A 143,646-nucleotide genomic window follows, 5' to 3' on the forward strand; every position below is an offset into this window, starting at 1 on the left:
CACTGGGAGGCAACATCAGGGAAGGCCTCAGCCTCTATTCCCTGTTGTTGGACTGCCAGGGGAACTGCTTGAGACAGATTGGTGAAGAAGATGGACCACTGGTCAGATCGGGGGCGGGGGGGTGCTCTTTTTGTTATGTTCTTGGAGAGGTGGGGAGAGATAATTAAACTGTAAAAAGCATGCATGGAGGCATGAAAAGCCATCCACTATTCCTAAAATAACAGAAAGGGTTAAACAAATTATTTATCTAGAAAAAATGCAAGCAATAACTACAATGATCACTTTTTAAAACAAAGGGCAGTAACTGACAATCTGAGGAACTTATACATACAAGAGCCTATTTATCAAAAATAATACAAGGGGAATACTAGTTTTCTGTAAAGCCGAATAGTTGGGTGTGTGTGTGTGTGTGGAGTCGGTGTGAGGTAATCGGACATATCTTTTTAAAAAGCTGACCATGGGGTTTGTGTTCACTCAGAGTTGTTCATCTAGACCTCTGCTATCAGAAAGAAAGAATGAAAAATACACAGTGAAATAAACTGAGGGAAAAAACCACCAGAGCTTATTGTATTGCCCCTTTCAGGGTTAATGGGAAGGGATGAAGTTATGGGAGCCTTGATGGGGGATGGGGACAGTGGAGGGGGTGGGGAGAAGTGAAGCAAGGCCTGAGAAAATCTCATCAGTACTCGACTCTGTTCAGCAGCGGGAATGGAGAATGTAGAGCTTTTAGTAGCTAGGAAGGGGGATGAGAAAAACCTAGCAAGAATAAGCTTACTTAGGTTTTTTGCCCTCTTTCTCGAGGTTAATAGGAACGCTGGGTAACTGAGAGGTAGAAATTGAATCTGCAGAAAACAAGTCTTTAGAATGATAGCTGTTTTTTGCCCCTGTCTCTCAGATAGCTTAATTGGAGGATGTGAAGCTCTGGTAGAGATCCAGAGTTAGGATTTGTAGAGTGTAGCGCAAAGTACAGTGTGCACAACCAGATTCTGAATTTTCCTTGTCAGGAAAGAGACTCAAGACATCATTCCGTGTGGGTGGAGAATAACATACCCAGTAGAAAGAGGTAGTGGAAAAAATAGTTCCTCTGGAAAGGTAAAACATTTTAAACCCCCTGATTGCTTTGATAAGAAAGGCCATAGTCCTCCAAACTGTGAGATATTAGTAGTAGTTCTGACATATAGAATTGTATTTCTACATAACCGTATTCTTCAGATAAGGCAAAAACAGACTCTTTGAATTTGAATGGAGAGCAGGAAAAAACATGGGCTCAGAATTTCTCTTCTGCAGAAATTAATAAACACAAATATACCTTATGAAGGAGCTGTTAGTCTTCCCTATTATGAAAAATACATATAGAAAATGTGAATATATTAATGGTAATTATTTTACAGTATGGGCCCACAGCATGGTCCCTGTGAACGCCCTGACACCCCCTATACCTTTCCTGGCTTCCACCAAGGGTTTTAGAAAGTGGGAGACCCAGTTGGGGGTTTTGTCCAGCAAGATTTCTGATTGGGAGTGCAGATTTTTAGAAACATTTATTTGGCATTGGCTGCCATCACAGCACAAAGATCTTCCCTGTATGACTGAAGATAAACTACAGCAGCCATTTTGTGGCTGGCTCTGCCTCCTACTGCAGCCACTCTAAGGAGCCCACAGGTTCAAAAAGGTTCAAGACGCAGTTTGGCTACTTAGAGACTAAATCCACTCATCCCAAAGGACCCAAGGTATCGCTGGACGAGAGAGATTTCCCCCATTATATACTAACCACTTTCTTCCAAGCTAAGACACCAGCAACGAGCTCTTTAACACCAAGTGTGCTCAGCACACAGACTTGGCAGGGTCTTCCCTTTATTATACAACTCAGTGTATATACCTTTGATGCTCACGGGAGCAAGGAATACGACAATAGCAGTAAACTTTTTAAGGGTGCCTAAAGGAAAGGGTATTGTGGAAGACTCTGTTGTGGTGCTTGGCATCCTTCTATCTTTGCCTCCAGTTGTGTGGGAGCCAATCAATGGGCAGAGGCAACCTTCCCAGCCCATCTGCCTGGATTCAACTGAAAATTCTGTTGCTATCAAAATATATATTTGCTGCTTTGGGTTCTACCATTTTTGCCTCCCAAAGTATCTACTCGCATTTCCTCTGAAATTAACTTTTCCAACCTACATTGGTACATCACAATCATCATCCATGATTGTCCTATCAAATCAAACTCATCAAGTAAATTAGTGTCTGGATCGGGACGATTTATACTCTGCTACCTACTTCTGATGTGAGCTCTGACCCATGGAAGTTTAAATTTTGTTAGTCTTTAAGGGGCCGCTGGACTCCTGGCTTATTGCGGATCTCTCCGTTTCATCCCAGACCAGGTCTCAGCCCCAGAGTACATGTTACTAAATTCTCTTTTATATCTGTGTTCCAGATATGTGCTGTAGGGTGTTGAATGTTAAAAATTAAAGCACACGTTATGGAAATTGTGACATAAAACAGGAGTCCAACAATAACTTCACTTCCGGAGCCATCACAAGTCCAGTTATGGCCTTCTGAAATCTACTGCAAGGTTGCATTCCTGAAGAGGGAGACCCACTGAACTCAAGGCTTTTACTCCTGAACGTAGCATTCTTAGGATTACTGACAGAGACTTCCTAAAGTTATGAGCCTCAAAAGATTTGTAGGACAATTTCATGAGGCGAGATATTTAACAGATTATGGGCAGCTCTTACATATATGTATTTGAATAGCTGTGGGTGATTCTACAGGGTCATTTTCCCCATTAAAAACACAAATCCCTCTCTTATGAATTGGTGGGGAGTGCATATGCCCCTGCAAGGGCTAACTGTAGTTATGCACATTGTTTTGTTCCAGTTGGATTAGCTTGTGGCAGCAAAGTAAAACAGGAGTTCAGTGGCCCTGTAAAGAAAAATACTTGTCAGTCTTTCTGGGGCCACTGGACTCCTGCAGGAATCCATATATATTCATTCCTGTGCAAATGGCAGGGAGTGCATATTTCTGTGTGGGGCTTGTAGCAGCAAATAGGAGTTCAGGGGCCCTTTAAAGAAAAATACTTGACAGTCTTTCTGGGGCCACTGGACTCCTACACGTATCCATATGTATTAATGCGTATGCAAATATGAGTGTAAACCAGGGCAGAGATCGGAGGCATTAACCCCATGACTGGAAAAGGAGGCTCCTGTGTGTGTGTGTTTCAGCATTTGAAGCTGGGCTCCACATAAACTAGAAGACATTAAAACTAGGGGGAGCGCCGCCTTTTAACTCAGAGCAAAGAAGGACAGGCGAGAAGCTCGCTGCCTCGGCTGAGCTTGGCGCCTCCGTACCTCAGTGAGAAGCGCCCCCGGCTAGGGAGTGGGATGGGGGCGGGAAGGGAGAAGAAAAACAGGCGGCGGCTCCTCGCTCCGAACCGCGTTTTCCCGCTCGCTCCCCTCCCCTCTCGCTCAACGAGCTCTTCGGGCTCTCTCACACCCTTCGCTTTGCCTCTGTATGCCGCCGCTACAGCCGGAACTCCTTCCTTCACCTCACACAGACTCCCAATTAAAAAATAAAAGCCGGCTAAAGCTCCCCCTTCCTTTTTCAGTGGCTTCTCGTTTCGTTTTTATTCTGCTAACGGTGCGGGAGAGAGAAATAGGAAGTAATAAAGACGACTTTGGGGGCACTATTTGACGTGGTTGCCACAGTCCCGGCGGAGGGATATTCCTAAGTTTGGAGAGGGCGGCTGAGCGATACCAGGTGTCTGCTCGACGCATTCCTGAAACCCCTTGTATTTTTCAGGGAGTGGGTGGGGCAGCCGATGGGGGGAGGGGGTCTGCCCTGCTCTGTGAGGGGAGTGGGTGGGTAGTCCGTCAGGTAGAGACAAGAACCAGCCTAGAGAACAAGAAGAGAGTGCACAACTAGAACTGGGGGAGGGGGAACACGCGCATATGTGGGACACAGGTGGCCTCAAAACCTTTGGCGCTTCTTTCCCCACCCCTCATACAAAAATGGACTCCAGTTTGCAGAACTAGGGCCACGGTGTCCCGCAACACGTTTTGCTAAAGCACCTCGAACTGACGAAGGAGGGAGCGGTTCCATCAGAAAAAAATGATACCCCCGCAAAGAAAACTGAACGTCTTGTAGATCTTCGGGGGTGGGAGGGTCGTAAACCTCCAAAGCAATAAAGCCCCTCCATTGGTCTCAAAAGAAGAAACTTCGCATCTGTTCCCACACGCACAAAAGGGGCAAAAATGGAGGCTAGTTTGCAGAAAAGGGATCACAGTAACCATTACTTTTTAAAGGAGTCCGGGGTACCCCCCCAAAAAAAGGCCCCCCGTTTTGAGAGAGGAAAACCCCATTAAAAAGGGATTAAAGCCCTCCTTCCTCTAAAAACTACGGGCATGGTGTAAAGCGTGTAAATCTCTCTCTAGTGAGGGGGAGTCCTGAAACCACAAGGTTAAATAAAGCCCCCCCCCCCCCCAAGAACAGACCACAAAATTTAACAATCTAACTTTTCCATACTAAAGAGGACAACTTTAGAGAAGACTAGAGCTTGGCCAGCAGGATAGGAGTTAATGTCACGACCCCCTTTCACAAAATTTAACAATCTAACTTTTCCATACTAAAGAGGACAACTTTAGAGAAGACTAGAGCTTGGCCAGCAGGATAGGAGTTAATGTCACGACCCCCCCCCCCCCCCCCCAAAAAACCCCTCCGGGAAGCCACCCTCCTCCCCCACAGTAGGTCCTTCAAATTTGGCTGAGTCCAGAAGAGGAGGCCAATTCTTCCTCTCCACCCCTTTTATTTCCCCTTGATTTTCTCCTAGGAGAGAGCTCCCCCCCCCCCCCTTCCCTCAGTCTCCTTTCAGAGACCTTCAATTTATCCCATCAGCAAAGCTGCATGTCAGCTGGGAGGCTGGGGGGTGGAGAAAGAAAGAGAACAGGCTCCATAGCAAGCTGCAGCAGCGCAGAGGGTTAATGGCAGAGCCGCGTTGGAGAATGGGGGGAGGGGAGGCAGGGTTTGTAAATGGAAACATTGGTATATAAGCATTTAGCACAATCAAGAGAGAAAAAGGCCCAACTGCAGAGAGGAGAACAAAAATACTCCCTTTGCTGCCCTCTGGTGCCGATTCCTGCACATTGCTCTTAGCAAAAGAGGACACACACACAGACTCTCTCTTTCTCCCTTCCCAACTTGCTTGTGAAATTAGCAAGGTTACACTCCCGGACTGCAGTCAGAATTTTGTCAGATTCAGATAACTGTTAATACCATCATGTCATGTTCTATTTCTTAGGCAAAACGCACCAGGCCTGATCATAAGAACAGTTGAAGTTCAGAAGGAAAAAGGTGTGTGCATGCTTCAGAAGATAGGATTGTTAGGGTGGGGAGTGTTTGCAACTGGGCAGGGGGCTGCTGGGAAAGCAGAACAGCCAAGGTTAACCAGTGGTTAATTTTACTAGTAGAAAAATACTTCATGGAAAATGGCTGCCACCAGGAAAATGCATTTTGCGTCTGATTGGCTGTAGATAGGGCTGAACGTTTGCTATGAAACATTTGCTATGGCGTTTAAGTTGTAGAAACTGGTAGGAGGCCCACACACTAGCAGCCTCTCCCAGATCAACTCACGCTGGTTTCCCAAAGTACTACACCACATAAAGGTGAGTGCATAGCCTCCCCTTACTGAGGTGTTGCTGAGTCTAGTCACATCCTGCTGCTGAAGACCAAACATTAAAGCAGACAAAAACTCCCCCCAAACAAGAACACAAACCTCTTTAATTGCAAAAACAGACAGCTAAATTTACAGTACTAATTCTTATCCTTGGCTCAAGGCAGTATGGTATACTGCTTACACAAAGGTTCAGCTCTCCACTCTGTTACAGCATTTGCTGAGCGATTTTGGATCAGTCACATTTTGTCAGCATAACCTACTTCACAGGGCTATTGTGAACACAGAATAGAAGACAGGGGATATACTTGGAATATTTCTATGCCATGTCTCCAAAGAAGGAGGCTTACAAATTAAAACATGATAAAAACATACAACAGCTAAAAACCAACCACAAAAAAATCTAGCATTAAATACAAAGCCAGAGCACCAAACATTTATGATCTTAAAACTAGTCTATATTAGTTCTCAGGCCTGATGCAGACTACAAAAACAATTTTAAAAGACTGGTATAAACCACCCTGAACTTGAAGGAAGAGTGGATTCACATATACACTAAAAAAAACCCCAGACACAAGCATCAAAAAGAAGGACAAGCAGCAGGGATACTCTAAGGTGAATCCATTTTATGCTTGATAGTGTCAAGAGAGACAATATTGTAAAAAAGATGCTCCAATTATCTCCAGTACTACTAATAAATACAAGGATTGCCACTTTGATATGTGATTCTAATCAAGATTAATCTTGGGAAAAGTCCAAGAAAATCTGGAGCATCCCCTGGCAACAGTTCATACCTTGCACTTTGAGAAGTGTTGATTAAACCATTTCCCAAATCATCTGTTCCCTCCCCTTTGAGTTGTTCTTGCAGCTGGAGCAAGGAGAATACAATCAGTCCCAAACGTTTCCCTCCCTCCCAACCAGTGGATTATCAATATTCTTCTGTTTGTTCCAGTGTTAGGGAATTGTGACCTTAAGCTAAAACTGGTGTCAGAAGGGTTCTATTCAATTGTGCTCTAGCACATTTACTGCTTAGCACCTGAAGAATGGGCTCTATTCTACAGAACATGGTTTTGAAATAGACTGTTGTTAACCTTTAAAGTGCCACAAGACTCCTGTTTATTTTAGCATACTGCTGAGGCCAAGTACATTAATGGTACAAAGCAGCAGCAGAGATTGTGTATTCTGGATCTAGTTGCTTGCTTACAAGTTGTGAAGTTGTATCAGATAATGGTATGCATTTGGATACAATACTGTCTAATAATTATATAACAATACCATCCTAAATAGAGCTACAGTCTTCTAAGCCCATTAGCTTTAGTGGACTTTGAAAGGTATCACTTGGCTTAGGATGGCATTATAAGCAGCTTACTTACAGCACATTAGCCCAATGGTCCATCTGGCTAACTGCTGTCTATGTTGACTAGAAGCAGGTCTCAGTTGTCTGAGGCAAAGATCTCTCTCCAACCTGTGATTTTAAATAATTTAAATAGAAGATGCCAGAGGTTAGACTAAGAATTTATTACTTACTATTTTGTTACTATTTTATTCATTTGTATCCTACCTTTCTCCGCAATAGGGAATCAAAGGTTTTGTTTAATGTTTTATTATTTTTGTTTACTTCAATTATATCCCATCCTTCTCCATAATGGGGACCCAAAGCAGCTTACATTGTTCTCCTTTCCTCCATTTTATCTGTACAACAACTGTGTGAGATAGGTTAGTCCAAGAGTGTGTGACTGGCCCAAGGACACCCAGCCAAATTTTATGGCATGAGTGGGGATTCAAACCCATGTCTGACACTCTTATCCACTGTACTACACTTGCTGTCCCATATATATAGATATAAACAATTATATACATGCCTCTTTTACCAACCTTGTAGTGGGGCTGAGTCTCAGTGATCCAGAGTACACTTTGCATTCCCAGGTTCATTCCCCAGAATCACCTGTTAAAATGGTCAAGTAATGTCTGATGTGAAAAACCTGAGACTCTGGAAAGCTACAGCTAGTGAGAGTAGACCATATTGCTACTGACAGAGCCAAGGGTTTACTGCACATTAGGTGTTCATATTTAGTTATGAACGAGATCTGACAGCTTCAATAGTATGTACTAAATCTTTATATATGCATATGAGAATGGTTAAAATACTTATTTAATAGGAAATGGAAATTTGGCATATCACAGTAACTTTTTACCTCTCTTTGCCAGCATTTCAAATAAGTTTCTTTAAGAAGTTTAAAGGAGAGGGGCCTACAATGTCAAGAAAGGACAGAAATCTTAAAGCAGGGCATTCTACACATATGGGCAGTTATATGTTTTAACAATTATTAGTTTTAGGAATAGAAAGATTGTATTGTCGAAGGCTTTCATGGCCGGAATCACTTGTTAAAGCTGATGTTGAGCTGAGTTAAGGCCATCTTCAGGGCAAGCATTCTTCCTGACGTTGGCTTCAGATCTGTGGCTGGCATCTTCAGAGATCCCTCTGCAGATGCCAGCCACACAGATGCAGGCTAAATCACAGGAGAGAATGTTGCTAGAACACTCTGCCATACAGCTCCCGGAAACCACACAGCACCCAAATAGAAAGATTGCCTATGGAAGCCAAAACAATAGCTATGTTTGTAGAAGGCAAACTGTATTTTTTAGCATTATATATATTTACAAAAATTATTTTAACTTAATTTGCCATTCTCTTTTCCTAACTTACTTAAAACCATAATTATTTTTATTTTATATATAATGAGAGAAAATCTCTTAAGAGCCTTTGAATTTGGAAGATTCATCATGGTATATGATATTTCATATAAGGCACTCTACAAACACATTGTGTAGTGATATTTAATGAATCTATTCAATTTAGTGGGTTGCAAATGTAGCTAATGTCTCACACACAAGATGTGGGGGTCTTTTGTAGTGGGTATATATTTTAATGTTTCCATGAGTCTGAGAGATGAGGAAAAAGAAAAATCAAGTGCCCTTGTAATTGCAGGGTACATTTTTCTCTCTGCTATCCTCTTCATGCTTTAATCGTTTTGACATCAGCCTGTACAGAAGTAATTTAAAATTAATATGATTGGCGTTGGTGGCTAGCATGGCCCAACACAGAGCTCCGCCTCCTGCATGGGATGGCTCAAGTCAAGCTTGCAATTGGCTACTAAGCTGACACAAGACCTACCAAAAACACAGCAAACAATTAATTTGCTAATTTCGTTCTCTCTTTAATTTGAAACCAGAAAATTGTCAGCCATCAGGTCACAAGAAGAGCTGTCTAATCTTGTGGTTCTTTAACTAACGCAGCACGGGGAACTCTGTAAAGCAGAAGAACAGACATTACAAAAGGAAGGTGAATGATCATGTTTTTATTAACCGGAGTTTGCTTCTTAAAAATTAAGACCTGAAACTTTGTAAGAGCCTTCTTTAGGAGGGAGAAGGGGTGTACCTTGAGATGTTCTTCCAAGGAGAGGGAAGACCATAAGCAGCCAACAGGCAGCCTTTTAACAACAGGTATTAGGGAATGTTTCTACGTTTCAATTCCCCAGCAATACAATGATGAGGAGGGGCAGAAATGTCTGGTCTAATGTACTGACACAAACCCTGAGGAGCTACCATGTATCAGGGTATTGTGGTTATATAGTGATTCTGATCTGAGAGAACTGGTTTGATAACTCCAGTCATCCACAGAAAAAAACTCTTCCAGGTGACTCCTTCCTTGGCAAGTCACCGCTCTCTCAGAATCCTCTTCCTAGACTCCACACACAGCTTCCCTGTTGTAGGGAGTGGAAGGAATTGTAATTGTGAGCCACTTTGAGACTCCTTAAAGTAGAGAAAGGGGGTGTATGAAAACCAGCTGTTCTTTTTACTGGGATTATTAGCAATCAGTCTTAATTTTGAGGCAATAATGTATACATTTGGAATGCCACAATGCATTTCTCGTTCTCTCCAACACTGGGAAAGGCATGATAACTTTTCTAACTTGAGCCATGTGACCGCGGGGAGGGGGGTTGTTGCCACTGAGTCACAGCCAACTTATGGCAACCCTGTAGGGCAGTGGTGGTGAACCTATGGCATCGGGTTGTGAGGTGGCACTTCCCCAGAGCCCCTCTCCTCGTGGCACAATGCTAGCACAGAGTTTGTCATGTGGGGAGGTTTATTTTGCAGTAAAACCCCTCCTAGGGTCAGTGGATTCACCCATTCAAGCTGCTAACGGCTGTTTCCAAAGCAAAGCCAAATTTCGACTATCACCAAGCTTACTCCCCGGAAAGTAACACGTGCCTTGAAGCCAACTGTTTTCCCTAAACTAAAACCTCAGTATTCAGGTTAAATTGCTGTGTTGGCACTTTGTGATAAATAAGTGGGTTTTGAGTTGCAGTTTGGGCACTTGATCTCGAAAAGGTTCGCCATCACTGCTGTAGGGTTTTTAAGACAAGAGACATTCAGAGACAAGTTAGGTGGTTTGCCATTGCCTGCTGTTGTGTAGCAACCCAGGTCTTCCTTGGTCGTCTCCCATCCAAATACCAACCAGGGCCAACTCTGCTTATCTTCTGAGATCTAAAAAGACGGAGCCTATTCAGGCCATGGCTTGGAAGGTCCTAAAATAGGAAGCATGATTAAAAGAAAAATTTAATCACAAGACTGACAATAAAGGTGTGTAGCTAATTCTGGAATGCACTCAGACATGTCAAAAACCATAGAGTTGTTCTATTTATCCAGTGAAGGATGCTATTTCCTTCTATTAAATGTGCCTAAAAATCTTTAGCCAACAATTTACATGGTTATCTCTGAAATTTAGCATTCTCCTTTTCCCTATGTTTTGGTTTAATGATCCTTTATTCTGTTGTTTTGAACTCCCAACTCTCCCTTGCCTTCACACAGCAGACATTTCCCCTTGTCCTGAGAGTATGCATTATGACCTTCTGCCTATTCTGTTCTACCTATAATGTTGATTGTGAAAACATTTACAGTACATGCAGTTGATGCAGCCATGAACAACTTTATGAACAGGCATCTATCCCAGCTGGCAATTCCATGTTCCTTTTTCTTCTAGGCCAGTGAGGGTGAACCTATGACACATGTGTCAAAGGTGATACACCACATTTTGGATGACACACAAGCATTTGCCAACAACCTACAAAAACTATCTTCCTCCCCTGTTTGAGTCATTTTTGTATCTTTCTGATGTTTCTTTACATAATCATAGCATCCCACTTGATTGGACTGTATTCTTTTTAAATAAAGGAATATGTAAATAATTGTTTTTTTGTTCAAGGAGGCTGGGGATAACACATCAGCAGAGCCAAGTTAGGCATTTTCTGAACTGTTGACTTGCCAAGCCCAGAATGTTCACCATCACTATTCTAGGCCTTACTTCTTGGGAATTCTTTTCTTTTATTCTGAGATGCGTCTCTTGATTTAGGATATTGCTCCCCTCCCAAATTAAATTATGATCCTAAACATACTCAACAACAGCAGCATACTCAATAGCTATACTGATTTATTTGACACAAATCTCAAGGTCTTTCAACTTATTTGATAAGTGCCTCTATTGTAGGTTGCCATTTGGCCTGTATTGACACTGCATGCTGTCTGTAGTTTGAATTTCTCTGTCACCTAGTCTTTTTTTATTGTTGTTCATCTTGATCCTACTTTTCCTCCTTAGCAGATGGTTCTTTGCACTGTTCTGTTTCATGGTCAGCCGTCCACCATCTGCCATTCTATGTAAGGATTATTTTCTGTATAAGTTACATCTCTTTTAGTTTCTTATTTGCTGTCATGAAATTACACTAATTTGAGTGCAGCAAGTATAGCAAGATAGCTGGCAAAAACATTACTGAGGAACTGTTGTGCTGTGTCATTTGGATACCAGGCAAAGCATCAGCTGGCTCATAAATTTGTGGTTTGTACTTTGGTGGCTTGCCATCTGGATGCAGTCTACATCATTGTTAAAGAAACTCGTCTCTGAGTTGTTTCTTGACCTTTCACATTTTGCTTTTAAAAGTTTGGTTTGAGCTTGTGACCTAGTGAAATTCCTAGTGGAAGCATGAGCAGGTTCTCTGGGAGCTTAATGATCTTGCAGTCGCAGAGAGTGAGATAAAGATGGGAGTTAGACACAGTTGCTGGTTAGATAATTGGGGCCAGGAGGCTTAAAGGCCAAGAGAGCCTGGAATTTCATCTAGGCCCTCCGTTCCATTAGCACAGGGACCTCCAGGTGAGGAAAGGTGACTAAATAGTCCCTACATGCTGCTGCAGAGGACATGGTCCCATACTAGCAACACACCTGATTGGCCAGGTTACATGCTTAGCAAATGTACATAACCCCAGTTTAATGCTGAGCTCGCATATGTTATAGGTAACTGGTTCAGAGCGTGACCCCTTAGATATCTCCAGGATAGCATGGATAATACCTCTCGCCAGCATGCCAGCATGGCTAATTGGCCATGCTGGCAGGTGGGGCTGATGGGAATTGTAGTCCACGAAACATCTGAAAGCCAAAGGTTTTTGCCTACACCACTGTGCTATGTTCTTCTTGTGCAGAGCCAGATCAATGAAGTAATGATTAAACCCTGACCTCAGGCTCCCAGGATGTATGGAATGCAAGAAAGCAGGTTAAGTAAGGTTGAAGGTGTAGCAGAGAAAATTTTAATAGGGCTCTAGGACTAGATTAAACTCTGGCAATCGGGTCTCAAGGCTTTAGTGTGTTGGAAATGGGGACTAATGCAAGTTAAATGCACATCACCTTGGTCTTGTATGTCATGAGTAAGCAGAATGGCGATCCCACAGTAGTATCCACATTTCCACTCTGATTGAGGTTACTTTTCTTTGGGCTGCAAGATCTAGCATCCCATGTCTTTAAGGGTGTGGAGTTCCCAGAGCTATCCAGCTTTGAAGGTTCTTTGTGTTCTGCTAAGTGATCATGGTTGCCCCAAGGTGGAAAACAGCTGACTCTCGAATCAGGAACAAAAAAGGTTATCTTTTCAACCTAAACAGTGATCCTCTAATAGCTTACATTTGGAAACTTTTTTTTTTAATCTTACAAGTGCTTCGCAACAGAATCTTAAAGCAGTTGGGATTTATAAATTAGTTCTGTAGAAAGGTGGGTCATTGGGGAAAGAGAGAGAGATAATCTAACTCAGTGCAGCATTGTAACACTAGGGCTACAAACCTCAGTTGTGAAATCACCTGGAGATTTGGAGGTGGGAGCCTGGGAGAGAGGTGAAGTTTAGGGAGGGAGGGGACCCCAGTAGTAATCTAATACAGTGCAGTCCATCTCTCCAAAGTGTTTCAGCCACCTCTCCCAAGAGAAGTTGAAGAAATGTTTTAAATAAAATAAATGAATTTGTGGTCTGAGACTCAGTTATAATTCCAGGAGATCCTCTACCACCTTTGGGAAGTTGGCAACCCCATGTACCACAAAACTCTAATTCTACAGGGAGACAGGCCTCCCCACCTCCAGCTTGATGGGAGGCACAGAAAGGAAGCAGGTGTCGGGACTAAGAAAGAAATGGTGAACCAAGCAGTACCACATGATTCTTTATTCCATTAGCTTCCTGGAGGTATTTTAAAAAGTTCCTGTGGAAAATTTGGATATTGCAGGCCATACATGTTTAACTGGGAAGTTGCAAAAATGGTGTATTGCACTTCCCAAGCAGCTTGCAATCTTAGTGTTTTATCAGAGGTGTGTCCATGCCATCTCCAAAGCCTATCACGTCAGGAATGCAGTTGCCATTCCCTTGGAATAAATCAGTGTAGCTAAACTGTCCACTGCCAGTAAATCCATAGGGTAACAACGCTTGGTATATCAACAACAAGACCAGGAAATATCCTGTCAATTTTGCATAGGCAATGAAGATAATAATTCCCTTTACTAGTTTGTATCAGTAACTGAGTGTTTATTATATCTCCTTCATTTTACTCAGTGCTTTGCAAATAGGTCAGCAAACACTATACCTTTAAAATTAGAAAACCACCACCTAATCTTTGTGTGAAACCCCTTTGGTTTGAAGATATTCTTTGCCTGTAAATGGCAGGAAAGCAAGCCTCCTTTAACCCCAACCTGGGAAACATAGAACCAATTTTTCCTCTTTTTTTAACTTTTACTTTCCAATCTATTGCCTGTCTCCATCTCTTCCCAAAATATAATCTTTACTCACTCTAAATGTGGAATAATCACAGGGTAGTAGATCATTGTAATTGACCCCATCTGATAATTAGTGATGGCCACTCCTCTCAGCCTAGGAGTAGAGCTGCTATTTGACTCAAAGTGCATGTAACCTGAAAACAGCATTTAATAGGGAAATATCGAAATGGCTGTACTTCTGAGCAAACAATATTCCAGTGACCCCCCCCTTTAGCACTGTTCCTGTAATCCAGAAGCACAGCAACATCACCAGGCTGTTCCCACCATAGCTACACAGAATTGGGAGACAATCTTCAATTTTTTTTTCCTTGGGTAATGTTAGAGTCTGACCTGGATACCCTCTGTATTAGCCTCTGATCTTCTCAGATCTCAGAAGCTAAGCAGGGTCCAGAACTCTGCTAGTAGTATGTGGATGGACAACCTCCAAGGGACATTAGGGCTCATGGGATACATGGAGGCAGGCAATGGCAAACCACTTTCCTGAATGTTTGCCTTGTCGAAACCTCTACAACAGGTAGAAACATTATAGTTTCTCCTCAGATAGCTCATGGTCTCAATTCCCATCAGTCCCTCCCCAACATGCGATTGGCTGTACCTGGCAAGGGCTTGATGGGAATTGTAGTTCAAGAACATCTGAGGGCTTTCATGAGTTTGGACACCTTGTGCCCTACAAGGTCACCATAAACTAGTCTGTGACTTGACGGCACAAAAAAAATAGAGCATTTCTAGCCTCTGTAAGTCTAGGGAATTCAAGCTACTGGCAAATACTACACAAATTTGGTAGGACAAAGACAGCAATTCTATGCATCCCTTGTTCCTGCAGTTGGTCAGGAGCCATTATGTTGCTTCAGAAATGGCTCCTCCCTTCCAGCAATCATGAATTCCTAAGAGCCCAGGAATAAACTTGAGTGAATGTGCCCCAAGCCTGAATCAGGCTCCAATATCTCGTAGCATGTGTATACTTTCTACAAGTTTCTTTTCTCTTGAGGGAAATCTATTATTAAGGAGTTTGAAGCTATTTTATTACCTCCTCTCCCTCATAAGGGCCCCTAGCCTGCAAATGACCTGAACTCCTGATTCCCTTCTTTACTTCTAGAGCAAACTTTACTAGACACTTGGCATGAAAAAAAAAATGTCTCTTACCTATGACCTGAATATTTTTTTTGCCCTTTTCCTCATTTTTATAACATTACTCTCCTTGGCCCTGATAAACAGTTCTCGGGGAACCTAAAAGCTTGTGAACCTGTTATATGCGTCACAGAGTCCTAACTGAGGTGCGTGAGCTAACAGATAGTGCCTCCTGGACTTTTAAGTTTTTATATTACTCCTGTATCTAAAAATGCCTTTGATTTGCAAATAGCATAACCCACCTCCATTTCCACATTAACATTTTTCCATCTGGTGTCCCTTCTATCATTACATATATCCCCACCAGCTGAGATGGGTTTCATGACTGGCACCTTCCAAATCGAAACTAACACCATCCAATGGGAGGAAATAATTCTTGGTCATATCTCTGTGACATCTACTGCACCCAATCTGGTATGAAATTAGATTCAAGAGTCAAGAAGAAGCTTCTTGCAGACCCCCCAGTGCTGTGCATCAAAAGATCTCGGTGGTTCATTCTGCAAATCACCGTTCAAAAAATATCCTTTGGGGCTCACCTAAGTAGCAAAAAAATACATTTTTGGAGAAAGGGAGGGCATAGCACCATTTTATCCAGATTTTCTACCCAGTTTATATTGTAAAGGATTCTAATGTAGTGTTGGATGGTGAGGTAACCCCTTGAGTGCATCTCCACGCCCGGGCGATGGAGCCAGATGGCATCATGGCGGAGACTTTTATTCCTTTATGCTGAGATTTTGAAGCCTGTTCCCATGGGAAGCAGGAAGGGGGGATGGGGTGACTGGTATTATAACCTGCAAGTTTCCTCTGGCGGAAGTGTCATTCACTGCGTGTACTTTGAGCTTTCTAAGATGTCTTAATAAATGGACTTTTACTCCCAAAAGCCTTTATTTCTGCTGCCTATGGAATTCCTTACATTGTGGCAGGAAACTTCCAATCTATCTTATCTATATTCCTTGGTGCAGTGGACCTCTTTGTCTCTAAGTGCATGGAGAGGTTGGAATTTTACCGCGGAAGGTGCGCGGTAGCTCCCAAAGAGGGTCTCCACCTTCCCCTTCTGGATCTGGAGGAACCAGCAGGAGAACGGGCCTCGGCTTGGTGGCTCTTTCCTCACCTCGTATCAAAGCACACGAAGTCTCTCCTTTTTTTTACTCCGCTAACGTGAGTGGGGATTTGCGGACGACGCACCATGGGGACTCTCCATGAGTCGCTTAGGGGGCGCTTTGTCTATGGATCGAGCGCCTGTGGATCGGATTCCTACCCGCTTTCATGTGGATTACAAACCTCCCCAGATGCAACGCCTGTCATGGAGGAGACGGGCTTGACCACCTTTCATAAGCGGGCAACCCAGGAATCCATTGAACGATTCCCTTGGACTCAAAGATTTTGCGTGATGCTCCTGCAAAGAACCACCATGGCACAGCACTGGGGCCCTCGGGCCCAAAGGACACCTCCCGGGACTAAACCTGGAATTGGGAGGGGTATCCGTATTTCAGCTTCCCCAATCGGACTCCCCTAATCCTCGGCCAGCCAATCAGCGACCTGAGGTGCTCTCCCTGGGAGCCACTCAGTGGCTGGCATGGGCGGCCACGGGTGTCTCCGACATCTCGCCTCCAGACGGCACGAAGAGTCCTAAGAAAGTTCCTGCTCCTCTCCTAGCCGGACCGCTTTCCTCTCCCATCGTGAGGGAGGACTGGGATGAGGAAGTGGGACGACTCGCGAGGCCCGCCACGGCTTTGGAACCGCGGAACGCCAGCTATGGGAGGGAGGAACGGGCACAGTTGGGCAACAAGAGCGCGAAACCTCCGCAGAGGGACTGGGAACAGTAACGCAAAGAAGTCCAGCTCGAAGTTGGACTCGCGCTAAAGACGCTACTTCCTAACCTAGCCAATACTATGCTCCTTGGTGAATCCGTCAGGGGTCCCATGGATAAAGTCCTGGAACAGTCCAGCAGACTGGATTTACAACGGCAACGCCGAAAGCTGCTCAGGCTCTGGCGCGACGCAGTGAGTCTCAGGCCGGACAGCTCCCTTTAAACCGGGACCTAACTGGCTAAATTCGGGAACGAAAAGCTGCTTTGTACGCCATTCAGGATGCATTGACTCGCAAGGAGAGGATCTGGATCTACGCGCTTGGAGAGGGGAACGTCCAAGGAGGCAGCAGACTGGGAAGCCCCAAGTTGGAGTCTTCCGCGTTGCTACTGGATCATGCCGGTGCCAGGGGGGGCCTAACGCATCGGGTCCTGCCAAGCACCTAAAACGCCAGCGCAATCAGCCTAGCGCCTGATCTTCAGCTCCCCCCCTGCACACAACAGCGCTTGCCTGCCCAGCCTGCTCAACCCGCTAGAATCCACCCTCCCCCAGCAGGCAACAAGAGCCGGTGCCGAATCGGGCTACTATACGCCTCCGGATACTCAGCCCGTTTTTTGATGGGACCCGCTTCCAAACTTCCTACTTCATCTTGCAAACCCTAATGCCCACTTGGAAGACTATGCGATGATCTATACCGGTCTGAACGCTGGTGGAATAAGTGGACATCAAGGCTCAGTCCTGGATGGGCAGCAGCAATGACTGGTTCCGTGTGGACTGTTTTGGATTTGCAGGATGAGGACTTCAGCACAGTGCCCGTGATTCTCCTCCCAAGCTTCTAAGAGCTGCGGCTTTCAGGATTCCAGGCGCCGAATGAAGCTTATCCGCATCTATCAAAACCATCCAGCAAGTGCAAACTGCTCGCTTGCCTGGTAGAATTTGTCCAAGGAATTCTGCGGGCGGGCGGTCGCTCGACTTCCTCCTGAGTAGCTCTGAACGCGATGAAATGCTAATACTTCAGATGCTGTGGACAACAAACCACGGAAACGCAGTGTTTTTAATTCGGGTTCCTCGTACTCATTGCGGATTGGATCCAGTTAGGTCTCAAGTGCGGGCGCCCTCGCTGGATATCACGCTTTCACAAGGAGGTGCCGCCCCACGCCTAAAACCACTACTGTGGGTCCACCTAAATCTGCTTCCCAGCCCGCTTCCTACCGTAAACCATCTCTGAACGCTGTCACGACTTTTGGGTTGTGGGTTCCTTTACTGCGTGAGGGCCAGGCCTGCTCATCTAGCCGCTAACCAACCTAAGAAGCAAAACCAACTCGCCTAGCTCAAGGCACTCCGCCTGCCAAACCACTCACGCAGGTCGGGGTCAGCCTCCCACTGGCTCGGCCCAAAGCGGTGACCGCATGTTGCCACCCAGAGGAGGGGGGGGAAGCAGCTGTTTGCCTTCTTCTTTCAGCCCCCCCCCCCCCCCCCCCATGGACTGAATGGGCCCCACTCCTGACGCTGGGTGGAGTGAAGGCAGCCCCATTACCACTGTTCAAGCATTCTGGCACAACCCCGGGCTTAAACACACTCTGCATTTTCCCATGTAGCCCTCGCCCCAGGGATTCCTGCCGCTCCCACTGCTTAATGCGACCCAGGTGGCAGAGGAGCTAGGTCTGGACCGACTCTTGGCTAAGCCTCCAGGAGTACCATTTCACCCAAATGGACGCAGCAGCCCCTCGGGAAACTGTTCTAAGGACCGCCCAGTAGTCATTAAACACATAGCCGGGTTCCTCCTCCCTCACAAGTACCACCATTGGGAGAAAATTAGTTTCATTTTGATGCCCAGTGGCTGTAAACACTCCAGTATAGTTTTGGGCATGCTCACTTGGTTATTGTTGAACATGAACCAAAATTACAGCCTTGGAAAGAAAAGGATCCTAGAATTCACTGGACCCTCCCTCAAGTGTGAACACATGGAATTGGGAAGAAAATCCCAACCAGCCTCCTGACACATCCCCCCCTCATGGCCAATTGGCCATGCTGGCAGGGGCTGATGGGAATTGTAGTCCACAACATCTGGAGTGCCAAAGGTTTGCCACCACTGTGCTATGTTCTTCTTGTGCAGAGCCAGATCAATGAAGTATGATTAAACCCTGACTCAGGCTCCCCAGGATGTATGAATGCAAGAAAGCAGGTTAAGTAAGGTTAGTGTAGCAGAGAAAATTTAATAGGGCTCTAGGACTAGATTAAACTCTGGCTCGGGGTCTGGTTAGTGTGTTGGAATGGGGACTAATGCAAGTTAATGCACATACCTGGTCTTGTATGTCATGAGTAAGCAGAATGCGCATCCCACAGTATATCCACATTTCACTCTGATTGGAGGTTACTTTTTCTTTGGCTGCAAGATCTAGCATCCCATGTCTTTATGGGTGGAGTTCCCGTAGCCATCCAGCTTGAAGGTTCTCAGTGTTCTGCGATCATGGTTGCCCCAAGGGGTGGAAAACAGCTGACTTCGAATAGAACAAAAAGGTTACTTTTCAACCAACAGTATCCCCTAATAGCTTCTTGGAAACTTTTTTTTTTAATTTACAAGCCAACAGAATTCAGCAGTTGGGATTATAATTAGTTTGTAGAAAGGTGGGTCATTGGGGGAAAGAGAGAGGATAACCAACTCAGTGCAGTATTGTAACACTAGGGTTGCTAAACCTCAGTTGTGAAATACCTGGAGATTTGAGTGTGGAGCCTGGGAGAGAGGTGTTTAGGGAGGGGAGGGACCTCAGTAGGGTCTAATGCTGTGCAGTCCATCTTCCAAAGCAGCCAATTTCTCCAAGAGAAGTTGAAGAAATGTTTTAAATAAATAAATGAATTTGTGGTCTGGAGATCAGTTATAATTCCAGGAGATCCTCTACCTCACCTGGAAGTTGGCAACCCTATGTACCACAAAAACTCTAATTTACAGGGAGACAGGCCTCCCTACCTCCAGCTTGATGAGGCACAGAAAAGGAAGCAGGTGTCGGGACTAAGAAAGAAATGGTGAACCAAGCAGTACCACATGATTCTTTATTCATTAGCTTTATATTTTAGAAAGTTCCTGTGGAAAATTTATATTGCAGGCCATATGTTTAACAAAGTTGTAAAAATGGTGATTCTCCCAAGCAGCTTGCACTAGTGTTTATCAGAGGTGTGTCCATGCCATCTCCAAAGCCTAATACGGTCAGAATGCAGTTGCATTCCTTGAATAAATCAGTGTGCTAAACTGAATCCGCTTTCAATAAAACTAGGCAACAACGCTGGTATATCAACAAGACCAGGAAATATCCTGTCAATTTTAATAGGCAATGAAGATAATAATTCCCTTTTACTAGTTTGTATCGTACTGAGTGTTTATTATATCTCCTTCATTTACTGTGCTTTGCAAATAGGTCAGCAAACACTATACCTTTAAATTAGAAAAACCACCACCAATCTTTGTGAAACTTCTTTGGCTTGGAAGATATTCTTGCCTGTAAATGGCAGGAAAGCAAGCCTCCTTTAACCCCAACCTGGAACATAGAACTAATTTTTTCCTCTTTTTAACTTTACTTCAACTATTGCCTGTCTCCATCTCTTCCCAAAATATAATCTTACCACTTAAATGTGAATAATCACAGGGTAGTAGATCATTGTAATTGACCCTATCTGATAATTAGTGATGGCCACCTCTCAGCCTAGAGCAGAGCTGCTATTTGATCAAAGTATGTAACCCAAAACACATTTAATAGGAAATAATGAAATGGGCTGTACTTCTGAGCAAACAATATTCCAGTACTCTTTAGCACTGTTCCTGTAATCCAGAAGCACAGCAACATCAGGCTGTTCCCAATTATTAGTACAGAATTGGGAGACAATCTTCAATTTTTTTTCCTTGGGTAATGTTAGAGCCTGACCTGGATACCCCCAGGCTAGCCTGATCTTTTCAGATCTCAGAAGCTAAGCAGGGTCCAACTTGGTTAGTATGTGGATGGACAACCTCCAAGGGACATTAGGGTCATGATATGGAGGCAGGCAATGGCAAACCACTTCTGAATGTTTCTTGCCTTGAAACCCCTACAACAGGGGTGTCACTCACAGCCCTCCAGATGTTCATGAACTACAATTCCCATCAGTCCCTCCCAACATGCGCATTGGCTGTACTGGCAAGGGCTGATGGGAATTGTAGTTCAAGAACATCTGGAGGGCCATGAGTTTGACACCTGTGCCCTACAAGGTCACCATAAACTAGCTGTGACTTGACGGCACAAAAAAATAGAGCATTTCTGCTCTGTAAGCCTAGGAATTCAAGCGCCGGCAAATATCACACAAATTTGGTAGACAAAGACAGCACCTATGCATCCCTGTTCCTGCAGTTGGTCAGAGCCATTATGTTGCTTCAGAATGGCTCCTCCTTCAGCAATCATGAATTCCTAAGAGCCCAGGAATAAACTTGAGTGAATGTGCCCAAGCGCTCTGAATCAGGCCCAATATCTCTCAGCATGTATAATTTCTCACAAGTTTTTCTTGAGGGAAACTATTATTATGGAGTTTAGTTATTTTATTACCTCTCCCTTTCATAGCCCCTAGCCTGCAATGACCTGAATCCTGATTCTTCTTTACTTGTGAGCAAACTTACCAGACACTGGCATGAAAAAAAATGTCTTTACCATGACCTGAATATTTTTTTTGCCCTTTTCCTATTTTATAACATTTGGCCTGATAAACAGTTCTCGGGGAACCTAAAAGCTTGCATCCTGTTATATGTCATTGGGAGTCCTAACTGAGGTGTGACACAGATAGTGCTCTTGACTTTTAAGTTTTTATATTACCTGTATCTAAAATGCCTTTGATTTGCAAATAGCATAACCACCTCCATTTTAACATTTTTTCCATCTGGTGTCCTTCATCATTACATATATCCCCACCAGCTGGAGATGGGTTTCATGACTGGCACCTTCCAATGAAACTAACACCATCCAATGGGAGGAAACAATTTTGGTCATTCTGTGACATCTACTGAAGGCATCTATGAAATGATTCAAGAGTCAAGAAGAAGCCACAGACCCCCAGTGCTGTGCATCAAAGATCTCGTGTTCATTTCAAATCACTGTTCAAAATATCCTTTGGGGTCACCATAGCAAAAATACATTTTTTGGAGAAAGGAGGTAAGGCTACACCATTTATCCAGATTTTCTACCCAGTTTATATAGACCTAAACTGTCCTGAATGTTGGCAGAATCTTTCTGATTTGGTAAAAGCTATTGCTTCAGAACACAATCTGCACAGAAGCAGCTAGGAAGAATGTACCAGTCCTATTCTAAATAAAAGCCAAGGAGATCAGGGCTTGCTGCTGGGTGTGAAACAAGGAACAGTTTTCTGCTAGAATGAAGACAACTTACCTGCCACACAAGTTCGACAACATTTAGCAAGCCACACTCTTGTCTTATGCTATGGTTTGCCAAGGTGCATATTAACACACTATTGCTATGTGCACAGGGAGCCCTCAGGGTGAAACACCTTTGGAGGAGAGGTTGGTTTTAGTTTCAAAGTGTTCAGCAGTACTCAGAAATACAAGCTGCTCAATCCAGCAATATTTCAGACACCAACCCCTGCAGTCAGAGTTTCCTAGACACAACCGAAAAATCCTCAGTTATTTTACATACCTGAAGTATATCTTTCACTGGCCCATTCAAGGTATTCCCAGGGTGAATTATTGTGCATATCTATTGACTGCACAAGAAGCAAGGGTCAAGACAGGACACCAAACAGCCACCAAAGGACCTGAGCATTTCCCCGCAACTCTTCTTTGCAATAAAAAAGCAAAATAAAAAACAAACAAAAGCACGCACAACAAAGAGTACAATTGCAAGCATACCTACTCGGAGGTAAGTCCCTTGTGGCTTGCTCCCAAGAAAGTGCCCTTAAGATTACAACTCAAATTAAAAAAACGAAAAGAGGACTCCTGTATTTTTTATACCATTGCAACCAGCTAAATGTTGACAAGTATGGTTTCCTAGACCCACAGCATCCACATCTCAAGTTGTTTTGCCTTGTCAACCACCAGTTGGAAACACAGGAGACTTGTGTGGTGAAGAGAGTGGCAATATAACAGTACCCAGAGTAGGTTGACTAGGATGACCTTAGGACAAGCGAGCAGGTAATAAGACCGCAAAGAAACACTTGGTTAGGCTACGAAAATATTCAGTAGAATGGATTGGGTGTGTTCGTGTAATTTGCTTAGGATAAACAATCTGCTTCAGACATACCATCTACACACACAGAGGATCCCCAGATGTAAAAAGAGCCCATTACCTAATCAGACTCTTTACCAAAATATCTGGGACTAGATCAGTCAGTACCTTTAAGAGGAGCTGCTGAGCAGGACATTTGCTGAAGGTAAAATGAAGATCCAGCAGAAGGGAGGATTTGGGGGTAGGCGGTAGTGTAAAACTGAGATAAAATTACAAGTCTTCTGAAGAACTGCATAGACCTTGACATCTTTAATTGTATAAACCCTCTCTAGGTTCCTCTTTGACATTTAGTATTTTTAGAAACTGAATCTGTAAATGACGACCTTGTAATTCTGGAAGGAAAGCTGTGTTAAATCTATTGTAACAAAGTAGAACAGAAGTCCGGGGGCACCATAAAGACTAAGTTATTTCAGCTTGAGCTTTCCTGAGTCAAAGCTCACTCCTTAGCATATGAAGATGTGATCTCTGACTTATGAAAGCTCATGAAGGAATAAATGTTGCACTTAAAGTGCCATTGGACTTCTGGACATTAAAACTATCTCACTGTATCCCACTGGAACTGTGTAGAATTAATTGAAAACATACAATTTAAAATAATATCCATGCAAGTTAGGACATTTTGGCCTGGAAACAAGTAAAACATGGCTTTGTTAACCTGCCACTTTATAGAATATTTCATAGAATTATAGAGTTGGAAGAGACCCCAAGGGCCATCAAGCAACCTCCTGCAATGCAGGAACACACAATCAAAGCAGTCCAGTTTCTGTTTAAAAGCCTCCAAAGGAGACTCCACCACACTCCAAGGTAGTGCATTTCACTGTCGAACAGCCCTTACTGTCAAGAAGTTTTTCCTGATATTTAGCTGGAATCTCTTTTCCTTCACCTTGAACCCATTACTCCTGGTCCTAGTCTCTGGAGCAGCAGAAAACAAGCTTGCTCCCTCACCAACATAACATCCCTTCAAATATCTAAACATGCCTATCATGTCACCTCTTAACCTTGCTGACTCATGTTCATTTTGTGGCCCCAGATCCCTTTTGCATGTAGTGTTGTCAAGACAGGTATCACCTATCCTATATCTGTGCATTTCATTTTTTCTGTCTAAGTATAGCATCTTACATTTATCTCTGTTGAAATTCATTTTTTTTGTTTTGGCCCAGCTCTCTAATCTGTCCAGGTCATTTTTAATTCTGACTCTGTCCTCTGGGGTATTAGGTACCCCTCCTATTTTGGTGTCATCTGCAAATTTGATTAGCATGTCTTCTATTCCATCATTAAACAATTTAAACATTTCAAACAATTTAAAATCCTGTTAGTTTCCAGGAAGGTAATTGGTTATGGTAAAGTAAATTCTGCCCCTCTTCCCGCCCCCCAACAATTGTTTAAATTGCTCATGTTGGGGTGGGAGAAGGAATTTTTAGGCTCTTTGGGGCCTGGAAATGGTATCTGAAATGAATTAATTGTTGCCGCTACCCTCAGGATTTTTATTGTTATTGATGTTGTAGTTTTAATGTTTTTAGTATTTATGCTTGCTATATTTTATATGAAATTTTGTATAATTATGTTTGTTAGCTGTCCTGAGCCCAGCTTTGGCTGGGAAAGGGTGGGATAGCAAGCCTAATAAAATGAAAATTAAAAAAATTAATGAGCAGTGTTTTAATTTGTAGAACCAGATTGAATTCCCTACTACTCCATATGAAGCCTGCACGTGAGCTGGGTGACACTGGGCCAATTACAGATCAGCTAAGGACTCTTAGCCCACACAGAGTCAGGCAATAGCAACCAACCTCTGAATGTCTCTTGCCTTGAAAACCCTATGGGGTCACCATTAAGTCAGCTGCGACTTGATGGTGTGTGAACATACACACAGAGTAATGAGTAAGTAAAGAGTGGCTAAAACTTTCATAAAAGTCTGCCATGCATACACACCCAAATCTATTTCTCCTCAGTACCAAAGAGATCAATTTAAAAAAATTATTTAAACTGTGATTCATAAGGAGTTCTTGAGATGTTGCTTTATTAATATTTCCATTAAAATTTTTATTTTCACATCCTGTCATTCTATAATGTTGAACTGACCTTCTGCTTCCCTTACAGTTGCTATACTGCAGAAATGCTAAAATTGACTGTGACAGATGTTTGTAAACATTCTGTGACATCAGAGAAGGGCCAATCAGTTGCTACAGGCATCGGAAGGGTGAATATATCTACTGGTAATTTCTCACAATGTGCATTTTGTAGGACCAGTTGCTGATATGCTGCCCCACAATAAGAATCATTCCACTTGATTTTGGATCAGATTTTCCCACTGTACATACAACATATGAATTTGCTTTGTATTATATCAGAACACTTGCCCCTACTTTGACTAGTATCAGCTTTCCAAGGTCCTAGTCACAAGATCTTTCTCAATAACTGCTATACAAGGGCTTTCAGACAGAGCTATCAGGGACAGAAACTAAGACCCTTCCATTCTACCTATCTATGTTAGAGAACATGCAACCAACCAAATTTGTGAGCCAGTCCTATCCTGAAAAGGAATTGCAGCAGGAGAAGAAGAGTTGGATTTATCTCTCCCCTGTCTCTCCTGTAAGGAGACTCTAAGGGGCTTACAAACTCCTTTCCCTTCCCCCTGCCCACAACCAACACCCTGTGAGGTGGGTGGGGATGAGAGAGCTCTGAAGAACTGTGACTAGACCAAGGTCACCCAGCTGGCATGTGTTGCAGTGCACAAGCTAATCTGGTTCATCAGATAAGCCTCCAAGCTCAAGTGGCAAGTGGGGAATCAAACACGGTTCTCCAGATTAGAGTGCACCTGCTCTTAACCACTATACCACGCTGGCATCTTCATGTGTCCAGTGATAAATAGCCAGATAGGGATACCTAAGCTGTAGCCATCGAGAGGCCAGAACATGGTGGGAATTGAATGTTTTTGACTAAATACCAGACATTTTTCTGCCATTCCAGTGGTGAAACCAAAAGGTTGCTTAAAAAAAAGCACACAGTAAATATACCATTTTTGCCAGCAGGATGTCACATGATATGGCTGCTGTAATGCCTAGTTTAACCTGTGATAGGAAAGATTTGAGATACACTCAGCTTTGAACTGTAGCTTTGTGCAGGTGCTTAAAAAAGACTCAGATATATTCTCTTAACACATTACAATTACTGGTTGCTCAGAGAAAGTGTCTTCAGACTATGCAGAAGACCAACAAACCTGAAATACAAGAAATTACATTTCAGATTAAGTGCAGTGGAGAAGGAACCACACAGCACTACAAGCACAGTCAGGGCTAAAAGGCCAATCAGTAAAAACTTCAGCCGCATGGTATGTTTTATTTGATAGTTCAGACAGAAACCCTGAGTTAAGAGCCAAAGAATCAGTTAATTTTTTTTTAAAAAGCCAGGTTGTTGGGGGGTTTTTGCATCATGAAGTTCTGGATTTGTGTTATTTGACAGTTTTAAAAACTAAATGATTCCCCCCTCCCGCAACATACACATTTAGACAACATGATGTTTTCACTGTATGAAAATACATTTTCTTCCAAGCCCATTGTGTAGAGACTGCTTTAAAACATTGATTCAAAGATACTGGGCGGAGGGAGAAGAGGAGCAATCCCGAATCTGCAGGTCTGGGTTGGTGAGAGTGATGTTCAAAAGATGGTTGGTGAAACAAGTGAAGAAGATGACTGGACAGGGTCATTCAAGATACTGTCAGAAATGAGCCACAAAGTTTGGAGGAGAGTGAAATTTGAAGAACTTGTCACTACAAAAACCTATACATGATTGCGGGTGGGGGAGCCAGTACAAACAAAAGAAATCTTGAAAGCTTCAGTTGACCACATAAGGAGGGGGGGGGGGGCAAATTAGTTGCCTTTGCTGTACCAGATTTGGCTCTAAAGAGGAATCCACTTTTCTAAGGTCTGGCCTTTCGCAGGTCGGGGAAGATCTGCTGTATCAGTGTTGTTAAAAACACAGATGGTTGCGTATTCCGATTCTCATATACATATACACAAACTCTGAGTCTTCCCTGTACACTTAAGAGCGTAGTCCATGAGGAAAGCAACAGCTAGTCTGTCTGAAGGCACATAGCCTTGATGTGCATCTGAGATCATGCCTCAAAACAGGACTTCTCATGGAGGTTATGGTTTTGACTCCCCTGGGAAGCTTGTGCAAGGAAGTTTGTGCAGAGTTGAGCACGGGCAGGCAAAGGGCATCCCGCATTACAGTGTGGTAGATGGGAGCTTCTTCACCCTCCTCTGTGCTAGGAAGGATGACTCAATGGGCTTCAGCTGGGGGCCTGGCTTGGAGTTGTTCAACGCAGAATACGTGGCAACCATAGCACCCTAGGTTGGGGGGAGAGAAGAGACATAAGACATAGCTTCAGTCACTTTCATATACATAGCAAGATAACCCCGGCAAATACCCAGAAGCAATGAACACATGAAGCTGCCTGATACCAAGTCAGATCACTGGCTTACCAAGGTCACTCTTATCTATTCTGGTTGGCTAAAGTTCTGCAGGAAAGAGGACTTCCACAACACTGACTAACTAATCCTTTCAACCAGTGATACTGGTATTGAACCTGCGACCTTTTGCATGCAAAACAGATGCTTGGCCACCGAACCACAGCGATAAGTTGCTGCAGAACAATTGAAGTGTGGCAAGCGCCCCTTCACACTTCACTTTTTAAGGGTAACTCACGAATGTGACTAATGGGTGTTTTATGGACATTTGTATTCAAATAGGTATGCTCTCCAGGAAGCCAGAATTGACTGACCTCCTCTCAGTGAGGCAGTGGGGCCCCTGAACTGGGGTCCAATGGCAGCATCTTTTAAATCAGCTGTTTCCTTGCCTGAGAAAGAAGTGATTGAGTCCTATCATCTCTTCAACTTGAACTTGCCCCATTCCGTCTGCACTGCAGACCCTGTTCTATACTATTTAAGGCCACCCGGGTCCTACAATCCCCCATTTTTTTACTGCAGAAGTAGCCCTTCCTCCTGGCTTCAGCAGTTGAGAAGTTGGTAAGATCCAAACCCACAATTTGGGAGCTTTTAGTCTTGCTGTTGGGAGTGTTTTGAAAGACTGCCCAGGAACTTTAGGTAGTCCAGAATGCAGCAGCTAGCCAAAAGGTCTTTCAGTTGTACCTATTAGGGAACTGGACCGGTCTCAAATTGATATAGTAACTTTCAGAGGCATGAATGATCTGGGATCAAGTTACTTAAAAGAATGCAATACCTTGTACTCCCTCAACATGCCCTGAGATCAACAGGTCCTTCATGATTACGGGTGGTAATACCAGTGGGGTAGTGGTAGGAGTCTGTTGCAGCAAAATCAAACAGAAAGTCTGGTGGTGCCTTAAAGATGAGCAAAATTTGTTCCATCCAAGGCTTCCATGAGTTAGAACTCACTTCAACAGATGCATGATGTTTGGACTCACGAAAACGAATGATGGGATAAAGTTTCCCAGGCTTTAAGCTGATGCTGGACTCCTGTCGGATTATGAATAACAAAATCTCATGTGGACTTCATGGTGGCTCTCTCTACTCTTTTGTGATTCCCTGTCCAAGGAGTCACGCTTGATCCTTTCAGCGTTTTGAGACAGCTAGACGATATTCAAAACTATTGTTTGCTAGAGTTCTGGAGACAAACCTGAAAGGTTATGCTTTAAAAAATTTTTTTGCTACCAAAATATTATTTGACTCTCTTCTCTTCCTTTTATACAAAGGAGAGTAGGGCAGCTACATACATAAAAGAAATAATATCTTGCTATCCTGCAGTATGTTTTTGGGAAAGATTCTTGCTGAACAAGTCACACACTGAGCACTTAGGAGGAGGAGCTGATCTTTCAATAGCCAATATAGCAAATACTGAAGAATGGGGGTAGAACCTCCCTTTCCCACCCCAAAGTGTGCACCTTTACAAGTTGTACATCTTGGTGACTCAGCTGGCTCTGGGGCAACCTGTCCTTTTGGGTTATCCATGAGTGCTGGAGGACTTGTTTTGCAGTCAAGCGCTGATGAGGATCAACGTGGAGCATCTTGGATACCAAGTCCTGTAGTAAACCAGAGAACAGAACAGCCCTTTTCATATTGGTGGCCCCGGGTAATCTAAATCAAGCTGCTTGGCTCATTTGTTTGAGACCAGCTCCGATAGAACTCTGATTGCTGTCTGTAGTTGGAGGCCACCAGGTGTCTTTGGCAAAACTGTAGAATCTGAAATAATTGAACTGACCTTTTCTCCCCTCCAGAGATTAACTGCAACTTTCAAAAGGTACCTAAGACTTTGCCTGTGCTTAGGAAATATGTTTGTTCTTAATTCCCCCTTCCCCCCCTTCCAATTGATTTACAGTTTCTTTGTGCATCACCTCAAAAACCAAGTTATGGTAGAAAGCCCACAAAAATTATTAGTAATCTTCGGGAAAGACTCTTCCCTGTCTCCAAGATCGCACTCTGCCACAACAGAAAGTGAAGAGAGCCTTCCTGTGGCATGGCCTTTGCTATTCCCCTCCAAAAAGCCACCCAATATTTCAAAGAATAAGGCTGCTCCTTATTTCAAATGTTTATATGCCTGCCTTTTCCCTGAGCATCTCTGACTGGTTTCGTACACAGCCTGGTATGCAGTAAAAGATTTATATGAAGAAATCAGGAAGCTGTATCAATCTGCTAGAAGAACTATTATGCAAAATCAACCAGTTGTATTTTGAGCTAGCACTCTATAAAGCACACTCACTATTCACGAGAAAGGCATTTTCTTCTTCCCATCTCTTACTAAAAGGGTTTTTTTCTCCCCTATCAGAAGATTCATGACTTCACCTGCCATGGTGTGGACAATGGCTGGACTGCTCCTATTCTACACCAAATCAAAATCCAAGTTCTGTCCAGAACTATTACAAAAGTCTATAATCAGCCTAAAAGGCAGATCCATTTAGCCCAGCCTAGCTTGCATAAAATGTGTGAGGGGAAACAAAAGTGACAAGATGATCATGTGAAGAACTTGGATTTTGGAGGTGGGTAAAATGTGGAGAACAAGAGCCAGAGGGCTTATAGAGATGAAGAAGAGCAGCAGATGCCTTTCTGGGAACAGGCTCCACAGCCCTGCAAACAATAATCAGCCATATTTATATCCATAGGACTGTGAATGTAGGAACAATAGAAAAGCCAGCATCCACAAGAATCCAAGCTCAGTGCTACAGACTAAATGCTGCAAAAGAAATCTGCACAGAACTGAAGGATAGGAAGAGATCTATACACAAAGGCAGCAAACATGGGCAACTGCCCAGCAGTTAAGGCTCTTGCCTTTGGAAACCGAAGGATGTGCGAAGCTCTCCTTGCTAATTCCCATGGGCCAAAGTTGAAATAAGCGAATCAACTCTGAAGCCGAGCATTCTGTTACTAAACCTTACCTTTGCAGTGACAGATACAGTGTCCCAGTTTCCTCCTTTGAGGGAAAACTTTCCCCCACCTATCCGAGTGAGGATCTCTTCTGGAGTATCACTAGGCCCATTTGCAAAGGGAGTGTACCTGCAAGGAAGAAGAGGGGGAAAATCCTGCAAACGCTGTAATAAAAGTCAACCAGAGGGAAAGGGAGGAGGGAAAGCACAGGTAAGAGGGAGGCAGGAACCCATAGGGAAGGAACTGGGGGCACTTCCTTCTCCTCCTACCAGGGCTGAAGAGACCTATTGAACTCCTTACTTTTTCACACATTAAAAAACTGGGACTCTAAAGTAACACCCAGACTCTTTACTTGACAATTGATTATTCACAAAAATTATCCCCATGCAATAAGTCAGGCTGTCCTATTTAAGGTTGCCAGAACCAGTGGGAGAAGGTGGGGAGCAGCCAGGGAGTGGGGAGAATGATGTGCTGATGGTGCAACATCACTTCCAGCAAATACCAGGAAGTGCTGCTGATGGGATACTCTAGGATTCAGATACAACCACTCGTCCTACTACAGTAATCTTGATATAGTCTACTCTAATGGGCTTCTAGACTTAGAACCACCCACCTTAATCCCCCAAACACCACCCCAAGTTTCTGAGCATTTAACAGGATGCCACATGGCACCAGGGTCACATGACAGGAAGAAGAATAATCTGAGTTATGGCCTGGCTGGTATGAAAGTCAGGGCTGTGTGCTGCGAACTAAGATCTGGAAACATAAGTTGCACCTCAGGAGATGTAACCATGGTGAGCAAGTAAGCAATCACTAGCAGATTCGAAAGACCTTCTCCCACTCCCTACAAAAGCTTTCTCTCTCCACACTCAGGACAACATGCCCCCCGCCCCCCGCCCCCCCCCCAGTCGTTCAATGATTCTCATCTATAGCTGCAGCACAGAGTCCATCCATGTGAATGACCAGGTTCAGGGAATGAGGACTCCGTGCTGCAAGCAGAACACTGAAGGGGAGGCTGGGCCAGGCTGGGAGAGAAGAAATGAGATAAATGTTTTCCCATCATGTCTAACTTGACATGGTGGTGGGAGTCATGAATGTCACCCTCCCTTGCTCATAAGCAATAAAGAAAAGTGCCAATTCTGGGTCTTCTATCTCTTATTCAAAAGAAAAAAAAACCAGTCCATGGAACAGTCCAAGAAAAAAAACCCCAGTCCATGCTGGCCATGGGACATCCTAGAGACAAGCATATGTTCCCTTCTTCTATGGAAGGCGACATTAGGGCAGTCATGCATTTGCCCTGCAGGGCTTTGTTATTTCTTGAGAGCAAGTCTCAATATAGCTGGCCGAATTCCCAACAGTTTTCGCAAAATAATGGGAGATTTTGGCAGCAGTGCCTGCAGAGGATGTGATATCACTTACAGGTGATGCTCTGGGTTACCTCCCCTATGATCTTCCACAGACATTATAGGAAATTCCTAGAGCATCACTATGTGGAAGCCATTTTCTCACCCACCTTAATTCCTCTAGGGCAATGAGTTGAGGTAGGTTATTCCCCACCCTGGGCAGGTAAATGGAAGAGGCATAGTAGCCAGAGGCAGCCTGCCAGTGTATGATGTGCTTTTGCTTCAGAAGTCAGGCCAGCATCAGTAAGGGCCTGGAATGGAGACTGCTAGGCACCAGCTCTTCTGAGGAAGAGCAGGTATGTGCAATTAATAAACCTCAGAAGCACCAAAAAGAGGAAGAAAAGTTTGGATTTATACCCCACTTTTCTCTCCTGTAAGGAGCCTCAAGGCAGCTTGCAAACTCCTTCCCTTTCTATCCCCACAAAAGACACCCTGTGACGTAGGTGAGGCTGAGAGAGTCCTGAGAGAACTGTGTCTAGCCCAAGGTCACCCAGCAGTCTTCATGTGAAAGAGTGGGGAAACAAATCCAGTTCACCAGATAAGAGTCCACAGTTCATGTGGAGGAGTGGGGAATTAAACCCAGTTTTCCAGATTAGAGTCTGCCACTCTTGACCACTACACCACACTGGCTCTGAAGGCATGCCCTTGCCTTTTTCGGCTGGCCAGGAATTCCTGGGATACAATGTCTTTTCCCCACTCAAGCTTTTCTCTCCTACTGGGGGTGGGTGTGGGTGTCTCTTTTATTCACAAGGTTGCCAACCTCCAGGTGATAGCTGGAGATCTCCCGCTATTACAACTGATCAAAGTTCAGTTCACCTGGTGAAAATGACTGTTTTGGAAAGTGCACTCCATGACATTATACCCCATTCAAATCCTGCCCTTCCCCATATCTTCCACCCATAAAATCTCTAGGTGTTTTCCAACTTGGAGTTGGCAACCCTAATTAGTCAGTACTCATAGCTAGGCCAACCAAAAATTTGTGGCATCCAGCAAACCTTTGCTAAAGTGCCTTGAGAATCCACTGCTGCTCACCCCCTCAGTTCCCACTTCCTCCCAGCATCAGGAGGCCCCACATTCTTCCTTCAAATTTTGCCGTTCCCCAAGCAACAGCAGAACATGAGCCAACCTCCACCTGGAAGGCAGAAAGTCTCTTACGCTACATGTAGAAATATGCTGCCACCTAGTGGCAAGGCTAGTTATAAAACAGCCTCCCCCCACCCAAAACTGCTAGATTAAGCAACTACGGGTACCTGTGCTATATGGGTAGAAGGCTAGGTCAGTTCAGCAGGGAAACATTTACAGCCGATTAAAAATGGCTTTATGAGTCAAAAAAAGGATGCAGTTCTTACCCTGCCAGCATTGTGTAAAGGAGAATCCCTAAGCTCCAAATATCACAGGCCTCATCATAACCTTGACGTTTCAAAACCTACATTAAAGAAAGAAAGAAGGTGTGCATGGGGCATGCGTGTGTGTGAAAGAGACATCAGTACCATCACTGTGAAAAACAGGATAAGATTTAATGCAGGTGGGGAAAAGGTTTAGTGTGTAAGCTTCCTTGGCTCGTAAAAAGGCCAACACCAGCAACAAGCTTTTTTGCTTGCATGTCTCTCAGAGGATGCTTGCAAGATCAAATGGTAAAATCATGGCCTGGGAAGAAAATCTGTTTCATACTGCTCTACCTTTTTAAAATTTTGTGACATCAGCCCAATAAAGAATACTGATGAGCTCAAAAAACTGCACAGTGTTCTGTACCAATTTGGTCAGTCCTAATTAATTAATTAATTAATTAATTAGTTAGTTAGTTAGTTGGATTTATTATACCGCCCTATCCCCTAAGGGCTCTGGGCGGTGTACAGTTTAAACAAATAAATCCATATACCCCAATAAAATTATATTATGTTTCAGTTAAAACACATTAAAACATCTAGTACCTCCAACACACAAACTTAGTCAACAGTAGCAGCAATATCAGTAGCCCAGAACAGTTCTGTTAGAACAGTTCCGCAGGGCCTGCAAGATGGAGTTGTTTCATTGGGCTTTTGGTGAGGCTGGCCGGTGAGGTGCCATCCCTACATACTTTTACACCTGGAAATTACATTCGGATTCGACAGTTGAATCCAAATGTAATTCCAGGTGTAAAAGTATGTAGGGATGGCACCTCACCGGCTGGCCTCACCAAAAGCCCGACGGAACAACTCCGTCTTGCAGGCCCTGTGGAACTGTTCTAAGTTCCGTAGGGCCCTGATGGTCAGGGGGAGGTTGTTCCACCAGGTAGGGGCCAGGGCACTAAAGGCCCTGGCCTGGGTAGAGGCCAGCCGGATCATAGAGGTGCCCGGGACCACCAGCAGATTAGCCTCTGCTGAGCGCAGAGGTCGACTAGGGACATATGGGGGACAGACAGTCCCTAAGGTATGTAGGCCCCAGGCCGTGAAGAGCCTTAAAGGTTATAATCAACACCTTAAAGATGATCCGGAATTCTAGCGGGAGCCAACGCAGTTGGCGCAGTACAGGCGAGATATGGTCCCACGGGAGACTGCCTGTGAGGAGCTGGGCCGCCGCATTTTGAACCAACTTCAATTTTCGGATCATCCGCAAGGGAAGGCCCGCGTAGAGCGAGTTGCCATAGTCCAGCCTGGAGATGACCGTCCCATGGATCACTGTGGCCAGGTCAGACTGGGAAAGGTAGGGGGCCAGCCAACGCACTTGACGCAGATGATAGAACGCTGTTTGGGCCGTGCGGGTAACCTGAGACTCCATGGAAAGAACAGAGTCCAGGCAAACCTCCAGACTCCGAACGGAGGGGGCTAACGATAAAGGAATGACATGTGTTTTGTTTCAGCTGATTTTTTGCAATTTGCACCAAGACAAAACAGTTAGACTCACAAAAGTTTAATCCCACATAAGCTTCTGTCAGTCAGAGTTCTTTTCACAGACATATGAAGTGGACATCCACAGCAGAAATATTGTAACAAAAGCATTTCGGTTAACGGATGTACATGCCTTGATGATGTGTGTTCTGAGACCAACAAGATTTTCAGGTCATAAGTTTCAGAGAGTCAGTGCTAATTCGTCAGATACCTGACGCATCTGATGAAGTGAACTCTGATTCTTAAAAGCTTATTCCTTGAAAACTGGGTTGGTCTCTGTGGTGCTACAGGACTCAAATGACCTATTCTACTGTAGACCAAGATGGCTGCTTTCTGGAACTACTTTACAGAACAATTCACTTCATAGGTACATGTACGTATGGCTCCATCCAGTTTTGGCCTCAAATGCTTCCAGCTCTGACAGAGAACATATCTGGTCACCATAACTGCCTGCAGAGGCCACAAGTCCAGACAGTTCATGCTTGTCATAAAGCAACCAGCTGTATAAGTCACATAACTGTCCACAAGAAAATCTATTTAACAGAATCCTGTCATCGTAATCTGTATTAGATAGTCTCAGCATGACCTGAAATTTTTGGAAACCTAAAACAATTCAGCAGCACTGAAAGATCAACTCTAGTCAGTTTCCATGAATCAAAACATGAGGTCAACTGGTTTCCTAACCTTTCAGCAAATGACACAAAGTTTGGTGTAACTGATTGGCAAATATACTATTTCTTAGAGAAAGGGGAAGCAAGTTCCTGCAGAGGCAGGAATAAAGAAAGTAAAGCACTGCAAATGTTTGGAACACCCAGTTCATCGAGAACGTCTTTAACTTCTGAGCACTTCACTTCACACTGAAAACGGATTATTTGAATGTCATCCTCTCCCCGCCCTCCTGCAGTTGAAATGAGCAAGTAAAACTGTGTTCTTCTCAAATATAAGACCTGGAATCTCTACTTCCTTGTAGCTCAGGATCTTGTAAAGTCACCTGGAACTACTTTGTTTCAGAGCAGAGAATGAGATGGGTACAGTCCAGTAACGCCCAGAAGCAACTGAGGGCGCAGGCTTTACATTAGTCCTGGGCTGCTTTTCAAAAACAGAAAGAAGTGTAGTCCAATGGACAGCATTTAATTTGCCCCTGGGATCAATAATCCCATCTTATCTTCGAACCAAGTCACTCAAAACGGCACTTCCCAATTTGTAAAATTGAGAAGTTTTGGAACACCCAAAGTCTCCCTATCCTAAACCACATTTTGGATATAAAACAAATATCATAATCAACCTGAACTGAAATAGATGCAGATTTTAGGAGAATGCTACTGCAGCACAGAGTGAATCTGCCTAACCCAGAGGAACATCACCGTTGCTCCTCTGCCTTTGTCACCAGGAGATGCTTCAGTGTTTAGTTTAAAACTATTTTTAAGTACGAGCAAAATTTAAAAAGAATCCCACAAGTTTCAAGAAAGAAAGCGAGCCAAAGTGCATTTAGGAAAAACTTGGTGGGGAGAAGCCAGGTAAATCTAGCCCTGCATCACCGAAGCAGCCACAATGACAAGCTTTGCTGTAAAGGCACTTGACGGCATCCACACCTTTAAATGGACACAAGGAGTAAAAGTTCATGCTCTATGGAAATGCAGCAATGTGTACACAAGTGACTTTGTGGGCTCAACAGCCACCTACCTCTGGAGCTACAAAGTTGGCCGTGTAGCAGGGAGTCATGAGAAGCCCGTTGTCTGCCCTTAGCTGTTTGGCAAACCCAAAGTCACAAATGCGGATACATTCTGGGTTGCCCGACTCATCCACATAGAGGATGTTGCTGGGCTTCAAGTCTCTGTGGACGACCTGTGGAGGCAACAGGTCAAAATCATGTATCGTCATACCTACCTTGTAGCGTATATCAAACATTCAGCTACTTCTGCAGTACAGCACGAACTCATCAGTCTACAGCATAACTGCTCCTCACCAAAATGAATGCAGTGAACTAGCCACATATCAGCAACCATTTAATAAGTTCTAAGGAATCTAGATGCCCCAAGCTAGCCTGATCTTCAGAAGCTAAGCAGGGTTGGCCCTCTTTAGTACCTGGATGGGTGACCACCAAGGGTTGTTACTCTCAATGCTGTTACACAGAGGAAGTCAATGGAAAGTCACCTATGTTAGTCACTTGCCTTGAAAACCCTACTTATTTTGGTTATATACAGCCTCATAGATCATGAAAGTTAACGAAACTATAAACAGGTATAACAATCTTAAAGCAAATAAAACATAAGCATCTATGCTAGTGTATTTGTACACACACACATATATACAGGACACTCTGTGTTATACAGTAATATAACTGCAAGAGAACAGCTTCTCAAATTTGTATTAAGTGTCACAAAAGGTCTTACCGGTCTCACAGATTTAAACTGGAAGAAAATGCCTGTTAATGCCTTGTCAAGTGCAATTGTTAGCAATTTCTAACTTGTTAACTGTTTACAGCATAAAAAAATAAGTTGCACGTGCTTTTTGTTAGTGCCATTTACAATTGATTTGTATTGGGCGTCTGTTCAACTGGTGCTGCACTTGATGTAAATTTGAATTTGTGTATTTATAATGCTATATGCTGCATATTTGTGAATACAGATGTTTTCTGATGCTTAATACAAATTTGAGAAACTGTTCTCTTGCGATCATATTATTGTATAAAACAGAGCATCCTATGTATGAGAGTGTGTGTATACATATATATGTGTCTGTGTGTCTGTACACACAGACACACTAATTTAAGCTTAGATGTTTATTGCTTTAAAGTTGTTATATCTATTTATAGTTTCATTAACTTTGATTACCTATGAGGTTGTATATGACCAAAATAATCACAAACCATTTGATGTTAAGTTGTTTATTGCACTTATAGGGAACAGAATGATTGTGTGCACAGACTTTTTAATATGTTGCATCTCTGAACAACAGAAGACAGATATTTATATTGTTATTATCGCCAACCCATGCATGGTTTATGTTGTTGTGGTATAACCAGAAAGCTGGGCATCCACAAATTGCGCATGACTCCATGAAAAGTGATGAAAGGGGTTATGAACTTGGGGTTATCCTTGGAGGACACATTTTACAAGCACATCGGCTGCTTCTGAAGCAGGGATCTCTTCCATGTGCTTTAGGAATAGAAGCTATAGCCTGGCCAACTTTTCTGTGGTTTCCCTGATATTTTAGATATATCAGTACAAGTTAAGATAACGTAAACAAATGTAATTTGAACATAGCCGTAGAAATTGCTTTTTGTATAAAAATCCTTCATAGGACCAACTGACATAATGGGACATTATGTAGAACGGATGGTGTAGTTAAATGTACACAATAGGTCAGTGATGGCGAACCTATGGCACGGGTGCCAGAGGTGGCACTCGGAGCCCTCTCTGTGGGCACGTGCACACACATCCAGGCTGGCCTGGGCCACTGAGCACAACGTGTGCGCACCGCGGTGAGCAGGGAGGACTCGGATGGCGGGCCTGGTGCCTGTGCTCCAGGTGGCTGCTGCCTGAGGGGAGGGGGCACAGAGGAGGCAGAAATGCTACAGAGAGGCACAGAGCGGTGCGTGTGGAACTTGCTGGAGACTAAAGCAGGCTGACCCCTGTACGAGTGGGTAGGGTGGAGGAAGAGGGAGCCAACCGTTTTTTTTTCTAAACTAAAACCTCAGCATTCAGGTTAAATTGCGGGTTGGCACTTTGCGATAAATAAGTGGGTTTTGGGTTGCAATTTGGGCACTCAGTCTCAAAAAGGTTCACCATCACTGCAATAGGTTAACAAATTGAAGTTATGGACTTTCCCAAAAGGGGAAAGCATTTTGACAAAGGTATATAGCTGAAATTGAGATTCTTTTTATTTTTGGTTATGTATTGTAATTTTTAATTTTTTTGTTGGAAATAAACTTCTTTTTAAACATTAAAAAAAGAGCCACATTTTCACAGCAGTGTTTTCATCCTCCACCACCACATGACTGGAAATCGGCGTGGCCTACTTTAATTGATCAGTATGTTTCTCTCCCCAGGTAATTAGTCTGGTGGCTTCATAAAAACCAAAAAGGACCAAGATACCAGCATGGAACAGTTTTTACAGGAAAGAGGAGTCACACAGGACCACCTGAAGTCTGAACTGAATATCCAAACCATCTGGGTTGGATCCCAACGACAACTGACATGACTTTCCCCTTTTTGCTGCAGCCTCCCCACTTCCAAGAAGTCCGAAAGCGGAGTGGGAATTGGCACCCCCTCCCAGTGGAAGTCATTACCTGGGCTCTCTCTAACTTTTCTCACCTTTTAACTGGAATGAAAAGGAGAACTTGCAGGTCTGACATGCTTCTTTTCGTCCTATACTCACCCCTTGGGAGTGCAGATACTCCACAGTCTTGCAAATTGTGTGCAGGACAGAGCTGGCCTCCCTCTCCGAGAAATATTTCTGCTTGAGGATCCTGTCCAGCAGCTCCCCTCCTCTCATGAGCTCGGTCACCAGGTAGACATGCTTGCCGTCATCGTACACCTGCCAAAGGGGTTGCAAACTTTTAAAGAAACTCTTTATACTGAAATGACTTACAAGCCGCTTAGACACTGCTCTTGCATATGTTCTACTAAAGGGCAAATGGCTATTCCATGCATTGACAGAACTGCTACACACAGACAGGAACCCAACCCAACTGGGAAGTCCCTTTCTCCACTGGCACTCAGTGGGACCAAGATACAGGGCAAGGGGTGGAGGGCTGAATCATTCTAGGGTGGCTGCTGAGTGCCTCTCCCGCCTCCTGCATTGCCCCATTGCAAGTTGCACAGTTTCACAGCTGCATCAAAAGTATAAAACTGGACCTCAAGTGGACAGGACTACATGCAAGAAATCAATAGCAGGGAAGCTGATCTGCCTTTGGTACTGTGAAGAAGAGAGGGGCCACCCTTTAACTGGTCAACACATTAATATTCAGTAAACTGCAGATGGAATTCTACCCCACCAGCAAACAGTGTTCTAGAAAGGCCCAGCCCATCACCAGAGTATGCATTGAGGGGGTCTATTAATCCTTGTAACTACTACACTCACATCCTTCAAAGTGATGATGTTTGGATGCTGTCCGTACCGTAGGAGTATCTCAATTTCTTCGGAAGGGTCTCGCTTACTCTTGTCAATGACCTGCAAGTAGGAGATTGCTTACTATAAAGAACCTTAATAAAGAAAACTCCAAGGGAACAGAAAAAAATCTAACAAAATCTACTCCTGCACCAGTATCTGCAAATCAGAGCTCACTTCCTCAGATGCAATGGAGCGAATGTCCATGAGACTGGTAAATTGATACCAAAGGCTGTAAACAAATGCAGGGGCAGATGTGGAGAAGAGGTTACATTTACATAGCCCTGGAGTGTTTAAAACACTTCTCATACACTCAATTTCAAATCATCCCACAAGATAGGCTACTATTATCCTCATACAGCAGATGGAAACTGAGGCAGAGGAGGAGAAGAGGAGGAGTTTGGATTTATATCCCCCCTTTCTCTCCTGTAAAGAGACTCAAAGGGGCTTACAATCTCCGTTCTCTCCCCCCCATCCCCACAACAAACATCCTGTGAGGTGGGTGGGGCTGAGAGCACTCCAAAGCACTGTGACTAGCCCAAGGTCACCCAGCTGGCATGTGTTGGAGTACATAAGCTAATCTGGTTTACCAGATAAGCCTCCACAGCTCAAGTGGCAGAGCGGGGAATCAAACCCGGTTCTCCAGATTAGAGTGCACCAGCTCTTAACTACTACACATGCTGGCTTCCAAATCCACCCAATGATGGAAGAGATTTGACTGGTGCTCCGGCTTCTATGTTGCATCAAGTCTAAGGTCCTGCAGGGTAAAAGGAATGGTGGCAGAGTTGGCGGAACTCCAAGCAAGATCTTAGCCAACTGACACCAAGCCCTGAACACTAAATGCTAACCTTCCTCCACCTCAGCGGATGCTATTTTGAAATCATGAAATGTTTCAAGAATGGATATGAAAAAAATAAAGGGCACTGACCTTCACAGCATATTCTGTGTCCGTTGCCTTGTGAATGCAGCGTTGGCACACAGAGTAAGAGCCCACGCCGATTGCCTCCTTCACCACATAGCCATCGCTGAACTGGAGATTCTTGCCGTGCAGTTGCTACAATTCAGGATAACGCAAAGAGAAAAGGCCAAGAAGCATTTGCCACACTGCCCCCTTAACATTTTCCAGCAGATTTAAAATACACAAGCCACCACAGGAACGTTACTCATTCAAGATCATGCCATTGTGTGGCATATACAAGAGTTTTTTTAAAGGTAAGACGATAAGAAGCATTTATTGTCATCATGCATGCACAACGAAATTTACAAGCATTCCCCGATGCACGCTATTTCAGACCTCACATCCTATCCTCACATTCCCCTTCCTCCAACCATCACTACACAGCCCCAACCACATCAACACAAAATCATGGAGTTCAGCATAGCCACAGCTCTAGAATAGAAGCTATTTCTAAGCCTATTTGGCCTTGTTTTTATAATCCTATATTGCCTGCCAGATGGTAACATTTCAAAAAGAAAGTATGCCGGCTCATGAGACGGGTCCTTCAGAATATTCTGAACTCTCTTTAGGCAGCGGGAATGATAAAGTTCTCCCAAAGAGGGGAGAGGGCAGCCAAAAATCCTCTGGTCAGTAGTGACTGCCCTTTGGAGCGCCTTCCTATTTGCCACTGTGCAAACTGGCGAACCATGCAGAGATGCAGAATGTTAAGACACTCTCTATAGCTGTGGTGCCGAACCTTTGACACTTCAGATGTTATGGACTACAATTCCCATCAGCCCCAGCATGGCCAATTGGCCATGCTAGCAGGGGCTGATGGGAATTGTAGTCCATAACATCTGGAGTGCCAAAGGTTCAGCACTACTGCTCTATAGCACAGCGGTAGAAGGTCACCAGCAGTTTTTCGTGCAATTGTTGTTTTCTTTAAAGTCTCAGATAAAGTAGACACACAGACAGACCTGCAATCTGCATCTAACCTCCTGTCAAAAACACTCCAATGAGTTCAGCTCTCAAGCAAGTTTCAGACAGCTGGAGGATCCCTGGACTCATATGAGCCCCCATTAAAGTAAAACACAGCATTCAAAATACAGATTCTAATTTTCCAGTTCACAGGCAGGGGAACCTGATCACAGCAGCAGTATCAGTGCCTTCAAAAAGGCTCTTGGTCCCTAAGCTTTTGCACCGACATACTTCGAGAGTGAAAAGATAAAACTGCAAGAAAATGGTCAGAATCTCCATAAGTAAGGGGCCACAGCTATGTGGTAGAGGATCTACTTTGCAACCACAGATCCCAGGTTCAATCCCTGGCATCTCCAGTTAAAAGGAAATGGTGGTAGGTGATATGAATGACCGCTACCCAACACTATAGACCAGTGGTGGCGAACCTATGGCACGCGTGCCAGAGGTGGCACTCAGAGCCCTTTCTGTGGGCACGCGCACACAGAGTTCATCATGTAGGGGGAGCGGAAAATCACCCCCCCACACACACATCTAGGCTGGCCTTGCTTCTGAGTAAACCCTCCCAGGGTCGTGATTCACCCATTCGAAGTGTTGCACGGTTGCTTCACCACACTTACTCCCGAGTAATGCGTGCCTTGGAGCAAACTTTTTTTTAAAAAACTAAAACTTCAGTATTCCGGTTAAATTGCCATGTTGGCACTTTGCGATAATTAAGTGGGTTTTGGCTTGCAATTTGGGCACTCGGTGTCGAAAAGGTTTGCCATCACTGCTATAGACAGTCTCTGCCAGTCTGACTGGGCAATACTGACCTCGATGGATCCATGGCCAGATTCAGTAGGAAGCAGCTTCATGTGACAACTTTGCAGAATGTGAATATTGACTTCAGCAAAATGCAGGCAGATTTGCAAGAATGTCCACAGGGTCAGTTTCTGTGGCTTTCTTTCTACATTTTTACAGTTCTGGGCTACCCTTCCCCAAGTTCAACTATGTTGTTCACAGGAGTGGGTATAATCAATGGCAGTACTAACGCCAGATGGCTAGACTCATACAAAACTTGTGTGTGGGTATGTGTTTGTGCATGCTGCCAAATCACAGCTGACCTATGGCAACCCCATAGGATTTTCAACTGCTGCTGCCTGCCTCCGTGTGGGCCGAGAGAGTTCTGGGAGAACTCTGACTGGCCCAAGGTTACCCAACAGGCTTCATGCCAAGAAGTAGGGAACTGAACCTGGTTCTCCAGGTCAGAGTCTGCCGCTGTTAATCACTACACCATGCTAGCTCTTATCAAAATCTTAAAAGAAAATCCTGGCTCTCCATGCACAGGAGGAAATTCCATTTCAAGACAGCAGAAGAGTACTAAATAGCACCCTCCAACAACCACTATAAAATGCAGAAAATCAACGGCCAGCACTTCTTTTGCAGTATACAGAGTCCCAAGGGAAGTTTGCAAGACCAAGGAGCTTGTTGTGACAGCTGCTTTTTGAGGAACATGGGCCTGTTTCATTAAATAGTATATAACCCACTTTACATATTTGACAATGTTGAAGGGAATCTACTCTGCATCCCACAAATGTGAAAAACCTGCTTCTATCTATGAACCTTCTAACCCAATATGCTTGTATCACAAGACTTCATTTTCCCTACGAATTACAGGCAGGGGGTACCTAGAAGATAGAAAAAATGGACTCAAGGGATAAAACCTTACTTTTAATGTTGTACAGAATACTTACTAGTTCATCACTCTGTTCAGCACACCTGCTTTGGGAATTTGCAAAGAGAGGGTTGGATCCTGACAATCATTTCCTCTGAGCGAGGTGGCAATTCTTGCCACTTCCTCCTTCCCACAGAAGACTTCTGCTTTGCCCCAGTGCTGTTCCTGTGGAAATCCTCAGGAGCAGCATTCTGGGAAGATCAGCGGGACTGGGAGAAAGGGACATTACCTTCTGCTAATGTAAGGCACTTTTTATTAGCAGAGATTACCATGGGGATCTAACCATACAGCTGTGGAGCCGGCACAACAGCTCTGGTGTCTATTTCAAATGCATCCCTTTCTTACCTGCACCACGGAATGTAGAGGCACCGGTGGGGATTTGACCTTTTCATCCTCTATCAACCCAGAAGCCACAAAACTGAATCCGCGAAAGAGCAGATGGGCCCCCGCACTAGGTGGGATCCCAGGAGAATCTGGAATGGGGAGAAAAAGAACATCCATCAGAACAAAATGACCAATTCTCTTCCCAAATGCAGTTCTAGAAGACAGAAAAAAAATTGGACAACAGGGATCATTGCTCTCAGATGGCATCTGGGACTGGTAATGTTTGAAGAAGAATAAAAGATTTGGGGTCCCACACATGGTACTGCTTTCACTGGGCAGTTCCATTTCAAACTGCAAGCTGGGAGCTGAACAAACAAATGCTCCTCCCATTATCCAGAACTCCTGACATATTAATTTTGTGAGAAGGCTGTGTCAGAACTCTTCTCCATTACAGGAAATTCTAATACAGGAGAGCAGATGGAGAAGTTTCCAGTTTGGCAACTGGGCATTAAGTGTAATGGAGAACTGAGCCACCAAACCGAAAACCAACCACAATTTCCATTCTCCAGAGCAAGGATATCACACCCAGAGTCCTATGACAAAGGAAAGGGCTGACTTTGGGTTTAGACGAATTGGGTGCCCAGACTTTGGGGTTCAGCTTGTCTCTTATGACTGAAATTGCCTTTAAAGACAATTTGCAGAGGCTCAAAAAAACCCTCAAACCAACCTTTAGGTGTGCGAGATGTGAACTCTTTGTCAAAATAAAAGGTGTCATCTGGTTGGCCCACCGCAGGCTTGAAAGGTGGTTTGATTTCCCGCCTATACAGCTTCTGCAGAGAAAAGGAGGGACAGCAGATGTATCCATTTTAATCAACGAGGAAATCCAAAGTGGATATTATACCATTGTTTTGCTATAGCAATCACTGGCAAGTGGAATTTCCGAGTGTGGACAAGCTTGCCCACTTGCAGATGATCATTATAGTGCAGATAGCACAGTACTTAACTATGTCTGGATGCAGCCCAAAAATGTGGAAAAGCCTGCCCAAGGAAATCTCCTGGTTATCCACAAACCATGCAAAAATGAATGATTCAAGATGGCTTTTTTGTGCAGGTTAAGTGTTGCATTACGTACAATGGTTTTACAAACTAGCTGGGATTGTGATCTATATTGCGGAGTATAGCCTATGGTAAGCAGCGTCTTATTATGTATTTCTGTACTGATTAATGTGTCATGTGATTACTTATGCTATGTTTCAGTTACTTCTGGTGGTTCCAGACTTCCAAAAACTTAATCATTGGTTACTAAATGTCCCATTTTGTTGACTATACTGGTTTACTATGTGTAATCTGCCTGGAGTCTCTGAGAGAAAGGCAGGAGATAAACATTTATTTATTTACATGGGTGCTGAAATCCTTACCAGATGTATTTGATTGGGACTGCCTTATTTCCTTTTTATATTAGGTCAGCTTTGTCAGAAGGGTCACAGTTGAGATTTTTAAAAAAATATCAATCCATTATTGAGGTGGATTCCTTGGGGCAACAGTGCACATCTTTGCTACAGTCTCAGTTGTAACCGGCTCTACGTCATTAGATCCAATATGATCCTTCAAAACTCCTAAGAGAAGAAACCTAGGTTCCCTTTGTAACTCAAATCTGTTATGCCATTGATAACTGTGCTTATTAGCGAAAGGGTCCAGTTAACAAGCATCGTATAAAAACAGACATTACATGGCCACATTCGTAGCTCAACTGTCTGCATTACCCAAGTCATGCGTCTTGACGGAGCTATGCCTTCAAGGTATTGTAAAGGCCCTAATCACCTCGGCTGAAGTTTGGATGAGCTTTTGCATATAAACATAAATTGAATTCTTATCAATGTTTCCCCGAATTGCTGGTTATTTGATATGGAAACTGAGGCTATGCCTATCCTATGGCCAGCCTCTGACGTTAATGTTCAGATCTTCCAGGGCTAAATGGCTAAGCAAACTCAAAGGCCGATACTCACATTCCAGTCAATGGTGGAATAAAATGGGTGACGCTTGATCTCTTCCACGCCATCAGGACCCGAGCCTGCAAATATAAGCATGCAATTCTAGAACAGATATAAATACACAATAGGTTGCTCAGGGCTGCATCTTCTGTACAGAGACACACAAATGAAACACAGCAAATTCTGGAAGTGCTGAATTCAGCATGTGGAAAATCCTAGCTCTCATTTTAAAAAGCAGATGCATGAAAAGACTTCTAGTCTTTATGGATCATGGCACGGGTCTGCTGCATCTCATTTCTGCCAGCCAGATGTTTCTGGGAAGCTTCACAAGCGGGGCATGAAGGCAACAGGCCACCATCAGCAGCCAGTACTCAAAGGCTCTTTAAGGATGGCAGCATGGGTCTGCCGCCTCTGAACGTCAAAGTTCCATTAGATCGCTGTCAAGTTCACTAGACAAAGCCTGTCAAATGTGGATATGTAAATAGATTTAATTTGCATATACTTTTTGCCTGCTGTTACTTTAAAAGGGCGGGGTGGGGAGGCTGGGACATTCTCTGCCACTGAGCCAAGTCCAGACACCAGCCAACCCCAAATCTACTTGGCTTCAGCGAAGCAGCTGCACAACATCTCTTCAGATTGTGCTCAGGGACCTTTAACTACATGCTGAAGCCTGAACTGCTGGTGTTCTTGTGCACGCCCCCCTCCCACCCCAATTTCCTGGGTGTTGCCAGCATTAAATATCACTTCCGTCAGAGCTCCATCACACAGGGAAGCCTTGCAGAAAACCTCCAACTCCACAGCTGCGACAGTATCAGTGATGCGATGCCTGGATGCAAAGACTCAAGGGCATCGTACCTAACCTGTTGGCTGGGTTCCTCTTGAAAAGTGCTCGCAGGAGGCTCTGCGCTTCAGAACTCAGAAACTGGGGCATGCCCAGCTTTGCTCTAGAAGGGAAAAAAAAGTTGTGAGGGAGGAAGATACAAGCAAGGCAGCATACTATTTCCACCTTCCTCGCACCCAGCCTTGTCACAGTGAACTGCCAAAGAAAGTATGCCATGTGGCGCTTAAACAGCACAAAACTAGGCCTGTTATATCCGCAAAGGACTTAGAACTGCAGGCTGGCACCAGCTGATCTATGCTGTTAACAGTAGTGCTTTTTCTTGGCGTATGGTAGAGGCCCTCTGCTTGCTGACTGGATGCTGAACTCTTTGGCAGCCATGCCCCAGAAGGCCTGGGGCCTGATCCCACAACACTGCTGTGATCAACTTTCTACAGGGTCAGAACCCCCCCCCCCCTTCCCGTCTCCAGAAGAACAAAGCAGTTTATCATTCAATTCAAAAATGGGTAGATTCAGGACAACACCCCCTTCCCCCCTCCCCCAACATGGTCATGCTACCCGTGTCCCCCCAACTGCCTACCCTGGTTGAATAAGAACATAGGGAAACCACGTATGAGGTTTGGATGAAGTTTTGTCTCTTCACCTCCCATGTCCTTGTTCAAAGGGGGGGGGGGGCTCGCTTGCAAACCTAGCAGCTAATCAGCAACTAACAAGGTATCCTGAGCAGAGTTGGACCCTTTTAGCCCCATCAACTACACTGACTTAGAAGGGTGTAAGTCTGGTTAGGATGGCATTGTGAAACAAGGGACACACTCCAAGTTGCTTCGTTGCTGGGCAGGGGTTCTTACTTGAGAATGAGCGTCATCGTTTCCTTACGGTCCTTCCCTTGGAACGGCAGCGACCCCGTCAACATCTCAAACTGGGAACAGCAAACAAGACGTCAAGGGCCTATTTCTAGGACAGTAGCAGCAGAATGTATTTCATTTACTCTCCTCCTTCCTTGCTGAGACTCAAGGCAGATAACAGAATATTTTTTAAAAGTTATGAACAAGTGTATGGTATGCACAACACTGTTCTAAAATTGAATTACAGAGAACAATGCAATATTCTATTCTGGTTAAGTGGCAATTAGCTTCATAGAGGAAAATAAATTTACTCAATTGTGCTGTCAACCACCTTGAGGTTTCTGTTGGGTCAAAAGACAGTATGTAATAGCCCGAAGGCCCTGATCTGGCTGGCCCAGGCTAACCTCATCTCATCAGATCTCAAAAGCTAAGCAGGGTTGATTCTGGTTAGTACTTGGATGGGAGACCACCAAGGAATACCAGGATTACCATGAAGAAGGAGGCAATGGCAAACTACCTCAGTTAGGCTCTTGCCTTGAAAACCCAACTGGGTTGTTGTAGGTCAGCTGAAACTTGACGGCACTTTACACAAACACTCAGCCTCCAAGTTTTAACACAATACTAAATAAAACTGACTGGCCACGTCACAAGCCTGGCGAAACCTTTGGTCAAGCTGTGTGAAAAGTTTGATCAAGAAAATATCTGTAAGTAGTCAGAAACAGATGCTGAAAAGTTATACAGCAAAATGCATAGTTCCAGGGGAATCATAAAGAGGAACACGCACAGAAGTTGCTTGCTGTACTGCTGTGTTCTAGAGAGTAATCTTGCTGAAATAAAGAAGTGCCATTTTGCTAACCTCTCCAAAACCGTGATATTCGAAGAGTCCCCCCAAAATCCTCCAAAGGGACTCTAGCAGGATTTAGCCAAAAAGGGACAGTATCTGTTGTTTGTACCAGGGTATAAAAAGGAAAAATAACTGTTTTTAGCTCTCACTGATGCTCTTTGAGTGACAGCGCTCCGCTCCTAATGGCCATTCCCGTCAATAAAGATTTTCTCTCTTCAGATTCTGAGGCCACATTATTCCACTCTGTTTTTTTTCCTACCACCACAATTATCAGCCAGCAAAGCCAAGCTGCAAATCACAATTTGACATGGATTTGCAAACTGTCATTTGAAACGACAGCAAACCAAAGACAGTTATTGTTCTATTAGGTAGCAAATATTGGCATGCTGGACAGTTAGAGAAAAAAAAACTAGGTAAGCAGCACAGAGACATCAGTACGTTTTGGAAGCTCAAATTACTGGCTGTTTTCTGAAGTTCTGAAGTTTTCTGAAGTCAATGCCTGATTCAAATCATATGCAGTCTATTCTCAAAGACCATGTTAGGTGAGTAGCTTTGTTAGTCTGAAGTAGTAAGAAATTTTTTGAATCTAGTAGCACATTAAATACTAACAAAATTTTCCAGGGTACAAGCTCTGAGTCAAAGCTTCCTTCGCCAGGTACAACCATTTGAGGTTTTTTTTTTGGTATGGAAGAATATGAATATTGGCACATTTTTCAGAGTCCACCTAGCTAATCACTGCCCATTTAGGTTGGTCTCCAAAGAATCCCAGCTTGAAACGAGAATGGCTACATATTGCAGAACGAGCAAGTTTGATCAGCTCATCTATGACAGCCAATCATGGGCTTTGCCAGCTGTCAAGAACTATGAATTTTCAGTTTCAGTTGCTGAAGGCCATTTAACTATGTTAGGAAAACTTCAAAGCAGGTGCCTTTGAAAAACTGAAAGAAACATCATAATTGGCAGCTGAACGAAGGAAAGCTCTCACTTGCTGTGGGAAAACCTACCCAGCTTCATGTTCGCCGTTCCTTATTACAATAGCTGACCAAGGTTTCAATCTTTGCCTCATCTATTCAACTTTTTCTCATTGATATAACTTTTAGACAATAAGAGCCTAATCTTAACCTCCTTACCAGGAAATAGTCTACACAAATGTAGGAGTCTCAACCAGTGGTCTTCTCTCCTTAATACAGAAGCCGAACAATCCCAAGTAAAACTTTCAACCCAGCGTGATCCTGTGTGTCGACTTGTCTAAACAGCAGATTCCTTTCTTCAGCCATTACTGTGAGATGGATTAAAATCACCCTGTACAACCACTCACTGGCTGCTACACATATTCACATGCTTTCAGTCACCACAACTTGCATTCCATTGTCTCTAGCAGTGAACATGGGGCCCGTCAATGTTCTTCCTGGTGTCCACATGTCTTCCGCCCCAAAGCAAAGAGCCAATCCCAGCTCTTGTCAACTTCCTGGGAGCAGAAGGAACTTCAGAAGAGCCCTCAAAGGTCTTAACGACCTGCCCATTTGGAAACGGCTGTCACCTGTGTAGCAGGATGCTTGGCTTGCATCCTCCACACATTGTGCGACTGGCCTGCCATTTTTTAATTTTGTGGTAGTGCCCACCACCTAATCTCAAAATTCAATAATGCCCTATAGGCTCAACAATGTCAGGAATTCCTGGTACAATGGAAAGCCCTAAGTTGCAAGCACATTAGTTCCAGGTTCTTAGAAAGGGGCTCACCCCTGAAAAAGTCATGAGAAAACTCTTTAAGCAATAAAGACCCTATGAAAAGAATCAGCCAGCCCAGAATGGTCCATAGGAACAGGACAGGCCCAGAAGAGAAAGTGCTAAGATACAAAGTGTTGCCTACAATTTCCAGCTCCCTGTGGAAATTTGCTAGGTGCCAACCCTTCATGAATTTCAGGGTCTGGTTTTATATGATGGATGTTTTTACTGTTGTTTTTAATTTTGTAAGTAACCCTAAGACCTCCGTAAAGAGTGGGGTATAAATTCCAAAAATAATAAACAAAAGAAAACATCTCTGATGTCAGTGATCTACATTTAGTCACCCCGAGAGATTATTCTTGCTGCAGGGTCCTCGTTTACATACCTTAACAGCAGGTCTTAGAAGAGAAATGTGCAGGCTTTGCACCTGCAACAAACCCAGACTAATTCCGTCCCGACAGCTACTCAGGCAGCACAATTACAGGATCTAAAAGCATCAGGGTCCTTCCCTTGCTTAGCTGCTGCAGGGCATCACCTGTCCACAGAGCCCTTCTGCCATCTGTCTGCACATCAGTCTCAGTGCAATGAACACAGACACAACAGTGTGCCTTGCAATGCTAACCAGTCCAGTCTTAATCCTCTGAAGTCAGTTGACTTACACGGGCCCAGGTCTCCACAGAGTTGCACTGCTAAAGTGGCAAAACCCAAAAGCCCATAGGAAGACAGTTCAGCTCCCCACGACTCTCTGCTGCCAACCTGAGAACTGTCACACTGCAGAGGGAAATTCTGGCATGAAACTGCTGCTGAACAAAATTGAATCTGCTGACTTTACTTTAATCAGTTAGACTTTAATCAGGACTGCATGGGTTTTTCCCCCCCTGACTGCTGGTTTAGAATTAGCATCGTATCATCCAGGACTGTTGCTGTAAATAGGTCACTCTGTTCCTATCTTGCGTATATTTGGGTCTGCCACAGAAGTATGCCAGATTTACTGGACCTCTCACATTTCATTGTCAGCTGGGCTCACGATGGGCAATAATATGCACCATGTTTCATGCATCTGATGAAATGGAGTCATGATTTTTCATATGTGAATCCCATGATAGAATATGCTAAATAAAATCTGAAAGTCTTCAAGCTGTCAGAGAACTTCCACATTCTGTATTCAGCAAGACTATGATCCTTCTAAACTGGCCTACTCCTACCCTCCCTACTCCCTTTCTGTTGCTTGAAGTGGAAATCTATCTGCTACTGTGTTTTCCCAAAAATAAGACAGGATCTCATATTAATTATGGATGTACACTTTGTGCATCTGATGAAGTGACTCACGAAAGCTGATACTGGAATAAATTTTGTTCAGTATTTAGTGTTACGGGACCTATGTTTTCTAACGGTACAGATGGGACATTGACTGAATTGACCACAAGATGGCAGCACTGATTCAGCTAACACCCATCCTTTCCAACATTTGAAGACAGTTTTCACCAAAAGCAGAGTTTTGGCACACACTATTGACTAACCATACCATCAAGACCCCATATGACCACCAGTCAGCACTCTGGGTGTGGCCCTGACGATTCACCACTTCTGGTGCCATGTACTCCACCGTCCCACAGAAAGAATAGGCCTTCTTCTCGCGGTCTATGGCTTCTTTGCTCAAACCAAAATCTACAAGTGGGATATGGGGTTGAAGGGGCAGGATAGAACAGAATGAGAGGACAAATTGTAACAATAACTACACAAGAAGACAGAGGGAAATCGCTGCAGGAGCATAATGTGTAGGAGACACCATACCTGTGAGTTTGATGTGCCCTTCATCATCTAGGAGGATGCTATGAGGAAGAGATAGGAAATGTGAATGCACAAAAGTCTCTAGGACAAATGCTAACAGATTAGGGTGGCCAAACTCTGGACTGAGAGCCAAAGTTCAAGTGTCTTCCTCAGGCTTCAGCATCACAAATTAAACTTTAGTTTTGCTCAATCAAATCCCAGTTTGTTGTGACATCTAAATGCAGAAAGTCCAACAAACTGTGAGCTGTTGGTGGGAATCAATTTGGGATTTTTCAAACGAAGGTTTGAGGCAGGTCTGTTAACCACCAGTGGTGTTAATTTTGGTTTGCAGTGATGTCCAAATGACAATGCAACACACAGATTTCCACTATTCTGGCATCCACAATTCAGGAAGAACAAGATTTTTTTGGAACCACCTGATAGCCAAGACCGTGCTTCCACCCCAGGAGCAAAACACACATTTCAGCCCCTCTTTGAGTGGTGCATCCAAGTTTGCAAACACCCCTAAGTCACACAGTGGAATCCTGAAAATTCTTCATACTTCTCAGGCTTAAGGTCTCTGTAGACGATGCCGAGGCGATGCAAATGACCGAGGCCCAGGGCCAGCTCTGCAAGGTAGAACTTCACGTCTTCTTCCGTGAACATTACCTGGGAGGAAAAGAGACATGAGCAGGGGGGTGAGGGTAGGGGGTGTCACACAACCCTGAAAGCAAGAGCAAAGGAGTTTTTGCAAGGGCTGGCTTCATCCTAAGCATCTGCAACTGTGCTGAACAAGGACTCTGATAACCCATATGGCAGTCCGTATTTCAAGACTCACTGCTCAATTTTGTTTGATAAAGCAAGTTTCTAGACCTCATCGATGGGCAAGTGACATGAAAATAAGATCTGGCACGGTTGGCTCAAGAGGCAGACTAAACGTTTCAGCAGACCCTTTGCCACGGTTGGTGGTTTGTGCACGCACGGAGATCTTTGAAGCAAAACCATTACTCTGGATCAGCTGATAAGACACATCTGCATAATTTATCCTGACTGCAGAACCAAACACTGAGGCACGACTTGGTGTGAAAATGTTCAGTACATCCAGCATCAAGAACTGCTCCCCGGTACAAAGTTAAAGATTCACTCCTTTATTTATATGCTCAGGCTGTGTACTCCCCCACCCCACTATAAGCACATTCTATAATCTAGTACATAAATCAGTTTTAAAAGCACACTCAAAATTGCTAAGTGGCAGCAGGAAGAGCAGATTTGGAATCCTGGGTAGGAGAATTTCGTGCACTGCCAATCCCACCAACATCACACACCTCCTCATTAGCAGTGCAGTTTCCTCTTACCCCATTGAGGCCTCTTCTTCCCACACTTTCTACTCCCCCCCACCAGTCACTCAGCTATATTGCTCAACCAGTTATACTGAAATAGCACAGAGAAGAATGACCAGGTCCCTGTTTTACAGTCATTTTGCTCTGCTTGACAAAAGGAGAAAGCTGGCAAAGTTTATTAGCTATATGTAATTCCTGTAATACGCTGTGGGCAGGGCCAGAGTGAGGGGGAACTGTGCCCTGGGCATGCATGCGCCCTGCACCCCTGCCACGCCCCCGCCCTGAAATGCCCCTGCATTGGTGCGTGCCCAGTGCGTCGTGCACCCCCACTGCCTTGGCACTACGCCACTGACTGTGGGAGTCAATTTTGGCTGAAAAGTAGGGTTAACACAACACAAAATGGCTGCCACAGGAGGTGGATGAAAGCACAAAATGGCTGCCATGGAAGGTGGGCGCAACCACACAGGGGAAGGCCTAAGTGCAGGTGAGAAGGGGGATAATTTTTAAAAATACACTGTGAAAGAGGTATGACAGAATAACACTAAACACTGCAGTGGAAGCTATCACTGAAACAATGTTATTCCAATCTGCCTAGCCAATTGGATCTTCAGTGGCCAGTCAGATGTGCCCTACGTAGCCACATCCACTTTCTTTAAAAAAGATGCTGGTAGGTGCCATGGTGTCCAAAGGCACTCGTTTGGGGACCTCTGTCACCTTCTATCCCATCTCTTTTGTCTCTCCTCCCCAACACTTACTTTGTCCCCACAGAGCTGCCAGAACTGCAGCAGCTCCTGGCCTCCTGTTACCTAAAGAGCAATACTATTGGGATCACCGTGTCTCTTGGCATCCTCAGAGACCCAGAGAGAATTTTTGCTGCTGGCAGTTCAAAAGGTAAGAGCATTGGAATGTTGTGTGGTTTCTGGGCTGTATGGCCATGTTCTGGTAGCATTTTCTCCTGACATTTCGCCTGCATCTGTGGCTAGAATCTTCAGAGGATCCTCTGAACATGCCAGCCACATATGCAGGTGAAACGTCACGAGAAAATACTACTAGAACATGGCAGTACAGCCCGGAAACCACACAACATTCCAGTGATTCCGGCCATGAAAGCCTTTGACGAAAGGTAAGAGCGTTGTCTGCACATACACAAACACTATTTTTTTAAAATCTGGAGAATATAATGCCCCTGCCCACTTATTATCAAGATGTTTGCCCCCCATTTTGTTAATTTACCACACTACTTTTCCTACGTCCTCGGGTACTGTGAGATATAATACTGCAATTTTGTGGAGCAGTTTACTCTAGAAAGGTAGCATAATAGTTCTGTAAATGATAAAATGACTCACTTCTTTGGAAAGGCGCATGAAGAGGTCTCCCCCTCGGAGGAAGTCAAGAATGAGGTAGAGTTTCCCCTCCGTTTGGAATGCTGGAAGGCAAGACACAGAGGAATTCTCATCATCCATTTTTCCGGATAGAAGGATGCAGCCAGCCAAGCCTGCATGACTTTGAAGTTTTTAAAGGAATAATGCAAGTGCATATATTATGTTGTTTGGCCAGCTCCCCCTACCTTACAACCCAAGTGCTAGCAAGCACTTCCTACCACTATAAACAAGATCTTGTTTGAACTATGGACCAGATCCTACAAGGAAGCCCTGATTGATATTAGATGAGGGAATTGCTTAACTGGAATGGGGAGTGGGTGAGAATAAAAAGCAGACGTTTCAGTGAAATAGCACATATTTTTTGCAACCAGCTCATTTTTTAAAGTTGTGGTTACCAGGGAACTAGCACTATGTCTGCACAGGACAACTAAGTGCAACTTTTATCTGTGAATCTGGGACTTGGCGGAGCAAATCCAGGTACGTTAGATACATGTGAAACACATGTCCAGTAAATCAGACTGCTAGTCCATCTAGCTTCACAGAGAGTCTGCTCTGCCTGACGGCAGCTCTCCAGTATCTTCAGGATAGAAGCAGTCATCACCACATTCAGCCAGATGGGTCTGGATGCCACAAACTAGTGGGCTCTGGGGGAACCAACCAAATTCAGATACGATAGCTTAGAACCCTTTTGCGATTTGCACGCAGACTTGGCATGGTTATGATCTTCTCCCCCAACTCACCATAGTGAAGTTTCACTATGAAGGGATGGTTGACTTCCACTAGGATATCCCTTTCCATTTTTGTCCTTGCTCGATCACGCACTGTCAACAGAGAAGCACAACTGAAACAGACTCTGGTTCCAACAGGAAGTAAGCATAAAGTCAAGGCGGCTTTTGCCATCACAGCAAGCCTGCATTTCAGGAATCTGCGGTTGTGTGTGTGGGGCAAAGGGGGGAGGATTTGATGGACACTGTTCCCTTCCCAAAAAGCAGGGCGGCCATCTATGCTGGGTGCAGGATTCATTGAAATGCATCTCCCGCAGAAGTCTTTACATCTATTTGGACCCCCTGTAGCATCCTGGGCCTCACCTTTCAGCGTGGCTTTCTTCAAGACCTTCATGGCATAGAGGTGGCTGTTATCTGGTGGAGTGATTTTTCTTACCAGGAAAACCTGCACAGAGAACAGCCAGAAAGACAGAAACACTTAGCAGAAGAGCAACGTTGCACTTACCTGTAACTGTTGTTTGTAGAGAGGTCTTCTGGGTAGACCCACGGGCGCAGGCCAGCTGAAGAAGAGATTGATCAGCTTCTGAGAAGAACTTGCTAGAAGCTCTCCCGAGCATTCTCCTCCTCCCCTTGGATAGGAGGGAGGAATTTTTTACGCCCAAATGTCACCTGACCCAGGGGGTGGAGGGAATGCTCCCCTCGGCTCCCCCTGGAGCACTGCCAAAACCATAGAACTCACCCCCAAGGACAGATCTCAGCGGGGCAGGTGGGAGGGTATGTGTGCCTGCACAGAAGACCCCTCTACAAACAACAGTTACAGGTTAGGCCAATGTTGTTCTTCCTATTTGTGGTCTTTAGTGCTGTCCCACATGGGAGAACAGCAAGCTAGCAACAGTCAGAGGAGGGTGATAGCAAACATGCGACAGAGAAAAAGGAGCCAAGAGGCAGGTAAAAAACTATAGGCTCAACAGAACAGAAATTGCAGCGCTGCCTTCCCAACAGTTGCATCACAACTGGAGTTCACATCAACAGCGTAGAGCTTCACGAAGGTGGAGGTGGGAGTCCATGTTGCTGCCCTGCAGATGTCCATAAGTTTGATGCAGCAGGTGACGCCTGGGTACGTGTGGAGTGTGCTCTAACGCTAATGGTACAATCAACCTGTGCCAGCTCATATAACTTTAAAAGGGTCCTACAAACACAATGAGATAACGTCTGGACTGAGACACCCCTACTTTTATGACAGCCAGAATACGCAATAAAAAGGTTGTCATCCTGTTGAAAGTGGCATGTTCCATCTAAATAAAAGAGTAAAGCTCCCCAGAGATAAAGAGTGTGTCATGCATGGTCAGACTCCGAAGAGGGGCTAGGGAAATAAGTGGGTAGCACAGTATCTTGGTTCAAATGAAATGGGGAGACTACTTTTGGTAAGTGCCTTAAACTCGGATGCAGGACCACCCTAGTGTAGTGAAATTTCAGAAAGGGAGGCTCACTCAGCAGTGCAGAGAGGTTGCTCACCCTTCTGGCTGAGGTCACCGCTACCAAATATGCTGTTTTGCAGGAGAGGAATGACAGTTCGCAGGAAGTCAAACGCTCAGTTTGCTCATGAGCTTGGCTAACACCAGGGACAAACTCCATTACTGAACAACTGATACACATGACCAATGTGCTTAATCTCTGTACAGTCTCATGATGAGGCTTCTACTGACCCTATTGTTGATGTTTTACACCATTCCTCTAAGAGTCCAGCAGCTCTACCCATGACAAAGGCTTTCATGGATACTGCTTTCAAAAACTGGGATAAGCCTAATGAGGTATCGAGTTCTTCCAAAAAGTTGGAGAACCTATACGGAGTACAGCAGTCATAAGAACATAAGAACAAGACTGCTGGATCAGACCAGAGTCCATCTAGTCCAGCACTCTGCTACTCGCAGTGACCCACCAGGTGCCTTTGGGAGCTCACATGCAGGATGTGAAAGCAATGGCCTTCAGCTGCTGCTGCTCCCGAGCACCTGGTCTGCTAAGGAGTTTGCAACCTCAGATCAAGGATGATCAAGATTGGTAGCCATAGATCGACTTCTCCTCCATAAATCTGTCCAAGCCCTTTCTAAAGCTACCCAGGTTAGCGGCCATCACCACCTCCTGTGACAGCATATTCCAAACACCAATCACACGTTGCGTGAAAAAATGTTTCCTTTTATTAGCCCTAATTCTTTCCCCCAGCATTTTCAATGAATGCCCCCTGGTTCTAGTATTGTGAGAAAGAGAGAAAAATTTCTCTCTGTCAACATTTTCTACCTCATGCATAATTTTATAGACTTCAATCATATCCCCCCTCAGACGTCCCCTCTCCAAACTAAAGAGTCCCAAATGCTGCACCCTCTCCTCATAAGGAAGGTGCTCCAATCCCTCAATCATCCTCATTACCCTTCTCTGCACAGAGACAACAGCCAACACTGGTGACAAGGTCTGTGAGTGGCACTGTACTTGCTGACCACTCAGAGATACCAAGGAAGAAGGCGACTGTGATCTGCTCTAACATATCCAAGAAGTCTCAGATACCCTCTCTACTGGCTTTGAACATTTCTTGCCCTTGCCTTTTCCAAGAGGAAGGCGGATTCCGCACGGGCGGGGAGCAGCATAAATGATCCTGGTGGAGCCCCAGGGCAGTTCGCATGCTGAGGTGCCAGCGGCCCCAGAGCAGCTGCAGCCCATGGAGGTGGCTCTCCTTTCCCCACACTCACTTTCTCTCCCAACAGAGCTCGGCAGCGATGGGGAGGCATGCCCATGCTGCCCTCCGACCCCAAGGGGTCATTGGGTGGGGCAGGGAAACCGTGAATGGAATGGTGTTTTAACCATTCCAGGGACACTGTATCGCCCATGCGGAATCCGCTCAATGCTCAAGCCTTGGAAGCAGAGGGGGGCCCTGCCGATGTCACCAGAATGGCGGACACAAACTGGGCCTTCGTCTTAGAATTGGAACCATCTGGGGCTAGAACTTACTTGGAGAGTGCTGCTTTTAGGCATGAAGCCCTCATGTAAGCCCAGGAGGGAGCAGGCTTTCCATGATGAGGGAACATGTCCCTCACTGAGACACTGTAAACACTCCCTGTAGGCATCATTCTTTGTCATCTTCGCCCCACACTTGTACATTTTTTTGAACAGTGCTCCATTCTCCATTTCATCAGCTGAAAAAAACTTTTTTTCTCAGAAGCCAACACACACATTCTCCTCACACAGCAGCAAAAAGAGAACTGAGAGGAGGGTTCTCTTCGCCCCCTGGGTCAGATGATGTTTGGGTGGGAAAAATCCCCCCTCCTATCTGGAAGGGAGGGGAGAGAACGCTTGGGAGAGCTTCTAGCAAATTCTTCTTGGATGCCTGTCAATCTCTTCCACGGCTGGCCTGCGCAGATCCATGTGGGTCTGCACAGAAGGCCATGAAGAGGAATTTTAGTGTGAGTGTGTGTGAGTGTGTGTGAGTGTGTGTGTGAGTGTGTGAGTTTGTGTGTGTTAGAGCGAGAGAGAGAGTGAGAGAGTGAGAGAGCGAGAGAGAGAGAGAGAGAACATTTCATTGTCCCTTGATGTCTTCAGTTCAAGAACAGCGTAATTTTGGCCGTTACCTCCAACACTAGAATTTTTACAAAAGTCATGTGTTAAGGCCCAAAGATGAAAACAAGACTAGTCTATAACCACAATTAAAGTTAACAATTGCTAGTCTATGACCACAATTAAAGTTAAATTAAAAGAACAAGGCCCAGATGGGCTCCAGCAGCCCAGTCTTCTTCCATCTGATCCTGAGCACAGCAAAGCAGAACACATGGAAGAGGTTCAGGTATTTCACTTCCGCTTTGAGTGTCCTGAAAGGCACTTTGGTTGGTACAGATTGCGAATGTCTGTCCCCCACTGGGAGACAGATGGCCAGGGGCATGCTATACCCGCCTTCATACTACCTCCTCTGGAATTCGAAGCACAAATTTAAGTTGATCGTGCCTATCTATTAAAAAAAATAACCCTCCCACTAACTTCACCAAACTGCATCATGCGCAAATGAAGGCTCACCATGATCTGGCCTTCCTTGTGCCATTTTCCTGCTCAATACCATCATTTTTCAGACTGGGGGAGAAGATGCTAGGTTGGCTGAGCCCCCATAATTGCTATTTGTGATGGTCTGCCAGCGGAGAATGGGCAGTGCAAAGTCCAAGCTGCAAGGACAGATGGTTTCTCTGAGGGAGCTTCTCCTTTCAGAATTCGCCAGAGTTTGCAGGCTTGGTGATGCCACCATCTCAGCATATGATGGCCGCATGATGCTTGCACATCAACACCCACCTGTGCCAAACCCATTTGCGGCCCACTCACTGCCGCAAGCAAAATCTGGTTTCAGCACTGGTTAGGAAACTGTCTCAATCACTTCCTGGTGCATACCGAAAAGGCCTGTTCTGCACCTGATGCCAAGTGTGATGTTCTACTGTTATCTTCTGTGTTTCTCTTGGAGCTGCTGCTCAATATTATTTATTTAGATGTTAATGCTATGCTTTTCGCCCCAATGGGGACCCAATACTTACACTATTCTCCAATTAAGCCTCCCCTTGTGAAGTAGATGAGGCTGAGAGAGAGCAACGGGCCCACGATCACCTCCTAGTCAGTTTCCATGGCAGAGAGGGAATTCTGAAGCTGGTGTCCCAGATCCTATCCCCCTACACCAGGGGTAGGGAACCTGCGGCTCTCCAGATGTTCAGGAACTACAATTCCCATCAGCCCCTACCAGCATGGCCAATTGGCCATGCTGACAGAGGCTGATGGGAATTGTAGTTCCTGAACATCTGGAGAGCCGCAGGTTCCCTACCCCTGCCCTACACCAACACTGGCTCATTTGAAGATTTTGCAACTATTAGAATTTTAGTAGCCTGCTTTTCACCAAAACAGAGGATCCGAAGCTGGGTCGAGGACCCCATGAGTATAATCCAAAAGAGGGACACGATACCCAGGTGCAGGTTTGAATCCCCACCCTGCTGTGGAACCTTGCTAAGTAACTCTCAGGCAGTCACATTTGCAGCCTAACCCACCTCACAGGACTGTTGTAAGAGAAAAACAGGAGTGGAGTATAATGTAAGATGCTTTGGGGCAAGGTACAAATGTAGCAAATGAAACAAAAAAGATAGCTGGGGTGAGAATGGGGTTTTTCCCCCCAAAACTTTTCTGAATGCGCAAAGAATGTTTTGGATTCCTCACTTCCAATTACTAAGAGACTTTTCAAAAAGTCTCCAGAATAGGTTGGCTGGAAAGTATACCACACAGCCACCCACAGCCTTGATAAATCCTGCATCTCTTAGCTTCATGTGGGGAAAAAGACCCCCACATACACATGGAGGATGAATGCTCTCCATATGCTGCACGTGTCGGCTAATGAGGATCCACTCTATTCTCTCCAGTATCAGAGGAGCGTGCCTATTACATTAGGTGTTGTGGAACAATAGGAGGATAACGCTGCTGCAGTCATCTTGTTTGTGAGCTTTCTGGAGGGACCTGGTTGGCCACTGTATGAATAGACTGCTAAACTTGATGGGCCTCAGTTTGATCCAGCATGTGCTTCTGAGTAAATCCTCCTAGGGTTGCGATTCACCCATTCAAAGCTTGCACGGTTGCTTCACCAAGCTTACTCCCAAGTAACGTGCGCCTTGGAGCCAACCATTTTTTCTAACCTAAAACCTCAGTTATTCAGGTTAAATTGCCGTGTTGGCACTTTGCGATAAATAAGTGGGTTTTGGGTTGCAATTTGGGCACTCGGTCTCAAAAAGGTTCGCCATCACTGTGCTAGAATAAGGGCTTGTTTATCTTTAAGATACAATGGACTCCTGTTGGGTTTTGCTGCAGCATACTAACATGTTAACCAGTGGTGAGAGTCAAATAATTTAACAACCGGTTCCGGTGGTGAGGTTCAAATAATTTAACAACTGGTTGTTTACAAGCACCATTTTGACAACCGGTTCTGCCGAAGTGGTGCGAACCTGCTGAATCCCACCACTGATGTTAACCCTCTGGAACTGTTATGCAGACAGAAATAAAGACAGGGCTCTGGTGCATTCTTCAGCTGCCATGCAAGTCCGGCCCTGCAATGGAAGTTATGGGATTGCAAGCCAACACTGGCTCAGCTGCAAATCTTGCCTCTGTGCCTGAGCCTATTTTATTTGGTTTTTTGTTGTCTTAAAATCCTTCTAAAATAGACACAAACAGTCTCTGCACACTGAATGGAGATTATCAGTGTCAAGAAACAGGGTGCCCTCTCCAACCCTTGCCACACACAGCTGCCAGCCTTTCAGAACTCAACCAGGAAAGAAAGCAGCCAGCGTTATGCAGTGGGAAAAGTGCTGTGCAAGGATCTGAGAGACCTAGGTTTGAATCCCCATTCAGACATGCAGGCTCACCAGGTGACCTTGGCTACTGTCAGTATGATCTATCTCTCTGGGTTGTTGTCAGGATGAACGGAGGAGGGAGAATGATGCTGTAAACAGCTTCTGAAGTGTCACTGAATCTGGGGGGAGGGGGATTGTTATCTCTGGCTACTCCGTGTGGCTGAATTCCTATATCATGGGAGAGAAGAGATAGTCTTGAACAGTCATTTACAAGTCATGTTTTGCGCAAGAAGGAGAGAGGGAGAGATCATTTACGAGTCTGGCACAAGCCCAGTTCCTGCACACTGTTTTTTAACCAAGCTAAAATTTGGACCAAACGCAGCCAAACTTCAATGAACAGCTGCTTGTAGAGACCAGAGCTGTTACGCGTTAGTGGCAACAGGAAGGAAGTTGGTATATATTTTCTCTGCTTGCAGCTTAACAGGGAAAGCACCATGTGGACAAAGGAATTTGCATGTGAGGGAGGGGAGAAGGAATGCAGAAGAACATTAATGTCATGTGGGAGGTTGAAACTCCTACCCAAAAAGAGGCAGAGAAGTGTGATGCTGCTGAAATAAAACAGCAAGTTTTACTATAACAACAAGCAGAGATCCTCCTCTCTACAGAGATTCACATCTTAAGTTATCACCAAGAGACCCAACTTATTTACCACACTGTTAAACAAGAACAACTCATCCCACCTATACAATGCACTACATCCTCAGCACCCATTTTTAACTGAGCCACAACACCTGCAGCTTTGATACACAGGTAATGTCAGCACAGCATCCACCTGAGCTACAGCTCGCTGGCATGCAGTTGTTATTCATGCCCAAACAGAATGCTAGTCCCATATGAAACTACCTGGGCCAATTTAAGTTCTTTTCATTTAAAGAGTGCCAAAGAGCTCTGCTGAAGGTTACATTTGTCATGGCAATTCTGCAACATCACAGCACCCCAACAGAAAGTTCTCCCTTCTCCTTATCTACAAGTTCTTACCATGGGAGTTTAGTCATGTAGCAAAACACAGTCCTGGCTTGGTTGGAGAACAGTCATAAAGGCTGCCACTGGTACAGGAGTCTATCTGACTTGGTTACCACCAATTAGAGATGACTTGGAGGTTTTAGATGGGGTGGATCTGAGAGCAAGAACTAGAAGCACTAGAACAACGTCACTCCCTTTAGTTTCCAATTTCATTTGGCCCACTCAACCATCTCCAGTTCAGATCTCTTTGCTGGGTGCCTTTTTTGGCGGCAGCAGCAGCAAAAAAAAAAAAAGGCAACGTGATAGGTGAATGGCAGCATTCAGCGTGATAACTGAAGGGCTATTGTGGGAACTAACTGGGATTGCAGACTGCTCATTCTAGTTTAAAAGGTATGTTCTTGGACAAGTCTGAAGGTTTCTTTGATTGCTCTGAGCTGCTGAACAACACAGTAATCCTGGCAAAGAAGGAAAAGGTACAAGGATACATTTTAGCTCCTTCTCTGTGCAACAGCCTTCAGAAATGGCATCACCAGGCCTCTGAGAGCTCCATCTCCTGCTCAGATGAAAACCATGAATCTGCTGTAGAGCGAATCAAGGTCATTTACTCATACTGGCAGCTGCCTCCAAGGTCTCAAGAAGAAGTCCTTCAGGTCAACTACTACCACTGGCATAGCTAGGGAGTGCAGGGGGGATGGAGCTCCAGGTGCCACTTCCTGGGGGCCAATTGTAGGGCTGCGCCCTCCCTCGCAACTGCGCCCCAGTCCAAATTTCCCATGGGGGGGTCAGGGCACAGGTGAAGCTGAGGTGTGTGCAGGACCCAGGTTGAGGCCAGGGCGCCGTTTTAGGAAGCTATGCCCCTGACCACTCCTTGATCCTTTTTAACTGGAGGAGCTAAGGATTGAACTTGGGACCTTCTGCATGCCAAGCAGATCCTCTGCCTAGCCATAGCCCCTCCCAAACAATCTGAACTGTCAAGCCAGAGGAAGGGCTCGTTCCTCCTATGACAAAGGCTCTGAGATCCATCCCCCCCCATGATGCTGAGATGCCTCAACTTCTGTACAGAAAACTATGTTGCTTAATTACAAGCAAAGATTTACCTTTTCTTCAAGATGACAGTTGCCACTTAATAAATGAATGCAACATGGCCGACTTAATTAATAATGAATGCAACATAGCTGACTGTACAGAGGGTTTTATGTTTCCTTGGATATGGGAAAATTAGGAATCCTAGTTCCTCTAAAGTTAATACTAGACAAGTCATCCTCCCAGATCCCTTTTGTTGGCTCAATGGTGGATAAACCTCATCTGCATGAACTCACTTTGCCAAAAGAACCTTGCCCCAGGACTTTAAGAAGCTCAAACTGTGATGGGTCAGCTTTCTCGGATCCCTCCTTCACGAGGTATGTGATGGTAATTTCTTGGACGGAGCCTTCATTCTGGAAGTTAAGAAAACCACAGGGTTAGCAGATCTTCAGAATAAACAGAAGGGTGGATTGGTTCTTTAGTCCACTGTATGGTTCTGAGTTCTTGGAAAGCAGGTTCATACTCTTGCTGGCTTGAATCACTCCTGAGATCTCAGTACCATGACCAAGCTCACAGAAGTTATCAGGCATAATTAGAGCATTGCTTGTAATATATGCTAGTCAGGTGAGCAAACAGATGGGAGGTTATCAGATTGCCTGCACCTTCCTAGAAATGCATACAGTAATCATATGCAAAACAGCTATGAAAAAGCCAAAGTTCTCAAGCCTCTGCATCTCCAAGTCATACTTTTTCCTGACCTGAAATGATGGGGGATGCTATCTGGCCCATTGGGAAAACTCACAGGGTTCCCATAATACTTTTTCCCCCAATGGACCATCTGTTATCCCCCAACTGTTTCAGGACACGTCTTTTCTCCATGTGCATCAAGGTCAAAATGTAAATGTACTGGGGAAAACCTGAGAGTTACATTTGACCTTTAGACAGAGAGGGACCTCAAGAGAGCCTACCTGTGTACTCTGTAACATGTGAATTCTTCAGAGACTAGAGCCCTGGGGTCAGGGCAACACAGAAATACCAAGTTAAATACTGCCAGAAGAAAACATTTGCTTGGCAGAATCAGTCAAAGAAAAGAAAATGAAAATAAAAAAGACAAGAGAAAAGAGATGAGAAAAGACAAAAGAGAAAGGAAAAGAAGAAAAGAGGAAAAAAGACGAGAAGAGACAAAGGAGAAAAAGAAAAAAGAAAAACGAGAACAGAAGATAAAAGAAAAGAAGAAAGAGGAAAGAGAGGAAAGAAGAGGAAAGAAGAAGGGAACGGATCTCCAGTTGATGATGCTCCCAACTTTAATTTCACACAAAGCTATAAAAAGTGACAAGTCACACTGAACCAAATCAGGAGAGGCCTCGGAAAGGCTGTCAAAAAGAAGCAGCATCTTTTTTTACCAAGCAGACTAGCCGCAGCCTGGAATGGAAAGGGTTTGCCCTGTGCTATGAAAGCTCATCAGTTCATACATGCATGTACACCCCTTGATTTCTGTTCATCTCCATGACTAACTGCTGAATTGTGTTAAGAGAAAAAATTAGCAAGGAGGGTGTACCTAGCTTGCACCACTTTCCTGAAAAGGTGTTTTAATACTGTTTTTCCAAAGTGATTAAAGCAGGCGGACCCCCATCTCAAAGCTTAAATCAGCAAAACTGCCAATAAAAAAGTTAATACATCAGCCAAATCTGTAAGATTTTCATGCTCAAAGCCCAGTTTTTCCAGGGTTGTCTATTTACTACTGTGGTTGTAGAGCCAGCAGATTTGTTGTGCCATACTTCACACTGGAATTTAAGACTATCCTGAAATCCATGTACACAGAAAGCTAGCAGAATAATTCTAGTTTAGCTTTCTACCTGACATGCTAGCTCAGTGGTTTCCAATCTTTTTTTCAAGGAAGGCAGCTTCTGAGTAATGGAAAAATACCATTAGGTATTTCCTCCAGGATGTTGCCAAGTTTTGTTAGGATCTACTAAAAACAAGGACTAGGAGAAGCATCATCATCATCACAGGAAAAAAATCCCATGAAATACAACATTAAAAGAAGCCTAGAACCTTTCTGCAGTCTTTTCTTGGGTCTTCAAGGATATCCACTATTTGCTCTGCAGCAGCCAGCTCAAAAGCTACCTGCCCAAGGCCCTTGTGCTATATGCTGCCTTAAGATGCTTGTGAGTCCTCCAGAATTCTCCATTAGGCTGAATGTTTAGAAAAAAAGAAAGTGTCTCGAGCCACAAACTTAAATTCTTGCCCAGCAAGTATTCTATGAGCAAGCACGCAGATTTGAAGTGGCATCAGGTATTCTGGATTTTAAGCATTTGAGAAAATTGTATGCTTTCATATTAGAAAGAGTCCCGGACAAATATGAGAATTAGCATTCGTTTTACACATTGCCTTTGTCAAAATCCTTATTTTTTGCATTACTGAACATGGTACTGATACTTGAGCACTATTGTTTATTGAACGACTATCAAACAGATGGAGGAGAAGGGTTAGGTAGGCACTAGGACCCAGTTGAAGTATTCTACAACAAAGAAGGTCTGGAATGTTGAATTCTGTGGCAGAGGAACATACAATTTACTAGCATCTTTTTATGAGACAGGGCATATCGGCAACCTTTTCACACAATGGAACAGTTTTCCAGGGAATTTCTTTGGCTAGAGAAACTCTGCCTCTGTTAAGCTGCACTGTCTTTAAAAAGATGTTTAAATTCTGTGGTGGTTCTGCCCCGAGACAAATAATCAACACACACAATCCTTCAAGTTTCAGAATCTGGCCAAGCTCCAGTTTATGCCAAATCGAGCTCTCCCTCCCAACCCCAGGACCCAGGCCAGCAGGAAGCTTTTATTCACCTTTGGGGCCCTACGAAGATGATGTACTCCTCCAACACCATAAACCCTCCCCACCCCCCCAACAGAAGCAGTATGTTTTGCTCTCTACTTTTCAGTGGTTTTTTGGCTGGTGGCAACTACTAGGAATGTTCACACCTCCGAAAATTACCCACCACTGCCATGGTAAACACCCTTGTTTGTTGCACGACAACGCTGATGCAGCTGGCACACCAACCACACACAGGCCTGCTGGCCCATCTGCTCAGCTTGGCTAACAGTGCTGCCGAAAACAGGAATCTGCCTCTTCGCAGCCTCCCCCTTGCTGCAAGGAAAGATTGAGGAGATGCCAAGGTTTGGAACCAGCATGGCTCAAAGGGCATTACTTTGTTAAAACTGGAGACTAAACAAAGAACTCAGAACAACTCATCTCAAGAGTGGCAGGCACAGGCGGCAATGCTGTCTTTCTCGGGCTCTAGTCCTTCAATCTAAGGCATGTCAAAAATTTGCCAACAATTTCACTTGTGGGAGTAAAAATGGCTTTTGAGAGCTGTATCCTAGGAAGCAGCTGTGCACTAAGTCAGACCACTGGCCAACGTCACCAAGCAGAGCTCCTTCTCAAACTTTCCTACCAGAAATCCTTTTTGCTGGAAAGGTCAGGGGTTGAATGCAGGGTCTTCCCTACCAGCCTTAGCAGCTCATCTCTTTGGACTTTTCATGAAGTGTCCAATCCATTTGGAAATGGAGAATGAACAGAGGGCCCGAGGATTTGAAAGCTGGCATCCACTTCGACCAAAAGTCCAACATAAATAAGACTACTTAGTGCAGCTGAAAATATCCCTCTCTCCTCCACTGCATTCTCTTGTCTAGTCTGACCAGCAAGGGCTCTCAAGGGTCTCAAGTAAAAGTCCTTCACATTACCTAATGGATCCATTTAGAAGAAGGCTTGGTTTTCATAGCCCACTTTTCTCAAACATAAGGAGTCTCAAAGCAGCTTGCAAACTCCTTCCCTTCCTCTTCCCACAACAGACAGAGAGAGAGTTCAGAAGAACTGTGACTCATGTAGAGGAGAGCTGGAAACAAATCAAGTTCTTCAGATTAGAGTCCACTGTTCTTAACCACTACACCAGTCTGGCTCTCTTTTAGCAGGTGATTGCAAGGACTGAACCTAGAATCTTCTGCATGCAAAGCAGATGCTGTCCTGTTGGACCACAGTCCTTTTCTAAATACATGACAGAGCATTTCTTAGAGATTGGCAGTGTAGCTGAAAGATAATTTCTTTCGCAGAAGCCCTCAAAGCACTGCCAGCTGCATTAAAAGAGGCAAGGTAAAGGTGAAGTACTGACCGGATCGGTGCTGTTGATAGTGTTCGAGGAAAGGGAAGGCAGGCTGTAAGGTTCTGAGCGCCGCTTGCTGTGCAGCCACAGTGCCAGAAAGGCAAACAGGCGAGGAAGCCGGGGTTCCTTAACCATGGCCATCATCCCATCGCCACCAGAGTGGCACATTGCCAGACACCAGAGCCCTGCGAAGTCCCCTATGGGAACATGGCCTGATAGGGGTGCTGTGTCAATTGAAGCACCTTCTGCTTCACAAAATATACAGGTGGTGTGAAGGCTCAGCTAACGGAAGTGTGGAGGCAGCTGAGCCTTCAAAGCAAAACAGGTTAAAAAACAGAGCTTCCTGCTCTGTCGAGAACCAAAACCCTTGTGGTTTATTCCTCTCTTTTTTATAATACTGTATTAATTTTCTACAATACAGCTCAAAAAACAGAAAAGAAAATAGTTTTAAAATTCGTTACCTTCTAACCTTTAATTTCAAAACGGCAGTAAGTATTTAATAAGCAGTTACTTATGTCTGAATCAACAACAAATTAATATTTTTACTATTCTTCTTCTATAATCAATTCAGCCTCAAATAAAAAATACGATTCCCATTTCTCATCAAACTCTTGTTTTGACCATCTGTTTAACAAGATTTGTTAATTTGCCCATTGTAGCATATTCTCTATCTTCCCAAAGTTCTGTGTTAAGATCTCTTTCAGTTTTCCAACAGGCTGGAACTATTATTACTTTGCAGCTGTTATTAAGTGCCAATTAAGCTTCTTTGGAAGATTTTCAGGAAAAATGCCTAATGTAACAGTTTTAGCAGTAAAAAGAAATTTTTGTAAAAGTATTTTTTTGCATTTTTATACGTACTTCCGTCTAATACTTCTTGATTTTTTTACACGTCCACCACATGTGAAAGAAAGACCCAACCTCTTCTTGACATCTCCAACAAAGACCATCACTATGTTTACCCATCTTCATAATAACTTTGGGAATTATATACCATCTATAAAACTATTTACACCAATTCTCTTTTAACATGGCTTAGTCATCTCCGTATTAGTTTGCCCAGCTTCATGATTTTCTGTTCAGAGCACTCCCCTCTTGTTTTCTGGCAGGGGGCTAGTTTACTTGAATTTTGTATCACTTCTGTAAAAGGCCCTAGCAGAGCTGATGTGGTGCAGTAAACAGAAAACCAGGAAACCTGAGCTGTGTCACAGAACTCAGTGAGTTTCAACTAATCATGATGTGAGCCGTTTGATGCCATGATCCAATCTGGGTTTCTGGTCCCCACCTGGCCTGAAACATTCCAAATTTCCTTGGGCCTGTCACTCTCTCTCAGTCTAACGTACCTCAGAGTTAAAAATGGATGAAAAGAACCTCCTGCAAGATACCTTCTCCTGTAGGGTCCAGACCCTCTCCCCCAGCCATGTTCTGTGCCCCTATCCGCAGAACTGAGGCAGGTGGCAAAAAGAAACAGGGCTGTTTCAGAGGTGACATCTTGACTTTAAAACATCTCATCCTTGCAGTTCTCTGGGTGCCTATTATACTGTCTTTTAGGTGGTAGGCCGAAGAAAGGCAGCCAATGGACACAGGTGTTTTCCAAACTAGACGAAAAGTACATTCTCAATCCTGAAATCTTAGAATTAAGACTGGAGGGTGTTGAGGCTAGGTTGCCCCAGCTTTCCAAAGTTTCCAGGTAAGAATGCTTGGCAGCGTGCACTAGAATTCCTACAGTTTAGAGAACTGCCTAACCTATTATTAAGATCACCTTCCCAAAGTCTTAATTCACTGTCTCCCCCCACCCCACCCCACCCCACCCAAACCCCACTTCCAACCACAATAAAGCCATCATTTTTAACTTTCCTTATCTCCCAAATAGACAGCACTTAACCCAGTGGTGGCGAACCTATGGTACGGGTGCCAGAGGTGGCACTCAGAGCCCTCTCTGTGGGCACGCGTGCACAGAGTTCGTCATGTGATAATAGTGCAATTATTTCAGGGAGATTATTCGCACTAAACCTAAGACCTAGTTTTGGGGAAGCAGTGTAGGTAACCCTGTTAAGCACACACACACACACACAAGCCTTTATTGGCATATAAAACAGGACAAAATTTTAAAACAAAACAAGGTTAAGAAATACAGTTAAAATTACTAATTTACAGTATAAAATTTGCCACAGTTTCACAAAAGAGTACATCAGAGCTGTTCAGGAGATTGGGTATCTTATAACACTCATGCCACTGAGAACATTGCAAGAAAATGGAATTCATGAACCCTGTTAAGCGCTGTTAAACCCTACTGATATCTATGGAAAGAACTAAAGTGTGATCCTTTACCTGGGAGTAAGCTCGGTTGCTGACAATGGGGCTTGCTTCTGAGTAAACCCTCCTAGGGTCGTGATTCACCCGTTTGAAGCTTTGCACAGTTGCTTCAAAGCAAAGCCACCGACTACCACCAAGCTTACTCCCGACTAACGCGCACCTTAGAGCCAACCGCTTTTTCTATACTAAAACCTCAGTATTCAGGTTAAATTGCCGCGTTGGCACTTTGCGATAAATAAGTGGGTTTTGGGTTTGCAGTTTGGGCACTCGGTCTCGAAAAGGTTCGCCATCACTGACTTAACCTTTCTAGTTTGGGGGAGGAATCATCAGCAATCCCCCCTTTCTTTAGCTTTTCCTCAAGAGGCACTGTTCCCTTGGGAATTGCGAGTCAAAAACGTCCATACTTTTAAAAAGTTAGTCTTTAAGGTGCCACTGGACTATGGTTTTATTTTGTGACAGACTAATATGATTCTGCTTTTGTAATCATTCTGCAAGAAGGATCTCCAACAAGTAGCTCATGAGCCATCAGAAGTTCACCAGCTGCTGGACAGTAGCTCATGCATTCCCTAGATTAGAAGACCCAGGAAAAGATCTGCTCTAGGCTCTGTTCTGGTTCAAAAAGTCTTCTTTTGTCCTATTTTTCCTCTGTGCTGCTTAACTGGTAGCTTCATTTCAGGTGCTCTTGCAAGCCCACATTCTTTTTCTAAGACAGAACAAAACTTGGCAATCTGGCTAGAAGGGTATCTCGGGATTTAAACACACAGCCACCACTTAGAATCAACTCTCATTAAAGCAAAGGTTGAGGTCTTCCTGTTCTGTGCCTTTTTATCATCTTAAAAGAGATATCAAGAGCAACAACCTGCTAATTTCCTCCTTGAACTGTGGAGCCCAGAACTGCACAAAGAAACAACCAACACAGCAAAACAAAAATACCAACCACAGAAAACCACAACCAGTACTTCAACGTGCTTAGTAAGTAGGGTATTCTGGAACACTGAAAGCCTTCACAGCTGGTACTCAAAAGGGATTTCGAAAGCCAATCAGGGACCTTCAACGACTGGTGGCAGATCACACTCTGGCTCACTTTATTTTTTGACAAAGTGACTCTTGAAATGCCAGTGAGCATCACCTCATGTTTACTTTTAGAAGATGATCAATCTCATCCACTGTTGGAAGAACTATGCCAGCTCAGAACGTACTGGCCTGCACATCCATAAAGCAACCAGGCTGCATAACCAGGCTGCATAACCAGGCTGCACAACCAGGCTGCTAAACATCCAACACCTTCTTCCAACCTTCTGTCCTAATATACTTTCCCCCAATTCTATGCCTGGATTCAAAAGGTGTTCGCAACAGAAGGATAGAAGGACATAACACAAGAATGAGACGCTGCTGTCATGATTAGGGGCAGATGGGGGACAGGTGAACCAACAGAGAATTGTTCCCACATAAGTGTCCTGTAATGTTGAGATTCTTACCTTATCTGAAGAGCTCACATCTCTCTCGATCCAAGTGGGATCCTGTTTTGCCTGCAAAAACAAAACAAAAAAAATCGTCAGAGCAATTTACCTGTGATGCCTAAGCATTTTCTTCCAGCACCTATCCAAAGCAAACACAGTGTTTAGGTCCAGTGAGACCACTATCAAAATTCATCACACAACTTTCATTAGCCAAAGCCCCTTTATTAGATGCATGAATAGCCACACGTGAGTACAAACGGGACAGAACAAATTAGGTCTCGGGAGATCTGAGTTTAAATGTGCACAACTGTGATGCTCGCTGATAGCGAATTACTGGTCCAAAGAATCTCAGACAACCTCTTTCCTCGTTTTGTGAGGATAACACGGAGCAAGGGAAAACCACGCATGGCCCCCTGAGCTCCTTGAGGAAGGACACTAACGTGAATATCATGGGTGGGGTTGAAAGAAAAGATCACTGCTGCTTGTTACGGCAAGGGTGGAGAATCAGGATGTGTGGCATTTGCTTAAACTGGGTTCACAGCCCCATTAGCTCCATGTGGATGACTGGCCACTGTGTCTTACCTTAGCCTCCCTCACAGAGTTACACAGAGCAAACTCCTTGGTGGAAAGGAGGGGGAATAAACATTTGCAGCCCTCCCCCACAGTGCTGCTGCAGAGCATAATGCAAATTCTAGGGGTCTTCAGCATCTGATGTTTGGCAAAGAATCCCTTAGGTTAGAATTATCCTCCCCCTGCAAGATGTTCTAATCACAATATAGCAGAAAGAGATCTGTCTGGAAAGGGCATTCTGACCTGTGTTCCGTCAGGCCTATGATCGAGGACAGCGACGGCATTTATCCATTTCTCCCTCTCCCCCTTTTTTCCTTCTCTCTTTCCTCCCATCTTTACTGGATTTTATATTTTACATTATTTAGGGTGCCATGATTGAACACTGTGGTTGTATTTTATTGTGCAATATTTTAAATTATTGTATTGAGGAATAATTATGTAAACTGCTCCGAGCCCCGGGGGGGGGGGGGGAGCAGCCTAATAATCCAAAGGGTGGGGCGGGAGGGGAGTAGAGAAGTCTAATAATCCAAAGGGTAGGGTGGGGGTAGAGCAGCCTATTAATCCAAAAGGTGGGAGGGAACAGCCTAATCATCCAATAAATACATCAGTACTTACAGAGATCACTTCAGTTTCCCTGGTAACGCCTTCCCCACATTATTTCATCTTTTTCTCCCTCCTGGAAGCCCCCCGTCCCCCATGTCCTTGCCCCTTTGAGCTGCCTCCTGCTCTCTTTCCCACTCACCAAATGACCTCTTTTTTATTTGCCCCCTCTTCATTTTCAGCTTTGACTTTCATTTCTACCCCCCTTTTCTCCCCAGTGGGGACTCAAAGGGGCCTGCATCATTTCCTTCTGTCTGCCGTCTTATCCTCACAACAACTCTGTGAGGTAGATCATGAAAAGTCTGACTAAATTGCAAAGTTCATGCAGTAGCAAACTTGTCTTGCTTAGATTAATTTCGCCATGCCCACTTCTGGAACCGACCCAGTTGTACAAGCTGTGCTGGAAGTTGCCCCTGGGCCAAGAAGACTGAAGAGGTACCAAATCATTTAGCAGCTACTGCAAGTGCCGAGTGATTGGACCAGTCACACATTATCAGCCTAACCTACCTCCCAAGGTTGTTGTGAAGATAAAATGGAGGAGACAAGAATGATGGAAGCCTCCTCGGGGGGCCCTTTGGGGAGGAAAGCAGTATATGAATTAACTAAATAGATAATATTCATCTTTAAAGGTACAGCCACTGCTTATATTTTTTGGGATTGTTACCCCTCCCTCTCGATTCTTTTGTTTTATTTTAGATTTCAGAATTTTCTGCAGATCTGGGGCTCCTTCTCAGAAAGATCTGTTCATGGCTCCATTCTCTGCATATAAGTACCAACAGATGAAGGGGTCATGAGAAATATATTGATGATGCTATTCCTTTCCTTGCCAAATACTTCTTGGAAGCCTAAGCCCTGAAAACAGAAAGGATTATAATACAAGAGATAATTTAAATGTGCTTAGTTTCATCTGGCTGCAGGTTTCAAAAAATCAAGGAATTATATCTAGCTAGATACGGCACTGTAGTCTATCTTTTTAACACCTACTCCTAATGTTTTGTTTTTTGCTAAGGGCACACGATATCGTCACTGCAACTTTCCTATTCCCTTTGTTTAGTCAAACTCTGCTTTTCTCACTCCATTTTATCCAAACAACCCAATGAGATAGGTTAGATGGAGATTGTGGCTGGCCCAAAATTACCCAGCAAGCTTCCATGACAGAGTAGGGATTAGAATCCAGGTCTTTCCCTAATTCTTTATCCACTAGTCCCCTTGCCTCCACTGCTATCTCATTTCCATTTCGTTTCAGAGACCCGGTCGTGCCTCAAATGCATTTACTTATTTAAAATATTTCCATGTCTCCACTCCACTAAGTTGGTGATATTCAGTAGCTCTTTGACATGCCATCAGTGGCTTAAGTTCCATTCCCCACTGTCCCATGTTCCAGGAAACTGGGCCAAGCCATCGTCCAGTAGGGCTTGTGGCTGCCAGATGGTTCAGACCTGGAAACAGCCACTGCCAGAAGGACTGAAGGAGGGGCAAGCTGACAGTTCCCCTGAAGTGTAGACCTCATGCCAGGGATGGAAGTAAAGAGCCAATCCTCTCCAACAGCCCTCCCCCCCTGTGTGCTGCTTTGATCACAGCTATAATTATGTATATTATATTAATAGTTATATTATTATGTGTATGTTTGGTGTGGTGGTGCACACGGCATGCCATAGTCATGTGGCTGTTTTGGTTTATTGCAATTGTGGCTCTGAGCTGCATAGCGAGTACCATGGCATTAAACCAGGTCTGAGATAGAGCACCATGCCAGCAGAACACTGGCCCAGACATACAGAGGACGACAATGAAAACTCAGAAACTCATATGAATTTAAGCTGCTATATACAATGGCTGGTCTACTCCCTCCCTCCATTCAGAGAGAACTGGCAAGAAAAGCTAAATTATGAGTGATTTACGTCCAGTGTTCTCTTGTGCCACAGAGACAGCCATTGATTCTGGCAACTTCTCCTCCAAGCAAAAAAGACAGATAAGCCATTACTGGCCGGCTTCCTACAAAGTCAGCTTTGCCTCCAGACCAAACCTATCTTAAGCCTCTGGAGCACATCTTTTGAAAAGCCTTTGCAGAGTTATATAAATTAACGACTTGTACGATTAGAGGACTATGTATAAGGACTATATACGAATAAACTACTGAGACTGTATAATGATTCCTTAAGCCTTAAAAACTATCACTGGAAGTTAGGATGCTGTGAAGATCGAATGATATAGACGTACGCAAGCTTCACAATAATTATTATGTTTGATTTTAATTTCATGTTACAAACAAAATTTTAAAAAAAGAAACCAAGCCCATTAAACAGATGGAGGGGAATTAAAATAATGATATGCACCAATGTTTTCTCCCCTGCTTGCAACCAACCAAATGGAAATATTTGACAGTGAAGATCAGTCTGGGAAGAACATTGCTAGTTGCCCAAGAGCACTTGTGGGCCAACACTAACTGGTATATATATCACTTCCAGCACCGAGTTGGAAATTCAGGTGCAGAGTTTCCTAAAACCCATCAGAATCCTGCCACAAAATCCTGCTATTGGTAAAGCATAGAATCATGCAGCCAAGACTAGGGGCAGCAACCTGCACACTGTCCAGCCAATGGGAGGAGATTTCTGATTTTGCCACCTGTCAAGAAGTCGTGTCTATTTTGCTTTAAAACTTGAAGCCATTTTTTAACGTGGGCCTCTATGATACCTCAGAGGTTAATTTAGCCTCTGCAGCAGTGGCATAGTGGCTAAGAGCAGGTGCACTCCTATCTGGAGGAACTGGGTTTCATTCCCAGCTCTGCCACTTGAGTTGTGGAGACTTATCTAGGAAATTCAGATTAGCCTGTGCACTCCCACACATGCCAGCTGGATGACCTTGGGCTAGCCCAGGGGTAGGGAACCTGCGGCTCTCCAGATGTTCAGGAACTACAATTCCCATCAGCCTCTGTCAGCATGGCCAATTGGCCATGCTGACAGAGGCTGATGGGAATTGTAGTTCCTGAACATCTGGAGAGCCGCAGGTTCCCTACCCCTGGGCTAGCCACAGCTTCTCGGAGCTCTCAGCCCCACCTACCTCACAGGGTGTTTGTTGTGAGGGGGGAAGGGCAAGGAGATTGCAAGCCCCTTTGAGCCTCCTATAGGAGAGAAAGGGGGGATATAAATCCAAACTCTTCTTCTTCTTCTTTACAGCTGTCTATGCTTAGCACTTGCAGCTGGTATTTGTAAAAAGGGAATGGCCTTCACAGCTTTTGGGCTGGTATGACCTTGACAACAATAAATTCTCCTAATTAGCTATGATTCCTAACTGATGGAGTCATCTCTTGGTTTGAGAACAAAGAGATAATTGAGTTCTGGTGCAGTCCGGTTGATTTGGACCATGATTGGCTTTTGAGTAATCACTAGATGCGGGAGCCATCTCTTTATAATTGTAGCTGATGTTAACCATTCATTATTCATTCTGATCGTGATTCTGATCCTTTTCTGAAACACTGAACTTTTTGCTTGACTTCACTTTAATGGATCTTTCAAGAACTCTGCTTGCTCTGTGGAACTAAGGCTATGCTAATACGCTACCTGGATGATAAGAACTGGACAATCATTGGTATATTGTGTTATTTTTATTAATAGGTTGCACCTTATGCTACTGTTTTATTGCTTTTTATGGCCCTTCATTGCTTTTTTCCTCTTTCTTTTTAAAAAATAAACCTTCAATTAATTTTTTTAAGCGGTACGTGTGTCGGTTTAAAAAAAAAAAGAACTCACACAGGAGCCAGGCAGGGAGCCTAGATCCTTGACACCAGCCAAACCAACCAATATTACTGCAGAAAGGACTAAGTTGGAGAGCAGAAGGTAACGGCCCCAGGAAAATGCATTGGCACATTGGTAATTGTTAGAGATTGACAGCATTTCTCAGAGGCAGAAAACCTATTCTCAAAGAAGGTTCAAACTGGAACTGTCTGCTCATATTACTTACACGTCCCAACACCTCCCCCCCTTTATCTCTCAAGTGGTTTTGGAAACAGGAAGTTCATTTGTATTTGAAATGGAGAAACTGCCTTCTTTTCAGTTCTGCTTGAACTGCAAAGGAAAGGTGGGGGGGGGGGGGCGGCGGGTTTGGCATGTTGTGGGCAGCAGAGTAAGAAGTGATTCTTAGAGTGACTGGAAATGCCAAGTTAGGGGAACTACTGAAGAGGGGGCAACTTTTTATTGGAGGAAATGAAGTTTACACCGATGCACCTTCTCGTAGGAAGACCAGACACATGCACACTTTAAACAGGAGACTGGCACTTTAACAACTGACACAATTGTTATTCCAGCATAAACCTTTGTGGACTGGAGCCCACTTCATCAGCTCTCTGCTCCCGAAATTTCATGGCCTTCTGTTCCACTACATGCACTGGACAAGCAGGTTCTTGTTCACAAATGCTTACGCTGGAATAAACCCTTCTTAGTCTTTCAAGTGTCCTTCAACATCATGGCCTAGCTCGAGGTGGGTGGAGTAACTGCTTATCATCCAAGAGACTCACTTCTACCTCCTTGCCCTTTAAAGTCTTTCTCAAGCTGCCAGCGCACACAGGAAAACCCACAAAGCCTCACCGCTCTAAATATTTCTCAAGCAAATCTTGATTGTAGCCTTTGCCAGCATGCACAGGAAGTGAGCAGGAAAAAGAGGTCACCAAGGAGCGGTCACCCTCCTGCTGCCCTGAAAAACTAGCTCCAAGGCAGGAAAAAAACAACAGAGCAATCCAGTAAGGGGGGGGGGGGGCCTTTGCCAGCCCAGAAGAACACCAGCCAAGGGAAGGTTTTGGGGGGTGGGGGAGTTAAAATTTAAAGCCCAATCATCGCCATCCTTGCAAATGGGCGTGATTTTTTTTTTTAGAATTAAAAAAAATTCTCCATGCCCTTCCATGTGCCATGGGCCCCTTCTGCACATGCAAAATAATGCATTTTCAAAACTGTTTGCAAGTGGATTTTGCTATTTTGCTATTCTGCACAGCTTCAAAGAGCACTGAAAGCAGTTTGAAAGTGCATTATTCTGCATGTGCGGAATGAGCCATGGAAAAGCTGAAAAAAGCCAAAACGTTTTTTGGTTTTTAGGCTTCATTCAGATAGCCACCCCCCCCCCCCCCCAGCCCCCGATATCAGTATAGCACAACATAAAGGGCATATACATCCAGACAGCTGTCAAAAGAAGCTGGGCAACTTGGCTGCCCCTTGCTTGGGCCAAAAGAACTTTCAACAGGAGCCCTCTCCACACAGATGCATCAGCTCCTCTGCCCTCTGGCTGCAGCAGTGCTCTTAGCTGCCTCAATACTACTGTTATTCCCAGTCCCCACAAACATGATGACTGTATTTCTGCTCTCATGACTAGACTGATAAACACGAAGCAGACCCTCAGATTAGAAACACTGGCACATAGTTCACCTCTCCTCATAACTCTGGGAAGTTATGTGGCCCCATCTCAGCCACTGGATAGTTTGGAAGCAGTCCCAATTCCAGAATGCCCCCTATCCCATCAACCAAGAGGTCCTTACCTGACACCCCCCTCTAGTGAATGCCAGAGGGGCAACCATGTTACAAATCTTGCCAAAGTCAAGCCAAGCTAACCAAACTGTTAAACTTGCCTTGGTGCGGAAGAGAAGCCTCATCATCTCCACAGCTTTGAGGGAGTTTGTTCTCCTACGGCCCATCAATTACCCTCCCTTGAGCATGGACATCACAAAAGTGAGAGGCCCAAGTAGTAACCGTCTGGGCCTATTTTGGAAATTTCAGCAAAAGGAAATGGTGATTTCACCACAGACAAGCCACAACAATGATGACAGCACACAGCCAGCAAGTGAAATCAGATACGTAGTAATAGGACGCATGAACTCTTGCAAAGAAAATTCAAATTCAAATACAAATACAAAACCTTTAATGGCATATAAAGAGTGGTAAGCAAAGAAAATTCTAACAAAGGTTGTTCTATTTTGAACAATGCTAGCAAAAATCTATGGCTGAATTTGCAAATAATTCATTTAGGCTTGAGCAGGACTACTTATGGCTACATGGTGTTGTGATACCCCAACCCCAAATGTATATCCTGAAGATGACCTTACAATGTAGCTATATTGTTCAGCAGTCATTCCAATGGCAATTGGCTAAGATCGCTCAACAGAACTTCCATGTACAGAGAGAGCAAGCAACATTCTAAAGTGGAAAATGCCCAGGTTGACTTTTCTGTGCAATGTATTCCATTTCATAAAATTAACAATCAAGTACAGATGCCATTGCTAAATTCTGAAATAGTAAGACAAACAGTTTCAAAGCAGCAGTTACCACCTTGATTCTAGAGATGCCTCCTTTAGAACTTGGTGACCATTGTAACATATTGACAGAGGAGCAGGTGGGAGCAGGTGGGGCTTGTTTCAGCTACTTGCTTCAAAACACATTTCAAACCTTTGAAGCCCTGAACAGTCTGCAGTCAGGATGCTTAAGGGAATGCTAATTCCCATATCAACTGGCTCACTAGTCAAGATCTCTTGAGTAGGCTTCCTCTGTGTGCCTCCACCTTCTGAAGGAGGATGTGCAATTGATGGGACAGGACAGGGCTTTTTCTATGGTGTCACTTCACCTCTGGAATTTCCTCCCCACAGCTATTCACCTGGAGCCCAGCACATTATTTTAGACATTGAAAGCTTCCATTTACTTCTTGCAGCTTTTGTTGAGTGGGGAACAGTGGATGGGAAACAGGTTTGACTATATACACGCCTTTCCTTGTAGCCTTCCCACAGTTATCCACACATGACTAAAGTGGCATATCAGACAGGTGTACTGAAGGAATGTCACTCTATTCAGTGAAATACAGCTGATTTTCAGTTCTGATCTCGACAGAAGTCAGTTTCAGGTAGCTGGCTCAAAGTTGACTCAGCCTTCCATCCTTCCACGGTTTGCTGGTGTAAAATGTAGACAACTGGGGGATGCAATGGCAAGCTATCCCATAAACAAAGTCTGCCTAGTAAACATCCGTGATATGACCCCATGGGTCACTAATGATCCAGTACTTGCACAGGGAACTACCTTTATCTAGAGCAGGGGTCTGCAACCTGTGGCTCTCCAGATGTTCATGGACTACAATTCCCATCAGCCCCTGCTGGCAGGGTCTGAAGGGAATTGTAGTCCATGAACATCTGGAGAGCCACAGGTTGCAGACCCCTGATCTAGAGAGACACAAAATTGCCCTTTTAAAGAGTTTGTGTGGATTGAGTGTTTTCATCCAGCCCATTCTCTTTCCCAGTTGCTTCATTTCTCTCCAATGCAATTTATTTGCAAACATGTGCATAAATTTTACTACCTGAATTTGGGCTTTTTTAAGGCTATGAGAGACTAGCACTATTTTATGCTAAGCACCAAAAAAAAATCCCATAGAAAGAAACTCAAGCTTCCAAATTAAGTCCAGCATTCACAAAACCCAGTAACATTCTTTATTACCACTTTAGTGTTTCACAGCCAATGACTTGTACGCTACAGATTTATTCTGCTGGCATTGGTGCTTCAAATAGAAGAAACATCATGCACAAAGGTAAGACTCATTTTCATCAAGAAAAGTGCCTTCACTGACAGATCTGAGGGATCCAATCTAGCTCACTTTTTCCTGAACGCCTTGCACCAAATTTTGGTCAGTCCAGTAAGATTCATAGCGGGCAAAGGGGATTTACGCTGACTGCATTCCAGAACAGCAAGTGAAGCCTCAACCTTGATTCATGGGAAGAACTACACTTGACTCCTTTGGCACCAAGTCAAGCTTCTCTCTCTACACACAGCGCAAGTTCCCAGGTGAACAAAGCAGTTATTTGTGTCTCAGTATCTCATTACCAGGAAGATGGAAGTGAACGCAGGAAGGAAACCTTTTTCCGGAAGGTGCGAAGTCTGAGAGGCTGCAAATAGCCTGTTGCTAAAGATGATACCGGCAAGCAGAAGCCCCATAATCATGAGGCTTTAAAGTGAAGATGGAATGGGGAAGGGTATCATGTAAGTTGGAGCAAGGGCAGGATAAAAATGTACTAGACCTAACCATGTGCATAGCTGTCCTGAAGGGCCATGCAAGTCCATGACCAAATATGAAGGAGTAGTTCTATCAAGTGTATTAAACAGTCCTAGTCTCAATTATAAGTTTCATAGCAAATACTAAGGAACTCATCATTTTTTACCGGATACTTTGCCACCCACTGCACTAGCAGAGGAAATAAAGCAAACTGGAACCAACAACAAAACTAAGATATTCTTAGATCTCCCCCATACAAAACATTCAGCGTTTGCAGAGAAGGGCTTGATGAAGTCCCCCATCAGCAGAAGGGAACAGAAAAAGCAGGGTTTAAAAACCACAGGATACAAAGTACCTTCAGCAGAAATGAAAATACCCTTTACTAAAACCACAGGCTTGCTTTTCCTGTTCATTTTTAAAGATCAGGGTCATGTCACTAAGAACAAGTGTTTTTAGTCTGCAACTACCGGTAATTGGAAAGAGAGATGCACTTCTAGACACATCGATAGTCACTTATGAGCACAGAGTGCAAAAGAAATCCCAACCATTTGTTTATCCAGATATCTCAGAAATGAATAAAACTATATTTACTTAGGGGAAAAATATGCCACCTCTCCAGAGCTCTGTTTAACTCAGCTCACAATAAAAAATATAGTAAAATTCAACCACCACCAATATTAAAAAAACAAGTCATGGAAATAGTACAAGGAATTTAGTGGCCTAAAATGATATTTACGAAACAGTCCTCAGGCTACAAGCAGGCTACAAAAATAGCCCTTCCAAAAGAAGGAACCGGTCAATTAAAAAGACTGGGTGAAAAGAAGTTAGGACCCAGCATCCAGCTAGTTCCTCCCTCTTGGGGAGAGGATTTTGAATATTATTATTATTATTATTATTATTATTATTATTATTATTATTATTATTATTATTATTATTATTATTATTTATTTATTTATTTATTTATTTATTTATTTAATTTGTATACCGCCCAATCCCCGAAGGGCTCCGAGCGGTGAACAACATTCACTACAACATCAACAGGAGCGGTCGTACAAATATAATAATAATAATAATAATAAAAGTCCTCATGCTGTCAAGGGTTGGCGGGACGCCATTTATATTTATTATTGTATTTTTATTGTATTTTATTGTATTGTATTTATAGGATTTAGCTTTTGCTGTTTTATCACTGTTTTTAAAGATTTGGCCATTTTATGTTGTATTATGTTTATTGTTGTGCACCGCCCAGAGCCCCTCGGGGATAGGGAGGTATAAAAATCTAATTAATCATCATCATCATCATCATCATCATCATCATCATCATCATCATCATCATCATCATCATCGTTTCAAAGAGGAGGGCATTCCAAAGGCATGGTGCTACCAATGAAAAAACTTTCTCTGTTTGTCCCCCACTTCACCTCCACTAGTGGCGGCGCAAAGACCAGGGCATGGGAAACAGATCTTAAGTGAAACATTACAGGAGGAGGTAGATCTTCAAGTACTCCAGCCTCAAGATGTTTAAGGCCTGAAAGGTAAGAATCAGCACTCTGAAATGTAGCTGTGGCTTATATTCCCTGGGAGGAGGGAAATCTTACAGGCAGTATTACAGCCGTGGAGGTTTAAATATTCATGTTAAATTTTCTTGGCCCAGCTAACATCTTGATCAGCTACCCACCCAAATAAACTCATCATGAGGAGACTTATTTTGTTCACAAAATGCTTCAGCTGAAGGAAGCAGAAATTTTGAGCAAGTTGTACTAACTGCACAATCCTCAAGGGGGCATGAAGACTCTGCACACTTGGGAACATGGCTGTTGTTTTTTAAAGAAGTGGAACCGTTTCTAATTAAGAATCCAATGTGTCAACCATTGCTTTAAAAAGCCATAAACACTTGAGAGTCAGAAGCACAGGAGCCAGAGCCCCAAGAGAAAACTGGAGCCGTCCAACACTTCATAAGGAACATAAGACCAGGCATAAATTAAGCCAACCATATGCCAAGGCAACTTTACCAGGAGATTACATTTAAGTTCCACTTTTCCCTCCAGTGGGGACCCAAAGCAACTCACATTGCTCTTCCCTACATCCCCACATTCCCCACCCCTATCCCAAAAATCTGTAAGATAGGTAGCCAGAGTGACTGGCTCACAGCCTCCTAGAAAGATTCCGCGGCAGAAAGGGGATCCAAACATAGTCAGTCACTGGCCACTACACCTTGCTAGATGGCTTTCTCACAGGGTTAAGAGGAGACATTAGAATATTGACATTTGATCAGCTACTAGATTTTTATGTTTTCAACAGGCAACTGCCCAGTTCTCACTTATTTCACTAAAAAGCGAGAACCTCTGGAGACTACAAAGCCCTCAGAATCCAAACCTGAAATCTTTTCTTACTTTTTTTCCTTAAAGAAAATAAGCCCCACCTGAAATTCCGAAGAATTCTAAAGTATTTGGATGAATTTGCTCTTAATTTTGTGCCATTCTTTTTCCTGATCAATGAAATATATCTCACAGCTTTTAGGTTTTCTTAAAAAAATTCTGTGAACCAACGTGACTATCTGGAATTTATAAAAATCTTGGACGAAGGGAGAAGAGCAGGATGAATTTGACCCATCGTAGTCATAACTGACAGATAAGTTATCCTGTGTAAGCAAACAGCCCAAGACATTGTTTATGTTCAAGGAAGGAAATCCAGATTGCAGTTAAACTATAGCAAGAGGAATAAATTACTATTTACAGCCCTCCTGAGACTCCCAGTTCTGCAGCAAACACCCAAACAAAAGGAAGTGATGGAAAAGCCAGGACAAACAGAGGCAGCAAAGGTATAAAGTAACAGGCTGATGAAATTAACAAGTAGCTGGGTCTGGATGGCATACACCTGCTGACCTAGGCAGCTGAAATGCAACAGGGATACAATCTTTTGCATGGTTTTGCTAAAGCAAGTTAGCAGCCTAGTTCTGCTGCTTTGATATAAATGAAGTTAATAACAGGCAATAAGATCACTGAGGAACAGGGCAATTTAAAATCACAGAAAGGGTACATGAGAGTTGCACTCCCCTTCTTCAGGAACCACCCTTTTTTCGCTAATTAGCATGCATCTTGTTTAGTTCAGCCCCAAATCCCTTTAACAATTTTTATGTGAAATCCTTTTTAACAATTTATACATAACACCACGGATCTGACAAAAATATACATCACAAATCTGCCTCCTTATCACCCAACTGGAAAGTAGTCAACATAGTGCTGATTTTTTAAACATTGGGTTTATTTTTTAAAAGGGGGAAAGAAGAAAAAGAACCTGAAATTACCGGCTATTTTACCTTGAACAGGCATTAAGTTGGCACAAAACAAGAATTTGGAAATATACAGAAGGAAAGCCTTACTGAAGAAGGATCAGCAGAACTTCTGCAAAAGGGAAGTCTTGCTTCTCCAACTGTTGAAGGTTCGAAAAACATTTGGATTTGGCAGGCATTATATACTTGGCCTTCCAAGCAGTTTTTGACAAAGTCTGTCATCAACGGCTCCTGACTGAACCTAGCTACTATGAGGCAGTGGTTAAGAGCAGGTGGATTCTAATCTGGAGAACTGGGTTTGATTCCCCACTCCTCCACCTGAATGGCAGAGGCTTATCTGGTGAACCAGATGTGTTTCCACACTCCTACATTCCTGCTGGCTGACCTTGGGCCAGTCACAGTTCTTCGGAACTCTCTCAGCCCCATCTCCCTCCCAAGGTGGGAAGAGGAGGGGAAAGGAGCTTGTAAGCCACCTTGAGTCTCCTTACAGGACAGAAAGGTGGGGCATAAATCCAAACTCTTCTTAATGGAATAAGACAACACATCCTTGCTTGCATTGGTAACTGATTATATGAGAAACAGAGACTTGAAGTTCTTGCAGAAGTTTCCACCATACGGACCAATGATATTTAGCTTATTCTTGTCAATCAGACCAATTATTCTTAACCTTTAATTTACTACTATCTACCAAAAGTACACAGAATCATTAGATGACATCTCCCCCCACCCCCACCCCAAAAGGACATCAGACCAGGCAACCTTTTAATCTAAAAAGATAAACGAATCTCAGGCAAATGTTCAAGGCCATCAACCAATTCCTTAATGTTAAGCTTTATTTTTGTTTGCTGAATGCCATTTTAATGACTTGGGGTGAAATTCAGGATTTGGGGATTTTGATCATCATCATGGCACAGACTGCTGTTTCGTAGAAACCAGTACAAGCCAGGGGAAAGGTAAAATCCCAGATGCTACCAAGGTTTGTAAATCATATTCTGGAAGGGGAGTATGGCCCCCAATACAAATTCTCCTGGCTAGACCCAGGAGAAAACAGTGATGCAGTTCAGTTTCAAGACAGAGGATTCAGGATGGTAAAGTCCAAAGTGGCTGAGAAGAGCTGCAAAAGGCTTCTTCCAAATTGGAAAAAACAGATGGCATAGAAAGTACTGTTTAGTGTAAGCAACCGTAAAGTGATGAACGCTGAAGCCAGAAATTTCAATCTCTCTCTATACCAGGAGTAGGGAACCTGCGGCTCTCCAGATGTTCAGGAACTACAATTCCCATCAGCCCACCAATTGGCCATGCTGACAGAGGCTGATGGGAATTGTAGTTCCTGAACATCTGGAGAGCCGCAGGTTCCCTACCCCTGCTCTACACAAATGCACAAATGATCTGGCAGTGACTGACCAGGAAGGTTTTGGAGAAGGAGGTTCATGGCTACAGAGAAATCTAATTCATGGAGAAGGAAGCAGGAAAGAGATTAATTATTCCACACATAATTATTAGAGAAGAGATTGAACATAAGACAATCAGTACTGTAATACCCCTGCTTATGACCTGTGGTATGGCTACATCTGGAGTAGAGTGCTTATCTCTGGCCACCCCACATCAAAAGGAAAATGCTGAGATAGGAAAGTTACAGAAAATTGCAACCAAGATTATGAAGAGGCTACAGCAGTTTCACAAAATTATGCAAGCATCAAATAAAATGCAGAGAGAGTTTTCCCCCTGCCTTTTAATTTTAGAGCTCAGGGTCATCTAATGAGTCAATGTGCAGCAGAGTACACATTTCTTCAGAGATTTAACTTACAGAAGTCACTGCCACTACTAGCTCAGATGGTTTTAAAGGAGAATTATACAAATTCGTAGAGGACACTGGTCCATCAGTGGTTATTATTACAATGACTTAAATAGAGCCTCCATATCCAGAGTACTGTACTTCTGAGCAATAGCTGACTCTTGACCCTTTCACGTCTGGTTTTAGGCCAGGTTACAGGGTAGAGACTGCTCTGGTAAAATCAATACTGGCTTGGTTTTTTTTTTTAAAGCCCTCCAGCAGCAGGAGAGAATGGCAAGAAAAATGGCACTGGTCTGGGTGGAATCTGCAAAAAAAAAAGAATTGTCCATGTTCCCTTTCTCTCAGCCTGCCATCTCATCCCATTCTCAGCCTGCCATCCCAGTGATGTTTCAGGAGAGAGTGTAACAAACCAAAGAGAATCCAGAAGGTGAGCAGCGTTGGATGGATACTTCAAAAACAAACCCTGCTCCAGTCTGGTCACCAAAGCAAAGCATGGAGTGTTCCTGGAAGCAACCTTAAGCACTGCTTAAGGAAACCTGAAAAAAACACAACATTTTCCAGTAACCCACAGACTGGACCAGCACAGCACACTCAGATGGGACTTGCCTGTGAAATCAGCTCAGAGGGTTCAGCTGGTACAGAACTTCATGCCTGATTTTTGTCTAGTGTTGGCATCATTCAGTACACCAACTGCTCTGGATACCAATTTGTTTTCATGTTCTGTTAAGGGTGCTGGGGTTAGCCTTTAATGTCCATCCCAACCTAGGAGCCACATACACCCTAAGTGTGCTGGCGGCAGGTGTAAGCTAAGGTGCGGTCAGACAGTCCAGAGTAAAGGCAGGCAGCAAGCAAAGGCGTGGTCAGATAGTCCAAAGTCAAGGCAGGTGGCAAGCACAGGTCTAGTCAGTTGGTTCAGAGTCAGGAACAGGCAGGAGGTCAGGCGGGCAGGCTGAGAGCCAAAGTTCAGAGGAAGACCTGGTATGTGAAGATTACCAGGAAGTACACTTGTCACACCCAGGCCAAGTAAATGCCAAGCTGGGGCTTAAGTAGGAGACTTCTGCAAATGGGGCCAGGCTCCTAAAGAGACCTGGTCCTCTTTGGGTGCAGATGTCTCTGACTCACAGAGCCTTCTGCCATGCCAAGCAGCAATATGGGCATCACTGTACCGGCAGCCTCTTTCTTCATTTCCTTCATGCAGCTGGCTCGTTACTCTGCTCATCTGAGGCTCCTGATGGCTCTCCCAGCTGAATGGCATCAAGCTTTGCCTCAACTGGCAGGGAAGGGCTTGGAGCTGGCTCTGTTGCCAGCATCTCCTTGCAAGGAGTCAGTTCTGGATCCACAGTGTCGTCAGAATCCTCATTGCACAGGGACAAGCTTGTGACACAAAGAGCCATCTCTCTCCGCATGAAACCTGCACACCAATGGAGTCTCCATCCTAAATAAGAACATCAGAAGTGTCTGGCCATATTAGACCAAGGACAATTTAGCTCAATTTTTGCAAGAAGCCCAGCAAGTACAAGGTGGCCCACTGGGATATGGCCAGAGGTCTACAAGTGGATGGAAGTGTACTATCTTACTACTCATGTGACTCATCCACATTTCCTAAAACAGATACTTTAGAACATGACTGCAGTGTGGCTGCTATACATCACCCAGAACATCCAAAGTAAATGGAGCAGACTTGGTGCCTTTACGGCTGCCGTGGGAATCCCTGGCTGCCACATGTAACTGCAACCCTCCCACCCACTCACAACAATCGATTCCTGATAGTACACTAAAAAAAGATACAGCCAAACACAATTCTAGCCTTTATTACTGAGCAGACTTAACCATGTTGCCCATTTGCCTGAAGATCAGAGTCCGACCATTATTATGCAAATTTGGATTTCAAATGCTCCAAGAATCCTTATAAAGCTGAGAGAAGGGCAACAAACCATTTTAGCTTGTGCTCAGTTGTGATCAAACACAAACTATCTACTCAATTTTTTAAAGTGTGTTCTACTATTTGATAACCATGTGGATGCTTTTTAATCAGCTGTTATATTTTACAACAACACTGTAACATCTATAAAACAGAAATGTGAACAATATTTAGTCGGGAAAAATGTCAGAGATGCTACTGGAACACACTGAAGCCACACACACAGCTTCCTCCAAAATGCCATCCATTGTGTCTAACAATTGAAGGCAGAATGAATTTCAGTCTAATTTCCGTAACAGGAATAGAACCCACCATTATACCTCAAGCCACCATTCTAGGAGGAGAGATTGAAAGCGCCTTTTGATTGAGAAGGTGAAAATGAATGGGAGGCATAATACATGTTAATAAAAGAAATGTGGTTGTGCACCTCAGATAAATTTCTCTCTTAGGTCGATTCCCCACTTGAAATTTAATATAGGTTAAACCAAGTTTAAAAATGAACTGCACCTTTTCGTTATGGTTTCAACCTCCCCACTGCAGATTTATTCTGAAAAGACATGTAGGTCTACATCGGGTTCCGGAAAAGCGGCACTCCCCACAGCAAACTGACCTCCGTTTTTTGTCTCTCCTGATTGGCTGCTGTGCCCTGCCTGGGCGGGTCCCTTCTTTCCCACAAAAAAAGTGATCACGTCATGACATGATCACGTTATGACATTAGACGTGTGAACACGTCCACCCCCGCATTTTGATTGGTTATCGTTTTCTCATGTTCTCTTCTCGCGAGACCTAATGACTTCTTTTCTTCTTGCAATTTTGCAACTTTTAAAAAGTTTTCCTTTGTGTCTGGGGAAAGGGTGCACCTCTCTGCCTAGGCAGCGTCCAGCAGTAGGCAGCTTGCTCAGAGGGCGACTCTTGTGCAGCTGCAGCTCTAAGGTGAAAACAAAACTAGGAAATCTTGCGCGTGCATCGCTAAGTCCAAGCGATCGCTGATTGGTCGATGGCATTTGCGTCACTCAAGTGCGGAAAATTAGTGAAGATTAGTCCCCCGTCCCTCCCCTCGAGACTGGAAAGAACCATGGCAAAACAAAAAGTTGTACTTCCAAGCAGGTACAGCAAAAACACGGAATAAGGGGGGAGACGAACACCAGAACTGGGAGGAAACCCCCTTTGTTGCTCAAGCAGTGGGGACGCAAGCCAGAAACTTCGTTTTTTCACGTGAGTACCACACAATTAATTATTAGTGGGGAATCAATCTTGATCCTCCTTGATCTCAGATTGCAAATGCCTTAGCAGACCAGGTGCTCAGGAGCAGAAGGACATCGCTTTCACATCCTGCATGTGAGCTCCCAAAGGCACCTGGTGGGCCTCTGCGAGTAGCAGAGTGCTGGACTAGATGGACTCTGGTCTGATCCAGCATGCTAGTTCTTATGTTCTTAATCGCCCTTACTCTAACATGAGAACTTGGGGCATCCTGTGAAATGTGTACAGAAATGACCCCCTACCCAGTGGTGGGATTCAAACAATTTAACAACCAGTTTTGGTGCTGGGATTCAAATAATTTAATAACTGGTTGTTTACAAGCACCATTTTAACAACCGGTTCTGCTGAAGTGGTGCGAATCTGCTGAATCCCACCGCTGCCCCTGCCCCATGTAGCCACAATTCTAAGTACTGAACTGCACATAGTGTTCAAACCTGTATGTGTATTCTTGGTTTGGGTTTTTTAAAAATAACAGCAGTTGTGTAAAACTCTAACCTAGATTGGAATTTTACGTGCAGAGGGACTCATTCTTCTGTGGCCCATTTTATTTATTAAACTCACACCACTCAAACTGGAATATTTTATTAGATAACTTCACCTACAAAAGGTAAAAAAATTATTAGCACCTTGTGAGATGGAATCATGGTCAACAGATCACCTAAAAGCTTGTCGTACATGGAAAGCAACCACTGGTTACTCACTGTGAAGAGTCCTCCTCCTCTGAGTGACAGAGGACATCTTGGAGGAATCACCTATAAGGTGTCCTCTGCTCAGAGGGAGAAAAACAGAAAGCTGAATTCGGTAGCTTTCTCATGTAGCAAAGGAATTCTTGGGCTCTTTAGTTTTGTAATTCTAGAATCCAGGCTCATCAATTAAAGAATCCAGGAAGGGACCAAAAATGTCTGTACCTCTCTAACCAAGAACTGCCTCATGCTTCCTGAAGCTCTGAACACTCCAAGAAGAAATTCAAGGTCATGATCTGAAGTAGCCAAGTAATCACCAATGAAAAAGTCACAGACCATTCAACATTTGAAGGGAAGTCGCCATGAATTTTAAAGCTAGCCTAGAGTTTAGCTAGATTTTTTTTCCTGGCCTCACCTAATGGCAGCATCTATATTTGGGATCAAAATACGTGAAAAGGTTCTAGGTTCAATAGTTCTCATCAGTCTCTTCTACATCAGTTACCTACAAAAAATACAGTACTGTCTTCTCTGAAGTTGGAAGAAAAAGGCTCCTTTCAAAAAATAATAGCCTCTATATAAGAAAGCGAATTGGCATCACTGAAGATATACAAATAAACATTACTGTTAACTGACACTTTGGTTAATTAATCCTTGAAGTTTATGCAGCCCAAATACTGGGCGTTGCAAGTTGTTCAACAGCAAGTGGCACACCCAACAAGAAGAGTTTGGATTTATGCCCCCCCTCCCCCCGGGTAAGGAGACTCAAAGGGGTTTATAAACTCCTTTCCCTTCCTCTCCACTTGTGAGGCAGGTGGGGCTGAGAGAGTTCGGACCAAACTGTGACTAGCCCAAGGAATGTAGGAGTGGGGAAACAAAACTGGTTCACCAGGTAAGAGTTCGCCACTCAGGTAGAAGAATGGAGAATCAAACCCAGTTCTCCAGAATCCACCTGCTCTAAACCACTATACCACAAGGCCTAACACTTAAGTCATAAATATTACATAGGAGCACAATGCATGATTGTTTCAGTGCACTGACGTAAACCTGAACATGGTTCAACACTAGGATTCCTGGCAACTGTTCATCTCGCATAATTTCTGTAAAGAATCTCTAAGAAGGCTTTTAGTGCCAGAAAAATCATTGCTTGCCATTCAATTCATGTGCTGGTTATTCCAGCATTCCGATCTACCTCTCTAACAGACCTAATAAACACTAAGCAAGAGTATTGTTCCATTTCAGTATACAGCATCTAACTAGCATTTACCTTCTGGCACACCCCACTCGCACTTCTCAGCTCCACAAAAATGCTTTCTCTTCCAAACGCATTTGGCTAGGGCTATATCAATACCTTCTCAATGGTGGCTCCTGTTCTATGGAACAGACTGTCACAGGAGGCATGGATGGCTCTTGCTAGTACCTGTCCACATAGGGCCTATGGCTATGGCAGTGGTGGTGAACCTTTGGCACTCCAGATGTTATGGACTACAATTCCCATCAGCCCCTGCCAGCATGGTCAATTGACCATGCTGGCAGGGGCTGATGGGAATTGTAGTCCATAACATTTGGAGTGCCAAAGGTTCGCCACCACAAGGCTATGGTATACCTTTTCCCGAGAGGTTTTCCTGATTGGGACCTATTTTGACTGGTCCATAAGAGATGTGTGTGCTGCTGGGCTTTTACTAGTATGCCAATTAGGAGTGCCCATTTAAATGGGCAGGTTGTGGATTGCGTTGTGCAAGATCTCCATTTTATATCTTCGCTGACTTTTTGAACACTATAAACAGCCTCAAGCAGTGGAAAGGCAGCTTTTAAATACACATATTTTCTGAAATTTCAGAAATAATGACGACAGCCCTGGAAAGCAGGTTAGCATCACCCATGGGAAGAATCTAATGAACTCTTGGAGGAGAAACACACTAGAAATTGACCCAAATCAGAGGTCTTTTAGTAATACCTTTTAGTATGACCAGCCAAAAATAACACAACGTAGTATACAAAGTTCCATGTCCATCAGAACTCTTCATCAGGATGGACATTAAAAAAAATAGAAGGGGAGGAAGTTGTCAGGCCAGAGTATTTCCTAGTGTAAGTTAACTCTTTGGGGTATGACATTGCTCATATCACAATGGCAAATTAGAATGCTTCAGTGTAATAGCAGCTGAAATATTTCTGCTTTAATAGCAATCTGTAATAGGTGTTGCTTTGATTACCTCTTTTACATGAGCCCTCTCCATGCAAAAGATCAACTTGATGTTTAGCCGCTACCTGTCCTAGGCAGAGAATTCCCAGGAACAGCCAAATTCGCTGTTGTCTAGATCTATCAATATCACCTTTGGCTAGTGACAACACAAAGGGGCACAGCTTCACTCCCACTGAGTTAAGACACAATTGGATGATATAATTTGATGCTCCCAACCATGTCAACATATGCAGCTGTCTTGTCCAGAGTCAGACCATCAACTTGAAATTGTCTAACTGGTAGCAACTTTTCAAGAGACAGGTCTGCTGTAGCACACAAAAATAATTTAACTGGATATGCTGAGGATAAAACTAGGGTCTTTGAGAGGCAGCATGATACCGTGGTTAAGAGCAGGTAGACTCTAATCTGGAGAACTCTGTTTGGTTCACACTCCACCACATGCCGGCCAACTGTTATTTAGTGAACTGGATTTGTTTACCTGCTCCTCCGGATGAAACCTGGTGGGAGACCTTGGGCTGGACACAGTTCTCTCCGAACTCTCTCAGCCCCACCTACCTCACAAAGTGCCTGTTTTGGGGAGAGGAAGGCATGTGTAAGCCCCTTTGAGTCTCCTTACAGGAGAGAAAGGGGGGTATAAATCCAAACTCCTTCTATTCTTCTTTATGCATGCAAACCACTGAACCACTATGGGCCCTACCAGCAGAATGCACACATACAAACAAACCTCTCAGACTGCCTCATTTGGAGTTAAATTCTAGCACTATCAAGAATGACAGAAGCTTGCCAGCCACTTAGCTGGACAGTTCACGTATCACCACCTCAAACTTTTAACTGGGCAGTCAAGAACTGAAGCAGGAGCCTTCCATATACTCTGCCACTGGGGTTTCCCAGATCCTAGTCTTAAGACTCAAACACAGGTATCCCCAGTGTGGCACCTGTAGGTGCCATGGCACCCACCCAACACCTTTCCTGGGCCCACCAAATATTTAGAGAAAGTGGGTGAGGCCAGGTGGGACCACCACAGCATGAGCATCTTCACTATATAACATTCAGCAACACTGCCCCCCCCCCCAATGGTTGCCTGGCACTTTCTGGTAACCCAAGCAACCTGTTATTCAGGAGAGCTAAGAAACAGGACATAGTGTCAACAGCCATCCCCCAATGCCTCTTCGCACTGATGTTCAGAGGCTTAGTGCCTTTGGTCCAGGACCAGGTGCTCAGGAGCAGCAGCAGCAGAAGGCCATTGCTTTCACATCCTGCATGTGAGCTCCCAAAGGCACCTGGTGGGCCTCTGCGAGTAGCAGAGTGCTGGACTAGATGGACTCTGGTCTGATCCAGCAGGCTATTTCTTGTGTTCTTAACCTGTCTCACAAAGCTGTTGTGAGTGGGTGATAAGCATGAATGGATGAGTCTCCAAACACAAAAGGTGGAATCCTGACAGTATTCCCCATCCTTCACTGCATCAATGTTGAAGCCTCTCTTGGAACATCCAGGAGTTATTTGGGAGGACCAGTTTAAAAGCAAGAAACACAGCGCCTCTTTGTTCTTGAACATTTCCAGCCGGTTAGGGAGCTTTTTGGACACCAGCTACCTGGGGGCAACTTTTTATTTCAAATCCGTCTTACAAAAGAAAGTGAGACATGAAGTTTGGAGCTCTTTCAAGACAGCTGCAAGCCAGGCTAGTTACGCAATTTAGGTCTTTCCACCATCAAAGCAAAGGTATTGAGGAATGCAATGCTCTGAAAGTAGAACTCCCCTGAATAATTCATTGGGGCCTACATATATTCATTTTAATAGCACTGAAGAGGCTGCCATTAGCCAAGGCCTGTTCTTGACGTGGGGGAGCCAGAGTTCTGGGAGAAAGAGGTACACAACAAGGCTAAAGAGGAACAGCTGCTTTGTTATATACCCACTGTTTTAAAGCACGGTGCATATTTAGTATTTTTTAAAATCTTGGCTAGATGCCATCTTTTAAAACAGAAGCTACCTTTCGCTGTTCATTTTTTCACATCCACCTATATGCTGGGAAGGAGGCTGATTATCCTGACTCAAGGAGCTCAGGGCCCAGGAAAGAGCTTGAATCAAATTTCTAAGATGTTCCTTCAAGGTCATTTGACTGTCTTAGACTATGGAGAACTCACATTACTTACTCTTGCTTGTTTACTATGTAGCTGCGTCAACCATGGCTACTTCCTCTTAGAGGCTGGCATCCAAACCAGAACATGCTTTCTTGGAGGATCCACACAACTGTCTCCTAATCTTATTTTGGGTTATTCCCCACTTCAATGCAAACTGCCCAAGCCTGGTTTGATACAATGTCTTTGAAAAGATGACAGTGAAAACTGTTTGTGGATTCCACATGGACAGGAAGGTGAATAATATCTGAAGACCCAAACTGATGCCCCTTTTCTTGCCTCAGCATGCTGTCTCCAGGCATGCCAACAGAGGCTTTTTGTGAAATAATTGCTAGATTGCTGCAGTGCGACATCATAATAACCTATTATAATTACTACAATATGATTGTAGTATTATAGATTATGATAATGTTTACATATTGCCCTAATCTACTAGCTCACTCCCTTGATACCCTGGCTTGTATTTTATTTCAAATGTCTCTAGCCCTTTTTGTTCCAGCTATACCAATTTTGCTAGGATACTGGCCCATAACCTTCCCAGCCTTCACCATGTCACAGAAAAGGTTTTGGAACAAAACCACAACAAGCATCTGGCTTGTTTCTTTTCAAATCCTTTTTGTTTCGGGGCAGCCAAGAAGATAATATCCATGCACATGGGATCAGGTTGCTGGGATATCCTTGCCCTTCGCAAATCCACCAAGATTTGTGTTTCAGTTACAACTTCAGAAGGGACCCTCTTTCCCATTGAAAGGAAATAACAAGAGAAGCAACTGTCAGATATGGACTAAAAAGAGACTTCTCTGAGAATAAAATCACATACAGAAGAAAGGCAGCCATCAAGTGGTAGAAAATTTTCGAGGGGGCTTCAAGGGCAGCAGAGGCAAGCAGAAAGATCTGACCCAGGGGACCAATCCACCAGGGAATCCTCTCATTTGTTACAATATGCCCTGCACAAAAACTCCCAAATCCACTAAGAGTAGTGTCACAAACAATGCCTGTGCTTTTCTGCTGCTTTTTGGCCCTGCTGTTTTAAGGGAGGTATCTGCTGAACGAGGAAATTCTGTGATAGCTTTTGTGGAGCAGAGCCCACTTGATGCCACAGTAAGACTTTAAGGAACCATAAGAAACCACTTGTGCGGTAAGAGATCCCTCACACTCTGGAACGTAACAGAACTTCCGACCATCTCAGTATCTGTTCTTCTGCCTAGTTCCCTGGCTGCCATGATTTGGAAGGGAGTGAGTTACCCAGTTCTCTTCCAACAGGACCACTGAACAAGAGTCTCAATCCACAGATCTTTTCTCATTTCTGCCTTTCTCCCTTCGCAGAACTTTCTCTCAGCTGCTTTCAATTTTCCATTCCTTCTGCAGCATGCTCAGCGATCACAGGCTTTTCAGGGAGCTTTCTTTCTTTTGGTTAATGGGCAAAATAAAACAAAATTCTTCTGCAGGTGCTCTGGAGCTCCCCAGGTATAGCAACTCCTTACCTTTTCAGTGAACAACTAGTCAGCATACTATGGTAGATGCTGGACACACAAATTGGGGCAGCAGGTGTTCTGAACCATGAGTTTATTCCCCGAACATTTCTCTAGTTAGGAAAGGAATGAGATACATCCAATCCAGAGATTACAGAGTAGCTGCCAGTTATTAACCTAATGTTCTTAGTATCAATTCTCTACACCACTCCCACTCCCATTGGATGTTAAAGGTATTCATGACTGGGCTTATACATTCTGTTCTGAATGTTTCCTTCGCCCCTGCCCCCACACCACTGAAAATCTGGCCCCCAAAACCTGAAATGCTCCCACTTTCCTCCACTGTTAGCCCTGTCCAGCTTGGACCTTTGACTCTTCTCTTAAATTTGTACTTGTGTTATGAAGAAGACACAACGTTCATTTAACTGGTTATTAATACAAACGCTTCACCACACAAAACCATACTATCCTCAGATAGTACTGACCAAGATAATGCTGACCAAGATCACAAGTCCATTGGTGGCTGGAGAGAGGGAGACGAAAGAATCCAGAACTCAATGGGGCATTTTTAAAAATTAGGACCAAATAAAACACTACAAAACAATGAGTTGGATCACTACTTAGCGATTCTTGGTCTCGTACCAGTTTTAAATGTTTTTTAAAGGTACTCATGGCTAATCTGCAGGATTTAAGCAGTGTTGGCTATCATCCCAGAAACTGGCCAGACAAATCTCAGGTGATGGTGTTGCTCCGCTCCCAGAAGGTCAGCAAAACATCTCTGGTTAAAGGCTGCCTAACCTACCTCACAGGGTTGTTAGGAGCACAAAATGGAGAAGAGAATGATGCAAGCAGTTTTGGGTCTCCACTGGGCAGAAGGGCAGTGTACAAATGAAGTAAATAAAATATCTAAATAAGGTAAAAGTATCCTTCGGCTCTTCATGTATGATTTATGTGTGGGGGTGTATGTATGTACGTTGAGACGAAGAGACGCATCTTCGGCATTCTAGACCAGTGATCGCAAATGGGGCATGCGGGTCCAGATGGACTTCTCTATAACCATGAGCAGCATCTGGGGTTTTAGGCAGTCCCTTCTTCCCACCGGCAATAGCTTGTAACAACCAGCAGAGAGAAGCTGGGTTATACTGCTTTCCGCACCTCGGGATAATACCTCACAGATTTCTTCCCAGATATTTAAACAAAAAGCGGCACTCAGCAAATTGGAATCAAACTTAACATTAAAAAGCTGGCTGATGGCCCTTGGGCACAAAGACTTTAGCAAGTGTGTGCCCAAGTTCTTTGTCACACACATATATCAACAGACCTACATAAATGGCCTCATAGTGAGTGATGTTTTAAGATCCCTTTTTTTTGTAACTTGTGGCTTGACAGCAGATTAAGAGCTACTGTTCTAGATTCCAGTATGCTCCTTGCAGAAGTTAAAAGCAACAAATTCAATTTCATTTCTTCCCAGCCCTGCCAAAAAGAGAGACTAGGAGTCTCTGCCAGCACAGTCAGGCACCCAGCAGGAAGAGATGAGAGAAACAGTCTTACCTTGGATGGTGTCCCTTTCTTTTCCTCCAGAGCAGCTTGACCGTTCTGCAAAGCAAAAAGTGGCTCAGTTACTAGTAGCCAGCAGTGGATGCCAAGTGCCAACTCTTCCTAGGTATCTTACTCTTCAGTGACCCCTCCCAAAAAACCTACTGAATTCCTCCTCAGTCGCTCAAGCCCTTCTTCAAAAGCTGGATGCTCTATCTCGCCTGGCAACACGATGCCTTTGCAAAGGCGGGGCAACCAGCACTGTACACGGAGTTCTGAAGGCAGATAGATGTTCCTCAGGTTTACACAACGCAGGCATTCTGGAACACACTGGTGTGCCATGACAGGACCATGTGCTGTACTGAAATATCCAGAGAACCCTCAGGACACTCACGGAAAGGAGGTCACCCACTGCATCTCTCCATGTGTCCCTGCCCTAAGGTTAGGCCCTTTCCGAACAGGAAGCACCGCCCCATAACAGTGACCGTGCAGAAACTCAAGGGGAGGGAGGGCTCCTCCAAGAGCAGGTAATTCAAACAAGGTTTTTGGAGCAACACAAGCAGACCAGCATTATGATCCCTGCATTTGTAACTTGACAATTCCATTTTTAATTTCCTAAGTTACCAGACCAAATCATTTCCTTTTAGCTGGGCTTTTATCAGAAGGGTTATCACACTTTTTTGTTACTCTCTCACCCAGCTACAGAGAGAATGCTGCTAGAACACAGCCATACAGCCCGGAAACCACACAGCACCCCAGTTTTTTTATGGCTTGACATAATAAATGGCTTGTTCTTGGGTGAAAGTTTTATCTCTTAGTTATACTGTTTAATAATATTTTAATCCTTAGGGGCTATAAGGCTTTGATTATATATACATTTTGTGTTTGTGATTTTATTATTTGGGGTGGAGGAATGGGTCAGCAGCAGAGGATCCAGAAGGTCCCAGGCTCAAGCAATTCCCATTCCAAACTAAATTGAAAGCCATCATTTTTGTGTATTCAGGCAAGCCCACGTCCCAGGCTTACTCATGTTCACTTGAAGAAATGCTACTTATTCCTTCTCAAGCACAGAGAGGGAATGAGCTAACAGAAAGACTAGTTCCAACTTTCTATACACAGAGACATCAGTCAAGTCAATTGACTGGCAGCACAATCCAAAAGTGGTGCCAAATCCCCCTCTGGAGGTAGGCTTACACCAGTAAATTTGCCCTCTCCAGGGCAAATACGCTGGTGGAGGGGCAAACCCACCAGAACCCAACCACAACACAGCAGCATCCTGGGATGCCAGGGCACCCAGCTCCCCGTCAGCATGCCCGCGCTGCCCAGAGGTATGCTGAAGTCCCACGGGGTGGGGCTGACATTTGTTGGCCACTGGAGCCCTCTTGACCCCCATATGCCCTTGGGACTGCCAGCAGAGACGTGCGGTGATTTTTGCATCGCATCTCTATTTCCCCCTGTGGGGTTGTCTCAGATAAGATTTTTAAAAACCTTTTGGGGCTTCCTGCTCTGCAGGAAAACCCTTTGGAGTGGGTGGAGTAGTGCTCAAGGGGCACTGTCCCCGCCAGCTCTGAACTGAGATGTAAACCTTCTTGGGTCTTTTTTTTGTCTCAAGACAATTCTCCCTCCAATGTTTTCCTGGATATTCTTGGGGCGACATGATCACAGCAACCACATCGAAGCAGTCATTCTGATGTTTTACAGAAAATATGTAAACATAGTGGTATGGAGAAAGATCTGCTCTGTGTAGAGGCAGACAGTGTGAAAGTGATCTAATACATTGTTATGAATAGAAAGTTTTTGCAAGTGGGATATGATTCTATGTTTTGTTATTTATTGTAGAACTTCTTTGGTCCAACAAGGCGTCAAGATAAAGTCTTAAATTGGTGACTGATTTAGCCTAAAGCAGTGATGGCGAACCTTTTCGAGACCGAGTGCCCAAACTGCAAACCCAAAACCCACTTATTTATCGCAAAGTGCCAACGCGGCAATTTAACCTGAATACTGAGGTTTTAGTATAGAAAAAGCGGTTGGCTCTAAGGTGCGCGTTAGTCGGGAGTAAGCTTGGTGGTAGTCGGTGGCTTTGCTTTGAAGCAACTGTGCAACGCTTCGAACGGGTGAATCACGACCCTAGGAGGGTTTACTCAGAAGCAAGCCCCATTGTCAGCAACCGAGCTTACTCCCAGGTAAAGGATCACACTTTAGTTCTTTCCATAAATATCAGTAGGGTTTAACAGCGCTTAACAGGGTTCATGAATTCCATTTTCTTGCAATGTTCTCAGTGGCATGAGTGTTATAAGATACCCAATCTCCTGAACAGCTCTGATGTACTCTTTTGTGAAACTGTGGCAAATTTTATACTGTAAATTAGTAATTTTAACTGTATTTCTTAACCTTGTTTTGTTTTAAAATTTTGTCCTGTTTTATATGCCAATAAAGGCTTGTGTGCGTGTGTGTGCTTAACAGGGTTACCTACACTGCTTCCCCAAAACTAGGTCTTAGGTTTAGTGCGAATAATCTCCCTGAAATAATTGCACTATTATCACATGACGAACTCTGTGCACGCGTGCCCACAGAGAGGGCTCTGAGTGCCACCTCTGGCACCCGTACCATAGGTTCGCCACCACTGGCCTAAATCAACAAATATTTTAAAACTATGCATTTGAACATGTACTTCATTAGAACACAGGTTTAGATTTCACTGAAATTGGAAGAATGCACTTTGTGTCAAGGACGAGATTGAATCATTTAGAACAACAGTGTGTACTTTGTTTAGATTAAAATTAAAATCGAGACTGTAAGGCATGGTTTGTGTCAAGAAAAAGTTTTGTTTGTTTCAGAAATTATTCACTACTTTCGTACTGCTAGCCAGTTCGACATAGTCAATGGTGGATTATTTTTGCCCGCTCTGGTGGCACAGAGAGAACAAAGGACTGCATTTAAAAGGACAGTAGAGCACTTCCCCTCATTCTCTCACCTCTCTGCTAGTGCCAGAAATTGTTCAAGCAAATTGGAGATCTAGTCCTGACAGCGGGCTACAAAGAGCTCCAAGGTCTTTACAGACCTCAGCTTGTGGGGGGCATTTTGTGCCACTCTCTATATCACCCAGGACCGTATTCAGAGCTGCACACTACAGTTATCCCATTCGCATCAAGACTGTCCCCACTGCAATTCTGATATACTGCAGGTCAGCATAAAAAATTAAACGGACATTTTTCGGGGAGTTTTGTGGAAGTCACAGACGAAGGCCAGCAGATGACACAGAAAAAGTTTAGAAACTCAGACATGCCTAAAATATATATACAGTGTTGTATAATATCAACATATTTTATCTGTTAATACCATAAATATACACGATTTCTTTTAAAAAGTGAAAATAAAAGAAACATTAAAAAATCAGATTCTCTGGTACGAAGGGAGAGCCCAAAAACTTTATGCAGATTTCCAGATAGTGGGGAGTGCTGCACACCTAACCCCAGCAATGTGGAAGGGATAACTCTAGTTGTAGAAACACACTGTTGTAACACCAAATGGTGTGGATTCCACTACAACTGTAAAGTTTTTCTTCCGGCTGGTTTGAAGGAAAGAGTTAACTAAAGCATTTCATCATGACTCAGCAAGCCTGGCGGGTGTGCCATAGGTAGGGAGAATGAAGCAGAAGCTGCAGAAAGACCTTGGCGAGAGTTTTATCAGCTGGATTCTCGCCATGCTTGGCAGGTACAAAGTCAAGCCAAGGAGAGAACAGATCTTGCCCAAGGGAGTGAGCGTTTTTCAAGCCATGGACTTCAGCACTTGAGTCCAGCACGCCAGCGACAGACCCTCTAAAGCTGGTCCAATTTCACTTAGCATTTCTTGCCTGGATTCTAACAGTGGGTCAAGGAAGGCAAAACCCAGAGCGCCCTCCCTGCTGCCCAGACAATTCCCTCTTTAGCAGGGTGTGCCTTGCTGTATAGACAAATGCGAGGCATGAAGTACCCAGGCAGAGGGAACAGAAAAACTAATTTGTCAAATGCTGTTAACAGATGAAGCTGGAAAACAATTATGTTCCCAGAGCACATTACAGTTACACAGGTCACAATTTCCAGGACAAGAAGCTGACTAGACTTACATGAGATTTCTACCACTACTTTAATACCCGATCACTTTCCGGTCAGATTCAACCCCCTCCAAAAGCACTTCACTACTGTGAAGCTTCAAGGAGTCATCAACATCCCACCCCAGGGAGGACCTTATAAACTCTCTCCTCAACACTGATTGGCTCCTGCTTTTCCCTCCATCTTCAAAGGCTTGAGGTGAGGGGGACAAGGGGGCAGTATTATGTACACAATTGTGCCACTGCCAGGGAAACTGAAAGTGACATCATTTCACTCTAGAAATTGCTGGAAACACTATGATAAAACCATAACTATTCCAGCAATTCCTAGAGCTACGTGACAGCATTTCTGGGGGAAACTCAGAAGTGACATCCTGCCGCACCAGCATTTAAAATCCTCCTGCTGCTGCACTATAGACTTGTCCATCCCTCCACCACTCTCAGGCATGTGATTACAACAAGCAGGCTAGGACCTGGAAGATCCATGTTCCAAGTCCTATTGTGTCAGGAAACTTTGTAAGGGGTAGGGTTACCAAGTTCCCACCAGGGGCGGAGGATTCCTTGCTTTCAGGGCTCTTATTGCCCACCAGCACTCTGGCAGGACTTTTTTACTTATCATTAGGTGACAGCGTGACATCACTTCAGATTTCCCCCAGAAGTGATGTCATGTACTGCCCCCTTTCCCTGTTGCCCCATTCCCACTTCTTACCAGGCTATTCCAAGAAACCCAATTGAGGGACTATGAGCCACCAATCACTGTTTCAGTCAAAATCAGGGGTCTTCAAACTATGGCCCTCCAGATGTTCATAGACTACAATTCCCATGAGCCCTACCACTTGGCCATGCTGGCAGGGGCTGATGGGAATTGTAGTCCATGAACATCTGGAGGGCCATAGTTTGAATACCCCTGGTCTAAATTATATCACAGGGTTGTTGAGAGGATAGGCAGTCCACCATTAGTGGACATGCTCGCCTCATCTCTCATTCATTTCATTGATGCCTATTATAGGAGATTTCCCCAGTGTCTTGTTCCCTGTGGACCAGATCTGTCCTCCACTTGGCTCCACCAAAGGATCTAGGTAAAAGTCTTCCACATCACCAGCCACCTGATCTTTTAACTGGAAATGCCAGGGAGTGGACCTACCTGCATACAAAATACATGCTCTGCCACTGAACCACAGCTCAAGGGGTTCATCTAGTGGGAAACACTACCATTTGTGGAATGGTTCCACAAAATCCCAGCACTATCATTTTTTTATTATTGTGCTTCTTCCTTCTCACCTGTCTAGGGATTGGAGGGGCAGGCAAATGGGCAATTCTTCATGGCACTTTTGTCCTGCTTTCCTATATACCGTGATGAAAGGCCTGTGTCTCCTCCATGTTTGGCTTCACGGCTTGCCGTGGCTTTCGTGGTCCAGTTCTGCCAATCACTTTGTATCTGCAGAGGATTTTGTGGCATTAAACGGATTTAAGGAGCAGGTTGTTTCCAGATAAACATCATCCCAAAGGCAGCCTTAGGCAGGTTGTTATATAACTATCAAAGCCAAGTTCGGTAACTGGAAATGATTACTGAATGGGGAACGAGTACTGCAGACAGACATGCAATCTGTAGGTACACCCAGGGGGTTATGGCGGGCATATTTGTGTGCTCCTCGAGCTCTGAATTACTGTGCATAACTTGTAGCTGAAGCAAACCCTGAAAGGTAATGCTTCAATTCTCCTACCTCCCTGCTTTTAAGGCTGCCTTCTTAAAGGTGATTCTGAACATACAATAGATGTCCAGACTGTCTCCAGAATGATGCTTCTTTCTCCAGGGACTTGTTTTAATTGTCATTTCTGTCATCTGTCTCAACAGAGCCCAGGAAAATGTGGTTTTATTCCACTGGGGGTGCTGAGATACTTCTGTCTAACCTGGGGGATCCCAGAACCCAGATAGCTCAGGAACTCACAATTCCCATCAAGTTCTCTGTCAGCATGGCCAATTGGCCATGCTGGTAGGGGCTGATGGGAATTGTAGTTCCTGAACATCTGGAGAGCCGCAGGTTCCCTACCCCTGGTCTAACCATTCAGTTCCCCCCACCCCACCTCCCTGCCTCATTGTAAGCAATAAATACATGATTTGCCTAGGCTTGCAAAGAGATAAATTTTTGTCCTGCTAGTCACCCTCTTTCCGGTAACCCTGGCTATTCTTGCTTATTCCCAAGACTCTTCTGTCCATTTTTTTTAAAATTCCTGGTCAGACTGTAATGTAATGTAAAATTCTTGGTCTTCTGTAATGGTCAGACTGGGACACACAATTCTTGCCATCCTCTTCTCCATTATATCCTCACCACAACCCTGTAAGGTAGGTCAGGCAGAGAGTGATGAAGAAAGGTTCAGTGAGCTAAGGATGTATGTGGATTTGAACAGCCATGGTCTAACCCAGTGTTTACCAACCTTTTCGATGTCACGGTACCCTTGACCTCACTCTTCATATCTCACAGTACCCCTGCCATCCCCCCCACCTTCCCCTCCCAGTGCACCTGCTTGCATAACTCCCCACCTTCCCCTCCCAGGGTGAAGGGAAGAATGGGGGGGGCAGGAAATGGCTGCTGACCTTGTGGCAGGCCCTGCCCCGAGCCAGCTCCATGTCCTTGCTGGCGCCGGCAGGAGACACCACAAAAGTGAGGGGGGGTTAGCATTGCCACGGTACCCCTGGGACATGCTCAGGGTACCACAGAACACTGGTTGAAAATCACTGGTCTAACCCATAGGTGTCAAACTTGCGGCTCTCCAGATGTTATGGACTACAGTTCCCATCATGCTGGCAGGGGATGATGGGAACTGTAGTTCATAACATCTGGAGGGTGCAAGTTTGATACCTGTGGTCTAACCATTATACAACACTGCTGGATCCAGACGAGACATCTTGTATGACCATGAATATTTCACAGCACTCTAGATGTACTGTAGAGTCACATTCTGCTTGCCACGCTTCCCTGCTGTGATGCCAGGGCCAGGGGCCACCTTTGCCTGGTTTAAATAACATTATGGGTTGCTGATGGACAAAAGAGAGGGAGTTTCTCTTGCTTGTGTTGCATTGGGACATACGGGGGCTGCACAGTACTACTCTGTCACTTGCATTATGCACCACTGGTGTATGTTAAATTAGAGTGCCATTTGGATTTTCTTCTGTGGACAACAAGATGTCTTGATCTATCCTTGAGCATGTGAGCAGCCCCAGTGCCTGGGTTGCTATCCTTCAGGTGAGGCTTCCTGGTCTCCCAGAATTACAACTCAAATCCACACAACAGGGATCAGTTCCCCTGGAGAAAATAGATGCTTTAGGAGGTGGACTCTACGGCATCAAGGGCAGTTTTCACAGTTGAGGGTCGCAAGCAGTCAGCTGCTACAGGGATCACTTCTGGGGCCAGTACAATTTCATTTGTTCATAAATGGTTTGGAACTAAGAGTGAGCAGTATAGTGGCAAGAATAATCCAGGATGATAAAAAGGATTGAGCATGACCACTAATGATGGACCACATGGCATGTCGAGACCACGATGGGCAGCCCCTACAGACCTCCATGGGAGCAGTCAGATATTTCAGTGAACTGGGGTTTGTAGACTGCTTTGATCCAATGCTAATAGTGGGCTTCAAGGACATCACAAGCAACAATTTGAATAATTTGCTGCCCCTCACAGCTGGCTGGATGCAGAGATGGCCAGGAAGGGAGGATGCCTACCCGACTTGATGATAGAAGAGAGACACACAAGCAGCAGACATATGAGAGGGGGCTGCCCAAACCAGGAAGGCTTCTTAAAGTTTTGCGCTGAGTCCTTTTACAGGCTGTTGGCAAAGTTTCCTGGCTTTGGAAAGAAACCAAATCCTTAATTAAAACAAGACAAAAAAAATCCTTTGTAACCTCAAACATTGCTTATTGGTCATCAGTGGCCTTTAAGTGGGAGTTAAAAGCTTGTCAGTGTGAGCTAACAAATTCACCTGAGCAACCCCCCCCCCATAAATAAACAAAAACAAACAAACAAACGAACAAATGGAGGGAATTAGTCATACTTTGCTTAAAAGAAACAAATAGGAGCCAGTTTTCTTATTATCCAAATTTCCACTTCACTTAGTATTGAACCAACTTGTCTGAATAGGCCACGTACCAGTGAAGAGATGGAAGAACTATTTAAAAAAGAGTATGAGGGTTGCACATTCCACGAAAAGCAAATTAAATTCTAGATTGAAATAATGCTGAGGTTCGCTCTAATTCTTTACATTAGCTATACTGCAGACATATTAGCATAACAATCATGTGTCAGCCTTATTTGAACATTGCTTGCGGTTCAGGAACAAAACTCATTCCATTTCTTTCTTTATCAATACATAAATCAAATCTCTGGACAGAGCAGAATTCAAATTAAGAAGACAATGAGACACTGGGAAACACACATGGCTCAAATCCTTTCTTCCTAAAAATAACTCAGGATTTCCTTGCAGAAAATTAGTCTTGCTTATGTACACCTCTTTGAATTTCTTAGAAAACAGTCCTGTATTTGAATACTCTCCCTAGGACGTTGCCACGGGCTGACTCCTGCTGCTACTAGCGCAAAAACCCACATGCCTGCACAGCAATTAACATTCAAGTTGGAATTAATTACTGCTGGCAATTCTAGTACATTATTCTGAATGTACAAAAAGCAGCTGCCTGCTCATTTCCAGGCTCAATTCAAAGCACTGGTTTCTGCAGCCAAAGCCCAAAATGGTGTGAGACCAGCATATGCCTAGAATGGCCTACTTCAGTACAAGCCTCCCTAAATTTTAAGGTGGTCACCCAAAGCCGGCTGTGGATGCCCTTGCCTTCAAAACACCTACAAAGCTGGCAACAAGCAGAGGGTGAGGCATTCTGTTGTGGTCCTTCACCTGTGGAACGTTCACCTCCTAATTCCTCACTTGGTGCCAACTCTGTCCTTTTCCTGGAGCCAACTCAAAACTCACTTATTTACAGAGGCTTTTATCAAGCTGCTAGTTTTGAATCTGATTTACCTCTGCCATTTTAAACTCAGAATTCAAGCATCTCACCTCAACTGACCTTTCCGTTGCTGTTTTCAGATAAATGGACAACATTAAAAGTTGGTCTATGACCATGTATGGTGGTGGAAAGTGCTGTCAAGTCACAGATGACTTAAGGTGACCCCACAGGGTTTTCATGGCAAGAGACATTCGGAAGTGGTTTGTCATTATCTGCCCTTGCGCAGGCTGAAAGAGCTATCATTTGAAACAACAGCACAGGGTTTCATTGACTCTACATGCTCCCTTGCCTAACAGAAAGCCAGATTAGCAGCTTTGCCCCAAAATACATGAAGGGTGATATAATATAAAAATGTGGAATAGTTTTAGCATGCAACTGTAGTGCCATCGCAGAAGAACCCTTCAAGTAGGGAATGGTGCTGTCAGGGGTACCCAACCTTTATGAGCCTGTGGGAAACTTTGGCATTTTAATACAGCATGGTGGGCGCAGTAGCATCTGCAGGAGGCAAAGCCAGCCACAAAATGATCACCACATCTTAACTTCCATAAAAGAGTACAAATCCTTGGGAAGTGATGCAGCTGCTTCAAAGCAACGTTTCATACAATCTGCACAACTAATCACATCTCCAAGAATCAACCAGAAGCCCTACTGGGCAAAAAATACTACCTGGCCCACCCACTTCCTAAAAACACTTGCCAAGAACCAAAAAGGTCTCTGCAGATGCCATGGCACCACTGGACATCACTGTGGGAACCCCAGGCTTAAAGTAAATTGGCAGCCAGGATAACTTCCTCCGGGACTTCAGAATTCCTCATCAGGGAGTATCAGGTGCAAGCACTGGAGCCCAACTCCAATTGGCCGCTATGTGATGCTTACCCAGAAGGCTGCACCTAAGCAGGTTATAAAATAAGAAGAGGAAACAGTAGCAAGTGAACTGAAGACCTCGAACTTTGTTTTGTTTTCTTGTCTGCAATTCAAGCATACTAGTGTTGCCAGAGTCTTGTGCAGTTGAGTTTCCTTTGACCACCCAACTCTATTAGAAAAAACCCTTGCCTCAGGGGGGGGAAACAGTCTCTGGTACAACTGCTAGCAAAGGGATTTTTTATTTTTGCTATACCAGCATGATGTGGCTGCTCTTCTTCTCTTCCAAGTAGCTCACGTGGGCGTCAACCATATAGAATTAGGAGCTGCTACCTTTGAAGGCAAAGGGCAAAGGAACGCACGCCCCAAGGGTGAACAGTCTCAAAAATTAAATCACTGACACTTGCATAACTTATGAAATGCAGACACCTTTCTGGAACTCAACTGCAATCACAACATCTCTGCCCTATGACTCAGACACTGAAGATTTGAAAAGCCCATCTTTTCATTTTCATGGCAAGGATCCAGGGCAATTTATATAACTGACATTCCTGACTAGGATTGCCCTCTCTAATCCCCCCTCCCCCAAACACACAATTCCAATGCCTGGAAGTAGACACAAAACAGGCAGAAATTCAAAAACGTCAAGATTTCCTAGTACCGATAGGGCAGCACTGCTTGCTCGTTTTTCTCTGCCAAGCAACAGGTAAGGGGCACAGAAGCTTTGCCAGAAACAGGGACAGCATCCTGTGGCAAGTGCCATAAGAGTTATGACAACTTTGGAGACCCATCCATGAACTAAGGTATCTGCCTACCACACACTGGTCAGCAAACAAGGCAATGCCAGTGTGGAAAGAATTAAGTGGCAAACTTGCCAGTCAACACACAACATGGAAGAATGAGCTATCTCCACAAAACAGTTTGGGTTCAACTTAGGCAGACACAAAGAAAATATTTCCCCATAGTTCATTTGCAGAGATGATTACTACTACCTGTAGGAATTGTTAGAAGCACAAATGGACTTTGAAGATTGAACAAATTCACGGGTGATTCTTATAAGGAATGAATTCCTTAAAAGAATCATCTGTGAATTTGTTCAGTCTTCAAAGTCCATTTGTGCTTGAGGCAATTCCTACAGGTAGTAGCAATCATCATCAAAAAGGTAACCTCTACATTTAGAGGTAGCAAACCTTGAAAAATACTACTACTACTACTAGAAAGCAAACTGTTGATCCTCCTGGATAGCTGCTTGGCCACTATGTAAAACAGGAGGCTGGACAAAATTGGCCACTGGTCTCATCAGCAAGGCTCTTTAGGAAGAAGAGGTCTATCCATGCATGTTAGCCATGAAAGGTCAAATAGAGGTTCCATGACTGAGGACATTATACGCTTGATGGCTGGACATGGAAGGTATGGACATTAGGTTCATAGATGCTTCCCAAGGTATCTGGCTGGTTGTAGTAATATAAGGACCAATATCGTAACCAGGGAAGGAGATTCTTAAATATAATATTCACTATCAGTTTCTAGAATTGGTGCAATACTAATAGAACTTCAAAGGGAAATAACTTCTCCAATCAATAAGACTGTTTATCAACATTGTAAGAATCACTGCTGTTATACCAGCCATGCCTTGGGTCAGGGGCATTTAGAAGGATACCAGCCACTAACAACGATCTTTTTTCTATTCTCAGAATCCTGTGCTCAGATACTAGAATACACCCATCAGGTTTCTGTCAGCATGGCCAATTGGCCATGCTGGTAGGGGCTGATGGGAATTGTAGTTCCTGAACATCTGGAGAGCCGCAGGTTCCCTACCCCTGCTCTATCCGATCAAATGCACATGCCTTGGGTATTAAATTTTTGTTGACTGGCATCTTGCCTCTGAACAAAGTCTCATTTTCTTTGCATTTCTTTGCGTGTGGGGTACCACCACACTCTACCATCTGGTCTACACACCCTGTGTATAATCTGGGGCATTACTACTCATCATTGGAACCAGAAGTGGAATCTAACAGAGCTGTCACCCAAAGTAAAGTCACTTCCTGAAAAGTGACAGACTAGAGCAGCTGTTTGTGAAATGATTAGATTTATGTGAGTCACTGAATTCTCTACGGGTCAGATTTTATATATTTAATATCAAAGCTGGAAGGGACCACCAGGGTCATCTTCTAGTCCAATTTCCTGGCAGTGCAGGGTCACCTCCAGATTAGATTACTGTAACTCTCTCTATGCATGGCTACCCTTGAGGTTGTTCCAGGAATTTCAGCAGGTCCAAAATGCAACAGTGAAGGTTCTTACAGGAGTTTCTTTAAGATCACATATTCAGGCTGTACTTCTCCAGGTGAACTGGTTACCAGTTGAACACCGGATCAAATTTAAGATTTTGGTCTTAATTGTTAAAGCCCTTAATGAGCTGGGATTGTCATAACTGCGGGACAGTCTCCCTCAGTACAACCCTCAGAAGGCATTACGTTCTATGGGAAGTAATCTGCTAGTGGTCCTTGCTCCTAAAAATGTGTGGCTGTTTTCAACCAGAGCGAGAGCCTTTTTGACTCTGTCCCTAGCTGACCAGACTCCTGCAGGATTTAGTTCAGTTCCCCCGGACTTACAAGATAGAGAATTTCCACCACGTTTTTTGGTTGAGGAAATAACTGTTTAACTGACCTCCCCAGTTCTTCCCTTCATTACTTTTTTGATACTTGTTATAATATCTAGTTGGGTGAGTTGAGTTTAATTTTGTCTTGTGTAAATCCAACCAATAATAGGTGCATGGGAATCTGAAACTTGAACCAATACACTGGTTTTTGGTCATGAGCACAGAAAATTCTATCATGGTTGGGAGGAAGGGAAATAATTATTTCATGTCTTGAGGGTGGGTGGGGTTTTTATCGTCATCTGTTACTGTTGCTATATAGTTCCCTTCGGGACAGGGCAGTTTAAAAATCTAAAATATGAATAAATAAATATCTAACAGATAGGATTTTATTGAGATATATATATCTTTGTACAGTAGATTGATATTGTTAGCTGCCCTGAGCCCATCTTTAGACAGGAAACGGTGGAATAGAAGCCCAATAAAATAGATAAATAAAACTATAATATCTCCGACAAGTCAGTGTCTAATCAATACTTTAAAGCACAGGTGTCAAACTCGTGGCCCTCCAGATGTTATGGACTACAGTTCCCATCATCCCCTGCCAGCATGATGCTGGTAGGGGATGATGGGAACTGTAGTCCATAACATCTGGAGGGCCGCGGGTTTGACATCTATGCTTTAAAACATACAATGACAAAAAAAAAATCCACCACCTCATAAGGGAGACCATTAAAGGGTCAAACACACTTCACTGTCAGGAAGTTCTTTCTCAAATTTAGATGAAACTGCATTGACATTGCCTGTCTCTGCATGGCAACCCTGGTATTCCTTGGTGGACTCCCATCTAAATACTAACCAGAGCTGACCCTGCTCATCTATGGCAGTGGTGGCGAACCTATGGCACGAGTGCCAGAGGTGGCACTCAGAGCCCTCTCTGTGGGCACACGCAAACAGATTTCATCATGGGGGGGAGAATTCCCCCCCCCCCCACATCTAGGCTGGCCTGGGCCACTGGGCTCGATTATTAGCATTGAACCTAAGACCTAGTTTTGGGGAAGCAGTGTAAGTAACCCTGTTAAGTGCTGTTAAACCCCACTGATTCTCATGCAAAGAACTAAAGCGCGATCCTTTACTTGGGAGTAAGCTTGGTTGCTGGCAGTGGGACTTGCTTCTGAGTAAACCCTCCTAGGGTCGTGATTCACCCGTTCAAAGAGTTGCATGGTTGCTTCAAAGCAAAGATAACGACTACCACCAAGCTTACTCCTGAGTAACGCACACCTCAGAGCCAACCGTTTTTTCTAAACTAAAATCTCAGTATTCAGGTTAAATTGGCACTTTGCGATAAATAAGTGGGTTTTGGGTTGCAATTTGGGCACTCGGTCTCAAAAAGGTTAGCCATCACTGTTCTATGGTGACAGGATTGGGCTAGCCTGGGCTATTCAGATCAGGAACCTCAATGCTACACTTCTACTAATGCTGCTTAAAATCTCATTAGCCTTTTTTATTGCTGCATCATTCTGCTGGCACATATTACGCTTATGGGTCACTAGAACTTCCAAATCCTTCTTCCAGCCACATTTCACCCTTTCAATATTTATATAACAATATCCTTACCTCCATGTGAAACACTTTACACTTGTCACTTCATTTTATTTGTTGCAATCCTCCATCTCATCCAAATTCAGTGTTATCCTATTCACATCCTCCAAAGTATTAACTACGCCACCCAGGTTAATATAATCTGCAAACTTGATGAGCATATTCCCAACTCTCTTATCTAGGCCATTAATAATTATGCGAATCATCACCAGGGACAGAAATAGAACCCTGAGGCATGATAATTATCAACTCACTCCAGGTTGATTTAGAACCATGAACTATTACCCTTTGAGTACAATCTACCAACCAGGCCTTAATCCCCCTAACAGTAATCCATCATTCACCAATTTCTCAACAGGATCATCATGGGGGACCATCTTAGAAGCTTTCCTAAAATCCAAATACACATCCACAGCATTCCCACATTATACCAGATTCATAACTCTGTTTTTTTTTAAGAGATCAGATTGGACCATGACCTATTCCTGAGAAAACTGTGCTGAGATTTAACCTGTTCACAGGCCCCTAAATAATCCATCCCAAAATCATTCTTGGAATCAGTGTCAAACTAAATGGCTGATAATTTCCTGGGCCATCTTTTCTCCCCCATTCTTAAAAATACACACATGCCACATTAGCCTTTTCTCGATCCCTTGGTACTTCCTCTGTCCTCCAAAATTTTTCAAAAATAAAAGAGAGGAGTTAGAGATGATATCCACCACCTCCATGCACCAAAGGTTCCATTCCTTCAGTCTCGTTTTTAAGATCTTCCCTATTAATAAGAATGAAGCCTAAAATAGCTGAATCCCAGATGAGGAATCTTTGCCAAGAGCCATGGTGGTGGTGGTACTCAATCCACCCAGTTTCTGTCTACCTACCATGAACTTTATGTCTCTCACCTCAGGGCTCTCCTCTTTCTTAGCAAAGGCTGTTGCAACATCACTGTGTTATCCAGAAGACTCCAACCCTAATGAACCTTCTAGGCCAAGCACTCTCTGATAACAAACACAGCAGCTTCCAACTGGGTGCTTCCTGCAGATTCAAATGCAAGGCCTCCAAAGTATCTCCTAATCCAGTCAATTGGACAAAATCCTCTTGACTTTGGGGAAGAAGCAAAGGCCACCAGGAAATACACTGGTGAGCAGTATGGCACTCATGGAAACCACTGCGTTAAACTGTTAGGCCAGGGCAACTTTGGCTAAGGTTCTGCCATGAAGCTTACTGGGTGACTAGTCACTCATACGGTCAGCTTAATCCATTTTAGAGGGTGATTGAATGGTTCATTTTATCCTTCCATGTCACATCAATACCTTTGGAATAAGGCCAGCACAAACGTTTAAGGCAGTGGTGGCGAACCTATGGCATGGGTGATGGCACTCAGAGCCATCTCTGTGGACACAGGCAAACAGAGTGCCACCCCTCCCACATCTTGGCTGGCCTGGGTCAATTATTAGCATTAAACCTAAGACCTAGATTTGGGGAAGCAGTGTAGGTAACCCTGTTAAGCGCTGTTAAACCCCACTGATTCTCATGCGAAGAACTAAGCATGATCCTTTACCTGGGAGTAACCTCGGTTGCTGGCAATGGGGCTTGCTTCTGAATAAACCCTCCTAGGGTCATGGTTCACCCATTGGAAGAGTTGCACGGTTGCTTCAAAGCAAAGCCACCGACTACCACAAAGCTTACTCCTGAGTAACCCACGCCTCGAAGCCAACAGTTTTTTATAAACTAAAACTTCAGTATTTAGGTTAAATTGCCATGTTGGCACTTTGCGATAAAGTGGGTTTTAGGTTGCAATTTGGGCACTTGATCTTGAAAAGGTTCACTATCACTGGTTTAAGGAGTCTCTTTTATCTCACACACATACACACCTTTCTAGCACCACATGGTTGGTGTACCATGGTTTCAAATTCCATTGGCCCTTATGCAGAGTCTCTGGTGTACTGAAAATGCATGATGAAGTTCAAAAGCTTTGCATGTATAGTCCCAAAGGGTCTTACAAAAGGGAGACTATAAATTGAAAAATATTGTGGCACAGCAAAGGCTTCCTTGTTTACTCCAGAGGAGGACTGCTTTCTAAAGATGCTTGCGCTTTAGGCATTCCTTGAAATACAGCTAGTGGTAGGTAAAGACAGGAGCAGCAGTGGCGTAGGAGGTTAAGAGCTCGTGTATCTAATCTGGAGGTACGGGGTTTGATTCCCAGCTCTGCTGCCTGAGCTGTGGAGGCTTATCTGGGGAATTCAGCCTGTACACTCCCACATACGCCAGCTGGGTGACCTTGGGCTAGTCACAGCTTCTCGGAGCTCTCTCAGCCCCACCTACCTCACAGGGTGTTTGTTGTAAGGGGGGAAGGGCAAGGAGATTGTAAGCCCCTTTGAGTCTCCTGCAGGAGAGAAAGGGGGGATATAAATCCAAACTCTTCTTCTTCTTACATCTGAAAACAGGGAGGCATCACTTTTGCAAAATATAAATGCAGCCTGGAAGGTGTATTACATACAGCTACTAAATAGTTACACACCTGGAGTGAGTTAAGAATCATCTCATAGACATTCAGCATTTTACTTACTAAATCCTCTTATCAATGCTTGGTGTCCACTTATCAGAAGAAAATGTCCAGTTCCCCAACTTTGGCCTTCCCAGAAATGCCACACTGCTTCCACTGAAAAGCAGCAGGCTGCCTACAGCTTAAGCCTTCCAAGCAAGTCTTTGAAGGAAAGTCCCTAAACAAATCAAAAGTTCCAAAAAGCCAACTATAGACCCAGGTATGCAGCTCAATGAATGCATCTGGAGAATTCACAGCCAGAGAAGAAAAGCTTGAGCCAGTCTGGAAGGAGGGAAAGTGCACAGATGCGAGCTTTGAGCTCTGATTATTTGCATGCCACATCTTGTCAGTGAACTAAAAACAAAGAAAGGCGTTTGGATTCAGGCGAGCAACCGCAACCTTCACACGCAAACACATACCTCCCTACAGAATCTACGGTTGGTTGGTTGACACACCCACAACTCTTGCTAGAAGTCTTGGTAGCAGCGATGATGCACATCACATGCCACCACCTCCGAACTGAAGTTCTTTTCAACCAAGTAGAATCCTGCATCTGGCGGCAAGAGGAAGGGATAAAAGCTTACCTAGTCCCCAGGATAGTCCTCCAAGGCCACACCCTCCTCATCCCAAATGACCCTCCCCATGTGCCTATATCATCCTCAGAGATCTTGATGAAAATATACAGATACTAAAGTGTGGGAGGCAGCGACATCTGACAGGGGCTTTTTGGTGGTGGCTCCTAGTCTGTGGAACAACTTCTCTAAGGATGCTCATATGGCTTCATTATTAGTTTTTAAGAAGCTGTATCATCTGGACCAGTGGTGGGATTCAAATAATTTAACAACCGGTTCCGGTGGTGGGATTCAAATAATTTACCAACTGGTTGTTTATAAGCACCATTTTAACAACCGGTTCTGCCGAAGTGGTCCAAACCTGTTGAATCCCACCACTGATCTGGACTCAGGGCTTACTTAAGAATAAACTGCAAATGGCTTTAGTTTAAATGCTATACACCTTTGCATTAGACTGTTTTTGCTTTTGGTAGTTCTTAGTGTCCTGACTTTATTGCTGAGAGGACTTGGATAGTCTAAAAGGCATATGAATCAGCCATCCCCTGAAACTCAATTGACTGAGAAAGCAAAACCCAATTTTATTTGAATTTTGTGATTGTGAGATAAAGTTGCAAAACTTTAACCAACCCAATAAAAGGAATACTGTTTCCAACACTTTCATAAGCAGTGCAAGGAGGTTAACAGGACAAATCATTTTCCCAAGCAGGGTGCTACCTGACACTGTAAAGCTCCCCCTCCCAAATTAGTTTAGACAGCATGAAGGGAATGAATACAAAACCTATAAACAAGAGAAGGCTAATTAAGTAACTGGAGCAAAGATCTGAAGTAGGAGATGACAGATTAACAGGGAAACAAAAGAATGCCACTTTCTTTTGCAAATAGACAGCCAGGTCTCTGCACACCACAGCCCTGCAGAGAGGAGGTTTTTCCCCACGAGTCCACTTGACTTGAAGCAGTCAAGGTCAGTCTTGTCTCCTCTGACTGGCAGTTGCTCTGCATGGTTTCAGGCAGAGGTCTTTCACATTACCTGACCCTTTTAAGTGGAGAAACCAGAAATTAAACCCAAGATCTTTGCCATGCAAAGCAGATGATCTTCCACTAAGTATTGCCCCCTCATTCTTTCCTACAAACTGAAAAAGCCACCATGGGGGGGGGGGGCATCATTTTGTAGACAAGCTAGGAAAAGTGTCAGGCATATGGAGTACCCCAACATGCTATCTTATGCTGGCAATGAGTACAATTCAGGCCAAGATTAAATTTCAGTTTTGCTGATTTTATCTCTTGGCTCCTAGTGATGCGGAAAGGGTTAGGAATATGATTGCTTGAAGATGCACAGACTGGTGGGGTTTCATTTTTCAAGAACACCCTTCCTGGCACAAAATAATTCCTGCATTACAGAAGGTTAGCGACGTAGAAAGGTTTAACAGAGCCCTTTTCCAAATGCGCTCATGTTCTACATACAGTAAGGAAAAATTCCAAAAGATAAACACCCACCATCTAGAGTGCAAAGTCCAGGATTCTACCATCTCCTGCTGTGGAACGGTTCCTGTAGGAGGGCAACCTTTTTACCTACCCTGCTAATTCCACACCTGTTATCTGCCACAGCACAAATTCACAACCATTTGCGCTTCGCATAGCCCAGCTCATACCAGGCAGGCTGCCAAAGTTTTAAACTTGACTCAACTGGGAACACAGCTACTGTTCCTGTCATGTGATGTTGAAAACAAACGCCATTATTTGAGCGGCAAGGAATTTAAGAGTCCAGTTTCAGAGTTGTAGGAATGCCTGTTCTTCACACCGCCAGGCTTTTGGAATATTACACCGTATCAGGAACCCTGCTCTACAGCATAGCAGGCTGAAAGTTAATCTGGCCCACAATTCAGGGCTCCTCTAGTTAAGAATATACATGGCAATCTGGATTTCAGGCTTCAAATGATCTGGAGGGATTGAATTCCATCCTTACGAGAACACAGCAGCACACTTTTCAAAGAAAAGAATCTGACAAAAACCCCGAGGGATAAGGGACTTAGAGACTATCCCCCCCTCCCATAATATGAGGGGGATGCTTAACCACTCCTTTGGTTACTGCACTAAGCCCAGAAGCCATTAAGAATGAATAATAATATACACAAAGAAAAGTTGTAACGCCATTAAGCAGATCAATGGCTGCTCCTTCCAGGGTATCTCTGCCTGCAGTGCAGTACAAGCAATTCCATCTAAAATGCAAACTAAAGGGGATGCAAACACACTGTGTGAAAGGCAGCAGAGAACATGAACAGGAGTTCAATGCGGCATCAATGAAATTTATTCCAGCATTGGCTTCTGCGACTCAGAACTCACTTCATGTGAACTGGTGTGTACATTCCCATAATCAGTCTATACCTTTGGGAAGGGATGAGGCTAAAAACATCTGTTTGGCCTACAGAAGGCTCCAGGTTCAATCTCTGATATTTCCAGAGAAAAGGGTCAAGTAGTAGGTGACATGGAAGATTTCCACCTGGGTTTCAGGTAGATGTGGTCCCAGGTAACGCTGATTTGATACAAGAACGGTCTGATTCAGAGCAAGGAAGCTTCACACGCCCATGTGACATTATGAACACTTCATGCACCTGACAAAGTGAGATCTGACTTGAGAAAGCATATGCTGGAACAAGTTTTATCCATCTCTTAAAATGGCACTGGACTTTTTTATTTTGCTGCCATGTGCTAACGTAGGCCACTCTTCAAGAATTATGGGTTCAGAATATAGGAAGACTCATCTAGATCTCATCCCCTGCAATAACAGCAACTTCCGTCATACAAAAATCAGTACGGAAAAAGTCACATCAAAGAACAAGCCTGCAATTCACACATTAGCACTCTGATTCTAAACAAACATGGAAATATATGAAGCAGCCTTCTATTGAATCAGATCCAGCATTGTGTAGTGCAGGGGTCTGCAACCTGTGGCTCTCCAGATGTTTGGCCAATTGGCCATGCTGGCAGGGGCTGATGGGAATTGTAGTCCATGGACATCTGGAGAGCCACAGGTTGCAGACCCCTGGTGTAGTGGTTAAGAGCAGGTGGACTCAAATCTGGAGAACTGGTTTTGATCCTCCACATGAATGAAAGACTCTGACGTGATGAACTAGATTTGTTTCCCCACTCCTACATTCCTGCTGGGTGACCTTTGGCTGGTCACAGTTCTTCAAAACTCTCAGTCCTTCAGAACTCTGTTGTGGGCAGAGGAAGGGAAATGAGTTTGTAAGTCCTTCTGAGTCTCTTTACAGGAGAGAAAAAGGGGTATAAATCCCAACTCTTCATCATCTTTTCATTTTTCAAAGCCAGTATTCTCTACTCAAGACTAGAAGTAGATTTCTGGAGTCTCAGGCTGAGGTCTTTCCCTTAATCCCTTGAACGAGAGATGCCAGGGATTGCATTTGGGGTCATGTGCAGGCAAAGCAAACACTCTGCCACTGAGCCACAGCCCCCTCCTAAAGAATGCATGACTATGGATATGTACCCATTAACATCACACATGCCAACAAAAAGTTCAATTCAAGGTGTGCTGAACTTCATAAGCCAAACAATAAGCAGTTGGACCTCCTGCTCAGGGGCGCCATGAAGACATGGGGTCCAAGTCCAGCAATTTGCTCCTCACAAAATGGTTGCCTCTGAGGGTTTTGGGATCCATCTTGTGTGCTAGGTGAGACCATGAAGGCAGTTGGCTGCTGAACTTTTCCCCAACGTTAAGGTGTGCCTCACTGGACAATGAGGCTAACTAATCCCACTGTGTTACCTAAGGTGATTTAATCAGCACTATGAGCAGACCATTACTTACTTTATCTGCACCCATCGCAGCAAACAATCAGTATTCAATAGTCTAGGCCAGTGGTTCTCAAGCTGGGGGTCGAGACCCCTTTGGGGGTCGAACGACCCTTTCACAGGGGTCGCCTAAAACGTTCTGCATCAGTGTCCTCCATCTGTAAAATGGATAAATGTTAGGGTTGGGGGTCACCACAACATGAGGGACTGTATTAAAGAGTCACGGCATTAGGAAGGTTGAGAACCACTGGTCTAGGCATTCTCATATGTCCTGACCACTCATCAAACCTTCCCTGTCTTTCTGTTGGAACCCCAGGAAAGCAATCAGTTCTTTGTCTCTGGGTTTCCTACCTCATGTCACCTCAGGACCCACTCTGGGGTATAAATATTGGTCCTCTGGGCATTCATTCTCTCTGTGTGTGTGTGTGTGTGTGTGTGTGTGTGTGTGTGTGTGTGTGTGTGTGTGTGTGTTCCAGATCCATATGTGACCCCCCCCCCCCAACTTGCACATGGGCTATTTCCTTTGCTCTTGGAAAGGCTGGTTGTTTTCATCTTCAGCACTGCTTTCCCTGGACATCCCTTCAAGACTGGTGACTATGACCTATCCCTGAAATGTTCTCCAACACCCTTCCTCTCCTCTCAGTCAGCCCTTGTGTGCATATGTCAATTGCTTAGAACATAGTTCTTGTCTGAATATTTTTTATTCTTTAACAAAACCACATTTTTCTTGTATGCCTGCTCATTTGAGAGTTTTCCTCCAGGATTATCCTGGTGGACGTAGGTTATTGATCCTGGTTGTTCCCCTCTCTATCTCCAGGCAATTCTCCCAACCAAAGTGGAGATGGCCTACTAAGGGTAATAAAACTAGCTTCCGCTTCTTGCCACCTGGCTATCCATCCCCTCCCATCAAACAGCTCTAGACACCTGGATTAACAGACACCGGAACACTACCCAAAAGGCACCACATGGCACTCAGGAATCAGAACAGGCTGCACAGTCGGCACTTCTGACAACCTCCAGTACTGACAGCGTGATACAGTGGGTAGTTTCACAGTACGACCTTGAAGACCCACATTCAAACCCAACTCTGCCATGGAAGGTTGCGGGTAATCACACAATCTCAGCCCACCTGTCTTACAGCACTGGAGAATGATGCAAGCTACGTTGAGGCCCCCACAGGGAGAGGAGGGGAGAAATCTGGGATATAAATTAAGTAAATAAAGTGGTTCAGCAGATACAGAACTGAACTGGTCAGTTCGAGAACAGGTTCCTTTCGTTCCTTCATTCATACCCCACTTATATCCCTTATTGGGACTCAAAATGACGCTCCCCTTCAACATTTAATCCTCGTAACATTCCTTTTAGGTAGGTAAGGTTGAGAATGTAACTGGCCTTAAGTCTCCCAGCAAGCTTCCACGGCACAGCAGGGATTCAAACCACAGGAGGATCCTAGTCAGACACTCTAACCTCCACTGGTTCTAGCATTCACTCAACCACTGAACTCCTCAAGAGATCTTTAGCCAGTTGCTACCTCACTCAAAGCCAGGCTTGGAGGTTTGTTGCACGGACAAAATGAAGCAGATGAGATGGAGTACGGCACAAGCTTGATCTCCTTAAAGAAAAAAGGTAGGGCAAACACACCCTCTGATAAAATATAAAGCACAAGATAATATGGGTGCTAGTCAAAGGCAGCTGAACAAAACTGTGAGAGGCAGAAGTCCAAGTTCATAGACAGTTCAAGCACTGGGGTCAACAACTCTGAATACAGGAAAGACTGCATTTTCAAAAATAGTCTAAGCACTTCCAACTGCACTGAGAGTCATCCCATACTACTGCAGCCAAAAATCAAAGGCAGCTGAACCCATAAGGACCCTCAAGCCACCTGAAAGGCCAGCAAATGGATTGAAACATATAAACAGATATGGCCCCCAGCTCCTCATGCATTAACCAGTCAACTTGCCTTTAAGATGCCACACAATGCATGTCTGGCTCAAGTCTGCATGTCAAAACTGCTCTTAAAAGAAACATTCCATTTCAAAATGAAAAGCATCCCACATCTCCCCAATGGCTTTTAAGCCCTTCAAGTGTGCTGCAGAAATGCTGAGAAGGGCACCAATCCTAAAGAAGTCTACTCAGAAGTAAGTCCCGTTTTATTCAACGGGTCTTCCTGCCAGGAAAGCCTGCTTAGGATTTCAGCTCAGGTGTCCCAGCACGGTCCCCTCTTCAGCCTCACCTGAGCGCCCACCTGCTCTTAGGGTCCTTCCTGGCTTCCGCACTAGGTGCGGGAAGCTTGAAGGAACCGAGCCAGGAGTCCATTCCGCACCAGAACCGCAGCCTCCGGGGCAGCAGGACTTCCCCCAAACCGCGAGATTACTTGGCACTTTGCTTAACAGCTGAAGCCGACTCCTGGGCACGTAGCAGCACGAACGGCCAGGAAAAGCCATCCTGCCTCCCCCCCACCCCGAACTGCTGAAGGGGAGGGGGCGCATACCGTAAAGCGAAGGGCATCGGCGTAGTGCAGAACGCCGCATATCGATCGGATCAAACAGGAGGTTCCGATTACTTTAAAGAGCAGGGGGGAAGCTCTCTCCTCCGTCCTCCCCCTCTTCCGCCACCCCGACGGTTCCCTGTTAATAGCTTCCAGGAGAAGGAAGCGGTTACTTTCGGTGTGCCAAAGGCAACTCCCCCCGCCCCCGAAACCCAATCCGTGTAGAGGCGTCGGGGGGGGGGGGAGAGAAATGGCACGAATCCCATTAAGCGACTGAGTATTAGTACAGAAAGGGAGAGAAAGAGGTTGGCTCCTACTACCTCCTGCCCCGACAACACAGACCGACCCGTTTTTGTTTTTTGCAGTGCCCCGAGCAGGTTTCGAACCTGGCACCGAAGAAAAACCGCGCGGGCAAGCAATTACGCACAGGCCAGGTTTGCCAAAGTCAACGTCGGACCCGTTCCGCTTTCCCGATTCCCAGTCGAGCCCTACGGAGAGCCGGTCCCCTCTGACGCGCCCCCCGCCTCCGACCCATGCTGAGCTCGCTCCTCTCCAACCCCCAGGGTCGCGGCTCACCTCGCCGTCCAACTCCATGTCCACCAGCTCCATATCGGGCCAAGGCTCGGCTCCCAGCTGGGCGAGCGGCATCGCGGCTGCTGCTGCTGCTTCCGAGCCCCAGAAAGGCCGCCACGAGTCCTGCCGCGCACGCGAGCAAGCCCGCCGCCTGGCCCAGCTCTGCCAAGGGAGCTCGCAGGAGCGCCGAGACTTTATACGCCGCTGGTTTCCCCAGCGCTGAGCGCAGAGCTGCCCGCCAAGGAGGAGCCGAGCGCCAGCCCCCGCGGCCCCATTGGCTGCTCGGCCTGGCGGGGAAGGGCCGGGCGGCTCCGCCCAGGCCAGGCTGGGGTCTGGCTGCAGTCGGTGGCGGCTTGGCGCGGAGGGAGGCAGGGAGGGAGGGTCCTTAGCGTGGCGCAGGCAGGTAGCTGGCTGGGCGGTCGTTGCGCCCCGCTGCGCCCCGGCAGGCTCCTCCTCCGCCAGCCCAGCCGCTCCTTTTAATTCCGGATTAAGCGAGCAAGGCAGAATCCTGCTTCTGGGTCTGCCTGCGGTCCCTGGAAAGCGATTTACAGCCCCAGGCTATCTAGCCGTCGTCGATTCGGAAGCCGGCCCCACTCAGTTCGCGGGGGAGCCTAATATATAAAGGGAAAACCCTGCGGGGTCGCCATAAATCAGCTGCGATTGGAGGACCCGCGCACACAACTTATATCGAAAATGTATTTAAGACAATATAAAATATTAATTTCTGTAAAAATGTATCCAATCTCTTGGGTGTTTTGATTCATCCAGTCATTTGCCTCTTTTAAGACAGTCCTCAGCCAAAGCTGTTCTGCAGCTCAAAGCCCAACGGGTGTAGACTGGAGTAACTCTGCATAGTGCTGCCCTGTTAAACGTTTGATCCCAAAGCGAGGATGGGGAGGAATCCATATCCCCCCACTCCTTAAACAATAGCCATTTAGGGATCTGTCAACCCCCTTTTTCAATATGCACACCAGCCCTTCTAGGGGAAAGAAAAGCACTCTGCACATACTCAAAAGAATTCTTATTCCTGAATATTTCAGAGCTGCCCCAGCATACAGAATCCTGAGTCATCCTTTTGGCTTAAGTACATGGCTGCCAAAAAAAACCTCAGTGCAGCATGGTACAGTGAATCCGTAAGACCCAAGTTTGAATCCCCACCTCGCTATTGTGTACTGGGAGACATTATAAATAAACCCCCTTTTTCCAGGTCTCAGCAGTTTGGGGCCAAGCTGTTGCTTCCCAAAGATGAAGGAAAGTCATTTTGCATACGCTCAGAGACACTCTTTGGCCACTCATTTCAAGATTGAAATGCAGCACTCAGAATCAATTCTGGGACCGAGGCCAGCTTTAGATCTGATCCTGGCAGGTAAGTACTTATCAATATGACATTGCCCATGCCCGTTCGAATTAGGGTAAACAATAGCCCAGCAGGCTAGACTTCTATGTAGCACCTTAATGTTGCATGCATAACACTAAAGACCCAGTTTAAGCATAAAGATCAGGCGCACAGAAGGATAGTTAAGTTCTTCTGGGCTGTCATGGTTGACATTTGTATGACATCTTTGTGTGAACATGCTGGCATCGTGGGAGGGCAGTGGAGCAGTGTTGTCAGAGGTCTACAGCAGCTTTTAAAAAGAGCCGAAATGTTATGATGTAGAGCAAGGGATCAACAAGAGCCAGCCTAAGAAAGCCCATGGGCATAACTAAAAATATATTTCTTCACATTACCAATAATTGATTTGTTGCTTCATAAGCCATAATTTTTCTGCAGCTGAAACACTGGTTATTGCCAGGTCTTTATTAGGAGAGAAGTACACCAGGGGTCTCACAATAAGTCATAAACAGGGCGGCCCAGACTAGCCTGATCTTGTAAGATCTCAGAGGCTAAGCAGAGTTGGTCCTGGATAGTATTTGGATGGGAGATCACCAAGAAATTCCACAGTTTTATGCAGAGGTAGGCAATGGCAAACGGCCTTAGTCTCTTGCCTTGAAAACTCTACTGGCTTGCCATAAGTCAGCTGTGACTTGACAGCAATTTATGCATGCACCCCACACAATTATTTTAGTGCACTAGCATAAAACTGCACATGATTTGTACTTTGCTTCTAGGTAGCTGGCTCTATAATTTCTCTTTCTGCAAAGGATCTCTCATAACCCTTAGTTTTATTTTAAAACTTTGTTCTACCTTTACATCCTAGTTATTCTAGCATCCCACATACCCGTCCACATACCTTATTTTAAAATTTAAATTTTCCTTGTTAAAGAACCATATTTGTTTTCACACTGAGTCACATTGGGTTCTTCAGGCACAGGTGCAGTCTCCTGGTGTGAACGCCACTGCAAAAAAACCAAACATCCAGTTTTACATAAAAGTAGGACAGCGATCCTTCAGACTTTTGAAGGGGTATAGCTTTCTCCTGACTCTTGGTTTAGATATAGCATAAACTACGTTTGAGGGTGAGGCATTTATAATCTATCCACTGGCCCTGTACCTGTCAAGTTTTCTTCTGAACCTCTGAGGACTAGAAGCATGACAGGTTTTTCTAGAGGCTGTTGTGGATGACCCATCTTTAGTCATGACAACTTGCCCAAAGCATAATGAAATCTGACAGTCCATCCCTGTCTTTGGGCAACAAGTAATCTCAGAATCCAGGGAATCAACCAATATATTTTAACTCCCATGTGTTCCCTAGGAGACAAAGCTGAAACCTGCAAGCTCTTCAAAAGCCAGATTCTGACCATATTTCAAGAAGCTTAAGGTCTATCTTACAAGGTCAGATTTTTATCACCACTCAACCATACTGCATACCCCTTCATTTGGCCACTTAACAGCTGGAAAATCTTTGCCCCAGAGGTCAAGACTGCCCACTGTAAACAGAAGAAGTGTGTTCAAAATAAAACAGGTTTCCTTTGGATTTACTAAAAAGTCAGCTGGCAGGTGGTACGCTAATCAGCCGAAGCTAAGGAGCTAATTGTCAAGGTCACAGTGGGAAGTTAATGGCTATTGTCCACAGGGTTCGTGCATGAAATATGGCTGAACACGCCTGAACATCGCATAGAAGAGCAGTGGGAATCTCTGCTGTTTCATCCACCCCCTCAATACTAGAGTGATTCTCTCAAGCATTTATCTCAAGGAAGCTGTCATATTGACAAGCTACCTGGCAATGATAACATGGCATTAAAATCACAGTCTCATCTTAACTTTGGGAAGCCAAAAATAGAATCGTACTGCACTATTCTGGCAGATCTGGGAGACTCAGATTTGAATCCACACTCTGCCATGGAAGCTCACAAGACCATAGGCCAGCCACCCCCTCAGCCTAACCTACCTCAAGGGATTGTTGTGAGGCTACACTGAAGGAGGAAAGGACAATTAATTCATTAAATTTCTAGATCATCTCCCCCCTCTCAGGCTCGGGGCAGTTTCCAACATTGAATATCAACAAAATAATTATAACATCTAAGAGGCAGTTAAAAACTATTAAAACTGTACATCTGTCTACAAACCAAGACAGCAAATTATCCTTATCATTAAGCCCAGCTAGATCTTAAAGTAAGACAAATTAAACAAACAAGTTATCTGGATGAATGGTGATGGAGGGAGGGAGGAGACCAGGATGGTAACCATAGCTGCCTCAGCCATATGCCTGGTGGAACAGCTCTGCCTTACAGTCCCTGCGGAATTGAATTAAATCCCACAGGGTCCTGATCTTATTGGGCAAAGCATTCCATCAAGCTGGGGCCAGAACTGGTAAGAGAATGTTAACCCAGCATGAATGGCAGGTGGTATCCCACAAGGGTAACCCTCTCACCATTATTATTTAACATCAATATGCACCCTCTCTCAGAGTTGATCTGGAGGTTCAGACTAAGGTGTCATCAAGTATGACATGATACCCAGTTATATCTGCAGATGGGTGGTCATCTGGATGCTGTCCCATTTGCACTGGCCAACTATCTAGAGGCCATGATGGAATGGATGGAATTAAACCCAGAAAGACAGAGGTCCTGAGGCTGAGCCGAAAGGGCCAGGGGAGGGGGGGCTTTAAATGTGGGAACTGTGTGGCTTGCCTGTGGCTTTAGAAGTAGAAGCGTTTGGATTTATATCCCCCCTTTCTCTCCTGTAAGAAGACTCAAAGGGGCTTACAATCTCATTTCCCTTCCCCCACCCTCAAAACAAACACCTTGGGCTGAGAGAGCTCAGAAGAACTGTGACTAGCCCAAGGTCACCCAGCTGGCATGTGTTGGAATGTGTTTAGAATGTAAGGAAGTTTCCTTCCCAGGACTGAACTTTACCAATGTTAACTGATGTTTACAATTGTAATACCAAAAACCTGGTGTATTATACAAAATGTACTTGCAATAACCTTTATATCGGTCAAACATCTAGAAAGTTGAAAATTAGGGTTTTAGAACACGCATCACGTAATCACAGCCAGAATCAAGATGTCCCTCTAGTAGTACATTTCCTTTGGAAGCATCATTCCCCAGAGTCCCTTCATTTTGGAATGCTGGTGACATTAGATGACAGTGAGGTCCTCTGAATATCCAACAAAGGCAGCAAAGAATGGAAAGTTACAACATCTTTCACTTGGAAACTTTGGAGTCAACCAGTTTTCACCAGACCTTGGACTAAACCATGTACCTGTGAATCGTTGATGAATCACACCTGAGCTATTCTGCACACTCCTACTGCCCCCCCAACACAATAAATATCCTGTGGATCCTCTGCTGACCAAGGACTTTATGCAGCAGCTAGAGACTCAGCACCTGACGATGGTCCGACTGGGTAACAGTTGTTTTGATTTGCCTTGGTTTTGTTTTTTATTTCTTTCCATTTGAGAACTTTGCTTACGTTTAATATGCATTCCACTAATTTTGATATTAGTCCCCGGAATGGTTACTGGGACATTTTCAAGTATCTGTATTCTGATGAAACTCATGCTGCTAGCCTGATTTTCATTTATTAACTGTGCACTGGTGTCTTATTCAATGGATTGTACATTATTTACTTTTCAGATACCTGAGCCTTTGAAGTACCTACGAGGTCAGATTTTTAACTGGATGCCCAATTAGCTCAGCTCAGTGTTTTCATTTGATTTATGTAAAATTGTATTTGAACTCCTTTTGGATTTTCTGTAGCATTTCTGATGCTAAATTGATACTTGTCATGCTATCACAGTATATAGAGAGTGCTTATATTCATATCGGAGAAGCTATAGTATTTGATTCTTGGATGATTTACTAGGTACATGATGCCCTTACGTGAAACAAGTAGAATAAGCGATACAGCTTATACTGTCAGCCTTTTTTTGGTGTAAATTATTTTTCTTTTGCATCGGGGGGGGGGGGGGGGCTGCCAGTTGCTGTCTCTTGACAGAGTGCAACTAGTTAATGCATCATCCGTCAAGAGTCTTGGCATACACCTAGATATCTCCTTAACAATGGAGGCCCAGGTGAATAATGGCACACATGTGGCATTTTTCCATCTTTGCCAAGAAAGATAGCTGGTTCCCTACCTGTCCCAAGCCAACATGGCCACAGTAATCCACACAATGGTCACCTCTAGATTATTGCCACCCACTGTAATACTGCAATGTTGCAAGCTGCTTTGAGGCCCCACTGGGAAGAAAATAAGGGTATTAATAATTTGTTTTTAACTGTTCAAGATCCATCAAGCAAAAATGCACACTAGATAATACACATGCTTATAAATAGTGACAACTGGTCACCTACAGTGACTGGTAAGAATCACTTCAGGCAACCAACAGTGGAAGATTTTATACACTAGAAAGGAGTTTATTCTTTTATTTTGATGGTAAAACCTTATGCAGTCAGTTAGCAAATCCTTAAAGACTTGGAAGTCAGACCTATTTACTTGAGGTTAAAATCTTGTTTCCGAGTACAAAGGACTTGTATGAAAATGTCAGTGCCAGCCAGCTGGATAAAAGACATATGAGTAAGCAGATGCAATTGTCAAAATTTCATGTAATAAAAGGATGTCATACAAAGAACTGCTGTAGAGTTTGTCTTTTGCTTTTCATACAGCAGGCCATAATGAATGAGCTGCAATAAACCACCACAGGAAGATGATGGCTACGCACAGATGTGTCTGTTCCTTTGATATGAACTGAAAAGAGACAGTGGCACTCAGGAGACATTAACAAATGCAAAAATCTCAAGTGCCATCGGCTGCTGCCTCTGGCACAAAGAAACAAAATTTCAGCACAGTCCAATTGCAACAACAGTAACAAAATGATAACACAAGAGCCAAGGGCCAATTTGTATAAATCAGAATGTTTGGCAGTGCATGAAAAGAACTGTTACAAAAATATTGTGAAACTTGCAGCAAGAGCTTCAGCAAGGATGGCATTCATTCCTCCTTTTGCACTCTTAGCTAATCCTGTCTTCCTTTCTGCACTGCTGTCTTATTCACTGACAAGTTCTAGCAGAAGCCAATGTGTTATAGCCGTTACAGTGTGGAATTACGATCTGGGAGAGCTTAGTTCAAATCTTCACACTTTGCCAGCATAGTTACTGGGTGCCTTCGGATCAGCCACTCTCTCTGTCAGCCTAATCGACTTCACAGGATGGCTGTGAAGATACAATAGGTTATGAAGAGACTACCCAGAAGGTGGGATAAAAACATACTGAACAGTTTTTGCTATCAAGCTCATGAAATATCTCTGGCTGCATTTATATGTCACTGCTGTCCTTAGAATCACTGACAGTCTCTCTCAGTGCCAGCCTCCAGATGGTCGCCATCTTAATTGTGTGGGGGCAGGTGCACCTGAAACCAATTAGAGACCACTCTGCACCAATTGGCCATATTGCACTAAGAAATGCTCAATAACATAAAACTTTGTGTAAATACTTAAACGTATTCATTCCAAAAATAAATGTAGGTAAAAACTAAAAAACAATATACAACCATCAGGTAATAATCATCCTAGGGGTGTAAACATGCACACATTAAGATTCTCTATTATGAATACTACAAATGAAAGAGCTCAAACAAAATTCAAACAGAATGTACAAATGTTTTGTTTCTAAATAACGAACACCAACTGGCTCAAACTAATAAAGGTATCAATATTTAGTGACCAATGTCACTAACTTTCAGGCTGATCTACCGCCGGTATGGATAGATTTTGTTTAGTCTTCTTAATGACCCAGTTACACAGATAGAATTCTTACTGCTAACACTAAGTTCTCTATTCGAGAGTCTCCGGATAATATGTCAGAAAGGCTTTCAGCTCCCCAGAACAGCATTTGGCAGCGTTCCTCTCTCGCCCAGCTTACATTTTCAAAGGAGAGTTCATGAAACATCCCATGCTGCATTTATATGTCACTGTTGTCCTTATAATAATTGACTCCAGCATTGGAAAACTGCATCAGACAAATGCTATGGCTGCGGCTGATCAGTACAAAAGCACAGCACCCACTAGCATATCAGATTCAAAATAAAGGAGAGAATGGATTGGTTCCTCCAGTAGTGATAATTTATCTTCCAGAGGGGCTGAGTTGACAAGATAGCATTGAAACAGTTAAAAAAAATCAGACCCACTGAGACTTTCCAACAAGCTGGTTTCCGAAGGGAGCGATATGGTCCCCTTGTTGGCAGTCCTGAGGGAATGGATGGGGAGAAGGGAAGAGAAATTAAAAACAAGAGCTCATCAATTGTCTTTTGTCTTCTGAAGTAACTGGCAAAGCTTGAAGGCAGTTGTACAGTTCACCAGAAGACATAAAGGTTTCTAGCTTCCTGCCTTGTTCAGCAGCACTAAATTCACTTTAAACAGTCAAAACTGCTTTTCCATTGTCATCTTCAATTTAAAAATTCAGTCTGTTGACACTTTCAGCAAGAAGCTTTTAGTGACTGGAATCCGCTCACGACTGGTTTCCAATTTGCATCCTCTTCTTAACACTTCACGACTGGAAATAGGTGCACTTTCTCAGCTGATGAATCAAAAGGGCTGTGTACACTGGTGGAATTAATGATGCTCCTATGTTGAGTTTTCAAAATGCTGCCTTCACAGGATCCAGTTCTCTGTACTTTACATGTGGAATGCCTCAGTGTTGTATATAGTTTGCAGTACAGCCCTAAACAGTGTTTAGGTGTTGGTGTTGATCTTCAAAGCTCTAATGGTCTGGGCTCATTGCATCTGCAGGATCGCCTCTTCCAGCATGTCCCTTGATGGATGCTGCAATCAGCAAATAATAACCTACTGGTGGTCCCTGGCCCAAAAGATGTCCAGTTAGTCTTGACCAGGGTCATGGCATTCTTGGCCCTGGCTCCTACCTGGAACTCTCTGTGAGATCCAGACCCTGCAGGACTTGTACCACCTGAATGGCCTCTCTCTTCTCTATCATTGATATTAGAAGAGTTATTTTAATAAAAACCAATTTTATGCAACACCTGCATTTTTAATTGTTGTTTTCATGTAGACTGCATTTTAAATGTTCACCAGTAAGAGAAAGGGCGGCATAAAAATATAATTAAATAAGTTAAAATTACAGCTTGTCAATAGAAGGGTATTAATTCTGCTTAATATTGCACAGTCTATTATGCAGGAATACAAACTATTATTGTTTTGATTTCAAAACACTCAGTACGCATCAAGACAATTTTAGCAGCAATACAAGAAGTAAAGCATGCTCGCACTTGTGGTACCATCTGGGATTTTAAAATTCATTTTTAAATCATGCAAGTATCCCTCATGCAGTGGAGCATGGGTAGGAATGTCAACTCATGGGGTGGAATCCAGCCATCAAGTACAGAAGATGGGTACAGACATCGAAACCTTCAAATTTGCGTTTTTAATTTGAACATCACCAGGTTTCAAGTGTCCTTGATTATTACTCAACACACAAAAATAGATAGGTCCATGAGTTCAAAAACCAACAGAAGGTCCAGGAGGATCTCTCAAAGGCTGATTGTGCACCAATCATGATACCTGGGCATTTTGACCCTTCAAGATACTCTGGGGATTCTGACCTACATTTGTACTCACATGTTGGCATTAGGACATCTTTTTAATATCCAGGCCAACCCAAATACTCCTGATAGCAACAAAACTCTAGCTTAGGAAAGCACAAAATGCATGCGTGCAAGCAAATCTTTCCTCTTTTTTCTTTACCACATGTCAAGTTGCAGACCTTCAGGTTTTTGGTGCAAGAATTTATATACCCATCCACAAACAAATAACCTGTCTTCTTTCCTTTCCCCATTCTAAGGCATGAGCATATCTATGTAGTAAGTACCAAAACCCCACACATTAAACCGAGTTTGTCTTTGGCATAAATTCTGTACAATGGAAGTCCTGCACATATAAACGCCTGTAAACGTTTTGAGGGGAAATGTGCCTGTCAAATGTGAGAAAGAAAAGTGGAGCCCCCAGCAGCTTTTCCAGCTCAAGGTAATCATATTCATCAGCCTCAGGCTGAATAGCAGCAATTTCTTTATAGGCTTGCCACAGATTTTCTCAGTGCAGCCTGTAGGAATTAATCATTGTACTGGGAAATGTTTTGAAATGTGCATTGGGAGGGTGGATGTTATTCACCCCCCACTCTCTTAGCCCAAAACCATACACAGCTGGCAAAGCACAGAGAGATTAAAATACAATTATTAATCAATTTTGATGAAGAAACACTATACAAGCAAATCTTAACATGCCTGTGCCTTTCACGTGCGGACCAGCAGGGGAGGCAGGCTGTCTAACTTACAAGAAAATTTCCCAGTGAGTCGCTGCTCTGAAGGCCCAGAGCAAGCAGAAAAGCCCCAGCCACTACGTTAGCATGACAGGGGCTAGTTGCCCTTCAGTGGCAACAGTGCCAGCTCCCCATGTAGTTCCTCTGCCACTGCTGCCAGTTTGCTGGGGGCTACAAGTATCACACATGCCAATTTGTTGGGGTAGCAGTGGGTGAGCCAGCACCACTGTTGGTTCTACTAAGTCCAATCAGTTTGGTTAGATCCTGGGCCATATTCCAAGTCCTCCCCTTCAGAATAGCCTCTTTTTTTATGGCAACAGCAAAAATAAGAGTTAAAACCAGTGGTGGGATCCAAAATTGTTAGTAACAGGTTCCCATGGTGGTGGAATTCAAACAGTGGCGTAGCGCCAATGGGGCTGGGCGGGGCACGACAGGGGCGTGGCTGGGCATTCCGGGGGTGAGCAATTAATAATTTCTCTGTTACTGTAAAAAACTCTTACTGTAAAAGAAAGTTCCTAATTTCCAGCTGGTATCTTTCTGTCCATAATTTAAACTCATTATAGCAAGTCCTATCGTCTACCGCCAACAGAAACAACTACTTCTCCTCGAATTGACTGCCTGTCAAATACTTAATACTTTCAAATACTTAATTTTGTTTCTAGAAATCAAAAGAAGGATACTTTCCTTAAACAAGGAACTTTACCATATTTCTAAAACATGTTTTTTAAACAGCCCAACAGGGAGAATTATCCCGTTTTCTATCTTCACTAACCAGCCACATAGGAAACAACAGGACTTTATGCCAACTGTGAAATCATGAGTGGTCACTACAGTTTAGTGAAGATTCACCGTCACCACTGTTTGTTAACTATATTCTGAAGGGCTAATACATTCAATACTCAAAATAATTTGCACTTTAGATTAAGACACAAATTCATTAAAACATGGATCCGATGGACCATGGATCCGAGGGGAAGTCCTCCTATGGATTAAAAACTGGTTGAGAAACAGGAAGCAAAGAGTGGGTGTAAATGGGAAATTCTCACAATGGAGAGATGTGGGGAGTGGTGTCCCCCAAGGATCCGTATTGGGACCAGTGCTCTTTAACCTATTCATAAATGACCTGGAAGTAGGGGTGGGTAGCGTGGTGGCCAAGTTTGCAGATGATACCAAATTATGTAGGGTGGTGAGAACCACAAAGGATTGCGAGGAGGTCCAAGCGGACCTTGATAAATTAGGTGAGTGGGCTAAGAAATGGCAAATGCAGTTCAATGTAGCAAAATGCAAAGTGATGCACATAGGGGCAAAAAATCCAAACTTCACATACACGCTACAGGGGTCAGTGCTATCAGTCACAGACCAGGAAAGGGATTTTGGCGTCTTAATTGATAGTTCCATGGGAATGTCAACTCAATGTATGGCAGCTGTGAAAAAGGCAAACTCTATGCTGGGGATAATCAGGAAAGGAATTGATAATAAAACTGCAAAGATTGTCATGCCCTTATATAAAGCCGTGGTGCAACCACACTTGGAGTACTGTGTTCAGTTCTGGTCACCACATCTCAAAAAGGATATTGAAGAGATAGAAAAAGTGCAGAGAAGGGCAACGAGGATGATTGAGGGACTGGAGCACCTTCCTTATGAGGAAAGGCTGCAGCGTTTGGGACTCTTTAGTTTGGAGAGGAGACGTCTGAGGGGGGATATGATTGAAGTCTATAAAATTATGCATGGGGTAGAAAATGTTGACAGAGAGAAATTGTTCTCTCTTTCTCACAATACTAGAACCAGGGGGCATTCATTGAAAATGCTTGGGGGAAGAATTCGGACTAATAAAAGGAAACACTTCTTCACGCAACGTGTGATTGGTGTTTGGAATATGCTGCCACAGGAGGTGGTGATGGCCACTAACCTGGATAGCTTTAAAAAGGGCTTGGACAGATTTATGGAGGAGAAGTCAATTTATGGCTACCAATCTTGATCCTCTTTGATCTGAGATTGCAAATGCCTTAACAGTCCAGGTGCTCGGGAGCAACAGCCGCAGAAGGCCATTGCTTTCACATCCTACATGTGAACTCCCAAAGGCACCTGGTGGGCCACTGCGAGTAGCAGAGAGCTGGACTAGATGGACTCTGGTCTGATCCAGCTGGCTTGTTCTTATGTTCTTATGTTCTTATGACCATTCCTACTGCATAGGCATATTCAAGAGCTAGATATCAAGGCTACTGCCAGGATACACAGGTCATGACTTTTTTAAAAATTGAGTAAGCATTTTAAAAATTGAGTAAGCCCCATAAATACCTAAAATCAGTCATTAACACTCCCTTTTTATTCCTGGGTGACCTTGGGCTAGTCACAGCTTTCAGCCCCACCCACCTCACGGGGTGTTTGTTGTGAGGGGGTAAGGGCAAGGAGATTGTAAGCCCCTTTGAGTCTCCTGTAGGAGAGAAAGGGGGATATAAATCCAAACTCTTCTTCTTCTTCTGTTTAAAGTAAAAAATAAACCAGAACATCATCCATTGTGAACTAAAATTCGCAATCCATACTGTATATTCTGCAAATATTTCACATTAATTGATCCAGGATTAGAGACACAGATTAGCATAACATTCTCACATACAGGAATACAGAGCTTTTAAGTGGCCAAGCATCATGGTAAATCACAATTTATCATAAAATGAACAGAGTGCCAAAATAAATAGCCTACCAAGCAAGTTAAGAGTCCCCTGGACCCAACAGTAGTTAAAGGGTCCCTCCTCTTACTAGCTGGCAAGCTCCAGGCTACGAGAAAAAAGAAGAGAGGGGGAGGCGAGGGCGTGGAGACGGAAAAGCAGACCCAATTAGTAACCCCCTCTCGGCACACACAAATAATTAGAAACCCACTTTTGGGAACTGGTGAGAACCTGCTGGATCCCACCTCTGGTTAAAACTGCTTTTTGTGGCATTTATGAATTCATCCTGATTCCTTACTGAATCTCAGCATTTGCAGGAGAGAATGCTTGAAAGTTTTTTTTTAATGGTTATTCCCTGTCTTTCTGTTGCAGAAGTGCTCAAAGCAGCTCACAAATAAAACACTAATTTCAAACAACTCAAATGAAAGATGCTTAGGATTAAGAACAACAGTTTCCAAACCAATCTAAACCCAGATAATTTAGAAGTCACAATAAAGCAGCAGTCTCACACCAAAGAACAGTTCAAATAACAGCAGTCTCAGATCTAAAACTCAGCAGGTAAAAATCAATTCTCAAAAGACCTTCTGGAACAAACAGGTTTTAGCTTACACAGGAGGAAAGCAATTAAGGGGCAGGGAGAAACCTGGGTCTCGGCCAGCTTCACATACCATGCAGAAGGTTTCCTCAGCAAGGGCTCATCAGGTTTATGTGGGCAGGTATTAGGGATGCCAGCCTCCAGGTAGGACCTGGGGATCCCCTGGAATTACAGCACCTCCAGACTACAGAGATCAGTTCCCCTGGAGAAAATTGATGTGTTGGAGGGTAGACTCTATGGCGTTGTACCCCACTGAAGTCCCTTCCTCCCCAGCCTCCATCCCCAAATCTCCAGGAGTTTCCCAACCTGAATCTGGCACCCCAACGCTCCAATCTTCCGCCAGTGGCCATAAGGGATCTAGCAACCCTAAGCTCTCTCCATGTGTGAGACCCAGGACAACTGTCCCCAGTGCCAACTCTAAATGACAGTCTGCTCAATCCTGTAAAAATCTAGGACTAGTTGGTAGATTAAGTGGGAAAGTAGTTGCGGGGAAAGAGACAGAAAATATCAGCCTTAAAAATGGGAGATCTAACTCAAAGTTATGGGTTTGGCCGGTCTGCTCGATGTCAAGAGCACAACATTTCCATTGCGTAAAGAACATTTTGGAAGCTTACATAGCAGGAATTCTAAACAGCTGGCCATGTCGCCCTCTTCATAGTCAGTGCAAGAAAGAGGCAGACAGATTTTTTGACGGCTGATCTGTCTTCCTGTTTGGATGTCAAAGGCTTGGCTGTGTTTGGAAATATCCCAACACCACCGCCCTCATTTCTTTCCATCCAGGAAACAGGAAGTCTGTGGTATGAGGAGGTACAGGAAGGATAATACAGAGATTGTATCCATGGTAACCAGCAGATATTGCCCAGGTCACTCCTTTTCTATTGGTTCAAGACCCAATTTCACTGGTCCCTTATGGCTTTGTGGCTATCAATTGACTCTGGCTATTCTCTAGAAAGACAGTCAGAAATCCAAAGCAGAAACAAGCCAGCCAAAGAAAAGTTTTAAAAGCAAATAAAAGTTTAAAGTTCAGTTAGTACTTTCCCCCCTCTTTTTCTGCAAACAACTATGATAAATGACCCCCTCCTTGGTGTAGATTTAAAGCAGAGAATTCCTGATAAAGGAAAGAGCAGCTAGGATGCATTCAGAATCCAAATGTTGCTTCTCAGGTCTCATCCAGCCTTATAAGATTCCAACAGATGAATCAGTTTATTTAAATGCATTCACCAGCTTAAACAGAGTTTAAAGTCATTTTCCAATCTCTCCATACCAGCGTAACCCATGATGGGGTAATAGTTAACTTAAGAAAAAGAGGTTTGTTTGTGTGACAACTTGTTTTAAAGATGGCTCTAGGGCTGAGTACCTGCTTTGTATGAGGGAAGGCCCTGATTTAGTCCATGGCAGCTCTAGTGAAAGGAACACAGGTAGGTCTGTCTGTCTCAGAGATCCCAGTCAATTGATACCAGTTGGAGATGGTAAATAGCAAACCAGTAGTTTGACTTGGTATAAGGCAACTTTACCTGCACAGGGTTTCCAGCAATTAAACGGAAGTAAGCAGTAGTGCATGACAAAGGCAGAAATCCCTTTACTTTAAAAGGGTGGGGGTTGTTATTATGATAAAATGTACAAATGGTGATAAAATATCTTTTATTTTCAGCATGATCTTGATGATACATTAATGCAGGCCTTTAAATTTTGCTGATATTCAAACCATTACTCATTCTTGAACTGTCTCCTCCATCTCCAACTGAAATCTAAAGTAATTTTTCTGAAAGGGACATTTGACGTCTTAGTACCATAATGCATTTTCCCTTGCTGAGATTTATTGCATCATCTTGGTCACAAGATTCTTGTCCTCAGCAGGCTGTGCAAGACTTTTTGGTCAGTTAATAAAAGATGTAGGAAGCAGTGCTGGGCCCAGAGGCGTATGGGGGCCAAATGGCGTCAGGAGACAAAAAACCCTCCAGGCACCCCTCCCCCGCGTGGAGTCCCCCCCCCCGGCCCAACTTACCTGAGCTAGCAGTGGTCCGGTGCCGAGGGGCACTCAGCAGGTCTGCGGAAGGCTGCTGCCCACTCCACCACCAAGCTGGCGCCTTTTCAGAGCAGGAATCGATGGAGGTGGGGTGGGGCAGTCCAGCAGCAACCTGCCGTGGCCTGGCTGGGCACTCCTGAACCCCACCTCCATCGGAGCCTGCTCCAAGAAGGCATCAGCTCAGAGGAGGGGTGGGCAGCAACCTCCCCGAGCAGCTGCTTGGTCTCTGGCCGGCTGGAGGCCGAGCAGTTTACTCATGTGTCGGGCTCCAGGAAGAGGTGCGGTGACGGCTGGAGCGCTGTGCCTCTTCCTGGAGCCTGAACAGCCAGCCCCTCATCCTGGCCCAGCAGCTGCAGCACGAGGAAGGCATCTGGTCACATGATTTTGCACCCCCCACATGACCAAATTAGTTGTGCCTAGGGTCATGGGTTACCCCATATCCCCGGGCAAATACGCCACTGGTTGGGCCACAGCAAAAACCAGGAGAAAAGCCTTGTGAGACCTCCAAAGTAACACAATGTAAGCCCTTTCCAGGCAATACAACCAGGCCATCAACTGCATAAAACAGGATCCTGCCAATATGCATTACTGACATGTGTGAATAGGGGCAGAGGCCCAGGAAAGGCCCAGCCAAATGGATGGGCTCAGGGGTGGGGCTAAGGGGAGAAGGAAGGTATAAAATCCTCAGGGACCCAGAGTGTCATGGAGAAGGCTAGTTTGTGGCTATCTGCTGTAAAGCCAGTCAACCACTAGCTCACAAGGGTGCTACCCAGGCTGAGAATACCTGAGACCCAAGGAAGGTCACTAAGTTGACAGGAGTACCATGAACTGAGGTGTCAGGGAGCCCTGGTCATGGCAGTGTGAACAAAATTCCAATGGTCCAATCACACTAACAAATTGTAAATACATGGTAAGCACTGCCAAGCCATTCACATGATGCAGCAACTGACCCTATCACAGCTAGTGAACACTCCCATAATGCACAGTCAGCAGGCTCCCATAAGTTACTGTAACATCTGAAAATAATTATAGTGTGCAAATGTTCAAGTTCTCCAGGATGCTTAATTAGCCTGGATATTAAACCGGACAAAAAATATTTTGGGCCATGAACTCAAAAGCCTCTTGCAACAGGCAGAATTCCTATGGACAGAATTCCAATGGATAGAATTCAATGGACAATATCCAATTTTTTTTAAAAAAGAAACCAAGCAGCAGATCAAATGCCTGTCTGACATGAAATAGAACATATACAGTTAAGAGACTAGGACCCCTCTCTTTTAGGAAACTGGAGATGTGCATTCCCCAGGGAGATGGCAGCAGGCAGGCAGTCTGCAGAGCTGTGTTTATTTTCCACAATCTAGCTGCTGCCTAGTCTTGTCTCAGAAGGCTCTACCATTTCAGACAGCTGTGCTCACACGCAGTGGCGACTTTTCATCACAGAAAGGGGAAAAATACATGTTGGATATTGTCCATTGTCATATCTGAAGCTTCTGTTCTGTCTCAAAGTGCTACAAGAGCACCAAGCAAAATAAAAAATGAAGGCGTGCACACACTTAAGCCAGACAAAGCAATACATCATCTGGGTGCAAAAGAAGATGGGAACAGGAAAAGATAAACGGAAGGATCTTGCATCTTACATAAAGCACACTGCTGGAAAATACAGCAAGCCAGAGTGCTTTCTATTGCAATCAATTGGCTGTTGCATCTCAAATTCTTGGAAATCAGTTGGATCCAAAAACAAAACTGGAGATGGAAGTTTGGAAAAAAAATATCTTGGCACATTCTAAATTTTGCCCTGGATCTTCCAGACAGACACTGACTTCCATGCTAAATTGGAATACTTTCGTTCGTAATTTTTTCCACAATAAGAGCCAGTGTGGTGTAATGGTTAAGAATGTTGGATTAATATATGGAAGACCCAGGTCTGAATCCCCACTCATGCTATGGAAGCTTGCTAGGTGACCTCAGGCCAGTCGCATGCTCTCCGATTAATGTACCTCACAGGGTTGTTGTGAAGATAAAATACAGGAGAATAATGTAAGCTGACTTGCTGATGTAAGCTTGCCATTGGGTAGAAGGACAGGGGAGGAACAGATAGATCAATAAATAATAGGAGCCATTCATGTAGTTTTTTAAAGTAGCTACCCCCAAAATGGTGGTATATATCTAACATTCAGTCAGCAAAGTTTGATTCCTTCCTCCAGCTTGAGTGGCTCCCTCATTGGAGCAAAAGCCACATTAAGAGGAAAAATGGTTGCTTAGGCACTTTCTTCAGCCTAAGATTCAATTCATATAACTGTATTTATCAGTGTACCAAGATAGTATGATGCAGTGATCAGACTGGGATTTGGAAGACCCGAGTTCAAATCCATACATTGCCAAGTTAACTCATCAAACACTCCCTCTCTCAGCCTAACTTGTCACGCATAGTATTGTGAACATGAAACAAAGGAGCAAGAGCCATGTAAAATGCCCTGAGTTCCTCATAGGAGGGAAAGATCACAATACACTAGAAATGCAGCGTCTGCTGACAAAGTGGTTAGACCCTATACTGTTGTAGTATATAAATACAAAAGCCTCAAACCTTGATTTACCAACTCAATGATTAGCTCAGATTTGCACAGAAAGTTTCTGTAATGTGGATGGACAGTGGATGCCTAGCAATTCGCTATTCGGTCAATTCAAAGTATTGACAATCAAATTTAAAGCCCTAAATGGTTTGGGTTTCACCTACCCAAAGGAGCGCCTATGCCCATATGAGCTGGCCTGTGAACTGAGGTCAAGTGGGGAGGCCCTTCTGGTGATCCCTTCTGCTGCCGAGGTGCGGTGGGAGGGGGCACGCGGGAGGGCTTTTCCTGTGGCAGGTTTCCCTGCAGAAATTTGCCAGGTGCCGACATTTTATGGATTTTGGCACCTGGTTAAAACCTTCCTCTTTACCCAGGCCTTCAATGTGTGACCCCCAGGGTCCCCCACATTGATGCCAGCTGAAGGGTGGGGGGCGGGAGGGGAGGGGATTTTTAATGATATTACTGATGTTTTTATGGTGGTTTTTAATGTTTTATGTTTTAATGGGGCTTTTAACCCCATTATGTAAGCCACCCTGGGACTTTGGTGTAGGGCGGGGTATAAATGGAACAAACAAACAATTCCAGGGATGCAAAGCACAGCATCATTCAACTCTAATTCTGACATAGACACATATGCTAAGGTGACCAGATGGGCAGGAAATGGGAGCCCCCCAGAAGGCCATGCTCCTGTGGCCACGTGCGGGGGAGGCTACCGCACTGCCTTGCGCCCCAGAAGGCAGTGCAGCAGCCTTCCAAAAATCGGGACAATTGAAAAAACCCACGGGATGCGGGACAAATTGTTTTAAGGTGGGACTGTCCCGCCAAAAGCGGGATGTCTGGTCAGCCTAACATATGCAGTTCTGTACCTCTGCACTAAGTTATTCAACATTGACTATCTGATTAATAGAGGCTTGGTATATCTGGCTAATGACTATAATTCCCATTTTACAGATGGGGAACTGAGGCTGATATGACCTACCAAGCCTCTTCCCACATTAGTTCCTAAAATGAAGGGGAAGTCACTCTATTCCAGGGATTCCAACTGTATTGAACTACACTTTGCAACGTTTAGGGCAGGCAGTGGACACACCCACAACATAAAGGCCATGAAGTCTGGGTTCAATCACAAAAGGTACTAAGTCAAGCATCGTTCTAGGCTGCAGATGGTTCTTCCTCAGCTCTTCTGAAGCGTCTTGAGATCCAATGAAATTGCAGTCCTTTTTTCCTTGGTGAAATTTCCATTCCCTTATGTAATATAGTAATAGCCACAAAGCAAAATGGAGGTCATGTAAACGTGGTCCATTGTATTTTGTTTTGGGAAGGGCCTCCATTTAGAGTTGCCAGGGCCCCTCCGCAGCCACCAGTGGGGGATGGGGGGGGGGTAGGTTGCCAGACCTACGTTGAGAAACTCCTGAAGATCTGAGGACAGAGCCTGGGGAGGACAGGGACCTCAGGGGGGTACAATCAGTGGTGGGATTCAGCAGGTTCACACCACTTCAGCAGAACCGGTTGTTAAAATGGTGCTTGTAAACAACCACTTGTTAAATTATTTGAATCCCACCACTGGTACCGGTTGTTAAATGATTTGAATCCCACCACTGGGTACAATGCCTTACAGCCCACTTTCCAAAGCATCCATTTTATCCAGGGGAAGTGATCTGTGTAGAATGGAAATGTGCTTTAATTCCATGATATCCTCAGCTCCCTCCTGGAGGCTGGCATCCCTCCCTCCATTCCTTCTACTCCCTTCACTAAAAGGTGCCCGTGGAAGTGGCAAAGAAAACCAATAATACTACTGCATTTTGTAACTGCTTGTGGATGAGTCAAGAGGCAATTTTAAAACAGAGATTTATCTTTCATGCTCCTGGGCTTCACTTAAAAAGCCACTAAGTGAAAGCACTATTAGAAAAGTACATTCCTGAATGCTGAAAAATTGGATGAGGAGAGGACACAGCTTACAGGTAGACTTGAGTCCAATAACACCTTAGTGACAACAAGATTGTTTGAGCATACAAGCTTTTGACAGTTAAAGCTCCCTTCTTCCATCTGAAACTAGCTCACAGGAAGAGTACCTGCTTTACATGCTGAAGTGCCCAGGTTCTACTTTCCAGCCTTTCTAGCTACTACATAAAGTACTGGGTGATATGAACCTGTGTTCCAGTGTAGCAGGAAGTAAATTCATGTCTCCTAAGGAATGAGGTCAAAATTCTGTAACTATGGTGACCAAATGCAATGGTGAATCCAACTGCTACACCTTTAATAGGAGGAGAGAAGGGGAAGATTCACCAGCTTTTCATATCAGAGTGTTGTAGAGCAGCAAAAAGCTGGAAAACTGCTTAATGGCAGGATACCTGCTTTGCAATCAGGAGGGGTGAAGGACTAAACCCAGAATGTCCAATTAAATTCCCTCAGATATTTGGACCCACAGCTAGATGGGTCAGCAGCTTGAAATCAATACGAATGTAAGGTTGCCAACTCCAGGTTGAGAAATTCCTGAAGATTTTGGTGTGCAGGTTGGGGAGGCTTTGAGTTGCAAACCCTAGTATAAGTAGGTTTTATATGCTGAAATTACCACGATGTATTCTTTTTAACTTTTTCTCCTGATGCAGGGCCAAATTTTCCCACCTAGGTGGCAACATGGAGCCCATTGAGCATGTAGCAGAAAGTTGCACGGCATCACAGTGGCAGGACAGAAAGAGGATGGGGAGGCAGGGTCTCTGAACAGGCCTGGACAAAAAAATAATACTTTCCCATTCTGTGTTGCTTTGCCATCCAGCTGTTTGTTTTAACAGTTATGCAAAAAGAGGCAGGAGGAATGGGGTCTTTGCTCTGCCTTCATGCAAACTAACAGCAGGTCCTTCTGCAACCAGGTACTGGCTCCTGGGGTGGTGTGTAATAAAAGTGAAAATATAAAAACATAATCAGATCCCAAAACAAAAATAGAATTAGGTGCAATCTACAAGAACACAAAGTCGTAGAAATACAAATACTGAAGAAGCTATTGAATTTAAAAGTAATCTAACAAAACTCCAGGCATTCTTTGACATCATGGAATAAGAGAATAGGGAGACTGTCCCACCAACAGATAAAAATGTGGTTCTGCATTGTTAAGTGGAAGTGAAAGAAGTGAGCTTGTGCTGTAGAAAAAAGTCCCTATATTAAAATGGCTGCCACAGATAAAACCATATGTATCTCTGGAATCCCTTGGGCTATCACAGTGGTTTCAACTGCACTTTGCTTGGGGTCACCTAGGGATTCTTCTCCACCCATTGGCTTTTCAAAACTCAAACTTTCCAATTTCATCATTTTTTCCTGGTTCTCTAAGATGACTACCACCTCCTTTCAATACAAAGAAGGTCCACGAAGTGGCTGTGGATTAATTCAACAGTGAAGTTCTATCTTTCTGTGAGACAAGGTATAGTCGCATACCTAATGAAATTCAGTTTTGGAAAAAAACGTGTAGTTTTAGTGATTTCTATCACATTTTTTTCACCCTGCTCTTCTTTGAAGAAGCTCAAGGCAAAGTAAATGTTTCCCACTTTCTCCCTTTTATCCTAGATAAGGCAGAGAGTGAGAGCGAGGGAGCAAGTGAGCACATGACTGACCTAAATGTGTTCATGCCAGAATAAGGAACTGAATCTACATCCAGTCTGAGGCTGATCATAAGACCACCTGACTCTTCACTTCATTTATGAGAGAACTGAAGTAATTGATAACAAAGTCACACTTACCTGTAATTGTTGTTCATCAAGTGTCTTCTGTTCAGGCACAGGCTGGCTGCAAAGAACTGAAGGTTTCCAGAAGCTTCAGAATGCTTGGTGTGGAAAGTTTACAACAAATTCTGCAAACACCTCATGTTTAATCTTGCATAGGAAGGTACTGAGGTAGTGGAAGCCATCAATCCCAGGAGTTTTTTTTTTAATGTGAATGGTGTTTTGAAACCTGTTATTGGTCAAGGCAGTGACCAAAAACTGAATGGGCCTTGACTCTTGAAAGAGGCAAGTAAGCCCTAAGGGAAATCACATATAAAACTTCCCGCATTAACTGCCAGTTCTCTGCAGCTAGTCTGCACCTGTGCAGTTCTATGAATGACTGCACTGAAGACGCCATGATGAATTTCAGGTGTATGTAAATGGGAGCCATCCGGCACATTTTGTTACAAACCTAATGAATTTAACAAATGTTTACAATTTTCTTGTTGACATTCTAGCGTATGGGTCCTCAATTTTGTTGAGCCTATAGGCACTTTTTGAATTTTGAGGACAGGTACTGTGAGCCTCACCCCAAAATGGCTGCTACAATCACAAAATGGCTGTCATGGAACATAAGTCTCATTACAAAACACAGAAAAATTTCACAAAATGCTAGGAAATTGCATCTCCCAATATCCTTCAATGATGGAAGCAGGGAGACCCCCAAATGAGGGTTCCCTTCAGCCACAAAGGTGATGCCAGTAGGCTTTTTAAAAGCTCTTTTAGGAAAAAACAAGCTTGTGCCAGGAAATACATTGGCAGATGCCACAAGGAATCACACCTGTAGTGGCTTCTTCACCCCCACCCCCACCACATGCTCCACTGTATAGATTTGGGCAGCAAGTACTTTAAAGAAGGCACCACACTTTTAAGAGCTAGGTATGAATGGCAACCAGCATAGGCGTCAACTGCCAATTCATACTCTTTGAGTAACCCTCTCCTCCCCCGCATGAGCAGCACGGCCTTGGTCAGGCCCTTCCTTTATTCTGAACAGCAACAGCTAATGCTGAGGCATAGGCAAAGGGCTCCTTGCAGTTATGTTCACCATAGATTCAGATTACAGTTGGATGTGCCATGGTAAACCTTCAGAAAACATGTGCAATCCAAATCTGGTAAAGCAATCATATTTCAAATGCTTGCTGTGGATGGAAAACAAATAGTGAAAAGGTAGTCCATTTGGGATGGAAGAATCCCATTGTTTTGGTTTTGGGTCATGAATCTA

General features: G+C 44.2%; 1 protein-coding gene across 3 annotated transcripts; it reads right to left on the bottom strand.

Moving 5' to 3' along the window:
- Positions 1-26,296: 26,296 nt before the first annotated feature.
- On the bottom strand, positions 26,297-121,411 carry RPS6KA1 (ribosomal protein S6 kinase A1). Of its 3 annotated transcripts, none has more exons than XM_048501428.1 (23): positions 121,111-121,411; positions 96,981-97,025; positions 71,513-71,563; positions 63,856-63,972; positions 55,530-55,611; positions 55,182-55,262; positions 54,406-54,485; positions 52,282-52,388; positions 51,744-51,781; positions 51,475-51,617; positions 47,384-47,454; positions 46,553-46,641; positions 45,713-45,777; positions 44,434-44,536; positions 43,728-43,855; positions 40,685-40,810; positions 39,730-39,819; positions 39,025-39,183; positions 36,328-36,489; positions 33,127-33,203; positions 30,386-30,503; positions 28,898-29,035; positions 26,297-27,326 (listed from the first exon to the last, which is right to left on the bottom strand). In XM_048501428.1, exons 1-23 carry the CDS (start codon positions 121,180-121,182, stop codon positions 27,204-27,206), a joined length of 2,265 nt encoding a protein of 754 aa, XP_048357385.1. In that variant the 5' UTR covers positions 121,183-121,411; the 3' UTR covers positions 26,297-27,203. The 3 variants fall into 3 exon arrangements, with proteins under 3 accessions (XP_048357385.1, XP_048357387.1, XP_048357386.1); XM_048501430.1 differs by lacking the exon at positions 121,111-121,411 and adding an exon at positions 120,538-120,661; XM_048501429.1 differs by lacking the exon at positions 121,111-121,411 and adding an exon at positions 118,063-118,123.
- Between the last annotated feature and the right edge of the window lie 22,235 nt (positions 121,412-143,646).

The sequence above is a fragment of the Sphaerodactylus townsendi genome, linkage group LG06 (assembly GCF_021028975.2).
Source record: "Sphaerodactylus townsendi isolate TG3544 linkage group LG06, MPM_Stown_v2.3, whole genome shotgun sequence".
Lineage (NCBI taxonomy): Eukaryota > Metazoa > Chordata > Lepidosauria > Squamata > Sphaerodactylidae > Sphaerodactylus > Sphaerodactylus townsendi.

What these genes read in the sequence shown, in the direction of transcription:
- RPS6KA1 (XM_048501428.1), bottom strand. Translation starts at nt 121,182, where the DNA reads ATGCCGCTCGCCCAGCTGGGAGCCGAGCCTTGGCCCGATATGGAGCTG. An exon ending in ACATGGAGTTGGACGGCGAG is followed by an intron (nt 97,026 to 121,110) that starts GTGAGCCGCGAC and finishes TTTGCTTTGCAG; the next exon opens with AACGGTCAAGCTGCTCTGGA. An exon ending in ACATCATCACTTTGAAGGAT is followed by an intron (nt 39,184 to 39,729) that starts GTGAGTGTAGTA and finishes CCCCTTTGGCAG; the next exon opens with GTGTACGATGACGGCAAGCA.